Source organism: Strix aluco, chromosome 7, assembly GCF_031877795.1.
Source record: "Strix aluco isolate bStrAlu1 chromosome 7, bStrAlu1.hap1, whole genome shotgun sequence".
Taxonomy (NCBI): Eukaryota; Metazoa; Chordata; class Aves; order Strigiformes; family Strigidae; genus Strix; species Strix aluco.
The window spans coordinates 9014034-9156143 of record NC_133937.1 but is presented as its reverse complement, the minus strand read 5'-3'; the positions used below and the strand labels follow the sequence as shown (position 1 = coordinate 9156143).

At 38.1% G+C, this 142110-nt stretch overlaps 1 protein-coding gene across 5 annotated transcripts; it reads left to right on the top strand.

The window, feature by feature from the left end:
• Positions 1-25128: 25128 nt before the first annotated feature.
• BICC1 (BicC family RNA binding protein 1) lies at positions 25129-140213 on the top strand. 5 transcript variants are annotated; one of them, XM_074830408.1, is made up of 21 exons: positions 25129-25467; positions 63292-63338; positions 80906-80975; positions 110645-110724; positions 111894-112052; positions 112982-113035; positions 113998-114192; positions 115150-115401; positions 119002-119133; positions 120239-120425; positions 121912-122070; positions 122465-122661; positions 122953-123094; positions 124186-124342; positions 125700-125865; positions 127199-127238; positions 127913-128067; positions 130400-130556; positions 133140-133300; positions 135567-135666; positions 138659-140213. In XM_074830408.1, the coding sequence occupies exons 1-21, from the start codon at positions 25266-25268 to the stop codon at positions 138688-138690; spliced, it is 2844 nt and encodes a 947-aa protein (XP_074686509.1). In that variant the 5' UTR covers positions 25129-25265; the 3' UTR covers positions 138691-140213. The 5 variants fall into 5 exon arrangements, with proteins under 5 accessions (XP_074686509.1, XP_074686507.1, XP_074686511.1 ...); XM_074830406.1 differs by having other exon boundaries at positions 137234-140213; XM_074830410.1 differs by lacking the exon at positions 113998-114192 and having other exon boundaries at positions 137234-140213.
• Positions 140214-142110: the final 1897 nt, after the last annotated feature.

Here is a 142110-nt window from a genome sequence, read left to right as displayed (position 1 = left end):
TAAGCAGAGATATAAATGATTAATGCCATCATTGTATATTTCAGAAGTTTGCTTGCAATTCACGGTCATCAAGGTTCTGGTTTACGCTGAATAATTATTATCTCCAAGCATGCTTGGAGGCATTTGGTAAGGACTGAATCAGTCCTCTGTGCAGCCACAGAGGATCGTGCATTTCCTGCTGCAAAGGCTTCATAGCACTGTGAGCCCTGTACAGTGCATGCTATACATTAGCAAACTTATTAGTCCCAGAAGAAGGGTTCTGGCCTTCACGTGGAATCAGTTACAATGTCTGGGCTTTCGCTAGGCTTTACATTCCTGCAGGCACTATTCTGGATTGAGCAGTGCCGTGGCAGGAGCTATGTGCTCTGTGACCTCCTCCCCACACTCTGTGGGACTTTTGGCTAATTACAGGGGCTGGCAACTACATTGCCTTCTTTCCAAGGCAAGCCTTGTCTTCATTTTGCTCCTGCCAAAAATAGTCTAAGCTCAAAGAGCAACAGAGGTCATCTCCACTTGGAAATCTTAATGTTTTCTTCTGCTTTCCTCCTCAATTTCAGGCATTTATATTCTGGATGAACTTCACTTAGATACCCTACAAATGACTGTAATAACAACCATAATAGAGGAGGAACAGGAAGATCTGTTTTAACTACAGATACTATATACTCTTAGTACACTTCCCTCAGACTGTCAGAGCATTAACCCTTGCTTTTGTCCTCTGTACACAAATGCCACAAAAAATGTCACTTTGAAGAGGAAGATACACAGGCACCTTGCCTGACAATGGTGTCTCTACTGAAGAATATCTTTCACCACAGAACTGGCTTTAGACCTTGGTTTAGGGCTGTAGCCAAGAGGACTGAGGAAGGGATAGAAGGAGAGACTAGGACAGGGCAGAAAGAGCTGAGCAGTCAGAGGTGATACATAAGCAAAGGCTTGGAGTAGCACTGAATTAACTGACAGTTAATCGGAATCTGGAGGGAAGGAAGACTGCAGGCTTGGCAGTCAGCAGATATTTTAGGGGGACTTTGGGAAGAGCCAAGAGATTGTCCTCTTTGCAGCTTCACCAGCTCCTCTTCACTCCAACTCTCCCTGGCCATTGCCACATGCAGAGGACCGGCTGAGGCAGAGACCAGTGAGGAGCTCAGAAGATGACAGCTTATGGCTCCTGCAGCCCAGGCTGTGACACAAGCAGAGCAGAGACTACTGCTGCTGCTGGGAGGGCTGATGCTAGTCCCTTGCTCACAGGAGGAGCCGCCAGCCACACATGCCAGCCCCTCCATGAGCAAAGGCCCCTGCACGGGAGGGAGAGCTTGGCTACAGAGAGGAACATGTTATTCTGTCAAAACCCATTGCTTCTAATACAAGCAGAGCAGGCAGCCTACCCTCCAGGTAGCAGCCCACTTTCTTATGCGTGCAGCCAGCCATGGTCTGCAATACAGACCCCAGGAGCAGCAGGGAATATTCCTCTTCATTGATCTTTCCACTGTGATTCTGCCTGTGTGCACCAGAATGAAAACCTGTTTTCCATTCACTCATGCCCATACCCTGCTTACAGGTCAGCCTTTGGGTGCACTGGTTTTTAAATTGAGTGTCACTTTGCCGACTGCTGTCCTGGGAGTGAAGTTTCGTAAGTTTATCCACAACAAAACCAAAGATGCTGCACCACACCCTTGGTGCTCTTCCTACCCCTACCTACTGCTCACGTGCACAGCTCCCCATCTTCAACAGTCAGAAGCCCTTCTCTGTCAAAGTTGTTTGGCATCTTTCCATCTCCTCTCCCTCCCATTTGACTATTGCTTGCCTTTTCCCAAGCCACATTTACCTCCTTTCTTTTCTTTATGCTTTCTGCAGTCTTTCTTGCTGAATTTCTAGGGAAGCTCAATTTCTTCAGTCCAGCCTGTCCTAAACTGTCATCAGCTCTTTCCATTTGCTCCCCATCCCCACTGAATTGGAGTCGCACAGGAAGTGCAGACAGATATCTTCATGGAGATTTCAAGAGCAACGCTTTGCTTTTGTGGATCATTTAAAGTCCTCAACATTATTATCAATCAGGCCAAAGTATTATTCCTAGTGTTCAGTGGTGGGTCCCAGCTTCTGTGTGCTTCCAGCTATTGTACCTCAAGTCCTGTCACAGCTGAAATCAAAGCCTGAGGCCATGCATCTCTTCCCAGCATCTTTACAGACTTGCTCCCATTGCTAAGCCACACCTCCACGTGGGAAGTGAGGGTCAGGGGTACCAAAAACAGAGGGCAAGTAATAAGAGAAAACAGGTTTTATATCCATGTCCCCTTTCTCTGCAGGCTCAGCCTCACAAATCACCACTTGAATTCTGGAAATGAGGTGCAGGTATCTGAAACAGGGAAATAATGAAGCACAGGCTTCTAAGTTTGCCATTGTGTACACCTGTAAGCTGCAAACCAGTAGAGCAAGAGGCTCTTCAGCATCACTTTCCAGTATCTCATACAACTGCTATTGCTGGAAACTTTAAAACGTAACTTAAGACAGTAATAATTGCTCATTTAAGTTACACACTTTGAAAAATACTGCTACCTAAAACCAGTGTAGAGGTTCAAGGACTGATGACATTTATGGGTTAATATTTAACTGACATTGAGATTCATCTCTTTTGTCATTTCTTTTTCCTCCAGTATTTAACAGCCCATTTATTCATTCCCTGTTACTTTGAGTTTCTTAACAACTGTAACTACCTTTCAAAGTGAACCTGTTAGTCTTTTAGAAATTGTTCCCTATCTACCCACAAATACATTCAGGGAAGCATTCACAGCTTTGCGCAAAAATTTTTTTTTTTCCTTTATCTTTGTATCTTTGCATGGTTTTCCTGGCTAATGCATTCCCACTCAGAAGACTTGCTTCTAGCTTAAGCAACATGTTTAAAATAGTTTTGCTACTTTGGCCCCAGGTGCTGGACTGAAATCCTGCTCACTAATTGCTTTCAAAGACAGAGAGCTGATGTGTTTGTTTACATGTATACACATCAGACCCATTTTGGGCTTCATCGCTGTTGTTGGGTTTTGGTGGGTGGAGTTCATGAACCACGGACACTGCAGTTAAACATCCTGGCCACATGCAGCTTTGCACAAGGCTTAAAATCTAATTTTAAAAGTCAGATAACATTAGCACTGACAGCAAGTACAAACCATTGACCCCAAAATGCCAAAGGCTTTCACGTGCTGTAAAGGAACTGAAGCTCTCTGGCATTTAGGAAAAAAATGGATGACTTGGCAGCTGAACACTCAGCAAAATAACAAACCCAGGCAAAACGAAATAGTTTATTGTATCTTTGGGGATGAAGGGGAACAAAAGATGCACGGCTCTTCATCACTGTTACCTATTCTGCATATGCTGGATTGAGAAATCAGTGTAACAAAGCACAGATAGGTGAATGCATTTCTCCTGCAAAACAACAGGTATTTCCTGGGCAAATCTGTCAAAGAATATTAAGAAATAGCATTGTAAAAAGCAGCTAAATTTACTAGAAGAGACAAACAATAAGTATGTCACACTCCTGCATTGCATTTTTCTGCGAAGAAACATGATATAACTCATGGATGAGCCCAGAGGATACCGGGCTAACAACCGCTGCTGGCATGAGCTGCTGTCACTCCAGCAAGCAGTGCTGCCAGGAGGTGGTTGAGCATCCGAGGCAGCACATGAAATGCCACACTGCCGCCAGGCCTGCGAGCGCGAGAGGGCAGCGTCATACTGTGGGAGAAGCAGAAGGAGCTTACTTGATAAGATTTATCAGAAGAAAATATTTCAGCAAATTTAACAAGCCAAGCATCTTGCTGATAAGATTATTAAGGCAGAATAGATAGAAGAAAAATCCAAGGAGCTTACATTGCTTTCTTATAGTCTGTCAAGTGTTCCAATTTGGTGTGTTTTTTTTTAAATTAAAGTGCATAAAAAGTGACAGCCAAAGCACAAAAAAAGATAGGCACTTGCTGAAAGGACTGTAACACCAGCATTCCCACTGCCTCCAAGGTGTTCAAGACTGCCATCACTGACAGGGCCAAAGCTCCTATAAAAACCAAAAAATACAGTGGTGCCGAGGACAATCACAGATTTCACGAGGTTAAAGCAGGGACTGTTAGTTCAGACATGATCTGCCCAGCAAGTTGTGATTCCAGGCACCCCCTGACAACTATCTTCTCCCGTAGAGCCCTTGCCCTGAGGGAGGTTCTCTGGAACCTTACTTTCCTGTCTCACTGACAACACTTGGCAGCAATTTACCTCCCACCAGATCTGGATGTCCCACCAATACTCTGGGACATGGGCAACAGACCCTGTTTTGTCAGCGGTCACTGATCTCGTGGCCTCTGCAAGACACTGAGGATTTGCTTACAGGGACTAAGAGCCATCCCTGGGAACCTGCATACCCTGTCCTATACTGCCTTTGCTCTGAGGAAGGTTCTCTGCAACGCTGCTCCAATACCTCAACCTTATGAAATCATTTGAACAATGATAGCCTTCCCCTGGCTGACAGCAGAGTAGACCGAGGGGGTAAGCACCAGAATGCTGTTTCTTTTTGCAGGTATTAGTATCAATGACACAGGAGAGTCTGAGAAGGTGACCTGGGAGCTCAGTTTGAAAAGGGTTTTTCAGACTCCTATGGTAACTCGCTCTGAAAGCAGAACCCAGTAGGAAAGGAGATCTTCAGAGGCCAGGGTGGGAGCAGAAGAAAAGCATGAAGAATCTGAAGGTAATGAGGTAAAATTTGACTTTGTCAGAAGCTTCTAAGGAAAAGAAGGGCCCAGCCTGGATCTACATTTTGCATCCGGCTCCTATTTTTGTAAATTGGCTACTACTCAGCCTTTTTGCCTGGACACAGATTTCTCCAGAATGACATTCATTTTCAGCAGGGCTCTGCAGGGGCCCTGATAAAGGCTGCCAGTGCGATACATCAGCCCTGGCCCTTCCTTCAGCATTTTCCAGGCATCAGCACTGCAGTGGTAACTGTGATACCAATCACTTTTTCACTCTTTCCAGCAGAAGGAAGACTGTGCTTGATTGAGCTTCACTACTGATTCATTTCTGTCTCTGAGATTCAGTGCCAGCATATAAACCCACTAAGCCCCTAATATTCCTGTAGCTTGTGACTCACACAAATAGGAGAACTCAGCATGCAGTGTGTTGTCTGTACCAAGACCATGACTCTAAGGAAATACCCAATCTCTGAGTCTCCTTTAGAGGCCTCTGCAAATAACCACCCACAGCACTGTTAAGGTAATGTGCTGTAAGACCTGGATTTCACATCTAACAAATCAGCTGCATAAAAAAAAACCAAACAGGGACTTGAAGCAAATAGTCAAAGCTCTTCTGCTTTTGTCTAATCTCTAACTAGTCTAGCTCTTCTGCTTTTCACTTTCTTCTGGGAGGCATAGGTCAAAACCAGCCTGGCAACACTCAAAATGGTATTACACAGCACAGCTGAGGTGGTACCACCATTGAGAAAAACATCCAATTTAAAGATAGAAAGTACCAGTGTCGGCTCCCATACTTTCTGTGGAGGCATGAGGAGCCTGGCGATGGCTTTAAACAGGTTTAATGCATCTCCACTATAAGCTATGGGCACAACCTATCTCTTCCAAGGCCACAGACATAACAACTAGAATGTTTAAGGTCGGCTATTTGAGTGGATCTCACAGTTACAGGAGTGCAGAAAAGCAACTTTCCTCTATGTCCCAGGGGTGAGTTTCACAGGTATACCTCTAAGAAATGGCTGAGCAGCAGAGCTAGCAACCTGACTGGTTTCCCAGGCCTTACTAATGAGGTAAGGAGGATTCAAGGCTGTTGAGAGTGAGTGCCATCTGGTTGGAAAACTACTCAAGGTCAACACTTTTGCATGCAAATAACTGACGACATTATGATATACTAAGTACATTTATAAGATGTATAGGTGGGAATCTGTAAGGCCTCCTCCTGAACTCATCCTCATTTTCATAAAACCTATGCTCCAAACAACTTCATATAAATCTGCACAGTGGTATCTATAGATATCAAGTCATCCCTGAACAATGTGTGCTCTAGACACTACTAAGGAAGGGAGCTAAAGGTCTATCCACACACTCACCAAGACACACACGAGGCTCCTTAACAAATCCATGCTTTCAACTCCCATCAGACTTGTCTTGGAAGAAGTTAACCATGAGCAGGGACTGGAAAAACTTGACATAAAACCTAACTCAGAAGATGTTTCAGAAATGAAAAAAGTACAAAGGAGACTGAAAAGAGAGGATGGGTCAGAGTTGAGTTTCCTATAATTTCAGGAACTAATGAAGCTACCAACAACGTGCACAGCATTACTGGCTCTCACTGTGTTTCCAGGATGCTTGCAATATTGTGGTGTGGGACAAGCAGAACTATTGCTATTCACTGCAGTGGTGCCAAGGGTTCATCTCCTAATGCTTCACCCATTGAACCCCTATAATTAGGGAGTTAATAGCTTCCTTTACCTTTTCGCATTATTGATACATAGAAAGTCGTCGTATGCATGAGCTACTTGGCTTAAAAGTATCTCAATGTCATGACTTAGGGCCAGTTTCATGATCTTTAAACATTCGGAGTCAACAGTATCCATGGCTGTGGATCGTCAGCTGCAAATTCATGAAGGACCATGAAAGCAAGAACAGTCTGCTTACGATAATAATCGGGAGGCCTTGGGATTCTTACTGTATATGGTGGAAAGTTTTAAACTTGGAGGATTCTTTGGCCTTTTTTCATATAGAAGAATCCCAACCAAAGAGGGAACCAATATTAAGCACTACAGTCAGTGACCAGTGCCTTTGAGGACAACAGCCATCCACCACAGAGAAGGATTCCTTTCTTTATCCACAACTCAAAGAAGGAAACATAATTTTATTATTGGGTTGACGTAAAAAAATTCAAGTATTTGTATTCAGGCAGTTAGTTTCCTAAGTGGGCCAAAACCTCTGGTTTTGTGATGTGGCACAGTCCTCAAAGCCAGATTTCTGAAAGCATATAGTGCCAGTTTCTCAGCTCAGACTGAGAACCCACAAATTGGCTAGACCATCAGAAGTGCTTTGCACATTATCTCCTATTGGGACAAAATCTTTTAAAATCTGTCCGTAACTCAATGAAACCACAACAGTTACATCTGCAAACAATTTGGCCCATAATATTTTCCTCCCTAGTCACGCTTATGCAAAGAAAAAAATGCTATTTTTATAGCAACTACTTTATCTGTGTTATTCACGTGTACTGATGCTTGACTTCCTAGGATACCTCGGAGAAAAAAGCAAGATGGGGTATTTTTCTGTCCCAGCATAGGATTTAATTAGCTACAAAGAAAAAGTTACCCCTAACCCCAAAACACAACTATTCTATAGCTAAAAAGCAAATGGTTTTACTTTGAAATGAAACTTCTCTAGAAGTGATATCAGAACTCCTATTCATGCAAATAGTTTTTGTTTGCAAGGGTAGTTATTCCTGAAGAAAGGACTCAGAGAATTGAAAGGTGATTCAGAACATGTAAAAAACCTGTAAGTCTATACTTCAAAACAGAACATTAGACTGGAAATCCTCAGCTCATGTTGTGTTGGCCAGTCAGTTCTGACTAGAGTAACTGACAATTACATTATTTAATAGCCTTTTGAGTCTCAGAAATTGGCAGCAAACCTAATATTTCAGCTATTTGGATAAAACTGTTCCGTGTCTCTAGGGTATTGCTGTTTATTTGCCTCAACTCTACTAATTCCATCTTAACCAGGTATTCAGAAAATGTGTGATAGCAGAATTGATCAGTCAAAACATACTGAACATTCTTTTCCAGAGGATTGAGAAATAATTCAAGTAGTTCTTTTGCAACATCCTTTGGCTACACTGTCCCTCCCACAAACTTGTTAAAGAATTACATCTATTATTGTCCTACTACAATTTATTTCCCTACAGACTTTAGCAAAACATTCACATAAACTTTTACTTCATTTAGAGCAGGGAGTTACTTCCCCCCCCCCCCCCCCATAATAGAACAGTTCCCCACCCACTCCCCAAGAAAAGTATGTAAATTGTTACAGCAAGGCACAATGACACCCAATGGTAAAACTGCAAGCATGCTCATGTCCCACTGCTAAAGCATAAAGGTAAGCAAATGGAATAAAAAGAAATAATGGAAAGACTAAATCTTAAGTGTATGAGGAGGAAACAAGAAAGAATTACCTACAGCCTTCACACAGGAAGGAGCAGATCCATGTCTCTTAAGGGTTACTTTGGGCCTGTAAAGAGAATGGCTTCCAGGCTGTAATTCATCTACAAGAATCTGACCTCCTTCCAGAGTCTCACCAGACTTTGTAGTTTCTGGATCTGTTTTGGCTTGCGGCCTCTTTTGCCTTGTACCAACCCTCACCTGCTGCAGGGAGGTCCCTTTGCACACCCCTCCAGCACACTGTGCCCTGTGGAGTGTGTGCACTGAAGAGCTACCAACTGTGCGGATAGCACAAGTGCTCTGAAACACTCAGAGGCTATGAAGATGGGGCAAAATGAGTGGCATTATTGCCATGCATCCATACTACATTTCCCACAGAGAGGCATCTTCTTGTTTCCTGGAAATCATGCAGGACCAGCAAATTGCAAGTGACAAGAATACAGGGGAACAAAAAAAAAGTCTAGACACAAATCTAGGATCCCTATTTGGATTTTTTTATTCCCAATAGAATAAGGGTGAACAGCATATTGAGTTTTTCATTTGGCCTTTTACAAAATAATGGGTTATTTTCAGAATACAGCTTTGATTCAAGTTCTGGTTGGTTTGATTCAGGCCTGTATCCAAACCTTTAAAAAAACAGTTCAGTTAAAACAGTTAAAGGAAGTAGTATAGGGCTTACTGTACTTTTTCCTTTAACAGTGAAATGTTTTGACTGGAAGCAATTTGGGTCAGGAGCCATTTTTTTTTTATTTGATGTATATTCAGGCCACAGCACTGATCCTGACAGACCTACATGCAATAATAAATGTGGTGGGTACCATTGTTTATTCTCACTTTAAAGTAACTGAGTAATTTTACCATTAGGTGGCACCAGAGAATATTTTAAGATTAATATGAAGGACCACTGGAACTGTAATCTGGAAGAGTCTTAAAGCAGATGTAGCTACTAAATTAAAAAAACAGTCATCTTTGCTATGCATATGAGCACTTTAATTACTTGACTATAAGTGATAGCTTTACACATCTCATCAGAATGCAAGCTACAGCTAAACCCATTTCTTTGTTAGCAAGGTTTTTTTATTCTTAATCACACATGAGAATTATTTAGTGTGAAATTGCCATACAGTTTAACTGAGATGAACAGCTTTATAGTGTTTTATTTGTCTTACTGAAAAGAGAAATATCTCTCCACCCAGACAATTCCAAATGTAGGCTATTAAAAAATACCCTTTCAAGAGTCCCTGTGCATATTTGGTACAACTCCAGCTAGCCCTATGAATAATTTACCCGCTAATGAGCTCTTTTCTGTTTATGAAATAATACTCTTAAGAATAGTAAGGCAGGACGTAAGCAGTAGCCATATGTTTCTTCTCGAATTCCAGCTAGACAAATGACCTGAAAATTGCTGTTGCAAGAACTTCTAAAACATATGGCTAAGTACAGAGTATTTGTTAACTTCTTGTGTCAGATCCAAGAGTTTCCAATTATCAACAAAAGATGGCATACCAACCCAATTACTCCTGATATATTCCAGTCAAGACAGATTCCAAGTAACCATAGCTGTGTGGGTGTATGTGGTTTGAAATAACAGGAATCACTGAAAATTTAGTGTAAATAAAAAGAAGTAGACCTTCCACATATCACATCCAGACAAATGTGTCCCAGTGTGCTGAATGTGCTTTCAACAGGAAGCAGGAATTTTTAGGCATTCTACCAATGCTGATTTCAAGCCATCATAAACTATTAGAGGTACATTTACTTTCCAGCATTACAAAAAACTCCTGCAATAGCTTATTTCATTTGTCAGAGTGGAAAAAATAGATGTTTCTTACATAAGAAAACAAAAATGTACCAAATACTTTTCAATTACTTTTTTAAAATTATTAATTGCAGATTGCTTTTTAAGACAACATCCCTGTAGCACTGAATAAACACGAGGCTACAATTAACAGTCAGAACACTGGTACATTATGCACATTACTGACACATCTGACTAAGCAGCTGAGTCTGGCCCCATGTTCTTACTCACAGGAGTACTTAGACCCAGCAGATACAACGTGTTTTCATATCATGCTTTAACCAAAGAATCTCTAGGCATTCTACTTGACAGCAAGATGGAAAAATAATGATATATTCACAGTGAACCAGAATTCATAGAACCAAGTAAAAACATGAGGAACACATTTGTAAACTAAACAATATTTCATATTCGTACTGTAAAATTTGTTACATCATCTTAAGAGCTATATAAACTGTCAAGGACTATTCTCACTGTACTATGTCAGTGTGTTGATCCAGGTCAATGACAGCATATTCTTCACAGTATTTTTCTGGGTTAATTTTTGTTTTAATCACACTTTCATCTTGCAAGGAAGATAAAGGTCCATGGGTCACTTCATGCTGCATTTATATGTGAATTCAGCATACTGAAAGCCACTGCTTAGGTCCTTTATATTTAACTTCCAATTACTGCAACTGTTTTAAGGTTTAAACTGTGAGTGGTAGCAAAACATACTAAATGACAATTATCCATGGGCAAGCTAATTACTGAGATGCATGCCTTTTGATAAGACACAGCCCTGCAGTCACTTCTCAGATGTAGGTCCCTTTGGGTCAAGTTGTGCTATCCCTACCAAAGCAGAATTCACTTACTACACTACAGACCTCTGTTTTTGCTCTAGTGGGAATATGGCCTGACTAAAGGCTGCAGGAACATCCCCAACAGGTCACTCTCCGGGGAAAAAGCCTGAAAGAAATCATGCCACTGGTGAAGTGAGAGGAAAAAGCCCCACAAAACCTGAGAACCTCCCCAACTTCAAGATTTCCAGCCAGACAAATTGATCATGAGGGAGACTGGTCCATTTCAACCAAAGTAAACAAAATTCATGAAAAATAATCCCCAAATACTTAGAACAGACTAAACATTAAAATAACCGCATGTACAGAAGATGTATTTAAAAGTTTAGAAATGTAATCTTTTCCTAATGGCTCAGTTTTCACTTTCATGAAACTGAAAATCACTGATTTAACTAATCCCTCATTTATTGTATTGACTTCAAGAGTAGTAACTGAGCTATTAGTGTAAAAAAAAAGGCAGATTTTTAAAAACACAACTCTAACCTAATTAATGTGTGTCACGAGGAAGAAAAAAATAAAGAGGTGAAAAATCACATTTTGTACCTGCCTAGAGTCATCTTTAACTACAGTAGGAAGATTCAAAAAAACTAAAGATCATTCTGAAATTTGCTACCTCCGTGCTATCTGAGTGTAGATGACTGATGTATTTCTCCCAAACACAAGACAAACTAAACTGCTGTTCCTTATCAGAGCAAATAATATCTGGCACTGTTCATAGGAATTTCCAATATTAACCCACCTGTAAACCAAAGAAAACATTTTCTCATAGCTCAGGAATCACAGTGCCATGGCAGCTCATTTGTAACACACAGGAATGTTGCTTGTGAAACTTAATCTGGTATGAGCACATGGAGGTTTTTTCAATGATTAGCTATTGTTTTATCAGCTCCATGATGCAAAAAGACGAGTTTTCACCAGAATGTTAATGGTATCTAACTGACAATGTTTCCTCACCACCAGAATAAATATTAGTAGTGAATACGTTTTCCTAAGTGTCCTTACACACCTTTTTTTTCCTACTAAAATGTGGAAAAAATATTCAGAAGGCTGTGCCATGAATCAAAATACCTAATTCTAAGTCAGCAACAATCCACCTGCCAAAACACTAGTCCCCACCACACAATATGCTCCACTTGTCAAACGTGGACTCTCAGACTTGCGTATAGAAACAGCCAAATACATATTTTTATCTCTCCCTTCTCATGCTATTAATTTTGTTGGGGATTGTACTTTCTCCCTAAAGCGCATTGTTTCACATGCCCTAGCTTAAAGAATGTGACTCCATTCCAGCAACACACTTCAGCAGACACATGAATTCAATCACGTAAGTAAACCTATTGATTTTGGTGAACCTCTTCATACACAGAGCCAGACTTAAGCACCACAGTGAATGATGGCCTTTCTTTATAATCTTATATATTGTCTAGAATCATCCAGTTATCTTAATGTCAAGAAAAGTATGTGCAATCAATCAGCTTTAGCTATTTCTGAATAGTAGTGTCCATGTTTTTTATGATATTAGCTAAACGTTGCTATTATGGTACCACAGAGTGCCTACCCCAGGGATCTGAATCCTGCTCACTCTCCCTCCTGAGGGACAGGGTATTACAGGTGAGTCTCCTGACTGCTACACTCTCAAAGGGAATTTGAGAATTCTGTTCCTCTACATTAATGTTCAGAGTCACTGTTGTAACTGTATATTCACCAGTGGATTATTTGTTGTCCTGTATTTCTGGACTGTTTCTATATATAAATGATTATGCACCTTTCATCTGCTCTCACCTCAAGACCTATGTGGCCTTTGCCACTCCAGGACTATTCAGTTTGTTACACAAAATGAGTTCAGGAAGGGTACAGATTAGTTAAGTGAGCTTCATCTCGCACATAGCATCTGTGCAGAAGCCCTTGTATTGCATTATTACATCTCATAAATGAGACTCCCCATCTCCCTGCTTTCTTACATCACTTCCCAAAACTGTACTGCTCTTCACTAACTCCACCAGCAATTTTTTGCACATGATGGCCGTATGGAAGGGCACTAATCTTTGTTATTTGGGATCGCTGCTGCACCTCCTAATATTAATTTGGTTCAATGGTCTCAGCCAGTAGTTTTGTACTGGATATTAAAAGATTTTTTTATTTTAAATATCCTGACAGAGGCAGATAAGACACACTCAGCCCATTTTAGTATAAAATGCATAACATTCTTAGAGCAAAACTCCCACAACTATTTAAGTTAATAATTAAAAGGCCTTCCCCTAGGGTTAACTAAGTCAAGTTAGTGATTCATCTCATTTAGAAGTGCACATACTAGGACAAAAAAAGGAATAGAAGACTGTTTAATTATTTTGCATTTCATCCATGCATAACTCCATATTATAACTGCATACAGAAGTGCAATATGCATCCAGAGAAGTAAAATATTGCTACATATTTTGGTAGTTGTGACAGAGTGCAGCAAGCCACATACCTTGAAGTCATCCAAGCCTCTCAGAGCCCCTCAAATTGCTACAGAAGACATACCTGCATATCTGAAACTTCTCTGGTGACTGCACCAGTTCAAACACTATGGCATTCACTCAGAACACAGGCAGACTTGCACATGTAAAAATACATGTTCAAAGTTACTGGTACTTTATACCTCCTGTATGGTCCATAGTGACTTGTAGTCCTAGCCAGTCACTAGTCCAAACAATGCTTGAAAAGCAAAGTTGCTTTAATCCAAATATTGTTCACAGCTTTGCAGAAAGACTAAACCATAGGAGAATGCAGCAAGTGGAAAAAACATTTCCAGGGGGCACAAAAAGAAATTAGGTGCTTAATTCTTATTGTAAATTAATCTAAACTGACTGCTTAATGCCATCAGTCTTCTGAGAATTTTTTTTTTTAATGTACTCACCTACACCAACTAAATCCAGAAAGACAATAATCCCAGCAGTCTCCAGTTTAGTATTTTGGAAAGTAGATCCTTCTCTTCTGCTGCCAGAAAATTGCTCAGCAGAAAAACAATGTTAGTGCGGTCAACGTTAAAGATGACTATTTACTTGATATCAGCCAATTGTAACACGTAGCTCCAGGGTGACACTAGTTGCTGCCTCCATTAGGCAATAAACAGTGCTTTCATGCCAAACCTAACTCTGTCCCCATGCCCCCAATCTATAGGAATCAAAGCATTCTGCAGAACAAGAAAAAAATCAGCTCCAGTTATGACAGTAGAGGTGCTGTATTTGCCAAAGGCCGTTACCACTCCATGCAGGTGATATATCAGGGACCATCTTTAAGAAAAAAACATGCACCACAGTCCTCAGGAAAAAACAACATATAAAGAAATACAAGAGTGCAGCACCAAATCCAAAACCAGGAAAAAGTGGGAGACTGAAAAGATAATCAAAGATGATACTAGAACAAATTATTTTTAAGTGATTTTTGAACAGTTATGACAAAGAATGGCCAGATTTGTCAAGAATATGTCATGGCTTCAACTAGCGGATGTAGGGTATAATAGTAGTAAGATAAGCCTTTAACAAAGTTCCACATAACATCCTTATAAGTAAACTAGAAAACTGATCTGGACTGTTCCTGGAATAAGAACATACAATGGTTTGAAATGTAAATTCCAAAAAAACTCTCGGTATATTTCACAGAAGAAGAATAGAATCATAGACTGAAATAAGGTGGAAGGTCATCAAACCCAGTCCCATGGTCAAAGTAGGACAAGTTAGATCAGGTTGCTCACAGCCTTGTCCAGTCAAGTTCCGGTATCTCCAGTGATGGAAATCTCACACTGTCCCTGGGCAACCTGTTCCAATATCTGACGATCCTTAAGGTGATCATCTTCTAAACAAAACGTGTTTAGGATTTTGTGTGCTAACCTGTGTCCACTACCTCCGTCCAGTCATTGGCTGACTGCTCTTTTAAAAAAAGAAAGAAGAATGGCTATCAATTAGGCAACCCTGCTATCTACAGCCACAAAAACACTGGAGATTGTGCTGAGGGCAACACCAATTGTTCCAAAAAAATTACTGTTAAATTAATTATTCAAGTTTGGAAATAAATACTAAGTTATTGCTTAAAATATTTTTCAGATTAGCTCTAGGTTGACATACAATCTTAGTAATCATGGTGGAAAACCAAGTTTGGCTTTACTATTTGTAGCCCATTCGTGCAGTAAGATAGCAAGCACTCCTACATAATTAGTCTTGCTAATAACTGTTTAGAGGTATCACTTTGGTTTTTTTTAAAGAGCAGTACAAACATTTGCCCAGAAATCATCAAAATGCAGGATTTTTTTGAAAGTAACATTTTAAAAATTAGCGTATTAGCAAATTGAGAGTCAGGAATTTATTAGGCAAACTAAAGAACATGCTTCATGGTATTGCCAAAGAGTGTTTGTTACACTAAGATCTCTGGATCAAATCTTGCAAATCTCTGCAAATTCATTTACTCTAACATGTCTGTGTAAAAGTGTCCAAAAGCAAAATGTATTCCTTCACGTCCACTGAAGTTCCTGGCCATTTACAGTCACTAACCTGATAAAACACTATTACAGACTTGTTTTAGGAATGTAATTCAGTCATTTCAGTGCTTCCTGTCTCTGCCTCTGTGGGCTAGTAAACTTGACTTCAACAGTTTGGTTACATTAACCTAGCTTTTCTTGCCATTACTATGATGTTTTTCTTTCTTCTGAGTACTATGAGTCATTTCCTTAAATCTTTGCTGGTTTGGCTGCAGTCTTTAGGATAGTAGGAACTGCCAATGCTCCTCTTCCACTACTCATATTAATTCCACTGTGTTTTAGAACCATCTCTCTATGACATTGGTTTTATCTAATGTATTTTTTAAAAAATAATTAGATTTTCACCTAATGTAAATCATCGAAGCTCAACTGTCAGCATAGCTTCTTTGAAGCCATACAAGTTTACTGTTGTTGAGGGTCCGAGCCCTATGTTCTATTACCATTCTGAAAAAGCCATTGCAGATCACTAGCTGTTTTCCATGTGTTTAGAAACACAGCTGTCCCACTCAATTCTTTCATTCATCAGTTCAGACTGAAGGAATATAAAAGGAAAGAAATCTTTATGCCTAAGTATGTGAAGTCTTCTAGTGCAGTTTGAGGGCTCAGGTAATCTTCTAAGTATTCCTAAGCCTTGGGCAGAAGAAAGCACACCAAAAAAAAAGGAACAAGAATATCAATAAATAAAATCTTTGACCTCCTGAATGTGAATAATTTTTTTTTCCATCTATTTCCCTACTGGATCACACACAGAACTCAAGCCAATTCTTAATAAATCAATCCAGATGGATAATACAGGTTTCCTGGAAGATATAGCTCAAGATGATTGGTCCAGAAGAGACCAGGTAAAGGTGGTTTGCATCATCTTTGAACCACTCAGGCTCAAGACTGTTACCACTACTGAAATGGTTCTTATTGATAGCAGACTTTATAAGACTCCATAAAAGATACCAAATGGCATTCCACAGTAAGTGTCTGCTTTACTGAAGTGTTATACAGATAAGGAAGACAAAAAAAGGATGACTGCTGAAACTACCTCTGTATGAGGCCAATATACTGCCAAATAGGGTACTCTGGTCTCAAGTAACCTTCCCACTAGCATCAAAAGAATGGGGCACAGTTCTAGTATCACAGGAGCTAGTTGTAGTTGCAAAGCCAGACTGCTGCTGCTTCTCCTCCACTCCCCATTTAGATCATGGCTGCATTTGCCTCAGATGGAAACGCACTGGAAAAACTAAGGCTACTCTCTTCACAGTCATGGTCCATGTTTAATACGTGCATTAAAATAAACTACTTTTACCAAAAATTTAATCATTAAATTACTTCTTGCCCTTGGTAGACCCAACACCCCAAAAGGAAAAAAAAAAAGTCTTCCCCTCTCTCACTCCTAAATTAAGTATTAAAAAGATCAAATTACACAGCACATAATAAAGTATGAGATCTGAAAGAGACTAAAACAGGACTGTTCTCACACATCCTTACAATGTAATTTGTACAGCTTGGCTACTGCTTTACACATAGCTATATTTAACATTGAGAGGTATTACGCTGAAGAATTCAAGGTAATAGCTATAGAAATGGGAAATAGAAAGTTTTGAGGAACATTATCTCCTAAAAATTCTGCCTGCTCTGAATTACTACAGCAAAACTAAGCTTCTGTAGTGCAGAAAAAATCATGCAAGAGAAAGATTATTTCATCTATCAGCTTCCTTGTGCTCATGATGAGGCAGTCTCCCTGCCTCTTACTGAGTACTTGCATATCTTCTCATAAGCACAAGAAGTTTTTTGCTCTCACAGCCAGTTCTGTGTTAAAGTTCATGGACCTTTTGTCTCCCTTCCTTTACCAGAGATCATGTTTATTTTGTCTTTGAAAACAGAACAAAAAGTTCTTCAGGAATCATACAAAACCAAAGACATCAAAGCTACTAAAAGTATTAGAAAGGGAATGGAATTGAACAAAAACTACAAGAACATCTTTTCAAGGGTAGTTTTTTTTCCCCCCCGCAGTTCTATGATCCCATGAAGTATCAGATTTGCCCAAGTCAACAAATTATTTTAGATAAAATAAATTAAAGAAATTCTTCAATTTCCAAAAGCAAAGTAAAAATACCTAATTTTTTGTTTTGCTATGACTTTTCTCTCCCTACACTTTGTTCAGCTACTTATATCTGCATAAATTAGACATCAGTGTTACTTCAGCAATAAATCATTGCAAATTCTGAAACAGTAGTATTTAATACTAGAAGACTACACAGAGTAAGGGTATTAGAAAAACAGTTGCCTGAAGTTCAGATTGCAGCTCATGAGGTTTTTCTTTTTTCTGATACCATGTCCCTATCACCTTGTGCTACTGAAAAGCCTGATCTAAAACTTGTTACAGCTCCACTAGCATGACCTCTAACATTTCAGTCACAATTAGACAATTTAAATTTGCACTACTGACACTTACCCTCTTGGGAGTCAGACTCCTTTTCAGAAATCAAGGACAGCCAACTGATAAGGGGCATTCCTATAACAAGAGGGAAGTTCCTACCAGGGAGCAGCAAGGGCAAGGCTGCTCCCCAAGGCAGGACAAACTGGGGCAGAGAACAGTGCCTCACCAATCCAGATGCAATTCCACACTATCTCATCAGGTCAGAAAGAACAGGGTGCTTATACCAAGTGCCATCAACAGTCTCAGACATGGGTCAGTGATTAATCACCAAGACTCATCCAGGGAGTCCATACAGGAACAGCAAGAAACAGGACAGGAAACCCCCTACTTACAAGCACAGGCCCAGCATCCAACCAAGCCAGAAGCAGGACAAGAGATCAAGCTCTAACATAGCTCAAACCAGGATGGAGTACTTGGAGCCAAGCTTAAAAGGACCTCCTAGGCCCATGGGTGGAGAGTGTAGGTGGGGCCCCAGGTGAGGCTGGTCAGGGAGATTAAAGTCTATTAGTGTACTCAGAGCCCTGACAGCGCAAGGGTGTGGCTATGGAGAACTGACAGAGGAGTAGCTGTGTGGAATAAAAGCAATCATGTTTTAATTGTTAAATTTGTCTACGTGTTTTTTTACAGAATAGTAACTCACAAAGTGCAAGCAATTTTATAGTAATGAAATCAAGTATTAGACTTGTATGAGAAAACAAAAAAATCCTCAAATCCCATTTTTCTGTTTGATTTCTGTAGATAACCAGCAGCTGATCTCTATTAGCTTTTACTACTGAAGTGGAAATGCATGAATTACAGCAGCCATTTTACACAATATTAAAGCCTTGAGTGATCAAGGGTACCTGTGCAGTGTAAAGGAGAATTTTTCTTAGTTGAGGGACTATTATAATAATTTTGTAAGTCCTATCTGCTGATACAAATGGAAGAATAGATTTTAAAAATGCATCATTGTTAAATGCAACGTTTTAGCTATGCAGGATGCTAAGCGTGTACGCTACATGTTCAAATACTAGCAAAACAAAAATGACCAGAATATTGTTAATAAAGAAGGTCAATCCATTTGGAATCTGACTCCAGAAAACACTTTAACATATGTGTAATTTTATTTCTATTAATTTAGGAATATAGAGGAAAAATGTTTAAGTATGTATTTGACTTCAGGTGAAGAATTAACTCCCCTCGGTGGTAAAGTTATATCCGAAATTATTTTAGATACCCTCTCCTGCTTTAATAAAGAGATTTTTTCCTGCCTGTCACTTTAAACTTATTTGAGTGAAATAGAAAGAATGTGAAATACCTAAAAATCACCTGTGAAGATTACAGTGGCAAGAGGGGAGTTTCAGAACAGGAAAGATTTTTCTTAATCCAGGAGGACTTTTTTCCAGTGACTTCGAAAGAAGGGAGAGAGAGTGTCTCTTGCTTTTAAGGAAAGAACATGGCTATCAAATTCAGAATTTAGTATTTAGAGTCTAATTTACTGAAAAGATTACAAAACAACTTTGACTAATCTACAGATAAGTAATGCAGTTCCTTTGACAGCAATGCAGGATATTACCTCACATGACAAGGAGATTGCCAGTGCAGTATTCATGTTCTCAGTCTTTTTGGGTCTTTATATTGCCATCTCCAGCCACACTCTAATTCATGATATTATCTATCAAATACTCTCCTTACAAATTAGGCAATATCAATATATTTTTTCTAATTGGTAATATTTAAATCTCTCTTTATAGTTGTTTTCTAATCAGATTTAGAATGTGAATTTATTACTTTGCTTCTGAGAGCCAAAAGAGACAAATTGCACTCTTGCCAGAAATTGCCAGTGCAATTTCCAAGAGTGAAAATTCCTGGATTTCTGAGTCTCGTGCATTTGTTTCTAATTCTCCTAACATTTCAGCAAAGGCAAGGTTCACAAAGTCCATCTGTTGAAAAGTCTTCAGGAGATTAAGATGTTTAAAACTGCATGACTATAATAAATAACAGTGTATCTGTAAGGTTATACAGCACATTGAATGTTACCAAATGTTAACACCTTGTGCATGATCAGTCAAACTTTTAAGCCTAGATTCTATGGTTTTCTGTCAGGTTCACCAAGGCTGTATTTATTCCCCTGCTCATTCTCACAACCCTTAATGGCTTTCTTTAAAATTCTTTGGTGATGGGTGAGGTACCAGAAAAATGAAAAAGGTCAAATATAGTGACTGTCTTTAAAAAAGGCAGGAAAGGAACCAAGAAATTTTAGCCTCGCCAGTTTAACTTCAGCTCCCAGAAATATTCTGGGGAAAAAAAGTATCACAGAAATTGGAACAGGTAACTAGAACAGGTAACTTAATAAGAAGATCTATACATAGGTAGTATGGATCTGACAAGAATAAATCCTATCAGACTAATGTGCTACTATAATAAACCAGGAATGTCTGCAGATAGAGAAGTAGCAGCAGAGGCCACACTTCAAGACTTGAGCAGAGTTTAAACCCTATTTCCTGTAACATTCCCATAAAGTATAGCAACAGTCATCAACTGATGACATAAAAATGGGTGAATAAGCATCTCCACTCAGGACTGTTATGACTGTTTCACTGTCAGAATGGAAGTATGTATCAAATAGGACTGTGATATTCTATTCTGGGCCCATATCTGTTCTGTGTTTCATTGATGATCCAGATGAGGAAACTGAAAGTATGCTTCTTAGAAGAATAAAAAACCAAGACTGCAGAAATATAGCATCAGTGCAAATAGAAGTTAAAAGATCTGGAAAACAGTCTTTAAGAAAAACGGGATGAAATTCAATAGGTACAAGACCAGGAGACCATGCTGAGCAAGAAAATTCAACACCAAAACTATACAATGCAGAAAAATTAGTTGGGAGTTTTTTTCAGAAAAGGACCTAGGGATTATAGTACGCCAACACAAGCCACGGAGACAGATTAAGCGTGACACAGAAATGAACAAGCAGGAGTACAGATCGTGAGACACCTGAGAATATCATACAGTTCTGTTCAGCACTGACAAGGCCTCAGCTGGGATACTCCCTCCAGTTTTGTGCTTTGTATTTCAAGAAGGATGTAGACTACTGTGGAAAGAGTTTGTTGGAGAAAAACAAGGAACATGACCTCTGAGAATGAGCTGAAAGACTCTAGGAGTGAGTAGCTTAAAGAAGAGAACCCTTAAGGATCGATCAATGCTTGACAAAAGCATTCACAAGCATCAAAGTTTGATACAAAGAAGAAATAATCCATTCACCGCGTCCATGGTGGACAGGACAAGAAATAATAGCTTTAAGTTGCTGCAAGAAAAATTCAAGTTACTTATTAAAGGGAACAAGTACTTTTTGATGGTAAGTGAAGCACAGGAATTTCCTGGAGAGGTCATGGAGACCTCATCATTAGAAATTGTGAAGGAGTGGATAAACAAATATCTGTCAGGAATGAATTCAGCATAGTTAGGAGATGAACTAGATGACCTTTTTGAGATCTCTTTCAATCTTTTTTTATGTTGCCTTGATTCAGTATAGCTAAAAAGATGTTTCAGAATCTCTGCTCTTATGATTAGAAAAAGAATTTATCCTGGGAATTTCTACGGGTAGAAAAGTTTTTATAACAGCTGTGGACGACCTTTTATTTATTTGCTGGTGGGCCTTAAGTGCACAGTACTTTACTACACAATAGGCCACTTTATAATATTCTGAGAAATTGGAGTTAATGGGTCCTACTTGGGGAATATGGCACAACATCATGAAAGACAAACTATTGCAGGCTCTTACTCCTGCAAAATAGATGAATGCAATAAAGTCTTTCAAAACACCACCAGCATTAATTTTCACCAGTAATAAACCTCTCCCAAACAACTAAAACCAAATTTAGCACTCTCCCTAGAAAAGCATTTCTAGATACCACAGATCATTAAAGATTCTGTATGCCTCTTTCTCTTTCCCCATCTCCACTTTGCAGCTTTCCAAGCTGATCTTTTTGCCCACGGCTCCCGCCTCAGAAAAATACAGATAACAGCACTTTGCTTCATAATGGTGTTGTGAAGTAGATAAATTCGAGACCAAGAATAATAAATAAATGCAAGCTCTGAAATACAGACCGTGCTGTATTAATGATAAGTTACCTTGTGCCACTCTTCCATTTATAGATAACCTGTACATCTTGCGCTCGTGGAGTGCAGAGATAGCCAGCCATCAGCTTCATGCTTTGGAAGCAGCCCTAAGGCAGACCCGAAGCCATCTACTGGTGCTCTCCGCGTGGTGACTGTCGCTTCTCATCCACAGGCCCAAGGGCAGACCCACATTCTTCACAAGAGAGATCCTATACCGCCCTCAATTTGGGGAGCTAATGCAGTCTGAAAGAGATGCGACTTATTAGAGTAGATCAACCAATTCATGAATCTCCTTTAAATTCATAGGATCTATTTCACCCCAATGCGTATTATACAATAGACTTTGCATATAGACCAAGGGTGAGAATAAAACACTTTCCTATTCAGTTACACTTTTTCTGAGATTTGCAGATATTATGTGTGTGTGAGGTGAGGAAAAGAGACCAGGATGAAAAAAAGAGGGAGAGAATGTAGCAAAATAGACATCGTACGCCAAAATGAGAAAGATCCTGTTATTCTTTTCTTTGATCAAGCTACTGGCCACAGAAAAATGGCCAACATAAATTATATATGCCAAAATCAACCTCAGCTGATGTTCTTTCTAGCCATTTGATCTTTTATTTGCCAACTTCCACCCATTTTCCCCAATTGTATCCACATTTAACATTATTTTAGCCATTAAAAATGTGGTTTTCTACTTAGTTCAAGTTTTCTGTGTAACAGACATTTTATTATTCCACTGCAATATACTGGAGAAATAAAATGCCATTTCTGCAACAGAAGTGATTCTCTACTGAACAGATACTACCAATAATAACTCCTAATCACTAAAACTCTTTCTTGTTTTGACCATTGATATGGATTTAAACAGGAAATCGAAGAGTTTACTTCTTATTTTTAGTCCAAAACCACACCATGAAAGGGTTCTTTTCAATGACTAAAAACTAAACTGTGTACATCATTATTTTTAAGAGATCTTTGATTTATTATATTGTTTACACGGCTGCTGAAAAAAAAAATACTGCTGAGTTCAACCATAGCTAATTGATGAGAAAGAAGGTTTCTGTGGCTATATTGCAGGAACTGATAAAACTCAAGGAAAGGGACCTCCTACATTGAGAATCTCTGACTGTAAATCTCACTAGTTTATGAGTGGAAAATACCCAAATAATTGTTTTGCTCAGAGATGCTAAACACCTGAAGCTGCTGTGGACTGTAATTAGTACTGTCAACACTCATAACTTCTGAACATTTGTACTGTGTAATTCACTGGTCCTGGCATCTAGAAGACAGACAACTCCAGCTGGTGCTGATCTGGGGTGAGGCAGCAGACTTTGCTGAATTTCAGGTCGTTTTGATATGGACAATGTTTACTTTTCCATTTAAGGAAAAAAAAAAAAAAAAAAAAATGACTGTCAGGCTTTCCTCAGACTGCCCTGCACACCTAAAGTGTTATCACGCCACAAGGAGATTGTGCTGTTTTCGTGACCTATGTTCATATTTTGTTCTGTTGGTTTTGACTTTAGCTGTTTTATTTCCCATGGCCATGAGAAGTATCAGAGTATCTTCTGAAAAGTATGTTGCCTGCAAACCACTGGCTAGCATCCACAGAGGCTGTGAGACCAGCAAGAGAATTAAATATAACAACTGAATACTAGATGTTTCCACTAAGAGTGTCTCCCTCCGTACACATAATGTTCAGTAGAAATGAAACCAGGGATGTTGCAGAATTCACACTGTCATGGCACTAAGTGGGAAATACATAAAGACTCAGCAAGCCAAAACCCGAACCTCTACCCCTACCCCATCTACCTGGAGTATCAGCGCAGCTCCTGACAAATTTTAACAAGGTCCTTCAAGGTGATATTAACTATGAAGTGAGTTCACTGTCACCTAAGTGGGCTCTAATGTTTGTATTGTTTTCCAGCACGCGTACAGCAACCTGGTTTGGCCATCAGGAATATGCAGATGCTCCAGTGCTGGAGAAGACAAGAGACAGGCATCTGCAGTACTGCCCGGGAGGTGTGATGCTCTCAGGGTGCGATACCTGGTGGGATTTCAGACACGGCGCTGCCAGAGCATCTTGTAGCAGCTGCTTTTTTGCCAGAAAACAGCGATTAATTGAAACAGAAGGCTTTGTTGGAACGTGCGATGTGCAGCGTAGCTTTTTTGACAGAAAGGATTTTTCAGATTCAGGAGAAACAAGCTGGCTGGCGTCGGAGAGACCCGAAGAGAGAGCGGTGTGGACGCCTCACCCTCGCCTACCCGATTTGGGCAGCCAAACTTTGGGCAGCGACTGGCCTCCTGGGCAGCGTGTCCGGCTGCAGGAACAGAGCCATGTGTGAGCCATGCGCCCGCCATGCCGACGCTTCCCCCGCACCAGCGCGTGCTTTTGGGCTTCAACTGCTTGTAAAGCGGCATGACCTGTACGCTATGAAGCCCAGCGCTGCGATGCTGGGTGCGGATGAAGGCAGTCACGCCTGGAAGGTGAGGGATGCGCAACCCGGCTTCTTGCGGCGCAGCGCGAGGCACTTCGCCTTCCCGAAGCTTCGCGGGGAAGGCGGCCGAGCGGAGAGCCAGGGCCCTCGTCGCCATGAGGAGGTTCGTCAGCCACACGAAGCGAGCGGCGTTTCCAGGACACGCCGGCAAAACTTTGGCGTGTTCGATCCCGCTGCACACACAGGCACGTTTTCGGAGGGATCGGGTTTGGGCCGAGGTGTTATTTAGCGCCCGTTTCCCGGAGCCGCCACCCCGCCCGCTCCGCGTTTCACCCGGCACCGCACGGTCGCGGCCGACCCTCCCTCAGGCGGCGGAGGCGGGACGGCTGAGGGGGACGGCTGAGGGGGCCGCCGGCAGCCCGGCACCCCCCGCCCCGCCCGGGGCACCGCTCACCCTCCGGCGGGGCCTGCCCCGAGCGGGGGGCGCCCTCCGGGCCGGGCTGGGCGGCGGCGGCGCCCCTGCAGCCCCGCTGGCGGGACCCCGGCCCGCGCCGGCCCTGCGGCGGAGGCGGTGCCGCTGGGGGCGGCATCTCCCCTCCCCTCCCTCCCTCCTCCCTCCGCGCCGCGCCGCTGCCCCCTCCTCCCGGGCCGCGGCCGGGGATATCCCCGGCCCCTCCCCGGCGGGCCGGCGGCGGCCCAATGGAGGCGGAGATGCTGTGCGGGCTGCGGGCGGGCTGGGGGCGCCGCCGAGCCGCGGACGCCGCCGCCGGCCCGGGGACGCGCACACTCGGCGGGGAGCCGGAGGCAGAGGCGGGCGCAGGCGGCGGCGCCGGGGCCGGGACTCTGGCAGGCGGCGGCTGGGATGAGCCGGCGGGGCGGCTGTGGGGGCAGATAGCGTCCCGCGGGGAGGCGGCCGAGTGGGGCTCGGAGCGGCGGCGGGGTCCGCCCGGCAGCGCCATGGCGGCTCAGTGCGACCCGCTGAGCGGGTACCTGCAGCAGCCGCTCTCCGACCCGGGCTCCAACAGCGAGCGCAGCACCGACTCGCCCGTGCCCGGCTCCGAGGAGGACTCGGCCGGTCCGCCGCGGCCCCTGCACAGCCCCGAGTGGGGCGAGGAGCGATTCCGGGTGGACAGGAAGAAACTGGAGGCCATGCTCCAAGGTGAGGGCGGGGAGAGGGACGGCGGTCCCGGGGGGGGGGGGGGCCGTGAGGCGGCAGGGGAGGGGACCGCGCCGCGTCCCCGGCCCGGCTGGCCGTGCCCTGCCTTCCCCTGCCCCGCCGCTGGGCTGGGGACCCTCCTGCCAGCCCCTCCGGCGGGGTGGCCCCTGCCCCGCCGGGCGCCGGACGCGGCCCTGGGTCGGCGGGAGCCCCGCGGGCCGGTCCCGGGCCCCCGGGCGCTGTCGTGGCCTCCCGGGGCGAGGGGAGAAGGAGGCTCCTCGCTTCCCATGCCCGGAGCGGATCCGAGCGTCGCGGCCCGGGGGCGGGTGACGGGGGTACCCCCGGGCCGGTGGATGCCGCTTGGGGCCGGGCCGGCCGCGGCGTCGCGGGTCGTGCCGGTGCCCAGCCCCGCCGCGGCTCGTCCCGCACCGGCAGCCGGCGCGCTGCGCGGCTGCAGCCCCGAGGGTCGAGGTCTCTCAGCCGGCCCGCGTTCGGAGCGGCCCAGCCCCGCTCTGGCAGGGGCTCCGGCTCGCGGCTTTCGAGGAACGGTCGAGGCCGCCGCGTAGCGGGAAGGAGCCTCCGAAGCCGGGCCGGGCGTCCCGGCCGGAGGAGCGGGGACGGCACCGGGAGGGCTGACAGCGGCAGCCGCAGCTCAAGGACTCGCTCGGCCTTCGGCTCTGCTTCTCTTTTTTTTTTTTTTTTGATAGTGGTTTGTTTTTTTCCTTGAGACTACATATTTTGACCCAATATGTTTTGAATTATCTAACTTTCAGTGGAAGTTACGTAGGCAGCTTTTGACAAAATAGTGCGGGAGTAGCAATTGTCGGTTTTGTTGCAAAAGAACAGATAAATAGATTTAAACCAGTTGAGGATGCTGCTGAGTGGGGTAATTCCCCTGGGGTGTTCCCTGCTGTCTCATCTGAAGACCCCCTAAGAACGGAGGTGAGTTTCAGGTCTTACATTGCCAAATCTCAAGGTATGTTTGGATCGACAAAGAAAGGTGACGGTGGCTTCAAGAAGTGTATCCTTTCCTCTGGGGCTACCCTTTTGTAAACACATAGTATTACACTTAACATGGTAACTCAAGTATTCGTGTACATTTCTAAAACAAATAAACCCCTGACAAATATTTCACCGTTGTTCGTGTGACGTGTCACATGGAAGGCATTTCATTCACTGCCGGGAAGCCGTGGGTGCTCGCTGCCTGACCATCCATCCTGTCAGAGCAGAGCACCTGCCTCCTCCAGCGATGGCAGCTGCGGGAGCTAGCAGAGGAGCAGGAGCGGGCGAGTTGGGTTGGTCACCGAAGAGCTGCGGTTTGACTTGGTGACTACAATGATTGGAATGTTTTTTAATTGACATTCTCTCTCTTGGGGGTGAGTTAATCTTTAATCAGTTAATACTTTAGTGCTAGTAGAAAAATCTCATTATGTAATGCAGTAAAGAGAAAGGAATTCAGAGAAACAGAAGTCTCATAAGCAGCAACTATTTATAAAGATGTGCTCATCAGAAGTGACTTAAAACCAACAACACGTGGGTATTGAAAACAAAAAGCGTTCCTGTGTATGAAGTGGTAAGGAAAAGGGTCAAAAATTGCGAAGTGCTGGAAGAAGATGGAAGGTTGCCTTAATGTTTTCCTCTAGTATCGAACTAAATTTCCATTTTCTCATGCCACACGCAGTCTGAGGTAGTAAGCATGCAAGGGTAAACAAAGCTCTTAAGCAGAATCCAAATACTGTATAGGTTGTGTCGTCCAGTAGTAGTCGGTGTCAAAATGAGAGATATTTTTCTTTGCTCCTTTTAAAATTTTTTTCTTCTCCTCATAAGAGTGTAGTAAAAAGTGTATGATTGATAGAGTACAGTGAGTAAATGCAAACTGAATGCTGCCTGCTCTTTGATGAGAGGTTGCTGTATGTCCAGTCTAGAACACACATGCTTCAGATGATGGTTTGAGGAGCTTTTGCATCAGGTAGTTACCCTTTTTGTGAAGAAGAGTATGTGTTGGTCTCGGTAATAAGTGATTTTGTCTGGCTGGCTTATTGGTAATGAAGAACTGGTTATTAGGAAACATGAGGCATACGTAGTAGTTCTTTGTGTCAGAAAACTGTGAACTGTTTGTTAAACATTATTGCTTTCTTCCAGTTTCCTCTCCATACTTTAAAAGTTTTTTCTCATCTCTTGGCTCTCTACAAGATAGGTTTTACCAATCCTTTTCTTGTAGGAGAATACCTCAAGCATCGACTACCTCTGCCAGGGTGTTACAGAGGGTGTTGTGAAGTCAGATCTGTAACTGGTACCCAGGAATTCAGAGTCAATTATACTTCTGATTACAAGCCAAAGTTGATTTTTTTTTAAACATCATTTTTTTCCCCCTTTTTTTTTTGTGTGGCCATCTTTTGCCACGCAACTTTGTGTTTTGCCGCATAACTTTGGAGACTTTGACTCCCCCTAGTAGGAAAGGAACAATGGAAAGGAAGCAGTGTGCCATCTCCAGAAACTAACTTTTGTTAGACGATTCATAGGGTCGTGTTTCCTGTGGTTTCTAGTACTGGATCCTTCAGTGGAAGTTCTTAAAATATGCAGAAATTGCATTGTGGAAGGGAAACATATCTGTAGTCTAAGGTGTGATGACCAGATTTCTGATTCCCAAAAGTTATCAATTTTTTGTCTCTTTTTTTTTTTTTAATTCAGGCTGGTGTAAATACAGCTTCTTGTTCATACCAGATGCTTAAAGGCTCCTCTTTTGCTTTTAGCAGCTGCTAGAGAGCATGTTTACACTTGTGAAATTTACTTCTTAAATGATTAAAAGACTTATGATTTCTTCTAATGTTCACCATAGCTTTCTTATATTATGGGAAAGTGAGAATATGTCATCTTTAGTTCAGTTATCTTTAAAGCCAAGTTTGCAACACCATCTGTTGAAGAAACCTGTCAGGAAATGTTCTCATTCTTGCTCGGGGATCCCTTATTTTTTCCTAGTCAACATCTGTTGTTTATTGTACTAATGATGAAATGTAAAAAACAATTGGGGTAGAAAGAATATGAAGAAACTCAGTGTTCCACTTGATGCTTCTATTACATTCTGTGATTGTGTTACTGAATTTTTTTATGCATTTCTGCCATGTTTTTTTCATCCTTCCCGTGCTTGATATTTTGTGAATGGTTTCTTGGGGGACAATGCTGACTTCAGCGAGACTCCCCTGGGCATAGCACACTGTATAGCTCATGGGGTGGACTGGGGTACCTTACTGTCAGACACAGAGTCCATAACTGGAGTAGTGCTGTAGAGAGACACTGGGTAGCTCTTTTTCAAAAAAGAGTTGATGGGGCTAGTTTGCTACCCATCGTATCTGAACTGAGATAGATTTGAGGGTGCTTCTGGTACTGGTTTTTTTCCACTTTGAAGTAATTTAGTATTTTTGGTGGTTTGGAGTTTGGTGCTGAATAGCCTTAGGATAAATAAGTTAAATGAAAGGTAGAGGGAGCTTCTCTAAGAGCTTTGCTTTTTCTGTTTGGAATATGAGAAAATCCAAAAGCTGTGGTAAAAACCTTGAACATAAGGTTAATATTTTTTTCTTGTTGTGTCTAACTACTTTGTACGACTGTTTTATTGCTTACTTATAGATGTCTGGAATAACGTTCCATAAACAAATCTCAGACTTTACAGTGGGGTGTGAGCTATGTTATGCTTTGGGTCTTCATCAGAGTTTGTTGGTGAACAGATCTCTTTATTCTAAACTTGTTCTCCAGGACGCAAATTTGAGTAAAGTGGATGAGCTATTCTTTTCAGCAGTGACACAGGATATTTCATAGTAGCCCTGTTAGTTATAGCTGCTCTGTGCTAAATTCTGGTGAATACTCAGGTGACTTAATACTGTGGAATGATTTACTTAGTGCATGTTTGAGTGCCTGTTACCATAGCAGCTGAGTATTATTACAAAAATGCAAAACATTAAACTTAGAAGAGCTGTCCAGAAAGTATAGTCTAACAGCTAATGTCACAGCAATCAGTAGACTTAGAGAAGTGGGTCATGAACCTTAAAAAGAAAAAAAAAAACAAACCTCACAAACAAAACCCAGAATAAACAAAAGCAACTTTTTTTCTCTTGTTTGTTGTGTCCTATTCTTGAATACAAAAGCCAGTCTTGCATTTCAAATAATCCTTTTTCTATGTCATGTTCTTTAACAGACATTGGGGTTTTTGATGGGATGTATGTACTGCACATGCTTAAATACTTTGTGACTTTATAATGCACTGTCACACAACAGTACTTGGGTAAAAACAAAATCCATGCTATTTTTTAATAAGAGTCTAACTCTAGCAGTGTTGTATGTGCTGTATTATATATGGCTCTATAAAAAAAAATGGCGCGCCTGTTAGAATTATGTTTTTTCTTTGTTCTGTGTTGGTTTTTATGCATCATCTTTGAGTTTGAGGACTCTTTGGGATAATTTTAATTATGGATCTGAAACTTTATGGGTGGTGTGTTGGTTTTTTTTTAATGAGATAATTCAGCATTTATTTGACTATTGATAAATAAACACATGAAGAAAAGCACAGACCTACCTGCTTAGAAACTCTGAAGAGTACTTAGCACCACAAGCACCCTATTTGCTGTTGAGTTCACTTTCCAGAGCAGGCTGTGTTGATACCAAGTAGTAATCTTGGAAAATAGCAGTGCCCTGTGCTGATTTAGTACTGACTGTCATTAGTGCCTGGAGTAGGTCAGAATTTATAGGAATCATGTCAATCTTCATTTATGTAATGAAGACTTGATTTCTAAAAATAATAAAGGATTAATATTTTTCAGGCAGTAGGGTTAAAAGTACTGGAGTTCAAATTTATTGTGAACAGTCAGTCCAAACAGCTCATTTGCGTACCTTTGCGTACCCCTCCTTCCTGCCATCGCAGTGTTGGGTGACCATTCCCCCTTCCTGCTCCCTCAGTTTTTGTGCTTTTTGCCTGTCACAGGGAGTTGAAAAAATGCTCGACTAGTAATTTTTCACCAAAAGATAGAACCCCTGCTTTTCTTAGAGGGAAGTGACATGAATACTTAGATAACTTTTTTGCACGATTTAATCTAGGTGAAACTTCCTCACTGTAAATCTACTGAAAATCAATTGTGAATTCCTTTACCTAAAGGTCACCCTTGAGGTCATTGCCTGATCCGAAGACTGTACTTACGCAATGCCTAGTTCTGATGCTTGGATGATAACCAATTTATTTTGTTTGCTGATCTGTCAGGTGAAACTTGCTGTATTTAAACAAGGATATTTTCCCAACTTAATGCATAACTATGTGGGAAAGTGTACTTTTAATACTTTTCTGAGACTTCTCTACTAGTTTGTTTCAACTACAGAGAATGATAAATTGATAAGTGTGACAAGCAAAGTTGGGGGGGGGGGTGTGGAGAAAAGCACTTATATTTGAACATACTAAAGAAGATGGAGATGGTATAGGAAATCTGGACCTCTACTGAAACTTTGCTACAAACAATAGTTTTATTAGTGTCTAGACCCTGAAGACATGAATTAATGGATTTTGAGCAAGTTAGCTGCTTACCGGGTGATAACTTAAATAGAATGGTTTTGACTGCTATGGGGATTTGTGTGGGAATGGCAAGCTCCACGCTAAATTCATGTTGGGTTTTTATGTTTAAATGGCTAAGCAGGAATTACTGCTTCTCCTCTGGATATTTTTGTGTGTGATGGTGGCAGAAATCTGTATAGTAAAACTAAATTAGTGTATCTTGCTTGCAACCGAAGTTAAAAATACTGAGAGTGCTGTTGATTTATACTCCTGTTTAAAGTTCCCTGTGTCCCTGTTGGAGCTTTGAGATATGAAGTGCATCTGTTCTTTGACCAGATTCTTACTGAAATACCTTCTCAAACTCCATATTTCAGTAGGTCCTAAACACAGTTTCTTTTCCTAGAGGAAAAAAATGTTTTTTCTACTAAATTGTGAGATTTCTGTTGGTGGTTTTTATTTTCTTCTTTGTTCCTTGCAATGTATCAGCATAACCTGGACAAGGACATAGTTGTGGGGAAACTGGAACCTTTCTAATAGCATTTACATTTGGTGTTTTACTTGCATGTAGCAGAAAAAAAATTCAAGTTCTTTGTCAGCTTTTCAAATCCCTAAATGCTCAATAGTCTCTTTCTACAAAATAAATATGTTTGTGTGACTTGTATTTTAAAAATGTTCTTGCATTCCATTGTTAACAATTGTAATAATACCACTTTCTCAAGTTTCAGTGTTTTTTAAGTAGTACAACGGACTATCATGGTTTGGCATGAACTGCTAAGTTAAGTGTTGCTGGCTTGCACATTCCTGTTGGTTATATTGTAATCTTTACCTCCATTGGAAAATATGTCCTATTTTGAGTACTTATTTCAGGCTTTTGGCTTTATGCCTGTCAAACAATGAAACATGCTAGCTTTCTTTAATTTCAGACCTCTGTGTTAAAGAACTAATAGCTTTAATTTACTTTTTTTACAGTAGTATCCCTTACTGTGAAGACTCAGTAGTGACTTTCATGAACTTTGAGCAGATAGCTTATTAATTATGTGTATGTTTTGTAGCTGATGGAATGAGTACTTCATTTAAGGTTTTTTTACTTTAAGATGCTACCTGTTAATCAGTGGTAGTTTTTAAAGTAAATTTAACTTAAGCAAGTAAAAACATTCCTTGAACATATCTGCAACTTTTGTTCAGTACCTGTTTTTGTTTGACTAGGCTTTCTTGTTTCTGGTTCAGATCTGTATGACTGTCTCACATGGAACTCTTCATGTTTCAGTGACTTATAGCTGATTTATGTAGAGATGTCTACAGTGATATCCTCTTTACTGGAATAGGAATACATAGTTTTCAGAAAAACTGTGTCCTGTTAAAGGTTCATTGATGTTGTGAGGGAATGCTCATGAATAATAGCAACCTTCTGCCAGGTCACTGTATGTATGGAGCTATTGGTGTAACTGTAATCCTCATATAAAACACAGAGCTGTATCCTTTCTACTGTTATCTCTCTAGCTAATAGAGCCTGAGGAATCTGGGTATTCAACAAGTTCTCTCATATTTATAGGTGAAAGTGTAGTTTTTTGGATACTGGGGGGAAAAGCTCTGTCTATGCAAGAAAAGATAGGTGTGAAGGATAGGGGGTTTAAAACAAAGACAGAACAGAGATAACACTAGGTGTCGGAGTGGGTAAATCACTTGTCTATTAGCATAATTATGTTTAATTTTTCTGCTACAAACCAGATTTCATGGAGAGATTGGCCATGTAGTGGCATTTGTCTGTCCTAGTCGTTATTCTGGCTGTGTACCTCTAGCGTAATGGAAACCAGAGCACATCAATCGGGAAGGCATGCAATGGGTGTGTGCCTGCAGGACAGTTACAGGAGAAGCTGTCGTACCTTTCCTGGGAAATCCACGCAAGTGGGTACCTACATCCCTGAAGTGCCGGATGCTGATGCAGGCAGCGTGGGTATCAGACAGGTGGAACTGGAGGTCTGCATGCTGTTGTGGGGCTATGATCTCACTGAGGTTGCAGAGGTGTGGTGGGATAGCTCATGGGACTGGAGTCCTTCCATGAGTGCCTATAGGCTCTTTAGGATGGACAGGCTGGAATGCTGAGGAGGGGTTGTTGCACTTCTATGTGGGAGCAGTGGGGTTGCATGGAGCTCTGCCTTGGGTCAGAGGATGAGCCAATTGAGAGAGCGTGGTTCAGGATTATTGCGTAGACCAGTCTGGGGAGTGTTATGGGTGTCTGCTACAGACCATCTGATTAGGAAGAAGCAACAGATGAGGCCTCCTTCAAACAACTGGAAGAAACCTCATGTTTGCAAGCCTCAATCCCTAAGGACGACTTTACTCTCTGCTAGAGGAACAGCGCAGCAAGGCACAAGCAATCTAGGAGGCTTCTGGAGTGCATTTGTGACAACTTCCAAACATAGGTGATTAAGGAGGTGACAACAGGAGGTGTGCTCTGCTGGACTTCGTAATTGCAAGCAAGGAAAAACCAGTCAGGGATGTGAAGATGAAGGGCATTTGGGGAGACCTCAACAGGCTGGAGAAATGGGCCAACAGAAATGTCATGAAGCTTAACAAAAGGAAATGTGAGGTTCTGCACCAGGGGCAGGAATTACCCCATATACCATGATGGGTTTGGGCCAACAGGCTGGAGAGCAGCATCCAGAGAAGGACCCAGAGAGTGCTGATCATGAGCAGGCCTGCAGTGTGGCCTTGTGACAAAGAAGCCCAACAGTGTTCTGGCCTTCATGAGAAAGAGTGTTGCCAGCAGGTTGAGGCTGGTGGTCCTTGCTTGCTTTTCAGCCCTGGTGAGACACATCAGGAGTGCTGTGTCCAGACCTGGGTTCCCCAGTACGAGAGAGACATGGGCATACTGGAACAAGTCCAGCAGAGGGCCACAAAACTGTTGAGGGACTGGAGCATCTGACACAGGAGGAGAGGCTGAGTCAGCTGGGGCTGTCACGCTTTAATCTTGAGAAGCACAGGGAGGATCATACTAATTTTAGTGTATGTGTGTCAGGGGGTATAAGCAGGTGGAGCTGAACTCTTCTCATTGGTGCCTAATGACAGGACAAGAGGCAAAATTTCATTTTATGACTTTTCTCCTTTTTCTGAAAAGGAAACAATCCATAGAATCTGGAGACTTGCCAGTTTTGCAGTGTTCAGTGCTGAAGTGAGATCACTAATGTCTCTTGGGAGAGTGAAGGAATCAAAGGAGTCTTAACTACAGAGCTTAATGTTAATTTTACTTTTTTAATTGTTAAAATACTACATCTAATATTGGACTGCAATATTAGAGCATAATATTTATTGATGTTATGTATTGAATAAGACTATGAATACACATTTTTAGATGAATGCTTGATCAGACACCAGTATTAAAAATGGTACTTTGTAGCCTGAATGGAACTCCAGGCTTGATAAAATTGTGACTGCATATAGGGGGTCGATTTGCCTTTCCTAGGGCAGTGAGAAACATCTGCTGGGAAAAACTGGTCTGTACACCCCAACTTTAAAAGTCCTAGGATTTGGAGTTATTTTTTTAACTTCGGATTTCTCATGCTTGATTATTGATGCTTTTTACTGTCATGTCAGTGAAACTTAAAATACTGATGGAGCGGTCAAAAGTTTAAGTTGCCTTTGCATTTTTAAGCTGTGGTTCTCTTGAACAGGTAAAAAATCAGTAATACTTTTAAAATTTTTATTCAGACACTTACCACTTTATGGTGGCTCCTAAATACAGGCTAATCATCTTGCAAGCCATTGTTTACATTTTTATAGTGTTGCCAAATTTGTGATGCAGTTTCGTGGCCAGTTGCTGACTACTGGCCTCTGCCTGGGAACTGTTGTTTCATGATGAACAGTGATAATCAAAATATTGGGGAAACTGACCTCTTCCTCCATATATCTACTTTTTATTTTTATTTTAACCCTTGTGTCATCTCTTGTGCCAGGGGTGTATCCTGTCATATTTTCTTAAATACTTATATATTGACCAAAAAAAGGTAGTATTTTGGATAGTCTGCTTTAGATGTTGAGGTAGGTGGGGCTTTAAATAAGCAACTCTGAAAGCAAGTGACAATACCCAGCACATTTCCTATTTCACTTGCCTGCACCAACCGGAATGATGCAGCACCAGGTTTGTCACATGAGATGGCGTGTGGTGACCGCACGTCCCCTGGGTCTGCTGTGTGCAAGGGCTGGGTCCGGCTAACGTGGGCTCAGCTGCAGCCTGGGCCTGGGGAGGGTGCTGGCACCCGAGTCCCCACAGCCCCTGGGAAGATGGCAGCTGGGACGGGCAGTTCTCAGTAGGCACCTTCTTTTAGCCTGCTCTTGTCCACACAAGGGGTGTGTGGGTGCTGTGCTTGGCTGCAGATTGCAGTCTTGCCAGGGGTGCTCTGGCCCACGGGAGTTTGACCGGAGGGTCCCTAGTGGGAAGAGGACCTGCAGCCTGACCGAACAAATTAGGACACAAGTCTCCTGTGGTAATGCATTGAGCACTGCTGCTCTGCTGCCTTCAAACAACTTCTGAAATCATCATCACACAGGGATATAATTATCTCTGGTTAGCTTGTGTGTGCTTCTTAAATGCTTGAGCTTAAACTGAGGCATCAGGGCTCGCTTTCATTGTCTGGATAAACCAACTGGAGGTTCAGTGGCCAAGCACTGGGAGCTGACCGTGGGTCGGAGTAGCCTTGCTGGTACATGTGGTGTAGCTCATGGACTCCATGGAGTGCTTTACAAAGTGTCCTGCTGAGCTTTACGTTCTTACTGATGGCATGTTAGCACGTTGTGAAAACAGGCCTTCCTAACGCAGCTTAGATTGGAGCACAGTCGTGTTATCTCTATCATTTGGATTGTGTTGTATAAACCACAGAAAAATTTGTTGCTCAATGTACCCTTCCAGGAAGTCTTTTCCTTGCACATGTGAGTGAGAACAAACAGGAGATAACTTATTCTTTAGGCTTCTTTTCTTTCAAGGGTGGAGGATTTTAAAAAATGTTTATAAATGTATCACTTTTGACAAGGAAGACAGACAATAATAGACATTGATTTAAAAGACATGAGATTTCCAGTCATTCTGACTACCTCCCAAATGGCAAGCTGCCAGCAGTATGTCTTTTGAATTTGGCTTCTTGAGATCAACAGTTTTATAAATGCTGTGGAATAAAGCTGCTATTTTTAATGCTTAGGGTTTTTTTTTAAAGTTGCTCAGGTTGATGTCCCCTAGAACTTTAAAGCTCAGATTTTAATTGAAGCATACTATGGTCACTTGACAGGACACACACAATCTGCAATCAGCTGAAGATTTTTTGAAGATGTTTTTAGCCCCTGATAAGAGATAACATGTGTATGTAGTTAAATGTTTAACTATTATGCCATCTCTAGAGAGGTACAAATGGAACCTGATAGAAATGTTACTGGACTAGAAGCGATATCCTCCACTGATCTGCCTTGAGACCTCAATTAAATTGCTTTTCTTTCCCCATTCTGAGTTGATGTTTTTTCCCAGAGGTAAGAAGCTGGTCAGTGCAGTGCCAACTGCGATGTGTCCTCAAATTCCCTGTTCCTATGCAATTCCAGTACTTGCCTGGTGTGTAAGGGTTGCTATAAACTTTGTGGAAAATACTCCTTATGTAGAAAATTTGATAAATGTGTATGGAGAGGCAGTCTCTCAAATATTAAGAAAATACTGACTCCCCGTTCGTCTTTTTGCCTGTTGGGAGCATGTGTAGATATAAGCGAAGCATGAACTGTCCATTTTCCATTTGCTAAACTTCTGTGCAGGCCAGGCCTGGGAGGCTTTGCAGAGTCTTGGTTCCATTTTCCTCTGAAATCATGTGATATGAATCAGGTCTGTAAGAAATGTTTTCGAGGAAAAATAAGCAGTACTCTTAGTGCTTATACACTTATTGTGAGGCTTGCAATATGGAGATACTGAAGAATTGTTTTTTGTAATACTGTGGCTTTTATAGGCACTTTTTCCCCCCGTCCCATAGAAAGGATTGTCTGATTATTTTTTTTTGTGGGCCTGCCCAACATTTCATTTAAGAAACTATGGGATAGTCATTTTTTAGGTATTTCAGTCCTCCTATAAAGCTTTTTAACTTGCAAAGGTGACTTCTATTTGTAAGAGTTACAATGCCACAGTGTTTTTGCTCTAGATGCTAGAATATTAGAGCTTTTGAAAGCAAGAATTATAAATAAAAATGAATGCCAAGGAAATAAAAAAATGAGACCTCATTCCAGATCATTCAAATGAAATAAGTATATAATTTGAATATGGATATAAAAAAAGATTGGGCTGTGTTATTTCTCACTTGGTACAAAGCATCTGTAAAATCTAGGTTAGTTGCCTGTACTAGCAATGAGATGACTAGCAGGAAAAAAACCAAAATGCCACTCTGCTGCTTGTGGAACAGGGCAGACCATGGGCTTTGATTAGACTTCATTCTTGGGAAAGGAATTATGCTATATTTCCTTGTGAGGAAAACTTGCAACATTTTTATCAGCTAAACAGTTTATAATATAACACATATGAAAATTGGCATTAACCCGAGTAAATCTGGCCTGAAAGAAGCCATGTTAATAGATAATTGAAGGTAGAAATTGGTAATAATGATTTATCCTATTTTTTTAAAAAGTGCCATTTCACTCCTTTTGAACATATGATATACATAGGTGATTTTTTCTTAATGTATTATGTGCATACAAAACCCGTCTTTTATGATCTGCTATTAATATCTTGCTATATAAAGTTTTAAAATTTTTGATTGTATTGATATTCTAAAGTTTCATGGTGAGGTTACCAGGTGTTCCAAAGTTTTAAATATATTTTCACCACTTCCCTTTTTGTTTATATTTTTTAATTCTAGTTACAGGTGGTGACACTTTTTTCCATTTTAAGCAAAGTCTGGCTTTAGAGATCTGTATTGCCACTCTGGATTAGTGGTTTAAACTAACCTTTAAATTTGCCTTTTTCCCTATTGCAAATAACTTTGTGTGAATGGAGGGCTTTGATTATATCTATTTTTATTGGCTCTGTTCTGTTCAGACTATGCCTGCAATAAATCTATGGCAGTTGAACATACGAGATCAGTAATTTAAGACTAAGCATCCTGAGAACTGTAAAGAATGAAATCTGTAATTCCAAAATAAATATTAGGTCAATTAAGTGATGCAGTGAAGCATTTTCATGTTAAAGAAAGCTTTAGCAGATTGATGTCTTCTGAAGCTGTTCCCCATGACCTTTATGGTAAGATAATTGAATTGCTTGAGGGAATATGAACTGGGATTCAGTGAACTATTTGCAGTATAATTAAACCAGAAGCTATGTAGTAAGGTAGCTCCTGTGCACAACATTACACTGCACTACAAAAGACATAAGTGAAAGGTTAATCACTTGATGAAAAAAAATCTGTGTTTAAAATCATATCTCTGTGTGTGTAATACATATATTTAAATAACAAATATGTATCTGTGTGTAATTCAGATGAAGGATACATATGCATGTAGTTCCTACTGTGATATGGAAATACTTCATTTCATCATCATCTACTTCAAAGAATGGTCTCACTTTTTCTGATTGTGTAAGTGCATCCATGGGTGAGAAGTGCTATAGCATGGTGAAATATTAAATTACATTAAATGGCCTTTGTTTATATGCAGTTAGAGCAGTTAAAATAGCATTGATTTAAAGAGTCTGGATATAGAATATATTTTTTAAACATCATTTTATATAGTGGAAAAGAATCTTGGTACATTTTTTATTATTTTAGTAAAACAAACATAAGTGCTGTTTTTCCTTAGTAAATTTACTTCTGGAGTGTGTGTAAAATAGTGGATAAGAGACAATCTGTTTCTAATCTATTCCATGTGCAGAAACAGTGAATAAAGTTGATCAAATCTTTAGTCCTTTATAAGCAATTCCTTTTTGAAGTATGAACATATTCTGCAGAATTTTCTTTTCTCCCTCTGAGTGGAAGACATTGCTGTCATTAGAGTCCAGATTACATGGATTCTTAATATGTGTGAATTTTTTTTAATGCACTAAACAATTGAGCATGTAAGGATGTTTTCTGGGTTGCTTAGCAGCAGTCAGGTTTTTTACTTTAAGTGACCTTCAGTGACATCTTTAGATTGTTCAGAGATTTGGCAGAAATAGTTATTCCAGTGTTTGAAATGTGAGGAATCATTTGTGAAAAAAAAAAAAATAAGGTTGGCTTACTGTAAAGTTTTGTAAATATTTAAACATAAACAAAACTTTACATTCTGTGTTCTTGTAAATGTTTTGGAGAAGTGAGTGCTAGAAGAGTATTCTGTTGAATGTTAAATATAGTTTTAGGTGACTTATCACCTGAAAGATGCAAACTTTGATTGCAGATCGATGTATCTGAAGTAAGCTTTAAATGAGTATATATCTAGTTGGAAATATATTTTCTGTATTTATAAAACTGAGTACCATTAGTGGTGTTTTAAGTTGAGAATATAATTCAAATCAACTAAAATGTAAAATATTAAATATGCTTTTTTCCTTATGGGATATCAAATGCATATTTACAAGAATATTTTAATTGGGTGGGTCTCCTGTATCACTGCAGAGCTTGTGTTGGCACTGCCTTCCGCTCTGTCTTAATAGCCAGCAGAGAGTTTGAGACTGGTTTTAATACGTGTTAAAGGGTTATATGCTGTCAGCCTTGTGCTGCGGCTCCCTGCTGACTTAGGATGCTTTTGGTGTCTCTCTTCCCTGCTACTTTCTCTGTACAGTGCACAAGTTAAAGGAAGGTTCATCTTCCAAGCGGCGTAGTGGCTTGGGTCTAGTGGGAGCATGTTGCTGGACCGAATAAGGCGTGGGAGAAGTGAGTGGCTGAGTTGAAGGAAAGATTTACATAGCTGCCCATGCAGGTTAGTCAAACCAGAGTTTTAGTAACAGGGTGTAAAGGCCAAGTTTTTCAGACAAATAGGAAATACTTTTTAAGCGGGAAATCCTGGGACCCGAGAGGTGAATGGAGACATGACTAAGAGGATTATAGAAGTCCAGTAGCTTTGGATGCTCACAGGAAGCATCCCTGTACATCGCATGGTGGCCAGGCATGCTGTTCCGAGAGGAGCTGCTCTCCGTGCTTCTGTTCAGCTTCTCTTCCGCTCTCTTTCTGTTCGTACTGTTTTATGAGAGGAGAGGAGGAGAACCACTCACCAGCTCTGTTCTGCCTCCTTCCAGCAGTGTGATGAATTGAGATCAATTGGAGCACATTTGGCATTTTTGCAGCTGGTACACAGACTCGGGACGGCTCCTTCGTGTGAGCGAGAGCAGGCTAAGGGCAGGCACGGGGAGCTGGGAACCCGCAGGGGCTGGGTGAATGTCCAACTTTCTTCTCTCCTCCTAACCTGCCCTTTCAGAGGGAGTAGAGCTTTGGTGAACATTTAAATTTTAGTGTAGGCTTTGGTGTAGATACTTTCCTACTTACCTACTGAGGTTTGCCTCCTTTCCACGTGATATGTTGAGCAGGGAGATGTCAGAAGAGAACTACTCCAGTTGATCAGATCTGCTTTACTGGAATGGAGGCAGTGGTAAGACAGTTGGGACTAGTGCATTTTCTAACTACAACAGTGAAGCAAATTCAGGTGCCTCGGTGCATACTGACTTCCCTATTAGAGATTTAAACTGGAGGACCATGATGTAGAGCTGCTGGTTGTGTGTCAGTCATCATTGGTTTGCATCATTCTACTCTAAAGAGAAAAGCAACAACCATAAAATGATTTTTTTTTTCATCTAGACAATGCTAGAGACTTTAAGATTATTAAGATATTTAGAGAATATACATATTTTTAAGGTAGCTCAATTTTACCTGGTAGTATAATGGTAAACTTAGAGCTTCTTACTCTGAAACACTTTAAAGTCCTTAGTATTTAGCATTATGTTGTAATTTATCCTTTCTTCCATCATATTAATAATCAAAGGAAGAAGAATGTATTCTTAACAATGTCTAATTTTATATTCTTCAAAGGAGTTTAGCATTAGCAAAAGTTAAAACATTATACTCTTCTAATTATAGAAGAATCTTTCATTCTGGTCTCTTGTAATTCCCAAGTGATGTAGTCTCCTCAAACGTTCTGCTCTTGGGCTGTATCTCTTTAGTTCAGGTTCAGAAATGCAGAGGCAATTTATCTTTTTGAGTAGTTCCTAAATTAAACTTTATTGAATTTAAAAGAATAGTATTCCAGTGTTTTTTGAGGACAGGAGAAGAGATGAAGAGGCTTTTTAGGAGGAAGACACCTTTTTAAGCAAGTTATTGTGTAACTTTTATTTAATGTGCTTTAATGACTCTAGTACTTTCTTCTATACATGGCCATTACTCCCCCAGATGGACTGCAGGTCCAGACTAGTATTTTACCAGCTTATTTTGCTTGAATACACATTATTTTGTGACTTTCTGGGACGAACTATTTAATTACTGCAAAGTAGAGGTTGACAGCTGCCTGAGCATCCACACTGAAAGCGTTAGGGATTGGTGCTTGAGCTAGCTTCTTGATGCTATTTCTCTAGCAATGTAAGAATAGTTTTCTTTTCTGGAGAAACCTCTCTCATCTGTAATCAGGCGGGCTCATGCAGGCATGGTTAGAGCTGATAAACATTTCACTGTAACAGCTTAGGCAACAGAAACCAATTTGTTTTTTTCTAAAACAAAATGTTTTTTCTGACACCTTAAATTTGGTGATTATTTTTCAGCAAGTTACAAAAAAGATTTGTATCAATTTCTGCAAATTTGTTTTGCCAGAGTTGTGGGTTCATAGTAGCCAAGCTGTCTCATGATTTCAGGGTAGCAACTTACAGAGCTGAAAAATATTTTATGGTTAAAGCCAATTGAGCTGTAACAGGAAACCCGAATTCAACCAAAAGCAAAATAAAAGAAAAAAATGCAAACAGGAAATGTTGCTTTTTTTGGCAGTCTTAATAATGGCATATGAACTCTAGAAATGGAGTAGACTGTCCAAACTTTCACCTCTGTTAATCCTAGTGGGTTTTTTATTATGCACGATTGAGAACTTGCAGAGATTTTCAGAATCTCGTGAGATTTTTTTGACTTTTATTCTAGCCATTGCAATGTTATTTCCTCTATGTCAATACAGCTTTAGGAGCTTTGCTCTGTCTATGGAAAAACAATAATTTATAAACTTACGTGCTTGTCCTTGCAGAACAATCTACTAGTCTCCATACAACTTAATGAGTCCTAATTATATGTGCTGCCTCACTGTTTTTAGTAATGTACCATAAAAGCTAACAGTAACCAAATTCTGGTTTAAGAAACATCTGAAATAGTTGAAGTAGCACTGGTAAAAACAGCATGAAAGAGGTGGCTTAAAAGCATAAATTAAGTGATAAAGTCATTGTTTGCACAGTGGAAAACACAGTACTGCCATGGTTATCTCAAGAACAGGCGCTAGAACTAGTTATTTTTCTCAGATAATGGAACTGTATGAAGTGTGAATATGGGAACAGCATTTGATGCGTTGTATTTGTGCTGTTGCATGCAGTTGATGGTTACAGTTTTGTAATATCTTGAGCTCAAGAATACGTAGTACTGATGGTAAGTACTGTCTTTAGGATGTGTCCAAATAAATGAAGTGTGTGTATTGCTTATAATTTTTTTGTTAGAATACCTGGATATCAGTATTAGGAGATGGTATTCTGAATTTTGGGTTTGCATTTCTGTGAGTATGTGGACTTCAGGGGTTTTTTTCCAACTATAAAAATAGACTTGATATAAAATCGCTCGGTGTGTCTGTTAACTGAGAAATTGGGAAAATTCCTGTGGATTAATTGCAACTCTAGGAATACCCAGTTAAATAAAGTCAATAGTCGAAGGCTTTATTTGATACTTATCATGTGTGGGTAGGGCTGTGTTTGCCATTTTTCTGGAGTAGGCATAATGTAGTTTTATGCTTCTTATTCTAAGTGGACACTTCCGCTTTAGGGAGGATTTTTCTGAACTAAAAATGCTTATTTTTCTGTGGTGTCCATTGCATCTGCAGTGTGACAGCAGAGCTGAGCACGTGCTCCACTGCTAGAGTTCTCTCTGTGGCGACTTGTCCTTACCTTTTTCCGTGCCTTTGTGATTTAAGATTAGGGAATGGAGAGTTCTTTTAAGATTTCAAGAGCTAGTTTCTATGCAAATACCTCATGTCTGGAAGTGGAAGTTTCCAGTATGATACATTTGCAAGAAAGCTCTACTAGTATAACTTACAGTATTATTAACCTTCTTCCTCTTCAGGTGCTGTGCAGCCTTAAGGTACTGTTTACTCTGCCTAAAGACTCATGAAACATGAACTTTTCAAACATTCAGCAGAGGAACTAGAGCAGCAAGTCCTCAATTTTCTCTTTCTGCTTAGTTTTAAAGCTAATCCATTTTAACTGCACGAAGAATGTACTTTTTCTGTTTGCTGGTTTGCACTGCACGAAGCTATAGTTCACATTGTGAAACATCTTGAAGTCTATATTATTATAATGAAAGAGGAATGTTAGGAATCTTTTGTGGACAATTTATTTTTTGCCGCAGAGCTTTCTGTATCCTTGCTTTGGATGGTGAAGAGCAAAGACTGTAATAGCTTTTTTAGTTTTTCTGTTCCTTAGCAGTAGGCATTTTGTGATGCAAGGGCTCCGTGATCTATTCTCTCCTTCCTGTCCTAGGAAAAAATAAAAAATAAAAGTTGTAGGGTTGGCAATTTTAGGTAAGATACCTATCCTTAAATTTCCTGTTTTCTGCTGGTAGCACACACCTGCTTTTTGTTCTTGTTCTTCTTTCTCCTGTATGACTTCGTGGCCTTATTCAGCATTACTCTAGGTTTTGCATAGTTCTTGCAAACCTGTGAGAATACTGACCTGGCTTTCTCCATCCTGAGTTGCCGTGTGTGATTAAAACAACAAATAGAGGCAAAGGGCTCAATGTACTGAGAAGAACACAGAATTGAAGAGGGTGGTCAGTGGAGTTTTTTTTCTTAAATTATGAGAGGAAGCATTAGAGGGTAAAGTTAACTTGCAGAACCTCTGACCCAACATGTGAAAAAGTCTTCTTTTGTGAGGGCTTGATAAAGCCTAGAGGAAGTAACGGAGGACTTCAAAAATTTCAGATTTTTCTGTGATTGTAATACTTGCCTGTATACATTGCAATTTGGTGTTGAAATCACGTGGCTTAAAATAGTCATCACAAAGAAAGTAAGACTGAGTTATAGTGTGTCTACCTATTAGGTAAACTGTGTACTTTTTAATGGGGTTTCTACATTCCTGCTATTCATTGTTTACCAATTTCTTGTATTGCTTCCTTAGTACAGACTTAGGAGAATGAAAACCTGCATCAATTTTTTTCAGTATTTATTAACTGGATCTGATTAGGAACTAGAGCAAGGCATTGTTGCATTTTAACTTTTTTAAAAATCAATTACTTACTGGTGTTTAGGGGAGATAGTAGTCAGATACGAGCACATGAGGAGTATTGACCAATCTGTACTCCAGGGAGATGGTTGTGGTGGTTGTTTTTCGCTGAAATACAAAGCTGAGATCCCGTTGGCTGTCAAATGGCAAAGGTGCTGCTGTATTTTCACTCTCCAGCAAAACAGAGTACTTGAGGTTTGGCTTATCATTAATTCTCTTGAACATAAAATGCTGATATCCTTCCTTTTTGGCTGGAGGCACTACTGATGGCTACTGCAAACAAGCATATAGGTTTTTTTTATTGATGGGTAACTTGTCTCCTTCACAGAAGCCTGACCCCAGTGCATGCTTATGTCTGGGAATGCTGACTTTAAGTTACTTTACCCTGCTGTCAGGTGGACTGTATTTCTTTAGGAAGGTTTGCAGTTCAAAGACCTTTGCCAGTTTGAAGCAAAACTGTTGTTGAATTAGAAATTACACATTCATACGGTGTTGTTTTCCCACATATCAACTACAGAGATGATTATTGTAAAATAAAAATAATGTATCTGTATAATTGAATAAAAATAATTTGTATCTGTTTGTTTTACACAGCATAAATCAAGCAGTTAGGTATTTCTTGGGAACAAATGTGGCTCCATAAATAAAGGAGCCCTTTTTCTCATATTACGTATCTTTATCATTCCCAGCTAGAATTACTCTTAAGAAGAATCTCTTTCAGTGTTCCCTGTTTATGGCTGTTTGCTGTGCTTCTTTTAAAAAGCTTTTTGGGTAGTATGTTTCCTTTTGCCAGGCTTACTTAATATTTAAGTTGATGTTTTAGGCTAGTTATTTCTTGGCCTATTTCAAAATAACTTTATCAATACTTACCTGTTAAATAAAAGCATGCTTTCCTGTGGTTAACAGTCTAACATTATCTGCTGACATAGCAATCTAATCTTTACATGTTCTTAGATAACACTTTGTTAATATTTTTTTTTTGTCCAACAGCTGGCTGTGGTTTTGGTCCTCTGAGTGACTTGCTCATTGATTATAACATATATCTTAAAAAAAAAAAAAAAAATATAAGGCTTTTAGACTGTGTCAGCTCAGCTTCAACAGTTAATAATGACAGCTCCAAAGAACACAAATTGGCAGGTAACAGGGCAAATAACAAGGTTTTAAGGTAGACTTAATTTTTCCTCATTGGTTCACTGACATTCCTTCTTAAATTAGTGAGATTTCCATGTCACTTAAAAGTGAGTGTTTTGGAAAAAGCTTTATGCAGGCATGAAGCACATGGACAATATTTATAAAAATTGGGATATTTTGCAAGTACAACATGCTGAGAGATGTTACACAATGTTTAGTCCATAGCACTTTATACTGATAGGTGGTAACATCATTCTATGTTTAGTGATAAAGAATTACAATTTTTCTATTTGTCATCCGATTACTTAAAATCTCTTCTAATTTGAAAGAGCTATAAGCCTTATCAGTTATTATGCAGTGTATTATAGGCTGTCTTTGAGTATTTTTTTAGAGGAGTAGGGTGGTATGCTGCCTGAATGAAGAGGCACTTACCACCCTACTTGAGACTCTGTAAGCTTTTTGCTTTAGTACTGAATATGCATAAAAAAGCAAATTTAAATATAAACTTTAAGGGCGTTGTTTATGCTGGTAAATGTCATGTTGGGACATGCTAAATGCTTGCTATGATGCTTGCCATCATTTCATTATTAATTGTGAGATGTGCCTTGTGCTGATCAGCGGACACTTAGAAATGGCATTTGGAAATACTAAGTCATGTTTGAGGTCATTTATAAATGTGCATTATCATGTATTAAAACTTTCTGCTACAGGTGAGGTTTTGATTAACTTTCTTATTTCTCCTGTATACGAGTTACTTTATTACAGTATAAATACTGAAAAAGGAGTTGATATTTAACATAACACAGAAGAAAAAAACATATTCACATGAACTTTTATTGAAAGGATCTGAGTTGAATAATACTGAGCAGAAATAGTAGAAAATTATTCCAGAAAACAACATTACATTAAATCAGCTGCGCTAACATCTTGCTACTTAATACTGGTTTTGTTTGCAAAAACAAAGTATTTCTTGAGCTAAAGCTCCCACACAGGAACAGGAGGCAGAAGTAGGCCAAATATTAGTTCCTTACTCTTTATCGTTTATTTTTCTAGATTTTGGCAGAAATCGTACATTCTTTGCTTTAATTTTTCACTTCCCCACACTTGACATTTTATATCCTTTAAGTTTACAAGTTTCTTTCGAGTTTATTTTGCGTGAACTTAAAGGGTTTTGGTATGGTATCAGCTCTTCTAAGCAGAACTTTCTTGAGCCTTAAAAGTGGAAAAGAGGAACTTTAATTTCAGAAATACTCAAGGTTATTAGATGAGTTGCATAACTTAGAATTACAGTTGTCTAACCACAAAACAATGCTTTCTTGTTTACTTGTGGTCATTAATTTAGCTTAAACATTTCCTGCGCTGTATCACAAGGTTGTGTAAATGGAGTTTTGTAGAATTTCTCTGGCTTTTATATTTCTTGTAAACAACAGTTTTAGAAATAGCTTTGTGTCCATAAAAATACAAATTGGCTAACAGGGGGCTAGATACTAGTCTTTGAGATTTTACACTGTAGGCAATGATTTGCTTGCATGTAAAAAAGAGGAGTCTACTGATTTGAGTAACGTATTCTGGGCATGTTTGTGTAGGCAACATGACTTCAGAACAACTTGCCACTTCCTGACTGTTTTTTAAATGCCTTGCTCAGCTCAATAAAGTTTGAATAAGAGGTTCACCAGTCCACAAGGCTGGCTTTCAATCTCATTAAATATGCTCATAAGTGATGCTTATTTAGAGTCAGTCTGATACCCATGGCAGTTTTGCAGTATTTGCTTTGACTGCTCAAAACTATTGAAGGTTTCAGTCCTCCGTAGGATTGCTTCCTGAATACTGAAAAGCACAAATGAAGATTTTTCACATCTTGCAAGTATAGCAATTCAAATGTGTTGCCAGGACTTTGCAGTGTCTTGGGAACATTTCAGCTACTCTATGGCAGGACTTTGCCTCTAGGGGGTGGAAATCACAAGGAATCTTAAGGTTAATAAATCTGGCTTTCTAAAGACCCATCTGTTAAGAGAATTGGGGTGGGGAAAGCTTTGTATTTCTATACAGCTCCCACGTAGCCAGAATACATAATTTGGAAACCAAGAAAAATTGACTTCAGCATGTTTGTGTATATGAAAACATGGCCCAAAAATACATGTGGGGTTTGATGGTTGAGCTGTAAAGTTGGTGATAATCTTTATTCCTATAGCTTGTTCATATATTTTTATTTGTTCAAGTACTGCAAAATTTGCATTCTTGACTAATTTTTGTCATCTTGAGATCAGCCTAAATTTTGGAGGAGTCCCCATGTGAAGGTGGCTAACAGCCTAGATCAGTGCTCTAAGGTGAATGGGACAGTTAAAACTTCTCATCAGTTTTCCACCATCCATATGTAGTCTGTGATGTGTGCTTCCAGCATGTCTGTATTTAACTTCAAAAAGTGCTTTGGGGTCTTTCTGAGGGACAAGTCTCAAGAGCATTGAGCTATTTGAATATATATCATTGTACATTCTGCCAAGTAAGATTTTATTTTTTTTAACCTTTGGGTGACTAACTTATGGTCTCTTTCCTTTGACTCTCTGCAGTACACAGCATGAGCTCAACTTCACAATACTTGAACTATCATGCATTCTTGGGAGGTACATGGTTCCAAGGCAATCTGGAGAAGCTTGTGGATTTATAGCACCTAGGACTTTAAAACATTAAACTAGGCAGTTCTCAATGAAACAGTAATGAATAAGTTACTTTGCTGCTTGATTGTGTAGCTTGGAATTCTGCTTTTATATACCACCCTTACAGTTAGTTTGGCAACAATACTTATGTTTTCTGAAATAGTATTTAGTAAACTGAATGCAGTATGCAACTGGTTGGCTTTTTCCCCCAGTGAAGATTTACCCTCCTGTCCTTCAGCTCTTCATTCACTGTAGAGAAAATAGTATGTTGTAGCTTTTCCATAGTTACTGATGAAAAATTAACTAGAAATAGTTGGTGAAGGAATCTAATTGTTGCTCACCTGAAGTTCACATGGATTTGCAAATGTTTTATAGAAGATTATTTACTTTGAAAAATATGTTGGTAATAAAAAGATACTCTACCAGTTTAAGTGCAGAATTTGTTGTGGAGCTGCATCTTTTTCTCCAGAAGAAGGTTTTCTCCGGTGCCAATTTAGAGCAATTTTTTCTGAATATATGCATCTGCTATGTCTCAGTCCAATGCTGTTTATATCTGTAGTTTTGTCTCAGTGAAGAAGCAGGTAGTATTTCCCAAATGGAGGAATTTAACTTAGGAGATAAAAGTAATATAGTTTTAATTGATTTTTGTCTAACTCTAAAATCTAAATGCTTTTGCTTGTCCTAAGTTAGCTGTCCTTTTTTCTGCTGAACAGTCCACAACACTGAAGTAAAAGCTAATAAATTATGCTTAACAGCTAATACAGTCCACACCTAACATTGCATGATTTGAGCTGTTATGGATGCCAGGGTCCCAGCTAAATTTTACCACTGCAATGTAAACCAATGCAGGGTTTTATCTTACTGTAAACTATCTAGAAAGCCTCATTCTACAACATGACATTTTTTTTTCACTCTGCAAGTGTATGTTTGTATGTTTTTTATTTATATGCATATGCTTAAACGGAATTATTTAATGCTTTGGCAGCTGTATATAGCAGTTATGTTTTTTAATATGGGAACTGTTCATAAGAAAGAAAAAAATCATGTAGATGTTAAAAATGTGGACATAAAGACAGCTGTGAAAATAAAACATTTTCACCTTTATCAGAAGGGTCTAGACTTCTGTTGTGCTTTGATCTTCTTACCTAAACGATTGCTTCACTTCCTTAGTTTCTTAGAAGAAAGATTTTGGTGTTGTGAGTAAACTTTAGTTTGGCAAAGTAACTTACACTGCTGTGTTTTTGTGCTGATACATAATTTGGATTCCTTGCCCAGCTAATGTATGGGAAAATGGGTAACATATTAGTGCATACTTTGTTGTGGTGATAAACATAGCTCTAAACTTGATGTATGGGTAAGTTTCTCATTTCCTCTACCTCCACCCTTTGGGGAGATCATCCCACTCCCTCTTCTTAACACAACTACTTTGCAACTTCCACATTGATGTTATTTGCTCTATATCTTGCAATGCTCAGAACTAATTGTATTTATTGAGTGAAACAGATGAACTTGTTTTATTCAAATGTTATCTAGATTGTGGTGATAAGTCAAACTGAGATGATTTTTTTCTGTCTTTAAAGCTGTGAACAGTATGAATTGAGACATACAATGCATTGCTGTAAGTTGGGCTACATGTTAAAATGTGATTTTTACCTTCTGTGTTTAAGTATGAGATTTTGTATTTTCTCCAGTTTTTAATTAACTAAATACTTCAATGCCTTGGCCTAGTGCTTATGCATGTACCTATTTAAACCTGTTAATATCTTACACTTTCCTTATTGGCTTCTCAAACTTTTTGTCCTTTGCTACTTTGTAGCCCAGTTATGCTTTTCATGAAGTATCTGAGTGGGTTTACATTTTTCTGCATGTAAACTTAGACTTCTGTGTTTTCATTCAGGAGGAGAAGACAGAAAAAGGATCTGATTTACCAAATACTCAAAGCAGCAGCTGATATCAAGTGGTCACTGCTTCAGTAGTAGTGTCAGTAGTGTATCACATCATAAATTTAATCTAGAAGAGTGACTCACAATCTTACCCTGAACTGGAAATCAGTTATTCTAAATTTAACAGCCCTCTTCTAGAATTCCTCTACAGTCACATTCCTTACATCCTAGAATTAGAATATACTAAAAAAAAGACTGAATTGGATTTGATTAATACTTGAAATATCAATAAAGCCAGTTTATGCTTCTGTATGAAGTGGAATTTTATAAGCTTGTAATCTGTATATATTTGCTAATTATTAGAATTTATTTACATTATGCCAATTACATGTAGTACAATAGGTACTGCACGTTTGACCTGAGTACTAGATACTTTTTAAGGAGACTGGAGATGTGAAGCAAAAAGAATAAAGGATCTGTGAATGGTATCTGGGAAAGAATTTACATCTGAGGTGATCCCTCTGTTTTCAAACTGATTAACAGAAAATGGAAGAAGGCAGACATTCAGAATGCTCAGGTTAAGGGAAAAATTGATGCCAGGCAGCCTGGATATTTGAATTTGTGACTGTGGTCTTTTTCATATGAGGTGTTTACCAGCTGTGTAGATCTGCAGAAGCAGGAGCTCAGATGCCTAGAAAAGGATTCATAACATGTGTCCTTCAATAACTCTGAGGCTGTTGGGTTTTTTTATTCCGATAGAGACAGAAATGAAAAGAAAGTGTTTTTTGGACAGAATAAGGGAACTGTTTGTGTTTTGTTCTCCAAATATTCCAATTGCATCCAGGAAGCTGGAGAGTGTGGGGTTGGTTGGTTTTAGAAAAGGAAGAAACCTCTTAAATCAAAATCATGTTTTTTGTCTCTGTCCATATGTATTTGCAGAATCTCGTTCAGCATAATGGTTCCAGATACGCACAGTGTCTCATTACTGTTTGAAAAGGCTTTTTTCCCCTTGTAGCTCAGTATGTAACCTGCATTGCAACAGACTTAAACTGGTTTCCTGTATAAAGCTTTGTCTTTGACTTAATCTTGGCTTCTCTCCTGTAACTCCACATCTGTGAATGACTCATAACAAGCAGGGCCATCAGAAAAATACTGTGTACATTTTTATCCAAATCTGTAGAGTTTTTGTTTCTAATTTTTTACAGTCTTGCTACATTCTTCCCTCCCATGTAATGAATCATACAGTATCTGTACTCATACCTGACAAGAAAAGTGGTTGTGCATTGAGAGAAAATTGAATGCTAAGCAAATAGAAAGAATATCCCCAGCCATCAATCTGCTGAGAGCAGAGCTTTTGTATTTGGCAGTTATCCTCTGTCAGCCCCTGGGGCACTTCTGATATTATGATTTGCTTTTCCCCTGTAAACAGCAAGTTCTGTTAAATGAATACTCTGGCTTGGGGGCAGAGTTGGATCTGTCGGGCACTGGCAGCAAGAGAGGTTCTGACTCCTGAGGTGCTTGAGGGCTTTTTTCGAGCTTTCACAGCACCCAGTGACTCGAGAAGCCAGCCCCACTGCAGAGCTTACTAGGAAAATGCCAAGCTTTACATCTTTTACTTGTCTTACTCACATGAATGTTTTGATTCACTTTCAGATGTGTGGCAGCAGAGGGGTTGTTCAGTCAGCTGTCCTGTCCCTTCTGGAGTGTTTATGGTGGCTAGGCTGCTGGGAAGAAGAAAAATGCTAGAGCGTAAAGGATGGGTCCTTGTCTTCCATCTTTTCCTCTCACTAAATATTTTCCTAAGTGAACAACAGCCCCCCAAATCAGTGTGGATTAAACGCATGACAGCTCATACATTAATAACAACAAGGGAGTCAACTGAGGTAGGCAAGATGAAAGCATGGCTGGAATGGCTTAACCCTGCCACATTGGTTTGATCTCTTCCCTTGTGTCATGGAGTAAGCACATAGTAATGGAAAAGTTGGTTGCTGGTATAAATAACATTTCATTGCTGTTACAAGAAGTATTTTATAACAGCAGTGGGTCATATGGGATACTGGTGAGATTTTCCTACAGCTACGAGAGCAGACCTTCCCCAGTTCTCCTCCAGAACTACCTCTCTTTGGAACATGGGTCAAGGGAATTGATATTATCTAGACTGTATTTAAGGTGGGAGAGCACTCTTGCTAGCATCATAGCTGGCCGCTGACTGCTTCTGTCAGTTTTGTGCCTACAAAGGGTTTGGAACAAATTAATACAATGTGAAAATTATTTCTGGCCAGACTATCATTTTGACCACAGGTTCCTAAATTTCCTGAAAAATTGAAATGCAGAAAGGCCCATTTGAAGGAAAGGAGACAATTAACTAACTGCTTGAATAAAATAGCAAAAGTTAAACCACCTCATCTTTCCTCTTCACATCTCAGTAGAGGTGACACTTTTTGGAATGTGACTCCACCTTGCATCTTTCTGGAGGGCAGCTTGACCAAGGAGTGTAGGAAGACTGAGGTCACAGATGCTTTATTCTTACATATTTAGGTAGCAAAAATGTTTTATGAACATTAGAATGAATTGTTCTTTTCTCTTTTTAGTACCGTATCCAATCTATTCTCAAAAATGTTTTTCTCAAAACTGGGGGGAAATACTTGGGTGAGCTACAGTGCATGAATGTGTCTAATACAATGTTCTAATCAGGTTTCATTCATGCTAATAACCATGGATCTTAATAAAGCTCTCTTGTAATTGACAGTGTTTGATAGTTTCGCTTTTAAAAAGTGATTATCAGTAGCACAGATGCAAACTCTTTCTGTTTTAAGAGAAACTAGAAATAGGTTGTTGAACTCAGCTACTACAATATTTAGATGCTGAAGAGCTGACTTCATCCATTGATTAAAATGGAAGGAAAACCTTGCTTATAATTAAAAAAATCTGGTGATAGTAATCTGAGAATCTCTTGGTGAAGAATTATCAAAAGTTAGGTCTCTCTTCTTGAAAAGAAACCTCTTCACAAAGCAAAGAAAACCTCCGTTTGCCCACATCAAGTATGTTCTCTAACTTCGTATAGTATATCTGGAAGTTTAACAGTGTTACTTAAGTCCTGGTGATAAAACAAGAAATAATTAAAATTATAAGTTTTTATATTTAAGTTATGCATGCTTACAGTAATGTACCAACTGTTCCTCTTGTTTCAGAAAAGTATCCGGTATCTTTTATGACCAGCAGCCCTCTAGCTGGGATGCCCTGTCTTTAATTCTTTCTTCTTTTGAATTCTCACCTTTCCTACAGCATGGCAGCTAGCTACACTTTCTGCATGGATATTCTCCTATAATTTTAACCTTTTACAATACAATTAAAGTGGTTACAAACTTGAAATGGAATCTTTGCATTAGCTTGAGACTCCTCATGCTTTAAGGAAAACGTAAAGTGAGGTTGTGTGTGGTTTTTGTTTTGGTTTCTTTTAGACTTCGGCTGAATTTTTATTAGCTAAGGAATTTCCAACAAGCCCTCTGCTGCTCCCAGCAGATTGATTTAATCTGTCAGCCATTGAAATCAAGAATTTGGAAGGGTTTTTGAAGAAAAGTGTAGGGTATGTAGTGACTTCCAAAGAACCTCTTTGTTCTTTGGTTCATCAAGTTATGGTTGAGCAACTGAGTATTCTAAAGGAAGAGAGGCTTTGTTTTCAACCTAGTTTTTGACAGTGAGAAATAAAAAGGTGAGAACAGACTCTAGAAATGCTAGCAGCAAACTAAAGAAGTTGGTAGAAGTTTGGATGAAGGAAGAGGAATTTGAAAACTTCATCTATAGAAACATCAGCTGGCACATCTACTGTAGGAAGAAGCAGCGGTCCTTGAATGCATCTGAAGGATGATGTAGGAGACTTCCAGGAGTATTTTACCCAGTATGCTAAAGCACAGAGTATAAGAATTGGCTTGTGTAGTGTGGGGACTGCCAGTAATAACTTTTGCTTTTTGGCCTCTTCCTGATCTATGATTGCAGTTCTACCATAGCAATCCTAATCACGCTGCAAAGAGGAAAGTTTTGATACTGGGATTTCTGTATGCAAGGAAAGAGAAGCAAAGTAGCAGAGATGACAGGGTGTTTGGGGCTTTAATAGTGAACAAGTGTCGATCTGAGGCAGTAATAGAGTAGTTTTAATCAGGTAATGCAGTGCTGACAGCTAGTCAGTTTTCCTGGCTTCGTTTTTAAGGGTAGCTGGCAGAAAGCAAAGCGTTCAATTCATTATCTTCATTAAAATCCTAAATCTTGTGCCATGCACTCGATTGTGCTCCACATCACATAAGGAAGCGTTCTGTGGTTGTGCAGATGAACTAGACCCATGTGCGTCTTTCAAAGGACAGATTTCTAACAAGGAAAGAGGGGTTCCCAGAGCAACCCCAACTTCACAGCCTGCTTTCAAGCTGTGACTTGGCTATAAAAATAAATAAATAGACAGACTTTCTCTACGCAGAGACTTGGCAGACAGCTTTTTCCCTAGAGATAAATTTGGTTTGCAAAATTAGAAAAATCTGTTGTTACATAACAACTGTAAATTTTATTTATATATTAGATTATTGGTTCTAGATAGACTTTTATAGTTATGCGATTCAAAAATATTGATGTGGGGGGGAAGTCTGACAAGGCAAGTAGCCTTCAGTGTAACTCTATTTTTTTCCTTTTATTTTTTCTTGCCCTGATGCTATTAGTCACCAAATCTATGGAGTCCTTACAGAAACTAAAAGCAAATCTCTAGGAGTATTTGTTCAAAATCAATATCTTTTTAGTCTTTAGAGTGTATATGTTTTTTTTCTTTGTGTTCTTTCTTGGCAATATATACAGAGGTAGTGAAAGTAAGCATAGTTTATTTTTAAGCTTTCTGTTTTTCTCTGCATTGTCTCTTTATTCATCACAAATGATAGATGGATGAAACTATGAATTTTGGTGATAGGATGGTTTTAGTTATTAGCCAACAATCTTAATATAGTATGCAGGGAGAAAGAAGGTTATTGAAAAGTAAATATTCTAATAAGTGAATATAGTCTTCATGATTCTGTCTCTGAGAGTAAGTGTGGGCTTAAGGGGAGAATGAAGAATACGGACATCTTACCTGTCTGTGTTTACATCTGCATTCAGATGATATGGCCCTTGATCCAAGAAACCTCCTCCAGCTAGGAAGTAGTCAGAAAAGAGGCCATAGATGCTGGACTTCTGGGGGCTCATACACACTATACTTCAACAGTGGGGTAAAAGTATCCTATACTTGGTCTGCCTTTTTCCCAGAATTAGTTATGTCTGTCAGAAGTTAAAGCACATCTGGTCTCTTTATGGATACCTTAGTAGCTTGTGTATCAAGTTCCTTCTAACAGAAGGAGATACAGTGGAACCCACCCAAAAATGTCCAGGTATTTAACAGTCTATTTATTGTCATTTACTGAGCATGCTGAAATTATTCCAGTTCTTCTTTGGCTGCTTTACCAGAGCAAGAATGCTCCCATATAAACATTTTAAGTTTACATCATGGGTGTCTTTTTGTCTGCATTGTTTTTAATTTTTTTCCTAACTAATTTAATTTTCTTCCCTTTTATTTCCCTAATAAAAGGTGACACTCTTCTTTCACCTTCAGCCCAAGAGTTCTTTTGTCACAGATTATGCAGACATTGGGTAATTTCTGTAATATTCCAAATATCATGTAGGTCATGACTTGACAAATTTGTCAGCATGCTGTATGGACAGGTATACTTTTGCTAGTTTTCGTGGTTGTTGAGTGTGCCAGTAACTACTTGAGTATTTTGGGGTTTGTCTCCCTTCATCCACCCCCCCCCCTTTCTGACACCTCCAGTTGAATTTGTATCTTTACTCAGACCTGTCTATGCTGAGCATCCTCAAGACATAAACTTTGCTTTATATATGAATTTAAGAAAGTTTAAATGCATGATTTTCATTCATTAACTCTGGAAAACTTGGTCATATTTCTGAAGCCACTTGAGACCCTAAAATACTGGGACTGATATGTGTTACAGGTTACCTCATGAAATTTGTTATAATAAATCATAAAATGAGAAGAATAATGTTATTGAAAAGCCAATTGAAAAATAATATTCAAGATTGTTTGTTATGCAGACTTCTTGTTTGTTTAGGCCTTGTTACTTTTCTTGCCAGACCCATTCATTATAGCTGAGTTGTCTCTCCATCTAACTTCTTAATTTCTAAGCTGAAAACTGGGAGTGAGACTAGCTTTCTAATTACAAGAAAAGTGGAAAGTTGTTTTGTTTGGATTTCAACAAATTCAGTTTAAGGTCAGATTTTTTTTTTTCTCTTTAACAATGTGTGCTCTATCTTTTTGTTCCTAAAGGCATATTTTCAGCAATTTGGCTTAACTCCATGGCCATTGGGGTGGAATTCTTTATCTTGGCTTGATATAAGCAAGCTTTCACAGTATGTATGTGTTAGTGTCTGACTTTGTGCACAGGAAAATATAATCTTTTTGTCAGGTGGTTTCTGGTTCAATGAAAAAAGGTTTTGGTTGGGGTTTTTTTTGTGTATGATAACCAGCTTGGTAACTTCTGAGAAATACAGGCTTTCAATATGAATAATTGTCCATCTAATTGAAACAATAGTAAACAACAACCTGGCTATGTAGCTAGCATGTTTCTATGGCAGTTTCAGGAAAAAATCAAATCTAATTAACATGAGGACAGTCTCAACATAAGTATTATGACTTCTTTCTCATTCAGTGGACAGGAAGGATAATTGATTACTTAGCTTCAGGTATATTATTCTACAGTTTCTTGAAATCCCGTTAAGTTGATTTGTCTTGCTAAAACTAAAATAATACCTAGTTATCTCTCCTGTTAGAGTGTTTTGATGCAAAGAAATTATTCTGTTTCATCATAATTGAAACCTGAAGAGCAGAACATGCTTTTACATTCTCTTAAAATGCAGTCTTTCAATGCAGATGGAGTAAGAAGTTTTGATACTAATCAATGTAAAGGCAAATTCACAAACATATATTACATTGTTTCAATAACAATTTCAAGAGTTTAGAAAATGAGACACAAAGCTGATGTGAGATCAACACAAAGTTACAATAATTCATTTAAACAAGACTTGTCTTAATCAGTGTATCTTGGGTTCAGTTCCTGTAAAATATGGCCTGTATTGTAACAGATTTTTTGCATAATTAAAATAACAGTTGAAGTAAAAGTTCAAATTCATTTTTCCATGTGAACTTAGAAGAAATTACAATTGGGCTTTTTTATGATTTGGTGATTAAGTAGACAAGTGGTGTACTTCATGGGTACCATAATAGTTAACACCTGTTTCAACTGTTTTATATTTGTATTGGATGGAACCTCAGCAATCCAATATATCTTGAAAAGCAAAAACCTAATATAAAATATTTCACGGTATGGAAGAAATTATAATAAACAGAGTACGGCTTAAAATATAAAATGCTTATTATGCACATTTACATAGCCTTTCGTCTGTATTTCTGAAACCAATGTTACTATTTTGTGTAAAAATAATCCTAGTTTTTGTGAAGGTCAGTTAAGTGATTATTCAATACCATAAAATAAATACTGTTTCTAAGAAAACAATATTTCCTGAGTAGCAGAGGTCAGCAGAAATGAATCAATTTGTCAGTCAGAAAGTCAGTATGTTGTATTAATTACCATTTGGTTTGTGGCTTCTCTCAGATCTGCTTTGGGGACAGGGACCATTGGCAGAAGGGTGGAGTGGTCTCCGAAGGCGGGTAACCAGGCATGGCTTTCCAGAGCACATCTGGAAATCTTATCAAAGCACTGATGCTTTCCTATTTCTCATTAGAGACACTGTTAAGCTGTTGTCATTGCACACGTTTAGTTGAGTTCAAGGAGCACTTTCATGGACTTGGTAGCACTTTGCTGTAAAATAGCACTGTTAGAAAGTTAGCTGCTCTTCTCCCACTCGGGTCATATTTGTGGTGCCTGGTCCTGCTGGCAGAGGAGCCTGTGGTTCTGGAGAAGACTTACAAAGTGATAGTTTTGTTTGCTACTGCTTCTTGAAGCTGTGGTTCCCTGAACACCTTCAACTGGCATATGTCAGAGCTGTCAGCTGAGTGAGGCCCAAAAATCTCCTTCCTTTTGCCCTTCCCAGCTAAGTAAGACTGAGGGGCTATTCCAGTAAATGCTGCTTTTTCTACCAAGTATAAAACTAGACCTGGTCCCTGCCATGGCTTCACAGAAAGCCATGCCATCAAACAGAGGAGAGAAGCACAAGGTGGAAGTGAGCAGCACAGGCTCTTTCCTTTGGTGGCTGAAAGTGTTCTTACAATACAAAAGTCTCTGTCTTCCACAAGTAACTACTTGGACTTGTCTTTTAAAAACATTCTCACAGCAACTGAGGGTAGTGGGGCTCTAGTGACCTGCATCTATAGGAAGAAAGCTCTAAAAGTGTTTTTTAATCATTATTTGAAGTGGAATTTAGCAAGCCATTCGATAACTGCACATGTTGCATAGTATTTTCTAGATCAGGATTAGTGATGGTAACTTAAGTGCTAGGCGTTAGCATCACTTCGTAATACTGGTATGGTATTTTGAAGTTGTCAATTTCATTTATGAAGTCATTAAATGCAAAACTTTGTCAATTAAATGTGAAAGCTTATTTCAAATTTAGTGATGAGATTTACATTGTGCCTTCCATGCAGCACCACTACAGCACTGCCGGCCCCCTCAGCTTCCCACAAAAGGGTGTTTGAGAACTTGGAAATTTACTACTTTTTGAAGAAAGCTTGGTTTCATATTAAAATTTTAATATTAGTAAGATTACTAAAATAATCTGCCAGGCTACATCTGTCAGATGTAAATATTGGGAGCTTCTCGATATGATATTTCAAAGATGAGATTTATTTTGAAAGTCAGGGTTAATACCCTCAAGATTTGTTTAGAAAGAAGTTGAGCTTATGACGCAGTGACCCAGCAGACTTTTCCCAAACACAAATTAACACTTCCTTTTATCTCAGTTTATCTGATTTGAGGTGAATCTCAATGACTTAATAAACTGCAGCTTGTTGTAGTGAACACTGTAAAAGGTTTCCACTTTTAATGACTTGTGCATAAATTTCATAACTCTGGAATGCTTCTCTTGCTCATTTCCCTGCAAAACATGCTGGTTTTGTTGTTTGAACAAAATCTGTTTAGCCTTTCAATTATGAAAGAAATGGATAAATTTCCCCTTGTGTTTGGCTGTTTTCAGAAGTGCTAGAACTGTCTGTGCCTGCTTCGGAGAGGAAGAAAAGCTTCAAGATAATTTCATGTGAATAGTATGTTTCGCACATGTTGGAAACTTTTTTAAATATAGGTACTTGGTTTGGAGGTAAACATAAGTTAAAATGTGTGTAGTTGTGGATAGCATCCCAAAATTCATAAACTACTGATGAAATTTCATTTTTCTTAACTGTAATTTCTCCTCATAGAAATAAGAAAGCAGCTTTTTTTTTTTTTAGGAAGCAGCTAAAATAAGAGTAAACCCATAAAATTGGTACAAAAAGTTATATCAAGAGGAGGGAGGGCAAAAGGAGAAAATAGCTAGAGAATAGCTAACCTAAAAGGAAACAATATACTGCTTCACGTAGTTTATCTTCAAATTTGTAGGCATTTTTTCTTTGAAAGATATCATCCTATGTGTAATGCAGTACTTCAAGCTGCAATTCTGAGCATCTTTTTTTCATTATTTTATTCAGTACATAATGGAGATGGTAATGAATAGATCACCTTAATATGGAAAAACTATTTTATATGAAAAACGAGAAACCTCATCATGGATTAAATAGTGCTGTATCATGGAGGTGAAGTGACAAAATATTCACATATTGCAATATGTTGTTAATCATGTGAAGAACTGCTTTAAGGTACAGAGACTGTAAACTTCAGTGACTTTTCAAAAAAAACCCACCATACAGTCTTCCCTGCCTTTTTGTAGATATCCTGAGACCTGACAAATGAATTAACATAAAGCATATCTTATGTGCTGAAAAGCTATAATTAAAGACCATATCTCTATAGTATGGTGCAACAACTAAAACCGCTGATTATTAACTAAAGATGTTTCTAAAGTGCCATTTGCTCCAACTTCTCTATTCCCTATACTGTTTTGGTTTTTTCTGTGAACCCAGTTTAGGATATTCTCATTCCCTCTTCTTTACTTTGTCTGTAGTTGTTGGAGTGCTTCTGTTGTGCCATACAGTTGTTGGTGGGGCCAAGCTGTAAATCAGGTCACCAGAATGATTCAGATTAAAAATAAACCTACAATAAAAAGCTTGGAATTTGCTTTGTCAGCATTCTGTTTAAATGCCCTGCAGAGCATCACTGCTATTATCTAAGCCATCTCTTGTTTGTATGTAGCTTAAAAATCGTGTATTTCCAGCTGGAACAAAATCTGTCTATTCTCAAAACTGCAACTTCAGCCTCACATCTGTCATGTTCTCATCTCCAATTATCTCCTGTACCCTCTGATTAAAAGCATGTTGGTCCCATGTTTCACTTGAAATAGTGTGGTGGTACTCCTCATTTCCCAAAAGTGTTTCATAGCTATTCCTGAGTTAACGGAAAACTTGTAAAACAACATACATCTATGAAGTGGCTGCTGTCAAAAGAAAGTTGTGTTTTTCTGCTAGTAGCTGTAGCTTGTAAATCTGAAAAACTGAAATCTTCCCCAATTGTTTTTTCTCGTTCTAAAAAACCTCATTCTGGTGAAATGTGGACCAGTTTACTCTTTTCTTCCAGGCACTTGCGGGTTTTGAGGCTGAGGAGGGCTTTGTTTTCTTCACAGAATCACAGAATGATCTAGGTTGGAAGGGACCTTGAAGATCATCTAGTCCAACTGTTAACCTAACACTGGCAGTTCCCAACTACACTATATCCCTAAGCACTATGTCGACCTGACTCTTAAACACCTCCAGGGATGGGGACTCCACCACCTCCCTGGGCAGCCCATTCCAACGCCTAACAACCCATTCTGGAAAGAAATGCTTCCTAATATCCAGTCTAAACCTTCCCTGGCGCAACTTGAGGCCATTCCCTCTTGTCCTATCGCTTATTACTTGATTAAAGAGGCTCATGCCCAGCTTTCTGTGATTTCAGGTAGTCTTCTCAGACTTGTGGAATTGCGGAGTCTGGAATTGCTCTGCAGCAAGACGGCTGCTTGACAGGCTTCATTCACTGCCTCTGCCCTGACTATACTTGAGTTAAATAACATGAACTTCTGAACTGTATTAGTTAAAACTCCTGGTGTACACTTTTGCCATGGTATTTAAGTGTTACTGATATTTTGAGAAGCCTATTTCAAATATAGTGACACTGCTTCCTCTGGGATAGAAAAAGTCATCTCATGCCTTGAGCCTGTATCTGCTCGGTTGCATTTCTTCTTAGGTTGTGTTAGCTGAGTTAATGTTAACTTAAGAGTTTGGAACTGCTTGTGGAATTGAAAGAGTGGGGAGAACTACGTACCTGAAACAGAGTTTTGAAGTCAGGGTGATGGGGTAACCTAGAGGTTTGTTTTGCATGTAAGAAATACAGAAAAATGATTATGATAATGAGCTTCCTCAGTAATCCAGTACCATTCAGGAAACTTTTTGCACTTGGAGTTTGATTTGGAGGCATCCCTTTCTTCAAGGAAAAGGAAATTATCCTCTTCTTAATCAGTTTGAGTTACTGTGTTTTGAATTGGTTGCTAGGTCTCAGGTTGCAACAAAGATAAGCTACTATATAAGCTATATGCGAAGAGTTGTATCATTTTAAGTGAATCATTTACATTAACTAAATTTACAATTATGAATTTAAATACATGTGGGAGATAATCCATGCCTTAATTCAGGTCTTGCTCTTGAAATCACTGAATTATGATTGCTTCTTGTAAGCTTTCAAGCTGTGTTCAACAACAATGTTTTGTTCTGCAGTTGTGGTGTTATCGGCACTGTTTTTGAAAAGTACTATGAAGGCATTATACTCCGTTTACACCCTACATGTATTAAGTTATTATTCACTCTTCCTTTTGTTAGTGTTTCCTATTATGTAAATACAAATGTCCTAGTGTGACCAGTACAGCCCTAGAGTACAGGGAGTGATTCATGCGCTGGCATGTATACCTCTGGCGATGCCAGTTTTCCCTGTTCATCCTCTCTAAAGCTGAGGACCTGGGACCCTCCATGCTTGGCCCCTTGCACTGCAAGAGGTGTGTGTTGGGTGTGAGGAGGAGGGTAGCGTTCTCTGTTGTCCCTTCTCCAAATAGGATTGGTGTCAAGAGTGGTTTCTGATGGTGTTTCTCTTCACAAAGTCAAAGTTTTCACCTTTCAGCCTTTGATTTCCTCACCTAAGAGCATGAAGATCTCTTAGTTTTTCCCTGATTAACAAGTGCTTCTTTGTCCCCAGTTGTCAAGCCCTACCAGTAGCCACGTTCAGTACCACTCTTAGCTTTGAGTCAACTTTCCTGAATGTCATTCTCAAGTATTCAAATGTGCTTATGCCTCTGGTTTGTACAATGCCACCATTTCTAGTGGAAGTATCTGGGCTCGCCTTTTTTTCAGATATAAATGAATGTAGTAGCTCATAAACATTGGCTGGTGGAAAGTACATGTTGCAAAATTTCATGGGATAACAAGCAGTTGAGAAAGAAAGGAATATTCAGCAGCACTAATAAGTATTTAGATTCTTGTGGTGCTTTCAGTTTTGATAAACCAAATAACAGTAGCTCTATATTTCACTTCAATATAAAAATAGCAGAATAGAGGAAAAATATTTTAAACGTGATTCTAGCTTACTGTAATGCTTATTGTTTTGGTTCTAGTTTTTAATCTGATATAGCAAATCTTGTGCCCTCCTAGCTTTCTTTTGATCCTCCTGTTGGTAGAATTACGTGGCAAAGTATGCAGTGTGAATAAATCACTCGACTTACACAACCATATTTACTTTGTAACTAGAATATGTATCAGTATATTATAGCTCTAGTATGCAAATACAGACATCTGCTTGGACTCCATCCTTAGCAAGTGACTTGCAAATGGTTGTTCCAGGTATTAGTCAGCTGTTGACAAATGTTTATTGCTCGAGAAAAGGCTACCCAGAGTTAGAACTTCACAGTAGCATGTACTCATTGATAATCTATATATGTAAGCCTGTAAATTTTCTCCTATGTATTTGGTAACCAGATCCTGCTTTTGTTTTACAGCTGCTGCAGAGGGCAAAGGGAAAAGTGGGGAAGACTTTTTTCAGAAGGTAAGAAAGGTACTTTAATTCTATAACATCAGTTGACTAGAGGAAAAATAATGCCCATTGCTCACTCAGGAGATCAACTAATTGAACTTAATGAGCAGTTTCCACTGTATTGATCAAACTTTTAAAAATATTTTGTCACTTAATGTGTCTACTAACCTCAGCTGTGCATGGAATGTGATGAGGAATGGGGGTTTTTGGTGTATGCTACTGTCATTCATGCACAACTTAATTATTATTTAACTTAAAATATCAAAATATGCATTGTGAAAGCTTATTTTGCTTAATAGCAGGGGGTTTATCTAGATGATGATGTGAGGTGGTCTTAAGGTTTTTATGTCTATGGATACATGCTACATCCTGTTATTGAAAAACTGGCATGAAACTTATTGTGATATCCCTGAAAGCATAAATATTTGGTTGAGAAATGCAAAGGCCTTTTAAGAAATGCACAATCCACAGAATGATTCAATAAAGTTTGTGGTTAGACAGAGGCACGGAAGGACTGGAAAAAAATAGTCTTGCAGCAACTAAACTACAAAGAGAAACATGGTCAAGAGTAATGACTTTGAAATTACTTTTGCAAAGCAACATTTATTTTTTTCAAGAATAGTATGTAAAATATTATTTACGAGCTATGTTAATGAAGATCTGCATACAGTATGCTAATAAAAATGATGAGCTGTTTTGTCTTTCTGTACTATTTCATGTTGTATACTGAAATGTCTTGAAACTCCTTTTTGACTGGTGGTCAAGCAGTTTGCTGTAATATTCATGTTTTCTTCGTATTTATAAGTGTTACTTCAAAAAGTCTCTCTTAGATGTGAAAGAATACTTTATCCTGCATGAGGTTGTCAGATGCTTTGATGAAGGCTGGATGGGAGGAGTATATATAGTGCTGAAAATGTTTGCTTTGGAAAGTATTTTATAGGAGTCTTCAGATTATGTTGCTCTTGACTGATAATGAGAGTTACTTTTCTGAACATAGTGCTTTGCTTAACTGTCAATATTGGTGTGCTCAGAGAGGAATGTGTCTAATTCTTTTTTAAGATTTTATCAAAATGCATGGGGTTTTTTTACTTGCTGAAAAAAAGCTAAGCCATAGTAGCATATACTTCATTCTACGCATCATCCATTTTACAACTGTTTTTTACACTTGTATAAATCTGCTCATAATTCTTGAAGTTGTGGACAAAATATTTCCTCTGTGTGGGATTGAGTGACTTATATATTTGATGTGTATTTGGATACTTGATTATTTACTGTAGATATAATGGCCCTTAGAATTATGTAGTTATTAGTGTAACAGCAAAAAATACAGTTTAATAGGAAAGCGAAATGTGCTAGAACTGTGTGTGAATAAGAGTACACTACTTATCCATATTGATAATAGATGTAGTGACTATTTTGGCATTATGTTGTCATATGTGCTTAATTATTATATAGGCACAGGGTGGATGCTGCAATAGGTTAAAGCTGCTTCATTTTGACTGGCATTCTTGCAATCTCATCAACTCTATAGTTTAGATTACTGAAGTTTCTAAGTACATACACAATACTACAGCTAATAAAAACAGATGGAAACTATCTTTGCGACTCTTCCTTTGTTCAAAAAAATCTTTGGACAGTTGCTCATAGCTTACTCACCGTCTCTGTCTGTGCAATTTCCTTTAATCAGGGTTAAGCTTTTTCCTTTCTCATGTGAAATGAATAGGGCAGAGTTTCTGGAGGTAAAATGAAGACTTTTCATGTGTTCCATGTTGTGTAGTGAGGAAGAAAGTGATTTGTAGCATTAGAAACACATGGCAAACTAAGGTGGCAAGATACTTTCAGAAACTTAATATGAATTTGAAGCTATAGTAAATGCATTTTTTGAAATAGTTTTGAAAATGACACTTCAGGGAGTTATTGGCAGGCTTTTGAGTGGAATGGGGAGGGAAAGTGCTTTGTTTAAGAGACACATCAAGAATGGAGGGTGTAATTGGCATAAATAATGCCATGTATAGTATTTTCTGACAAAATCTACTCTCAACGTGTTGAAATTTTTGTTGGGTGGAAGGGGTGTGTGAGGTGGAAGAAGTTTTCATATGAATGCTGAAATGACAGAAGTAATGAGGGAGAGATTCAAGAAGGTGATTCTGTATGTCAAAACATGCAGACCAAGGGGGAGGAGAGAGGAGGCTGGTAGTGGAGGGAGTGAGACAGTGCTGACGTCTTGCAGCTGGCCCTGTAAGTGGCTGCTGGGTCTTGCTTGGTGGCTGATCAATGGGGAACAGTGCTCAGTTCTTTGTTAGCTTGCCCTCAGGAGAAGCAGAAGTTGCTTATGCTTTCAGAGCTGAGCTCAAAGTCAGGGACTCAGCCTGGATTGTTAAGCTACACGTGTATGCTGTAATGAATCTGTCATGCCTCTAGAGAAAGTTAATACAAGTTTTTGTTGCTAAGTAGTCTTTTACTGGTCTTCAGACATGTGAGCAAGTGGTATTACTTGGATTTTCATAATTAAGCAGACTCTCAGTGGATGTGAACTGCTCCTATCAACTTTTAACTTTTCAGAGTTTAATAATAACAATTTAAATGTCAAAATGCATTATTTCACTGAGCAATTTAGGAGAAACAAGCACATGTTCTGCAGTTGATGGTGGAGTTACAGAATAAGCCCCAGTTCTTGACTGCAAGGGGCAAATTAAGCTAATGCTTCTGCCCTGTCATGGTGGGGAAGATCAAGTGATGAAGTGCCCCTTCCTCTACTCCTGAATTAAAGTGAAAAGTAGATAAATGTTTTTTGGTAGTGTCACTTTGAAAATTCTGAAGATTTTAGCGTACTTGCTTCTAATATTTCTAAGTTTTAGTACTGCTTCAAAGGGGGAAAACCTAACATAGTCTAATGTGGATTTTTCAAAACCACTGAGAGCTGCTAATAATTTAGCAATAAATAAATAATGTGATAGTTTTCTTTCTAGAGCCCTCTGATCTGCAGTTCAGTGACAGGTGATCTTAGATAAACACCTATTGGTTTGCTGTTATGTTACATACTATTTATGTAAAAGATCTTTGTGGACCTTGCTTTATATATTATTGTCCTAATCTATTCTGTGAGAGTAACACATAACATGAAGTTATTACTTGTTCTTGATCCAAAGCCTATTTTCAGTTGATGATGGAATTTTTCCATTGAGTTCTATAACATCTGGTTCACGCCTCATAGGCAAGCAAGGCCCTTCCCAGACAAAGCCAGGACGTTGTTCCAGGGAACGTATAATTTATGTAGCACTATAGATATGCATGGCACTCTTATATAAAATGTAAGAAGGTGGTGGATCTCTGCCCTGAAGAGTTCATAATCCAAAACAGATGAGGGTCAGCCACGTGAAAGGAGGGGAGTTTAATGGATAATTTCTGTTTTGCTTTTAATTCTTGTGTCATCAAGTCTTTTTTTTTTCTTAAACATTTGGAAATCTTAGTACTGATGATAACCTCTCATTCTGAAATTTCTCAGGGCAAGAATATATATCTAGCCTTATCATGGGACTGTCAACAGGACAGTGGGCGATAGGCGAAGGTTGTGGGTTTAGTAGAAGTTGGGTGGAGTTCTTGGTGTGATGTGGGACTGCATGTGCAGAAGGTAGTGACTGGAAATCATGCACATGTGCTCTGCCCAAGTGCTTGACTCTAGGTCAGGTGTAAGCTGCTTATTTCAGCATAATTCAGTGTGTATGTGCTAGTCATGGGCTTTTGGAGTATTTCTGAAGGGGCATCTCAGCTCTTCCTTTCAAGAGTTGGTTTGCAGAATTTGGTTTTGTGGAAAGCACAATATACTACCAGCCAGCTGTAACTTGTGGGTTTTATTGTTTCTGAATGTTGACCTTATTGAAGTTTTGTGGTGGTTTTTTGTTTGTTTGGGGTTTTTTTAATCAAAGAGAAATGGTGTTTGTAGGAATATATTCATTTTCACAGTTGCAGATATTTAGGGTTTTCTAGGATATCACTGGATTCAGGCAAAATGTGTGTTTAAATGTTTGTGCTTCTCTTGACTGCAGACTGTTATTCCCTGATGCAGATGTAATCATGCTTGGAAGTGTGAAGATGCAAATGGGCAAATGTTGCATGTGTGTACCAAAATCTCTTCTGTTAATTATTAGGAGTTTAGGAGTGTAAAGGAAGACTAAGGTTTCCTTTTTTAATCTTCCTTCCTGTCCTTACATACAGCATGTTTCATCTGTAAGTTCTTTTTGTATTAAATGAGTAGCACCTGAAAAGTTACTGAGGTCATTTTGGAAAGCTGTATTTGGTGAAACCATCCTTTAAAAGGAGTTGTTCTTCCAGTATAGATATTGAAAACAGTAGCAGCAAAAGATTAAAAAAAAAAAAAAAACAAACCAAAACAAAACCCAAACCAAAAAACCCCACAATTATTTGAAGATGTGAAAAATAGGTATATCTAACTGCATCTTTAATCACCTTTCTGTTAAATTCTCTTCTGTATGCAGTCGTTGTTAATGAATATACATTACTTTTTATTTGTTTAAGGCTCTGGCAGCAAAGGCTGTAAGGAAGCTGCCTCAATCTCTGTTTGTTTATCTAAAATGGTAGAAGACCTTGTTTTGCAACATCCTGTGTTTTCACTGGAACTTTGAAAAATGCTTGTTAGGTTAATCTGGGGCAAACCTTGTAATTTATGCAAAATTCCTATGTGTGAATATATTGATACAATGATTATGTATACATGAATGCTTTTGTAAGTATAGCTAGTATATGCTGATACAAATTTAACTAAAAGAGTTACGTTTTTCTGTATGCAATGGGTCAGACAAACTTGGTTGGTCTTCCTTTTTAATCTCTGAACATGAAATGTGTAGGTAGAGCTTCAAATGTGAATGGCTTAAGGCATTTTCAGGCATTAAAAAATATTAATAATTGACCTGAGAATAAGATGTCTCAGGCTGATTATTATCCATGTTCAGCAGTAACTTCTGAAGGGCCTTCCATGTGTCTTCATCCATGACTCTTCTGAACTGTCTACTTAAGTTTCCTAAGGCTATGTTACCATTTCTGATGGCAACTGCTCAGCTATTGTTTTCATCCAGTGCTATTTATCTTGCTAGTGAGATACAGTGAGTTCATGGTTATACATTATCATGGCTTTTGTCTATTTCAACCACCAGTGCACTTTTGAACTGTAGAAGCTGGTTCCACACCTTCCACTTTTTCTGGGTAGAAATCAGGGTCTGCATTAGCATTAAAATAACCTCTTGATGTAGAGTTTGGCTCATAGCATGTGACAAGGATATATTAAGGCCATATGTTTCCAGAATTGGCTTGAAACACCCGACTGTGCTAGGCTGTGATGGGAGCACTGGCATGCGATTCTAACTTACATGGAACTTCCTCTCATTTAGCTTCCTGGGAAGAGGAAGCAACTGCTCAGAGAGGGTGGTATGGATTAGAGAGTTGAAAGAATGTCAGTGGCAGTCAACCCTTTCAGGAAATCTTGAGATTGAGAGGATTGTCTCCCTTTTGGCAAAACCACACCCAGTGGAAAGAAAGAGACTGTTTAGCTTGGATCGGTTTCTCTAAAAAGGTAAATCAAGAATGCTTACTTAACTTTTTGCTTAGTTCAGACAGAGCTCAGTGGTGAGAAGGCTTCATTCTTGTGGAAAACTGCATCTGTCATGTCTCTAGTACAGCCATCACTCTGTTAATGGAATAATTACAAGGGGGGTTGTTTTTTATTTCATGTTTAGCTGCTTCTGTGTTGCTTCTGATACAGTGGGGACAATCTTGAGAGTCTACCTGTAATGTGAAAGTGCTCTCTGATGGGCCTAATCCTTGAAGTGCCCAGTGCACCTAGATGTCTTAAAACAGCAACTGTCTTTGCCAAGTTGCTTGTAAATAATTTCCTTGACCAGAAATAGTGGGGATTTTGATCCTGTAGTATTATGCTGTATGACTGTCTACATCACTGCTTGGAGCTTGGTCTGAGTTCCAAGTGAATCAGAGTTTTAGTTGATGATGAAGTTCCATTTTATGCCACCTTATTGCTGTACTTTAACGTTTTGTGCAAGATCTCTTGTATTATAAAGCAACAGAGGAGCAGTTTGTTACCACAGTCTCGACTGAGATGCTTAATCCTTTTCACACTGAAAGTGAAATTCTTTCTTAAAATAGAGGAGGGATTTAGGTCCCCAGAAATGCTTGTACTCTTTCCTTTTCTGAAAAATAGGAAAGGTGGGGTGAGTATGAGAATGATACAAATGAATAATACACACTGGGTTCCTGATTTGTAGGGAGGAGATTTGCTGCTTCTGCTTTTGAAGAGGAGAATTAGCAGCATATTGGTGTTTCTAATGATGTGCTGTGGGGGCTTCATTGTTAAGTAATATCTTTTTCTTAGATAAATATCCCCTTTTTTCTATTACTTGTGTAGAATACATTCATACTATACACATAGATACATTTATATCTTTTTGCATGCTTAGATAATCCCTTTACATTTTTTACTATACTTTCAGTCATTTATTTAAAATAAAAGTATTACCAGTGACCTTTGATTAATATTTCCACTGAGGGTGAAGAAAACATTCAAGTCAAGTAAAGGAAGGACTTTAATGTTTCTCTATAGGTGAGGGCATTTGATAGTTTTCTTCACACTTAACTTTATTTGCTGTATTTGTAAATCAAGTACAAAGTTATGTAAATGTTATTGTTGCAGAAGGTTCACTTAGTGCAGTTTCTGGACACAGCAACAATACTGCAATACTTGCTTGCTTAAACAAGGCCCTTGTTTTAAGAATGATCTTTCCCAGTTCATTTCAGGTAAAGTGAAGGTTAAAAAAAAAGATGCAGTGTGTATGCATGCATGCATGTGTTCTCTTCCTTCCTAAGATAAAAATGCTTTAATGGAAAAGGAAACAACATAAATTCCAAAGCCATATCCACACAGGTAGCTTTCCCCAATTTTCTCGTTACTGATTCAGAGCTTTTATTTGCAGCCTGAAAGTTTGAGCTGTAAAGCAGATGTTTACTCTGCTGCCTTTATTGCCTGTACATATAATCTGTTAATTTGGTTTTTTAAGTATTATCAGCTGATACCCATTGATCAAAACTATGAATAAATGAATACATGGCGAATGATGTTAATCTTATCTTTTAATTTTAGCTTCAGTACCTCTTCATCCTGCACATGCTTGCCTTAATTCTTGATAAAGTCATTAGCAATAGCTGGCGAAGATAGCAAATTTATTTAGAGTTAATCTGGGCTTGTATATAGTCCTTGACAACAAACAGCCTGCTTGCTTCTTTGTGGAAGTCTCAAAGTCTGTACATGCAGACCACAAAAATATTGGTCATGAGGAGTTGGAGGAAAGCTTGTCAGTATTTTACTTAGTTTGACATAAAGCTGTGTAGAAATATACGAATGGGAAACAGGCATGTCTTCCTTCTCTTGCCTTTTTATACCCAAATCTAAATTAGTTGGAAAAATCAAAAATGCTTTTAATTTTTTTCATAAAGTTGTTATGGCATTTAATTAACTAAAAATAAAAATCAGTGTAACAAAGATAGACAAATTAGTATGTGAAGATCAAATTCCTGCAGTATTGAAACAAATTACTTGCAGTGGAAGCACAAAAAAACCATGTATGGTAGTACTGAACCTTACCCATACAGGTTATTCCATATGATAGGCTCTAAAATTTAGCTATTACCCTTTTCAAAGACAGGTAGAGTTAGGGGAGAAGGACTAACCAAGTAGTCATATACAGATAATTTTCAAAAATATGTATTTGGGGTTTCTGACAGTTGGAATATACAATCAGACGATAGGGCACCCCTACCTTACAAGAGACACATGCACTCATGTCCTTACACTTGGGAAGGCACTTCTTTCATAATGCTTCTTCCTGTACAGAAATTTACACAATTGGGGCGTGATCCTTGTCCTCCCTGTGCATTGTTTTGTTGTGTCACATGTAGACTAGTAACATTGACAATCTAAATTAAGAACCAACTTATTAAAGGGTTTTCTGTGTTTTGTAGCTTGAATTCTCGCTGTGCCACCAGTCTACATAGGAGATATTTATTCTGCCATGCAGGAGCACAAACTGCAAACTCTACTTGGTGTTTGGGCCTGGACTGTGTGGGTGCCTCGGGGCCATCTGCTCCTGCTCAGAAATAGCCCCTTGCCTTATCTGCAGAAAAGTAGCATTAATGCTATGGAGTCAGGCACACTGTACTGCTTTCTTTTTAGAGTAGTAGTTGTCATGTAAACAGTGAATTCTACTTTTGAATTTCATATATAGACCACCTTTGGGGGGGGGGAACACGACAAATCTTGGGATAGGAATCCATTGCTATACCCAAAATGTGGGCCAGACTTGCAAAAAAGCTACACATTTGCACCAAGCTTTGGGCTAAACTTTGTCATCTTCTCTTTAACTTCTTACACACCTCATATTTTCTCACCAAACCCAGTAGTCCTTGATGCTCTACCATTGGTGTTTTCTGGCTCTGGCATCTCAAGCACTTACTTCGGCCTCACTGGTTTTAGAGGCTGAATTCACACTGTCTGTTCCCAGGTAGTTTTATACAATTCCTTTTTGTGTCTTGTTCTTCCTTCCCATCCTTATTGTTCCCATGCTTTCTCCTCCCCCACAACTCAAAAAAAACCAAAAAAACCAAAAACAAAAACCAAAAGCCACCATTAAATATAATACTCCTGGTTGCAGCTACACCCATTGCTCTGTTCTTGCTGCCAGAAGTCATGTTCAGGGATTAGTCATCCTCTCAGATACTGCTGCTTCACCACTTCTGCATTGGAAGAAGAAATAAGTATCAGCCCATGTAGAATTTTACTTGTCTACTGTGACATTTCAGCTCAGGTCTTCTCCTGCTTATATAGAAAATATTTTTTTTTAAAAAAAACTTCATGTGAATGATACTCCATGCTTCCAATAAACAAGTTTACTCTTCTAGTTTATATTGCTCTAAATGCATACATACTGAGGGAGCCACAGTACTCTAACACAACTTCTCTGAAAGCAAAATGTGCAGAATGAACATTTTATGTCTGTAAAACAAAATACTCAGAGACTGATGGAACTTGTTTGTGTTTGTTTTTACTAGGCATCCTGAGGTCTGATTTTAAAAATCTCACTTGCCACCATTTGGTTAATACCAGATTAGATTGTATGTGTAACGGTTTCATTTTCTAAAAGGAAATGCTCATTTGGATGTTAAAAGCTTTTTTAATTAGTGAAATCTGCAATACTGAATTTTGGCTTTTTTTGTGAGAGTTAGTAAATGGAATTAACTAATCCCTTCACCCTGGTACTCTTGCCTTGTTAATTACAAGCAGATTTTGCATCCAAAATGTGACTGTTTATGTTGAACTTATTTTGTCTGTGTCTCTTTTCTAAAAAAGAAAAATGTGTGTGTTTGTCAAAATTGAAATAGAACTGCTGATGAACTGCAACTCCAAACTTCTAAATATTCTGTGCACAGCCCCAGCTTGCATTATGGTTCTTAAAGCTGTGCTCAAAGTGCAAGCTCATTCTTTTCATATTCAGTTTGATGTAGAAATACTTGTTGAGTTGTCTGTTCACTTTTTGTGGCTACTTTGAGTTGGAGCACTTGATTTATGGAAACTGGACATTTTAGCAGAAAGTGTTAGTATCAAATACAGCTTCTGTGCATTTGTAAACAATGGCAGGTAAGGACCTGTATCTGTCTTAAAATTAGTATTTGTGTCTACTAAGAAGCCATTTTACAGGTGTCGCTGAGATTAAGACAATACTACATGTCAGGTTTATATAAATCAATTTCACTGCTTATTTAAGATTGTTCTAGGTATAAAGGAAAATTAATAGGCACAAAATCAGGATGATTTATCTTGTGGCAAGATAAATGTGATCAGACCACTCTGTGTCTCATGGTATTTTCAGTTAACTGCTGAATTTTGTATCCTGAAGAATATTTTAGGTAGTACTTAGTGGGGGGAAGAAAAAAAAATAAAACACAACTTAAAAATCTGTGTCAGGTGGTGGATGACATCACATAAAGTTCCATGATGTTTTGGTCTCCTTTTTGTAAGAAACCTTGCTTTGGAGTGGTTTTGATGCTTAAAAATCTGATTTGTTAGAGCCTTTGTTTTTAAAGCTCACTTTATCATTCAGAACCATACTTAAAAAGCTTTTGCAGTTACTTCATCTTAAGGTTATTTGAACAGTATTGTGATTTAATCTCACTGCTTAAGTATTTTCCATTTTACCCTTTAAATGGTGTGCTCCCTGTGAATAATTAAGCAATTAAAATGTGCCTGTAGAAGAGCAAAAAGATAAGCAGTAGGGTTCAGGAATCAGTTGTGCTGGGAGAAGTTGGCATGGGTGTTGATCGCAGAAATCTTCCTACCTGCAGAATTTAGTAAAATATCATGTATAATGCTTGGCTTGCTTTCTGCACCCACAACAGCAACTGTTTGACTATTTTTTGATCTGCAAAAAGCGTTACTTTTTATGACAGTAAAACTATCTTCCCAGTAATACTCCATGTTTATGGAAAAATGTACTTGTCAAGTTTTGAAAGGCCATTAGTGGTACTACTTTTTATTGTTGATATTCCTATATTTCATTTTGTTTCTCTGCTGTCTTGCGCAGTAACTCTCATCTTTGTCTTCTGTAAAATTGATGGAACAAATTTTCTTGAGGATTGAGGAAGAATGGTTCTCAGAAAACAGTCCCATTAAAAATGGGATGGATACAGTGATGTAACAAAACAATCAGTCACCGTCCCTTCAGCAGCTGTGTATGAAATATTTCTTGGGTGCAAGTCATCCTCCATAAATGTAGCGAGCTATGGTGATCCATAAAGGATTGCTGTGTGTTCTTTAACCAGATGGAGATTCAGCTTCAAAACAAGATTACCAAACGTCTACTTACAGAATTTCTATTATCATGACCTTTATGTCAATAATACTTTTTCTAATTCTCTCTGTCTTTTCCCGACTCTCACACATGGGATTTCTTCCTCTACAGCAATTTTTAACAGTACACAGTTACACTGGGAAGCGCTTGTTCCTTAGTAATACATGTTGGGGGTTGTTTCTGGCTTCGAGGGCTTTATAGTTCCTATCTTATGTCAGTGAAGACAGGGATATTTATTGAAGCTATGTCAAAATGGAGACTAGGAGCCATCTTGAACTTGCAGATGCAATTGGCTCTGAAATTCCAGATGGTCATGTTGCCAGTAATAATTCCCTGGAGGTGCCCTTCCACTGGCTGCTCCAAGGTGTGCTTATGAAATATAAATGAATAGTGTCTGTCCTGCATTTCCAGTCCCTTCCCAATATCTGCTTGATGGAGAACTTGACCCTTGCAAAGTTGGGGTTTGGGGGGGGGGGGCGGGGGGGAAGGGCTACTGATGCAGCTCAGCCATCTGTATTTTTGTCTCAGACTTCAATGTGGTTTTGTTATTATTCTAATTCACAGTAGTTTTCCCATCTTTCACCATTTGCTTTTTCCCTTGACTTATTACATTAGCATTGCATCAAACCTTTTTCAGTTTTAAACGTCATACTGCTTGGAGAAATCACATCTTATTTGGTCATACTTTTTTAGCTTGCTGGAAGGTGATTTTATACTAATAAATGCTCTCTGAGATGTGTAAACATATGGTTGAGAGTGACATGAAGAGTGACCCTAAAGATAATTCAGTAGTTTGGGCCCTGTCTTGAATGCATGTTTTGTGGTAAGCTTGTGGGGTGTTTTTGTCTGCACAGAGGCAGTTTCTGAGTAAAAGCAGAGATCTGGAAGGATATCACTATTTTTTCCTATAGTGTCCTTTTTTTGTCACTTAACCTGCTGAAGACCTGCCCCCTGTACCCCAGAGGGATGGGTCACTTTTAGAAGGATTTATTAAGTTAAAAGAATCAGTGTTCAGTTCCCTCTCCTGCTTCCTATCCACTCCTGTGTTTTGTGCTGCCTCAGAGACAATAATGTTTTTATTTTTATGGATATGATCACCTGTAGTTATTCAGCTTAATTTTCTTTTGTATAATTTACCCAACCAGTCTCCTAAGATTCTTCGTGCAGGATGTTCAGCTTTCAGTGTTTGTCACCAGGCTCATGGACAGGATTTACAGTCTGCCTACAAGAAGTGTAGCATAGTCTCTGAAATATTCCAAGTAGCAGAGATGTTAGGTACTCTCTGAGGATTTGCATTGTTTGATAGTTGAAAATAAGGTACTGCTGCAGTACTACAAATATTTAAGTGTCTAGTGCCATTGATGTTGTTGATCTGAACCTAGGTGTTTCTCTTTGTTTTTAACCTGAGTAGAGGAAAACCTAGGAAAACACAAGACAAAAACTCAGCTGTTCAAAACATGAATGGACAGATAAATAAAAACCACCAGTGGGCTTACAATTTAATTGCTTTCTATGGTTTTTTAATAGCACAAAAATTCAGGGTATCTACAATACCTAGGATTGTGAACATATAAGAAAAAGATGTTCTTGCCTATAGATTAAGATAAACATGTACCTGTTCTAAAAATATAATTTAAATGTATTTCCAAGATTTTTAATGTCTATGCTTATTCATTGTCTAAGTACATGTTAAAATGGTGTATGTGTCTTCTGTTGTATTAAGCAAGGCTAAACTGAGAGGGTTTTTTCCATTGATGAATTAACAAACTGACTTCTTTTGACAGTTATGCTTGCAGTTTTGACAGTTAGTTTTGTCATTTCAATTGGAATGAGCTCATTGTTGAGCTAAAGTAGAGAAAAACAATTGCAGAAACCCACTCCCTGGTAGATGCAGGTTCCTCTCTTACCCATTTTTTCTTTTACTGTTAATAAGAACTGAGGCAGAAATGGCCAAGATGTGCAAATCCCAAAGCTGTGAAGATCAGAAATTAGGTAATTTAACAACACTAACTCTAAAGAATACTACTTTCATTTATCATGCTTGTTTTAAATGAAGAAAGGTCTGTTTGATATATTGTTCTTTTTCATCCACTGTGTGTAAAATACTTCCTTTGAATTATGAAATGCTCGTGGGCTTTTGGGGAGTTTTGGTTGTTGGTTTTTTGCATTCAGGGCATTCCATTTTCCATCCAAAATCAGCTAAACAAAAATTACAACATAAGAAAAAATAATTTCTTACAGCCTTAATGTAAAAACTCCCTGAAGTGCTTAAACTATAAATCTTTCAAGCTGGAATACAAGGAAGCCAAACCCTTTTCTTCCAGCTGTCTTACAGCTAGACTTTTTTTTTCTTGAAGGCCCAATGGTTTGCAACTAGAGCTGTTTTTTTCAGGGTCAGGGCACGGTCTTATTTGTTTTCTTGGTATCTTCCAGTATCTTGTCATCTTTTGTATGTTCTCCACTAAGAATAGCTTACATACTTTTGGCTACATAAATGCTGCAGTTTCTCTTGGGGAAAGGGGAGGAAAGGAAGATGTAGACAGATAATTTCTTAGGGTTTCCCCCATTTTGAGAAGAAGCATGAGATGATTTAATATGGGATTAAATCTTGCTGCCAAGTATGCCTGTTCCCTTTGGTCAGTTGATCCCTCAAGGTGAGGAAAGAACTGAGTAGTATAAACTCTACCACATACTTTATATGAAAAGAAGGGAAGCCTAAGCAGAGGTGCTATTCCACAGAGATCATACACGCTGATTCAGTCAACCCTAGGCTGAATTTCCCCTAAATGTTTTGTAACTGAAGTATTTATACAATTAAAATACATGTATTGTATCTATATTACTTGTGAAGTGAGTTCTGTTTTGTTTTGTTCATTTGAGAGCAGTACTGCTGTGTTCAGGGTATGTGGCATAACGCTGAGTTTTCACTAATAAAACTATTCCATTGCAGCATGCAGTTGAGGTTTTTATGGAATTATTCCAAATTTGTTTCAGGAAAATAAAATGCTGACAATTAAAACTGCCTGGGTTAGAATGGTAAAACAGAACTAAAAGTTGATGCACCAGTCATCTGCACTATGCAGAGTTTTACTGCCACAGTTTTCAACATCTCACCTTAAATTTTAACAACTACAGTAAAAACTCAATTTCTTGTTTTTCTAGAGCTTTGTGACACTACAGCTGTTACAATAAATGATGCATAAATAATAAAATAAATACGATAAATAGTTAAGCAAACAGTATAGTTTAAACTCTTCTTAAGGGTTCCTATGAAAGCCTTGATTTCTCAAAAAAACAGAAGTTACTTTCTGTTCAAGTCTTTATAGGCAGTTAACATTCTCAGATTGTTTTACATGCAAGATAAATTATTTTCACTGGTGAAAAATTAAGTGCTGCAGCAAAAAGCATGTTACTTTTTTCCTGTGTAATACATGGTTTTCAAAACTGTGGAAAGGATTATTATTGCAATCAGCTTGGAATTTATCAAAGTTTACTGCTTGGAGTTCAAAGCCAGCACATACTCTGAGCATTTTTATACTTCAATAAATGCACTTCATTTAAATGCATCCAGACTTTTTTTTGCCTAACTGCCTAAGACAGGAGATAAACTTGTCTTTGTAGTGATCAAACTGAGTCGTCTTTTTTGGTCTAATGTGGTAATTTTTAGCATTGCATTCTCCAAAGAGCTTAAGGATATTAGGTGGCCGCATCTCAGTGGCTGGCAGTCAGGCTTCTTTTCCTTTGAAGATCTCGTTCGCAGCTTTCTCGTGTATCCCCAGAATGTGTGCATCTCTAAAGTTGTGACCTTTCATTTTGTTTTGGTTTAGCATGAGAAATGGGGAGGATTTAATTTCTTCAAGACAGAAGTCTCCAAACTTTATTGGGAGGGTAAAGGACTGATGGGATGTAACACTTGTCTTGAATGACATTCATTCACTCATCTTATGTTTCCTCTCTTGTGGTTCCTTTTATGCTGGATCTTCTTTAATGCAGTCCTGCACCGTTCTTTGTTTTAGCATCTCTCTCCCCCTTTTATCTAATGCCTTTCTATTTTCTGTGTATCTCATTGCGTGTTGCACAATTAAGAATAATCCTGGCCCAAAGCCCTTTATCAGACACAATGAATTCTTTGAAATAACTTTTTTCACATCTGGATTGGAAATTTGTGAAAGTATGTGTATGTTGCTGATAGAATTTCACCCTTGTGGAAATGTCTTATTTCAGCTGTAACTTATTATCCAATAGTTGCTGAAACCAAAAATATAGTATAATGAAGTCTGGCTGACACTTTCAGTTTTTCCACATGGTGTACTAATCTGGAAGTTGTGATGTTCTAGGGATTTGCATTTAGAAGATAAGAATTAAGAACTGTTAGAGAAGTCTGCCTTAGTTCTGAGTTACACTGTTATGGAAAACTTACTGGTACTGTAGCTGTTTTCTTAATGCATTCATTTTCTTCTTGGAAGTGTCTTTGATTATTTTGGAAATTTAATTTTTTTGTTATTGCTTATGCTTGTTTCAGATGACTAAAACTATTATAATGTACTGCTTTGCTTAATTCCCTCCTCCCCTCCATTTTGGTGAGCTGACTTTTTTTGGATAGTGTCTGCTTTTTGTGTATTGTAATTCTCATTTGTATCAGCAATCAAAAGAACACAATTATTTTTTTTTAGTCCTTCTGAGGAAATTGAACAAATATTCTTTATACAGGAGGAACCCAACCCTGAGAATTGCCCCCTGAAAATCTCTCTCCTTTTCTTTTCCTACCTCTTTCCTACTTACTGCAATCAAATATTCTTTCAGTTCTGATTTAAGAGGTTTTTTTAGTTTACAGCCTAAGTTTACAGTGAGCACTTGTTTACTTGTAACCATTCCATGTGTTAAATAATCTCCTTAATACTTATTATTCCCTCTACATATTTTTATATAGACTCACTATCTAAAATAGTATGACCCAGCAGACCAAGGGAAGTGGCTATTCCTGTTCACTCAGGCTGCCCATGGAGTACTTTGTCCAGTTATGTCGCCCTCAGCCAAAGAAAGGGCCTGACCAGTGGGAGTTACTCCAGTGAATGATCAACAGGTTGATCAAGGGCCTGGAGCAGTGGATGTGCGCAGAGAAGCTGAGAGCAGGTTTTGTTCAGCATGAAGGAGGTGAGGTGAAAGAGGGTCCTAATAGCTTTCAGCTACCCTATGGGTGGTTAGATGGTAGGTTGAGTCAGGCTTCGCATAAAAATTGACAAGTAACAACATCCAAAGGTTGAGCAAAGAAAAACTCATCCAGGTATGAGAAAAAAATTTTTTAGTAAAGATGGCCACAGACTGGAATAAGTGTGCAGAGAGGCTGTGGAATCTCATTCCTTCGAGGTAATGAGAGCTTGATGGGCAAGGCCTGAGCAACCTGACCTAACTTTGCACTTGGCCCTGCTGTGAGCCTGAGGTTGGACTTAAATGACTTCCAGAGGTTCCTTTCTTCCAAACTTGTTCCATGATTCTAAGACCCCTTCTAATTGACATTAGTTGAGCAAACTGATCACTCTTGTTTCTGTACAAAATCTTGTCCATGCATGAACAGAAATGGACAATTTGTTCCAGGTGAAAATTCATGAGGTCCTTCTAAAATCAACATCTCTATTAAAAAATGCCTTGTCTGGTGCAGTCTAGCATGATATTTAATAGATAGACTTTCTTGGCATCCTACAACCATCTTGTTATGGACTAACGTTGGCAGATCTTTCTCATTTCTTCAGGTATTTGTGATGATGACATTCTCTATTATTACTGGTGATGATCAGATACTCTCATCTCTCAAGTGTGATGAGAGGTATGACCTCATCATACTTATTGATGAGATCTCAATACAAAAGAGAAATTCTTTAGTCTCAGTAGATATGCCCAGCATTTCTTAGAACTGAATTTCAATTCATATATATGAAGTCTTTGATGCCCTTCAGTTCCTTCTCTTATATTACTACTAAATGTGTTAGTGACACACTGTAGCTCTGTGCCAGTATTAGATTTCAGTATAATATGCCTATGGCTAGTGGACTTACTCTCTAAAACAAAGGTGGCAACAGAATGAGAGTATATGTTGACCCAAATGACTATGTGGATTTCAAAGTCCAAGTGCATGTGTGTGCGTAGGATTTTTTTCCCCTGTTGACTAGTTGGAGATTTACAAATAGGTTGTACACTGTGTTGTAATAAATGATGTCAAATCTCTACTCTGAACTGCTAAACCAAGAAGGAAAATGTTTGAAGTCTCGATAGGCTGGCAATGAAAAGCTACTTTCAGGTAAAGGTGAGTCAACAATAAACAACCTGTGAAGGCAAACCCCACTGTATCTTGACTTATGGAGACTCAAAAGGACTTGATTTAGATTTGGTAGTCTTTACTTAGAAGCCATCTTATGATAACTAAAGAAATCTTTTTAATGAATTGTGAAGCTTTGAAATTCCCTCTGAGATGGACCTAGAGCATACTGTAGCTAGTAGTGGTCATTTGAACTTCATGGAAACTGTGTGCATCTTGGTTTGTTCTTTGGATTTCTTTTGAATGATCAGAACACAGCTCCACCTATGACCAGGCAAAAATTCTTCTCAAGAAAACCAGAAAAGTACTTAATGGCTTGTGCTATTTATTTCTTTTAACAGATTATGGAAGAAACAAATACACAGATTGCTTGGCCATCAAAGTTGAAGATTGGAGCAAAATCAAAAAAAGGTATTCTGTTGTGTTCTTTTTATGGAGTGAGATTTGTTCTTATAGTAAAAACCACAGAATAAACAATTCTGTCTTTAGAGTCACTATATCAGTACAGGACACCTGAAATATTTTCATTTAATTCTACTGTTTTTATAAGGATTCTTGTTGAAGTTATCTCAGCTTTATATAGGCATTTGACATACAAACCCATTTTAAGTAGCTTGAACTTCTGCAAGTACTTTATTATCAGTACTATGTTACTTACTGTCTTTTAGCATGTGCATTTCTTCTGTATAATTCTGCATCTAAGCTGAACAATTTATTTTACAGCAGCCAAAGTCAGTTAGTCTTTCTTGTAATGTTGTAGATTAGTGAGTGTTCTGTGGGTTTTTTTTGCTTGTTTCTATAGAGTACAAAAATGTGTGTTGATCAAGCCCAGTTAGAACAATATATACTCATTATGTCCGTGACAGACAGTCTGCATGCTTTCTTGGTTTCTTTAAGAAACCTAAGTAGAGCTGTTTCTTAGGAATGGCCAATATTATGTGGTTTAAATTCTGCTGCTTTTGGAAGTACAGCCTATTAATGTGAACCAAGTATACAATCTGGAACATCTCTTTTTGAAATAAGCCTTCTAGTTATGTTCTTAAAGAATCATAGCTGTGACTGTATGAAAGTAATATTTACTTCCTGTTCTGCAGGAGAAATTAAATTGGGAGTGATTTTTAACATTACACGTATTTCTGTTCATGCTGATATATATTAAAACCCAAGAAAGCAGAGTTCAAGTAATGTCTCTGTATGTTATATTTAGAATGTGTAGGTGGAGATGTGGGAGCAACCTCTGTAAATGAAGATTCTCATGCAAAGAAAAATAACCTCTTTAGAAAGGTGCAGGATTAATAACATTTTTATGGTGTAAAGTAAGAGAGTCAGTCTTTAAGGTGCTTTCCCACATGGTATTGAAATACAAATTTATTTATTCCCCCCCTCCCCCTTGCATGGAAAAAGAATCTTATTTGACAGGGGAAAAGTGGGGAAGGGATTCAGACTGGAAGAAATGCAGGTGTCATGTATGTGTATATTCATATGTGGAACTAATGCAATTGATAGCAATGTGGGAGTGACAAGGTCTCTGTGCGAACGTGTGCTCTACCTGTAGTGTTCTACGTGCTTCCTGCCCGAGGTGCTATGAATTGATACACAGGTGAAGCTGCTCAGGAAGCTGAGGCAGAAGAGTTTGTTTTTCTTTTGAGGGAAGAAAAGAAGAATTAAAGCAATACCTGCACTTGTTTTCTTTCAAATTTAAATAAGCCTAGTTCTGAAGGTGAGAAGTGAGGATGAAAGGCCATGAAAACAGGGGTGAGAGAGGTGGCTGGCTGGGATACTGGATTGGTACTTAGAGATGCAGCTTTATATGTAGATTAATTTAACCTTTTTATTAGTCATCTCAAAGAGAAGATAATATTAGATTTGTGAAGATCTATTGGTATATGGAATGAATTTGAATACCAGGGGAAATAAACCAGCTAAAAGTGATGAGCTGATAATAAAGCTAAAAATTGAGGGGAGGGAGCAAATAATAACAGCTGAACAGACTGAGTGCATCTGTAGCAGGGTTATCGTGGAAAGTCTTTATGCCAAGAGAAACTAGATAGTGATGGGCTGCAAACTAGGCATTTTAGCAATATGCTGTAGTATTAAAAAAACCTGTTTCGAATGCCTGTGGACTGCAGGGTGGCTCTAGAGTTAAGACTCTTACTCTCTGGCTTCCTTTGCTCTGGCAAGTTGTGTATACATATACACCTAAGACAGTAAATTACAATATGTGTACAAAGAAGCCCTTAACCTAGAGGTTCCTATTTCTTGTGAAATAAAGTGTCTGTTTACGCTTGGCATCAATTGTTTGCAATTCTGTAACTTTCCATTTGCAGCTACAACAGCTGTTTATATAGGGAAAATATTCTAAGTGTTTAACATAGTCTAGCTTCACTTAATGACATTTTGTGATTGAGAGGAGAGTCTGCAACAAAGAACTGGACAGCTCTTTGGGGACTTGAACTCAGAACATGTTATCTTTCCCTGTCCCCTTGGCTGGTAACTGAGTGCCTGATAAGCAGTCATTCAGTGAGGGAGAAACAGTTAGTGATGGACAGTCTTGTACCCAAGCCATACACTGTACCCTATCATAATCCAGTGGTACCAGATTTTTTTATATAACTTTCCAGTATAATTTGCCTGCAGTTTCAGTAGCTTCACAGTCTGTGGATGCGTGTTGTGGCCATCAGTCAGTCACATCTTTCCTCCCGAAATGTGAGGGGAAAAACAATTAGGAAGACATCTCTAGCTGTGCTGTTGATTGTCATGTTCAGTCTGTCATGAAACATTTAGGGCTTAATGTAGTGTTCTTCTCACTGCTGTTGTCAGTTTCTAATGTGAGATCATTGATACTAAATCATTAAGGACAGAGTACGTATTTTCTCTCTAATTACAACACATTGAAATTTGCAGACAAGGTACACATAATAAGGTTCAGCAAGGATCTGAAAAATTAAGTTCTGTACAAGACCCAGAATCTTTTTATGATCTTCTGGAAAAAAATTAATTGTGATGAAGCTGAAGGACTAAGAGTAGACGACCTGGAAATTGCTAACTTCTTTCTTTTCCTTTAATTCTAACTTCTTCCTTTAAATTAATGATTGCAAGATACTATATATTGAGGATCATAATGGTAATTCATTAACTCAAACTTGATAAATATTTTCTGGAATTTTTTTGAATTGTAAAAGACTAATGTCTGGATTTATCATATGCAGAAATTTAAAATTTTGCTAATTAAAATTTATTGTTTAATATGAAATTGCTAAAATAGCTGTTTGCAAAGGCTAGAATTAAAAAAACAAATTATCAACTCTCAACAGTTTCATAAAGAGCAAAACAGGAATTTCCTGGCTTTAATGAACACCAGATGCTGCAGCCTTGCTCTAGCTATGAGGGGTGATGAGGGTTAAAGTATTTTGAAATACGTGTTTAGAAAATACGCAAACAGATATATATCTTCCAGTAGCATCTTTAAGGAAGCCATTTGTTCAGGTTGACAAAGAGATTCTGTAACATTAAGGCTGCGGAGAGGGAAGTGAAACAATTTAAAGCACTTCTGTAATGATTGATCCATGTCCAGCAGTAATGAAACAATCAGCACTGGCATGGTCTGCTTTGCTTTTCATGGGTGCTCAAGAGTTCAGGGCATACCAATATCTCATATTCTGGAGGCTTCAGATCTTCTATAGTCCAATGAATTAAAGACCAAACTGAGAGACAGTAACTTTTCTATCTTATTCCCCTTTTGCTCTCAACATACTTCTTCACTCTGCTATGGTTACTGTTCCTTAGGAATGCTATTAATTGTCTTATTCAGCAGTATAAAAGTTGAGTAGATTGCCAAATCCTAAATGGCCAAATGCTGTAGTTGCACAAACACTGGCTGTTTTAACCCTACTGTATCCTCAGTGATATCTGTATCCTCAGGTGAATGTCGTGTTATTCAGTAGCAGTGCTCGTTGATGTTGAAGGCGCTCTTTAGGAACTTTAAGAACTGGGTATATGCGAGTTCAGATTTCACTCATATTCCTTACTCTTTTTCTTTCCTTATTTTAATTCTTTTCCCCCTCTATACAGGTTCATGCCTTTGTATTTCAACAGCCATAAAGAAGTTATAGGGATAAGTGTGTGCTCAGAATGCAGACAGCCTTGAAATAGTGTTGGGCAACAACCAGCATAAGAATCACTTCAGCTTCTGGAAACTTAGTGGCTCTAGGCAAGAATTCATTCAGAGAGTTGGAGCAGGGAAAATTTTCAGAGGTTAAAAAAGGTGGTAAGGGGACACGTGAAGTAAACTGGGCTTACAGAGCAGGGTTAACTCTGGGGTCTCTTTCACCGTTCACTTTTTTAAAAGGGCTGCTTTTACTGAACTTCTGTTGTTCTTCTTCTTCTTCCTGTTCTTTCCATATTTTCATTCCTCTTCTGTTTTCTCCAGATTAAAATCTTCAGTTCTTCTTTATCTGCATCATCTGTTGAAGTTACCCACTCATTTCTTTTTTTCTTGAGCTGCTGTTACTTCATTTCACCTGTTCTTTAATTTACTGGTTTTGGTTTTAGGTTTGTTGGGTTATTGTTTGCTTTTTGTTTATGTGTTTCTGGTTTTCCCCTCTTATTACTGATGCATTTTAAGTTGGTTAAGAAAAAAAGAATCTGGTCCCTATTCTGTTTGTGTATTTTTTTGTCACCTGATTTTTCTTTTTACTTATTCTTTCATCTTCTGTTTCAAAAATCAAACTTCAGTAACTTTTAAAAAATTTAAACTAGTTTCTATTATCAAATGTTTACTACATGCTATTTTTTATTAGCATAACTCAAAGGTAAGTCAAGTACATAGCATGTCAAGTTAATATCCGAGGAGAATAGAAAGCGGGGAGGAAGCATAGTGGCACTGGAGACATTAGAAGGAAGGCAGCAGTAACTGGTAGTGGGCACTGCTGACATTCATTGCCTGACAATTTGGTTTCATGCTTTTTCCTTAAACTTTGCCTTTTGTGAACTATCTTGCAAGCAGAGTCCAGGATTTCCTTCATTGCATCTTAAGCTGCTGAGACACTATGCAAAATAAAGTTAGCAACTGTAATAGTATAGTTTAGGCAAGTAAACTGTACTGAGAGACTTCAACCAAATTATTAAAATATTGCTCACATTTATTTGAATGTTTTTTTAGACACGAGGGAATTGCTTTGCACATTCCAGGAGGCATTATGATAAAAGCTTGAGACTTACTTTTTTGTTAAAACAAACGTTATTACGTGGTCAACTTAAGGCCAAACTGTCATGCAAGTTACTGTCTTAGATATTAAGAATAAGCTAAAAGGTAATCTGCATTTGTTGCTTCAGACCTTTGAGTCACCTTCCAATTGTTTCCCAATATTGTAATAAAAGCTCATGTTTGCATTTTGAGAAGAAGAGGGGAGGGAGAGAAGAGAGAAGATGTGGCATCAGGCTGTGCAGCTTTATGAATATGTGCAAATACCATGCTAGCTTATTTATTCTTTACACATAGGTTTTCTGATAAATCTCTGTGATTTTATGCTTTTCAGAAATTTTCTTTTTCTCTTTAGAAATACTTAATTTTCTCAATTTAAGTCAACAAAACCTTTAAGAGTACTTTTGATGCTAAATCTATTCTAGTAAAATACCATACATGGAGAATTGGTTAACATAAGAGCAGTTCAGCATTGTCTGCACATGGGACACTGAAAACTGGCAAGTACACTTCATAATTTACACACATGTTCCGTGGAGAGATTACATCATTTCTTAAACGCATCCCTGACTGTTATGCAATATTGTTTTCAATATTGGAACTGAGCTGAATGCTACATTTGCACAAAGGAGAGACTGCCTCTCCCAAGTAGAAATTTCAGTGAAACACATGGCAATAAAACTATGGATAACACCTCAAACTGTTTGTTCCCATGTATTAATGGATGTAAGACATTGTCAATGATCATATTCAAACCCAGTATTTTATGTGAAATGTCAGTGGAAATGGAAGAGTTAATAACTCTCTGTAGCATCATTCTGTAGGAGTTATGTGAGCTTTTAAACAGCATCATAACATCTTCTAGTGTGTCTGGAGGTGTCTGGATTCCCACCCCCTCACCCCCAAAAAAAACACAAAAAAACCTACCAACCCAAAACACCCCTAAGCAAAGCAATGAACCTAATGAGACAGCAGTTGAGAAACTTGGGTATGATGCAAAGTGTCTGTGTGGCTTAAAGTGATCTTGGATCCTCACTTCAGGAGAGTCTACCTCATTGCATTGATGCTATTTTGTAATAAATGCTAAATTTAGAGAAATGAAAAGACTTCTCTGCTTTAAATTATTGCTGGGATTGCTGGAATTCTAAAAGGATTTCAGTATATTCTACTAAAAATGAAGTTGCATAGTTAATCTTTTCCTAAATACCAGGTGGCTTGATGTACTTCAGAGGCTGGCATGTTTGAAAAGTGCAGTTATATAACCTGAAATTTTCCCCAAGAAATTGGCCAAGTCTGGGTTTTAAACTTGTTTGAGTAAAGTAACTAAAAATTACCTAATAGTTCAGACTATTTACTGCTTTGTCTTGTATAACTCCTTAAGTGGAAAACTCTGTTTCCAGCAGTTTGGCATCTACAAGACTGAAGACCCTGCAGTTTAAATATATAATGCTATGTAGGGGGTGTGTGTGAATATACATATAGAACAATGACTGTTAGGATTGCTTTATTTTTAACATCTTCAGTGTTTTCCTTAAATGACTTCATTATTCTGGGCTGAAGAGAGATTAGTTTATTTTCCTTTTTCACAATGCATACTTATTATGTTTACTTTTAATTTGTTAAAAAGTAATTCGGAACTAGTTGTATTGTTGAAAAACTGCAGTTGTTGGCAACACAGCATCTATTAATTACCCCTGTTAGTCTCAGATCTTTACCTTATCATTTTGATTGTGGGTGTGGAAGTAGCATTTCTTGTTTGTTTGGCTTGTTTGAATTAAAAAAAAATCTTCCCGAAGAAACTCAAAAAGCAACCAAACCTCACAGCCTCCCCGCAATCCAAAACTTGATACAAGGCTATGAAAATCTGTTGGTTTTAAACAGCGAGAGCTCTTTTGTAATACGTTGTGTCCCTGTGCATTGCTTTCAATAATGGTTACATCCTGTATTGTAAGACCATTTCTAAAAGTGTTCCTGGAAGTGAGTGATATGGAGGAATTGCTTAGTTTTTAAAAAATTCACCTATGTATATAAAAATGGCATTTCAAAAAATGACCAGATAAAAATACGTAACCTATTTTGGTACTCGGTTAAACTCGAGTCGATCGTGTCAGGCTAGCCTGGTTGTGTATGAACCTCTTTGCTGTTTGTACAATGTAATGAGGGAGTATAATATCAGCTTTTTCATACTTGAATTACCGAATTTTTCATGGAGAAGATGAGTATCGTCTGAAAAGTTAAAGGTATATGTGAAGGTGTGCATATATTTATATATGTAACAGAGGAAAAATAAGCAAGTCTCTGTGAACATGGACACTGAGGTTAACAATATTCTTAGACTTCATTATATGGATTTAGACAGTTTATGGCCACAACCTGAGTATAGAAATGTTTCAAATCAATTGGTCTTTATTATATACACTCTACTTGGCAACTTGAGAATTAAATCCTAGGGCAGGAGGAAGGGGAAATTACATCTCCATATAAACTTGAGCTACCATATCAGTGCATGTTTTTTTTCTCAAAAGAAATTAAAGGTTGTATCTTTCAGAGATGGTTTAAGCTGCATGGAAACACTTTCTTACAAATGCTATATTTCTTAATCAGACTTAATTTGATCTTAATTCTTTGCATAGAAAAGTGAATCCTGTTACTTTTCTAAAGAATATGCCCATGTAAATTGTGTGTTAAAAATCTTCATGTGCATAAATTCTAAAAGTCCTCCTATAATTTACTTCTAAAATGACAATCTCTTAATTTTAAGCACATATAACCTCTGAAACTGCATAAAAATGATGTGGTGAATAATGAAAAATGGAGCTTAATGTGTTGGAATTGCTTGTATGCTTGATAGTATGTATCTGTGTAGATTTATCAGTCTTTAAGAATAAGAAAAATACTTCTCATTATAAATTGCTGTAAAAGGAGTTTATAGTTTGTGTTTCTGTAAATGCAAAAATGCACTGAGTTTTATGCTGAGCCAGCCCCACCTGAGAAAGTCACATGGTATCACAGGACTACCAAATACTTCAGACTTGTTAATGAAACAAGTACTGTAACAGTAATTTTTTCATAGTTTTGGTCGACTCTTATTCTTGACCTACTTTCATCTGTGTGCTGTTTCTAGTTAGAATAATCGTAGCTTCTGCTGTTCCCAGAAAAAAAAAAAAAAAAAAAAAACCAAAACAAATAGAGTGGAAGAGAGTGAACGTGGGATGTCATCAGCTAATTTTTCTACCTTAAATTCAGTGCTCTGAGTAGCCACTTAATTGGCTTAGAGCCTTAAGCTTCAATCAAAAACAGAGGGGGGTGGGGGTGTGGAGTGGAATTAATCAGGCCCTTGGAGACCTGCAGTGGTATATGGAGCTTTTTGACAAACTTTAGCTTCTAATCCACTGAGATGCTTTTGAAAATTGTGCCAACTGTCCTGCAAGGCTGTACCTTAATTCTTGATAGGAACCAAAAGCATATGGAGTGATGTCCACTTCTGAACAATCATAGCCTGTTCTATCATCTTTAACTAGGGATGTAAATTGATGCAGAAAAGAGAGCACCTAGGCCTCTGAAGTGCTTAGATGCTTAAAAACAAAGGTAACCTTTGTATTGATTCATGATCAAGTTTTGATTTCTGTTGTCTCCAGCATGGCTATCAGTGCATATAAATGGAAATACAGGTTCAAATTGCCCAATGTCATCCTGCATCTTGCAAAGAAAATAGCATACTGTATACCAGCTGGAACTCTGCCAGCAGCTCTATCACTGCTGCTGATCCGAGGATTAGGTTAGGCTCTTACAGTGCTGTTGGGTGACTTCCCTTGTTCGTGTGCATCACCACCTTTACTGGCCAAGGGAAACAATCCCCTGTCAATAACCAATCTGTTAAGGTGGGTGGGGGTGGTGTTTTGGTGACTCTGTGCTGCTGTAGGTAGCTGTTTCCTCAGGAGAGGAGCTCTTCACCTGGTTACATGTAAATCAACAAAAAAGTGCTATTAGATGAGCTTTTGAAGTTACTCCACATGTCTTTCTCATCTGTAAGTGGAAATGGGATCCTAGTGGGTCAGTTTGAGACAACTTCATATAATAGCAGTAGGCACAATAGTTTTTGATCACCATACCCCTAGGACAACCTTATTCTGTATGTTGTGAATAACGATAAAGGTGCACTCAGTTGTGCGTTTTCCAGTACTCTTAAAGGGAAGACTAGTAATTACTTTTGCTAGAAATAAAATCAGGGTAGACAACTGTTTTCACAGCTGCTAAATAGCACAGTTGTGGTCATATCTCTCTTGCCTTACTGCATGCTTAAGGTCTGTCCCTCTGCCTCCATAGCTACCTGCTAGGCAGCTCAGCTCTCCAGCCTGGCATGCCCTGGTGTCAAACCCACTGATGGAGGGGGCATTCAGGGCTGCTGGTTTATTGAGGCCTGTGGGTTTTTGTCAGCAGAATTTTTCTTAAAGCTCTTTAGTTTTGGTTCCCAAGGTATAAAGTTGTAGGTCTGACTTTATACCAATTCAGTAAAGGTTTTCTTAAAAATCTTGGCATTTAAATGCCTTTTCCTTGTTGGTGCCCATGACAACAGAACGGTTGGTTTGGGTATTCTGTGTCAGCGCTCTATGCATGGAGCAGAATTCTTTTGCAGCTTTTATTTGACCTCACTAAAAACAAGAAAAAAGATTCATCCTGTTATGCAATTGTCGAGCTGATAATGGTGTATATTAAGGAGAGTTTTTTAAAATTATACTTGTATCTTAGAAGCACATGAATTTCACAACAGTGAGATTCTACATATTGAAGGTAGCTCTGTCAGGAGATAAAGGGTGCTCTAATGTTTACTGAAAATGCTGATGTGACTTGAAGGAGGAAAAAAGACCAGTTTTTGTATCTGCAATTGCTTCATAAAATAAAATTTCAGCCAGATCTGGTACATGATCTGGGAAGCTGCAGATTTTTTCTGTTCCTTATAATGGCATTAAACTTATTTTTGTGCTTGACCTTTTTACAGCAAAACTAAAGCTATTTTGCATTTCTCCATACGTAAAAATGCATTGTCTTGATCAATGGGGCATCTTATGTAGCTTTTTATAAATCATGCAACTTAGGTGAAATAAAACTGAAGAGTTACATAATCTGAAATGCAGAGTACCTTCATTTTGGAAGTTCTTTATAAAATGGAGAAATACTTGCTCAATTATTTTATGCTGGATTGTAACTTGTCCTCTGACTTGCTCAATATTGATTTATCTGATGTGATCTTGCTCTGATGCAAATCAAATAGGTATTTTCCAAAGAAATAAGATTACAAAAATGCATTAATAGCCTGCATTGTCAGTGACAATCATCAGAATACAGAAAATGCTGGCCAGATAATTCCTACCAATCAGTTAAGTATTTTAGTCTGTCAGGCTTTAGAATGCAGCTTTTGGGGAGGCTGCAGTCATCTGCTTGTAATGCTCTGTTATCTGCTTGTTAACTATTACTACTCTAATACCTTTTTCCTCTTGAGAAGGAATTACTCATACTCTTTAGTATCTTTCATAAGAGAAGATAAACTCTTGGTATCAAATGTCAGTTGAAGCCCATAGTACACTTTAGTTGTTTTCTTTTTCAGCATGTACTTTATCTTGTGTTTGGTTGGAGAAGCGTTGAGAAAGGGGAAGTGTCACATTTCATCTTGTTTTAAGTATAACTCACTCCTGCTTTCATATGTTTAAATTGTAATGGTTTCAAAGGATGTTGAGAAGTTCTTGTATGCCAGTCTAATGCATTATAGTATACAAAAGTTTGACATTAATATGAAAAACTTGTTGCAAGCCTAGTTGAGGATGCTAATTTAAACATCAGTTATGCATTAAGCATTGGTCAGTGAGTAGTAATGATGTGTTAGATCAATAAACATGATTCAATTTTTTGCTTTGATTTGGAACAAAAATGACTGGAGGAGGCCAGAACCCCAAAACAGCTTTCAAAGGCATGAAGAAACTAGCATGCATAGCAGAAATCTACTTAAGGATCTTGTCATAGTTAAAAAAAAAAAAAAAATTAAAAAAACCTATGCCCACCAGTATTACACCAGGCTTTCCTGCTGACAGTAGCATGTGCAGGTAGGGCTGGCTACTACATTCCCCTCTTCAAACCTATGCAACTCCTATAAGGTGTCTAGAATTACAATATAAGTGAGTATCATCCTGTCTCTGAAATATTTCTATTATAAATGAAATTCTGATTATTTTATTTTTTTAATTGCTTTGGTTCCAAACATTCTTAATGCTGTACATTCTAAATATAGACTGAGTCTATGCCAAAGACCAAGTTCAAGCATACAGAACCATCATTGATAGAAAGTCTCTTTACTGACTTCCTCTGGAAACTATCATTTGAATCATATGATTTTTCTGGAGCAGCAGTAGGAAGGAATATCTGAAAAATAACTATAATATCATTTTCAGAATGTTAAGCTTTTCATCTGCAGAAACTTAACTTTATATAAACTGTGCTAGTCATTTTATTCATTCCTTGATTATTTGGCAAGACTAACATTTCCTGTAGAGCAAGTCAGATCTAAAGAGAACAAAATCCACAGCATAAATAGTGTTCTTGTGATTTTATTTTTTTCCAGATTTTTAACAGTTACAGAATAATTGTTATTTTATGGTAAACATTTGTCAAGAACTCTGGTAGCCTGTAGTTTTGGCTGTGTGGCAGCAATTGAAGCTGCTGAATTGGTATAGTTTTAACTAGTGAGACTGATACCATCTGGCAATGTTACCAACCAAGGCTAGTCACTGAGGACTGTTGGCAACATATACTCCCTGTATTAACTCTTGTGAAAAGGAAAGGCAAATGATCTCTTGTTAATGGGAGGAAGGCTGTGGGAAAGGAAGAAACTGGGAATGAGGTGAAATGGGGGAAGCAAGAGACACAGTGAGGAAATGAGAGACTGATGAAGAGACTGAAGACAGTTGGAAAAGAGTTAGATGCGATTCAGCAAAAAAATGACAGGAAATGTGGGATTAGAGCAGGAGTGTTAAAGCAATGAGGCTTTTGAAAGAGTGGAATAATAAAGTGATGAAGACGGTATAAAGATAATGGGAAAACAGAACGGAGGTGGAGAGATGAAGATGTGCAGGTAGGACTGGGTGAAAACGTGTATACCAACAAGTGGAGAGGGGGGTTTACAGCCCAATGGTCATAGGTGTCTGGCGTGGACTTGCAATACATATCCTAGTCTTGGAAATGAGATCAGGTGCAATTCTGAGGGTCCTACTTGATGGATATCCTGGGGAAAAGCTGGTAAACACCACTGTATTGATGCAGACTTTCGTTATTGTCCTAGACCAGTGATTAAATATCTAACATGTCACTATTTTCATCTCTTCTCTCTTTGTGCTACTTCCATGAAGATGCAATTTAGATGACTGCAATTTCAATTTGTTAAACATATAACAGATGTCTCATCTTGCATCAAAACATATGTATGATTTAAAATACTGGGAATGCAAAACATTAATTTCTAGTCCATGGGAGTTGAGGATATTGGCACTTTCTACTAAAAAACACAAAACAGAATTAAAATGTGTGCAAGTAAAAAAGACGGCAATAAAAAGGATTAAATTTGAGTGCAACTGTCATCCAGCTGATTAGATTTGTGTCCAGTGCAATGTCAAATGATGTAAACGGCTTGGTTTCGCAATGCTGGAGGAGAATAATAGCCAAGAAAGCAAGCTGAAAAAATACTGGGCTTCAAGAAAATGCAAGCTGGTTTGTGGAACTTGCTTAAATATTGCAATGCCAAACAGTTCCCACCAAGATTTTTAGCAATGTTTGTAGTTTTACTAAGCTATACCTGTGCAAAATACATTCTTGTGTATATCTCTCATCTCCCGTTTCTATTGTAATGTAGTGCAGTGAGAAGTTAAGTTCATGTTAGCTTTTCTGCCTGTGGGTACTGTCATGTGGAGAATGACAGGCATGAGTTGATTTGTTTATAGATATACATTTGGTCACTTCAGAGAAATCCTAAACCTTCAGAATGAGCATACACTTTCTGGGAAGGGAAAAATCACTGAACATGACTATTTTGGTGTAATATTTGTTGTTTTCTGCTTAGAGGAAATTTGAAACCTAAGGAGGTCCAGGGATTTACCATCCTTAAAATGACTGAAATGTAGCATCTTTCCTTCTGTTAGATATTATGATGTACTGTCCCATACTGGGCAGTTCTTTCATTGATCATTAATTGATGGAATAGCATGTATTTATAAAATATGCAGCTGGCATCAAGTTGACAGAACACAATTTACACCCAAAACAAATGGGAGAAACAATGCAAAATTAATAACAAATCAATAGTGATAACTCAACACAGGCTGATTGGAGAAGAAAGATCAGGTGCATAGTATTGAAGAAAGGGGTTTAAATGTCATTGTGTATTACAGATTTATGCCATATCCCAGAATAAAGCAAACTGGGACATATATTGGGGCTTATGGTTTGTAAATAGAAAAAATATTTTTGTGCAACTTAGTACTGCTGAGGTTTCACCTGTGAAATCATACCAGTTACCAGTGCTGATCTTCAGAGTTTGGGCAATTTGGGGAAATCCAGGGGAAAGCAAAGGAGATGTTTGAAAACGAGAATTGGGAAGAGTTTGAAAAAAAGTAATGTTATCTATAATTTTTAAAAAAAGGCTATGTGGGAATAGGAAAAAGGTGATTGTTACCACTGTCTACTTAGGACAGGATTAAAAACAAACATTTCTGTCAGATTTCTCTTGGATCTTGGGGGGGGAGAATAGCTAATTATTGTAGTAAGTTGCATATGCTTTGAGGTCCCTAGTAGTGGAGATTTTTCAGGACAGATTAAGTAACTATCAGCAGTGCTCTAATATAAGAGATCCTGCTGCAAAAGTGACTTAAATGACCACCTGTAATAGCTCACTCCACTTTCAAGACTTTTTAAAAAGAACTGATCGTGATTTAGGTGCTGAAGGACGCTGAAAGAAGGAATCCATGTAGGAGAGCCACAACAGTGCACATCAGTGCACTAGGGAAGGGAACAGGCTTCTGGATTCTGTAAGTAAAGATAGGGTTCATTCCAGAGTGAAGGGGTTAGAAGAAAAATAAACCAAAAAAAAATTTCTATAGAGAAGGCCGTTTGTAGCATGAATTTTTGGTAAAATGCAGGACAAAGAGATAATAAATTCTATGAGTTTATGACAAAATGGATTATGCTTTTGATTGGCTGACTCATTATATTAAAAATAGTGGTGTAAATAGCATATCAGCCCAAAGGAAGAAATGGTCAAGAAGAGACTCTTGGCAATTAACCTCTTCCTTGCCCCAATATACAATGACAGACAGGGATATTTTTTGCATATTTCTTGCTTGTTCCTCTTTTGTCATTTTCATAAATAAAACTTGAACCACAGTCATCACTGACTTCAGCAGCAGCTGAAAATGAATGTGTGGTAACTTATATTTGAGTGCCTAAATTTAGACTCCGAAACTGGTGTCTGCAAGCAGTGTCCTTAGCTGTTCTGTTCTTGTCTGCTGTCAGAGAAAAGTTGTGAGCACAGAGCTGGTGTGAGAGTCGGTGCTGGTGGGGGCATTCCTCATGGGTGAGACTTTGTAGAATATTTGGGGGTGTTTTAAAGTTCCTGCCACAGCCTCAACAATGTGTAGTTGTCTTACTTCACAACCAGTGTTCTGCTATTAGCTGTGCCTAGGTATTTAAATCCAAGTAGTGAATCTTGTGCTGTCCCAGACAGTTTTGCTAGTGGATGTCAGGGGACCCAGATTTGCTGTGTCTTTTGAACCAAGACTGTTATGTGCAGCAGCTCAGCTATGCCTCCCCTGGCCTTTCATTGCCTTATTAGGTGGAGAAAAGCTGGTCAGGTACAGAGCAAATATTTGGAGTAGATCAGTGAGTGGTTATAAAGAAGCATATGACAGCTCTGAATGTCCATGCTTCACCACCCGCTGAAGTAGAGGAAAAAGAAGCTGTAGAAAAGCCACTCTCAGACTTGTGCTGAGTTGTAAGGGCAGGCGCTGAAATTGCCGTGAGAGGATGGAGAGTTTGCTACCATGACTCTCCTAGAGAAGGTGGAAGTCCAGAGGGTTGGGTGAGTCAGTGGGGACTTCTGGGAGACAGAGGGTTTGTATTTGGGCCACTGAAGAGTTTTAGTCTGAAAATGTTGCAAATCTCTACTTCTACTATTAAAATAGACTTTTTTCCCCTTGCTTGCTGACCAGCTGCCACTGGCTTAATCACCCTAGTAATACAGCTTTTGCTTTTTTTTTTCCTGGCATTGTCAGGCTAAAGTTTATCCAGACAGTGAGGTATGTAAGACCATAATGCTAATTAAAATATTGACATAATCCTATGCCCAGTATTGACATTCAGGAGTTAAACTGATATTGGTAGCGTATGGGGAGAGCTAGGTCATGTTTTCTAGTTTCTCTCAAGCAGTGCCTTTGTTTTGTAAGTCTTGAGTTTGCAGGTAATTTTTGACATGACTCATATGCCTGGTAGTAGCAGTAAACAAAAACAAGTATTTGCAGAAATTTGTCAAGAGTAAAAGCAGTTGAAGGCAACCTTTTGAATATGGCATACATATATTATTGATTCAATTACCAATTTTTACTTTTTTTTACTATACTTGTGAGCTAGAGTTTGACTTTGACTTTTCTACACTTAATGGAAAATTTGTCTTCTCCTGCAAGTATTTAGACAGCTAAACTGTAGGGACAATTTTCAGCTGTCTTATATTGTTTGTCCACAGCTGTTGCTCTCTGTTTTCCTGGTTTAAATAGATAGGACATGACAGACTTGTAGAAGATGCTGGAAAGGGGCTGTAATTTTTTTTTTTGCTATAGAGAAACAATTAGTGGAAAACTAACACTGGTAATTTTTTTTACTTTAAGCTGTGAATATAGAACTTGAAACAAAGTATCTCAGCATCTCAGACGAAACACCACTGCCACCATTTTTCTAAGTGGACATATTTTCTACCTGAACGCCTAAACTCCTATACCTCACTATTTTCTAGTCTAGTTCTTCTGTAATTTGCCAAGATTGACAATATTTGCATACTTCTCAGTCTGAAATGCATGCATGCACACAAAATACACAGTCTCTCATGAGCGGCTGCTCTCCTCAGGCTGAGATATAAAGCTGGAAAAACTCTGCTGTTTTATGTGTTTATGATGTTTGGCTTGTGAATATATGGAGGAATGGAATCTTTGTAGTTCACTAGTTCTCCAACTATTCACCTTTAGGTATTCACTCACTGCTAAGCTTCCTAATTAACCTACAGACTACCTGATGTGGTGTTTTTACTGTTGCTTATCTTAACACAACTTTGTTAATGCTAAATATTTTCTGTAATGCGTTGCTAAGGCAATCAATACGTAATTGACTTAAATATTTAAAGCAAGTCTCTTGCTGACATTGTGTTTATTGTTTGGAATGCCAGATTAATTACAGCATGTATTGCAGTCGCTGTATTATGAGCTACATCTGCTTTTCGTTAACTTTCTCTGTAAATGAGAAACTGTCAGTGCATACTGTTTCTCATATTCTGAAGAAAAATTCCCCAAACCATCTAATTGTGTACTTTAAAAATTAAAGAACTGTTGCATTTAGATCACAAGTTCGTTTATTTCCTTTGTTTCTGGAGAAGCTGACCCAAGCATAGATGACTCCTCCCTGTTTTGCAATAAATAAATGAACAGAAGAGACTGTCCCAGACCATTCGAAACTTGGCCACAGGAGTTCATGTTGATTCTTTTCAATGTGAGCAGTTAGACACGCACAAATCCACAGCATCCCTTGTGCCAGCAGCTGGCAGCAAATACCTCATTTACTGGAGTTATTTATATGAGCCTCCAGATTGCTACCATTTCAGAAACCAGCCAGATCAATTAATTCTCCCCGCTTTGCGTGCAGGTGACAACTGAGCTTTTTAAGAAAGTCATGTGTACTTGAGGCTGTTACCTTGTTTGCAGTTAGCTTGTCAATTCTTCTGTGCTGGAGGTGTGTGTGCTTGTGCCTACAGCAATGAATGCTGGTTGTATGCAAAAATGTAAAATCATGAATTTGTATTGGCTCACAGAAAGTTACAGAACACTTATGGTCACATTTATGAATGATTTAAGGAAACAAATTTTAGGTAGCAAAGGAGCCAGCAGGTGGGCACGGTACTTTAAATAAATTTACGGAAGGGTGTTTTGAACTGTGTTCATTCTTGTAAGAAGAATAGGAACAAAGTTTTGGGCTTTTCTGTTTTTGATCAGAGCTTGCTGTACTTTCTGTAACAAACAGCAATTTGCTTATATCAGGCAGATAAGGAAGAGCCAAAACATGAACACAGTTGTGCTATGAAGGGAATTATCAAAGGGCTCAACATCCAGTGAGAGTGCTTGGCCAGTAACTGTAGTAAAAACTGAAATTTCAAGCCGTGGAATGTAGTAATATTAACTCTTATCACTGTAATTAAAATACTTGGGAGTACAAATTTGTCACAATCTTTCAACAAAAACTGGAGTTAACTGACATATTGGTTTTGGATTTTTTTAGGAGCTTCTAGCCATTAGCAGATACCTTGCAATGTGCTCCATACTGTGCTTACATGTAAACTAGAGACTGACATAGTGTTCCACTCTGTGATTCCCAACCTTTTATTTAAACTCAATTTTGGGGCACACAAAAAGCAATTTATGAGAATGACTGCTGAAATTCACATCACACGGATGTTCAACAGGTAATTAACCTTCCAGAGGTGAGTTTTACTATTGAGAGACAGATGGACAGAAGAGATGCAGAGAAAACTCATCTGAGAACATCTCAAGGATGATTTCCTGATTTAAAAGGCAACACTTCACATCTTTCAGGTGTTTTTTTTAAGCGTATCACAAAGAAATTACCCTTGCAGAGGAAGTGTGGGCAGTGTGTTGATTACTTGCTATGAACTCATTCCTAAAAAGAAAAGCAGAGGCTTTTAAGCATGTCACTGGTCCTCAGGAGATGAAGGTTCACTCCCCAGATCAGCTGCAAGCTGCCTGTCATTCTGGGGAAAGTAATTTAATATCTGTGAATAAGAATAACCTTTTAATGTAAAATATACAACTGTTACAGTGCCATATGAATATTATCACACTAAAAGCCAAGAAATGGTAGGTGGTTATATTATTAAAATGTGTTGGTCAGTATTCACATCAGGAAATCGCTTATATTAAAAGCATCTTGAAGTTTTCAGTAGTCATAAATAATTTCCACAAGATGACTTGATTGGGTGCATCACAAATGGATTTAGAAGGACAATGGAAACACTACTTCCCCTATCTGCCTATGTGCTTTTTTTCTTCCTGGAGATTACAGCCTGCACAGCAGTGATGCATGGAAAAAGCTATTACATTACCATGCTGGCTGTAGGAAAAAAATAAAATGTACATTGTGCTTTAAAAAAAAAAAAATCTTGTTCAATGAATGGCAGAAACTAGTTGATAACAATCACAGCAATTTCTGAGTCAAATTTCATACACTTAATATTATCATAACTTTAAAATGTGAATTGATATCTAACATTTCAAATTTCAAACTCAGGCTGTAGAAATGTATGTGATAATGATCTAACTTTATCAGAAAGAAAATGACTGCTGCCTTATAGCTTCAAAAAGAGTTAAGGAGGTTTTTCTTCTTCAGTGTCTATCATTATAAGCAATGTTATTCATATCTGGTACATAAAAAGACAAAATAGGCAGTGAGTATGATCAGCTCGTGCTTGAGTTCTCTTTCATAAGAGACTACTAAACCATTAAATCAGTATTAGATTGTGGACCGTTAGACTAGAGTTTTGCTGGATTGACAGTGCTTCAGGAAAGCCCCTGTATTGTGCTGCTGTGAGTCCTTGTTATGCCTGTCTCTGCATGCTCTGTGGGCCAACACCGCACAGGTAGCTGATGCAGATATGTCATGCACTAGGATTTATGAGCAATAAGTCAATGACTCTTCTAAATACACAGCACTTATTTTTATATAAGTAAGAAAAAGTAAGCATTGTCAATAATGTGTGTTCAAGATGAGTAACAAAAGGTCTGTTAGAGCTCTAAGCTCAGTCTTTAACAATAGTTGACTATAATGCAAATAGTAAAACCATCTCATGGGGCTTTTTGTGCTTACTGTTTACAGTATTTGCTCAAGTCTTACTTGACAATGCAGTGGCCAGAAACATCTCTCTACCATCTGCCAGTTGGTCTTATAACTATTCATATTCCCCAATTGCATCTATTCCTGCTGTTGGGCTTCCAGCCTCAGGAGACACCAGTCTGTGTTTTGCCTTGGCTCACAAACCTCATGTTGCAGCTACTTATTGCTCTACCTCTAATATTAGCTCATCAGGACCTGCCTGTGATCTCCTGCTCTTGCAGAGGCTGTTTGATGATGGGGATCTCCTCGCTGGGGTACTCTGCTCCTCTGTGGGGTGTTGCATCTTTTCACTATTGCCCTGGTTTTGACTGGGTTAGAGTTAATTTTTCTTTTTAGCAGTTAGAATAGTGCTGTGTTTTGGATTCAGTATGGAACTTGGTATGAGAAGAATGCTGATAATACACTGATGTGTTCAGTTGTTGCTAAGACATCAAGGACTTTCTAAGTTCCCATGTTCTGCCAATGTGCAGGTGTACAAGAAACTGGGAGAAAGCACGGCCAGAGTACCAGACCCAGATTAACCAATGAAATATTCCATATCATGTAACATCATGCTCAGTATATAAAGGAGGGGCGGCCAGGAAGGGGGGTGTTCTCTTGCTTCCGATTTTGCAGTTTCAGGATCTTGGTTTTCAGGATCTCTAGCCAGGAACAGGCTGGGTATCAGTTGGCAGGTGGTAAGCAATTGCATTTTGCATTACCTGTTTATACTTTCTATTATTGCTACTGTTTTACTTTGTTTCAATTATTAAGATGTTCCTACAAGTCTCCCTTTACCCCTCCAATCCTCTCTCCCATCCCCTGAGTAGAGGAGGGTGAGTGAGTGAGCAGCTGGGTAGTGTTTGGCTGCTGGCCAGGTTTAAACCACCACAGTCCTTTTTGGTGCCCAACCTGGGCAGAGGAATACAAGAAGGTAAGGATAATAACGGGAGAGCTAACGGGCAAAACACAGACTGAACCCTGTTAGCAGAATGATCTTTGGAATTTCTGTTGTAACTGTGATGGTGGGACGAGGGGTGGATTTTGTGTCTTGTGTTTCAGTATTGTGATAATGTTGTTTTGGTGTGGGGAAGTTTTGGATTTTTGTTTCTGTGTTGATGCGAGTGAAGTCTGTGAATACTCATGTGTAATGAATGTGGATTGTAATGACAATTCTTAAATACATGATTCACAGAGGCAAGGGGTGGAATGTGCTGGGGGGTGTGTGTGTGGTGGGGTTTCTGGTAGGGGGAGGGGCTACAGCAGCAGCCCCCTGTGAGAAGCTTCTCAAAGCTCTGCCAGTTCCAAGTCAGACCCAGGTCTGGCCAAGACCAAGCCAATTAGCGACGGTGGCTGCACCTCTGTGATAAGGTATTTAAGAAGGGGAACCTGGGTGGTGTTGTGGGAGTTGTGAGGAGGAATTGCAAGGTGGACACCACTACAAACACCAAGGTCAGTGGAAGGAAGGAAGAGGAAGGGCGGGAGGTGTGCTGGTGCACCCCCCCCTCAGCCATTGGTGAGAGGGCAGGGCCGCCCCCCACCACCACCCATGGGGGTCACTAGTGAAGCAGATGCCCAGCTGCTGTGGAGGACCCCACACCAGAGCAGGTGACTGCGCCTGAAGAAGACCGGGACTCTGTGGGAAGAAGTCCCCGCTGTTGTAGTTTGGTGCTGGGAGGATTGCAACATGCAGGAGGGACCCGCACTGGAGCAGCTCAGGAAACACTGCAGCCTGGGGAAAGGGCTCACGCTGGAGAAAGTTCATGGAGGGCTGTCTCCTGTGAGAGGCACTCCACACTGGAACAGGGGAAGAGTGTGAGGAGTCCTTTCCCCCCCCGCCCCACACCCCCACCCCACACCCTCCTCCCCCCTACCCTGGCACTAAGGAGGGAAAAGTGGCAGAACTTACTGCACCCCCCATTCCCTGCCCCCTGCACCGCTGGAGGGGAGGAGGTAGAGAAATTGGAAGCAGAGCTGAGCCCGGGAGGAGGGAGGGGAGAGGAAGGTGTTTAAGATGTGGTAGTGCTTCTTACTATGCCACTCTCTGTTAAGTGTTATGGTTAATGTCTGAATTAAATTGATGTTCTTTTCTTTTTCTTCCCCTAACGAGTCTGTCTTTTGCCAGTGGCTGTAACGGGTGTGTCATTCCTTCCTGTCCTTATCTCGATTCCCAAGTCTTTTGCTTTATTACTCCTTTGCAGTGCTGAGTGGGGAGTGACTGGCTGTGTAGTGCTCAGTTGCCCTCTGAGCTCAAACCAGGGCACCTGTGTTCATTGCACTTCAGATCTTTACTTGACAGCTGAGTAAGTGCTTGATGATGTGCATTTATACCCCCTATGTTTGGGTTGGGGTGAGAAGCTTAGAGGTACTCTTTGAAAGACAGATACGCTCACAGTGCATGGTCTGACTATGCCTTGCTGTAACTTGGAATAAGAATAATTTTCATGTACTTCATGTAGTTTTTCCTACTTGGTTAGCTCAAGAATACTCTACAGATGTTTCTTTATTAGACTTTTCATTCTTCTCTTTATTTAAAACAAATGAAAAAAACCCAAACAAAACAAAAAAAACTGTTCATCATGTTCATCAGGAACACAGTTGAAATAATAACCTCTAAAAATACAATAATCCAGGAAAGCGAAACTTTTTTGGGGAGAATCCATTTCACTCTGTGGAAGTGTGATACTAAAGCAGAGAAAGTAATATGAGTATTTGTAATCATAACCAAAAATACTATGTTTAGCTGTCTTGGGCTTTAGTCACCAGGTGTCTCATGTCCTATCAAGAACCATGTTCTTGCACCTTTCTGATATTTCATTGCATACCAGTTCTCAAGAGGACAGTTCTGTTTGTCCTGTTCACTCAGGTGTATCTAGTGCACTAGTGTTTTGCTGGACCCTAGCTGCATCCTTCTGTTCCAGCCACAGAATTAATACTTTCCAATGGCTGTATAAAAATCAGCTCACGCAGTGGAATGCAGTCAGTTAGAGCAACAAGACGTTAAAAGGCGCAGCAGTAATTAGGAAGCATGAAGACACAAACTGAGTGTTGTTGGATTTGAATGTGGGAGAATTTGCAATGAAGGTTGAGCCTGAGGCGTGCATTTAGGCTCACGAGTCAGATGTTATGATGCTTTTTATTTACAAAACACAGCCACAATGACTTTTTTGCAAATGTGTGTGTAAGAAACTAAAATTATCTCGAGGCTTACGCATCAGAATTGTAACCTTGAATACGAGCCTGTGTGCAGTGAAGATATAATGGTGTTATTTTTGATAGGAATGTTGTAGGTTGTTTTTTAAATTCTCTATTATGTTGATCTCATAATACTATCGCTTTTTTCTTCCCTTTATTTCTTTTTTCTTTTTCCCAGGCATTGTGGTTCTGTGTTTGTGCTTTGAGATACAATGGCAACAGACATTTAAGTAATGAACTGTGAATTCATTGGTTCCATGCTGAAAAAATAAGACATAACAGGCTTTGTGTCCTGCTGAGAGATTGCCTTGCTTTGGGTGGCTGCTTAGGCTAAAGACTGAAGAACAACTGCCCAAGAAGTAGCAGAATTGCAGCATGGCGTGTGCCTTTTAGTGTCTGAATGCATTTATAAAATGTCCCTAATGACTTTTTTTAGAAAAAGTAAAATAAGGAATTCAAGCTAATATGGTGGTAAGAAACGGAAATTGTGTAACTGACGTGGCGTCTCTGGGTGATTACAATTAATTCATTCTCATTTCTTCTTTTCAGGTTCTCTTCTTCTCCACCTTGGCCTTCCCCTTCTCCCTTCAAATCCGGTCACTTTTCTGTTTAAATTGCCATATGTTCTGTTACCTCTTCCTTGTCTTACCTCTTTGCTTATGCTTTAAGAGAAGTCTTTTCAACTTCATTTCCTCTGTCACTGGGTCCGAAATCCAGTCATCAATAGTTTACTTCTCCAAAAGTAATAAGTTGTACAGGTAATCTATTTTTTTTAACACTTATCTGATGTTTCTGGCTAATTTCACTTAATTCTGAGCGTTCTGAACATTAATTTTCAGTATTGTGCTGGGATGTTTCAAGGCTGCTAAGAGACCCAGATGCGGGATTCAGCTATGATTTGATGTAGAGGTGCACCTCATTTTATTTCTTTTTGTTTGTGAGGCTACATCAAACAGATATTTCACTTGAGCCATTTTATTTAATGTAGCTGTTACAGGTTTTGAAGTTTTCTTTTGAACTACACTATGAAATCTTTGAGAAACAAGATTCTTTGCTCTAACAGACATTGCACAGCATTTCTTCTGTGAGGGGCGTGTGTGTGTGTGTGTGTGCAAGGTCAGTGTTTTACCAAGTCTCTGCTTCATGAATATCTATGTATAAGTGTGTCTGTATATGTATATGTGTATATACATACTTTTTTAGAAATCATGGAGATAAGTAAGGAGGGCATAGTACACTTCACCATCACACAGTTGTTACAATGCTTAAAAAGCGATGATCTCGGGTGACTACATAACAGCAACCAAATGTAAAAAGAGCAAAACTGCTTTTTGTGGACCTGTGGCAGAAGCAGTGCAACAAGTATTTACTTTTTCTCAGCTTCCTACTCAGAATATGAGTAGAACAGAAATTCTTCTAAAGATGGCTTGGAGTTAGATGCCACAGTAATGGGGAAAGTTAAGAGTCAAAAAGTTCTGAGAAAACAAGGAGTCTTTCAAATGCGTGTGCACATATAGGCAGTGGTTCTGGCTCTTCCCAAGAACGTTTCGTAATCAGCTGTTTGTCCACAACAGACAGATCCCCTAGAATGCCCAGAGCCTCAGGATATGTCTACTCTGAAGACACTATTAATTGTTTGCAGCCCATGTTGAGTTTTATGATGCTTTGGGTAGGCTTTTGATCATGCCCAAGTTAGCTAGTTGAAATCTCGTTCAGAGATGATGATGCTGCAGTCTAATTTAAACTGAAAAAAAAAAAACCCCAAACTCAAAACAAGAACGCCCATGTTGTTGAGTGCTATGTCTGAGGATACAGGGGGAGTCTGCATTAGGAAGTAGCCCATTGTCTTCTGCCTTAATTACATGAGTAGCTTTTTTCTTCTGTGGTTTAGATACTGGAAGGTGAAGTAAGTGCACTGAGGTGCACTGGAGAGGGTGGGAATTCTTGTAAATTCATAAGCCAACAGCAAGAAGTGCCCAAGTGACAAATTTCCTTTCTTATTCAGTTGAGTTACTTTGCATATGCCCTTAATCAGGAGCATTTGCTGCATGCTTTTAGCCTTAATGTTTTTTCTCCATGGGAATAGATTGAGCCTTTTTCAAGTCTATCTTGGCTATCATCAATTCATCTAGTTTGGTCAGTGAATACCCACTCTAACAAATGTACACACAGTATTTCCTAATTTATTTAAAAGCATTAAATAAACTCTTTCAATTCAGTTATCTGTTTTTCCATATTAATAGGAAGTCCTACTTCACCTTTCTGATTAATTCACTTGTTTTATAGAGCTATGTTTCATTTTGTTGTAGGGTGAATAATGTACTCATTATTTCAGTTGAGAACATACCAACTTACATGTGTTCATTTGGCTTTCTCTTTTTATTTTAACTTCTCGTATAGCTTAGTGTGTGTTTGCTAGTAATTTTGGGGCAAATATTTTCTTAACTTGTCCTTAAAAATGCTAGGTCTCTTTGGTCTTTGTTTTTCTTTGAATGGCTCAAGTTCAATAATACTCATGGGCTATTCAGATCCTAATCAGCTATTTATTAAGACTGACTGTCATCTGCCCTGGTGTTGCCCAGTTGTCTAGCTATTTTTAGAATAGTGGTATTTCTGTAACTTAAGTAAAGTCGGTTCATCCTGTAAACAAGCGAGATGCATAGCTGTGGTCTGAAGAGCTTGCCCAGACATTAAATGTAATGTCTGAATTGCAGGAGAAGCCTACACAGTTAAATGTTTTAATTATTTGAAATAACTCTTGCCAGGCAAAAGTTAGTGTAGATGCATTTCACTGGCACAAACGTATTTTTGCTCAGAGGAATTTTATTTTGTTTACTGAAATGTTGCACACAATAGTAGCAAAAAAGCTGGAGGCTTGCTGGTATAGCTGTGGACAAAGACCGAGGAGGTGGAAACTCTGCCAAAGTGTGGAGTGAGGAATTTGAGGATAGGAGCAATAAAAGACCACTTGAAGGCAGAAGTCTGGCAAAATGAAGACTGTTGAGAAAAATTTCCAGCATTTTCTCTTGTGTAGCTTTAGCTTTCTATTTTATGTAAGTATTCCTCCATTCTTGGGGGGGGGGGGGGGAAATCTGTTAATATTAAATTTCTCTTTTCCATTCTTAAGGAAAAAGGTACTGCCCATCAAAATCGATTAAAAGATAGATTACTATACAATGACATTTTCTAGATTTTTGCAAGACACTAATCATATTTCTTATGAGTCAAACACTTTTCCAGTTTCTAATACTGCACTTGTATTGAAAGTATTAGACCTTTACATGCTTTTAGCACACAGACTTCTTCTGAAGCCTTTGTTCCGTGTTTACAAATAGTTTGTAAAGCTTTGGTGTCTCATTTCTTCATTCATGGTAGGCATCTGTTTTTTGCTCTAACTCTGGTTTTATTCAAAGTATACTTTTATATTCAAAAGCTAAAAAAAAAAAAAAGGGAAATGGATTTTTTTTTTTTCCACGTAACAGCAGGTTCCAAAACCAGTGTTCCTCACGGATGAAGTATGGCATCATGTCTTGGTGATCTGATCCAGTTGTCACCTGGACAAAAATGACATTGTTATGGCCCCAGTCACAGCAAGAGCCATTTGTGAGAATCGGTTGGTCTTATTCAGTGGGTGGTCTTGTTCCACTTAAGGCTGTGTGCAGGTGCTGTGGTCAGTTGGGTCAGTCTAGATACTGACTGGAGGGTGATGCTATGCTTATCTGTACTGACAGTACTGTTCATACATTACACCTGCTTATGCCTTTATGCCTGATAATCCTCTTCACACTTCTAAGAGTGCTGTTTATCTTGTTTTGGACGTCGTTGAGAATGCATTGCTACAGTCGCACCCTGTAGGTATTTCAAATATTACATGTAGAGCTGTACCCAACAAACATTTTTGTCTTAGTACTAAGGCAAGGTAGAATTTTTTTTTTAAATTAAAAAATGTAATTGTTAATCAATGGAATAAATAATTTCACCTGGAAATAGGTGGTAGGGAAAAGTTTTATGTTCAGCCCTGTCTAATGTAAATACAACAGCAAACAGACATCACTTGTCATATGCAAGTGCTGAACACCCTAAGTTTGTGGTGCCAAGAAGTAAAGTTGTCTGGAACCATTTTTAATGTATTTGGCTCCTTATTGGTGACAACAGCTTCAGAAAATGTTTAGAAATCTTAAGTCAAATGGTTTAATTATTCCCTTGTATTAATGCACCAAGACCTTACATGGTCATTTTGTTCCTGCTCAGATAGAAACCTGAAAACAATTTCAGATGCTATCCAGTTTTGGACTTTTCCACAAGATAGTCTGGATTAACTAGAAAGCTGAAATTGAAGGTAAATGCTGATTCCATCAGTGACAGGTTTTCTCTGTTTAGCAGAGAGTCTAATCTGCACTGGGTTTGCAAGAAGTTTGGGAGAAACTTGCCTTTTTATTATCTCCTGGTAAATCTGCCTGTGATACAGGGTTTTAAAACAAAGTCCCCTACTTTGAAAATAAATAATTTAGCTAGGAAAAAAAACAGGCAGCTTTTCTAGCTCATTTTTCATAAGGGTTGGCCAAACTAAAATATTTGGGGTTGGGCTCAGAAAAAGAGTTGGTATAATGATAGGAGATTTGATTAGCATATATGGATCTTCACTGGAAATCACTACTGAACGCTAAAACTTCTTTAATATCAGGGGCAGCGGGGAAAGGTAGAACAAGAACCAATGAGCCTGAAGTGCCAGAAATCAGTTGCAAATCTGGGAGGCTGGAACTGATGAACCATTAGAGCAGACAATTTTACACTTTTCCACGTTTTCCAGAGGAGCTGCAATGCAAACAAGCTAATTGATTCCACAGAGAGGTATATTTAAGAAATCTAAAGGTCTTAATGTTACATTAAGAAATGTAATATACAGAAAATCAGATTATATGATCTAATTGCCCTCTGAAATTTAATCAATTTCTGAAATGATCTGTTCTTTTGTTGATTCAGTATTATTTGGGTACCTGTTTTCCTGCAGATCATACATAATTTCAGTGTACTTTCAATTCCTACAAAGCCAGTTCAAAGAATTCAAAATCTGTTAGGTGCAAGTAACTCTTCTTATGCAAAATTTTGATGTGGATGTCATATCTGAATTGTCTTTCCTTGAAGGAAAGAGTGAGCAAGTTTCAAAGGAAGAATTCTGTTAACTTTTAAAAACAAGTTGCTTCATATCCATTACCAACCACTGTCATTGAGAAGTCAAGTAAGGAGAGGGTACTTAAGACCAATTTTGAAAGATTTCATAGCATATTTTCGAATTGTCACTGGCATCAGTGGTTTCTTTGCTTGTGGATTCTTCTTTGCTTTTGTTTTTAAAGTGAGTAATTGAGCTTTTTTTCCTCTAAAAAGAACAAAGAAAGGTTAAATGTAGAAATATGGGACTTATTTATTTTCTGAAGCTGTTGGTATCAACAAAAAGGAGGAGTCCAACCGAGATGAGAAATGGAAAAAAATAGGTATTCTAAAATGTATTTTCACCCGTGGCTAAACAAATAGTATTATGGAGTGGTAGTAATCTTCTTTGATACTAACAGGATGCCAGGATTGATTTCAGATACTTTGCATACTTGTAGCCAAATGTGTATTAAAACATAATGTTTACCAATATGTGAAAATCAACCCCAAAGTGGTGGTCTGGTTTTGTGTGTTTCCTGGTTGCCTCTAAAGAGCGCTTGGAGCATACATGGTGTGCTAGAATCTGCTTCTGGGAATTTCTGCCTGTGACATCCACTTCAAATATCATTCACAGCTTAAACACATTAGAACCACATGGCTTACTGTCAACTTAAAAAAGAAAAGAAAAATTGCCCTTAAGACTATTTGGGTGTTGTTGGGTTTTTTTGTTTTGTGTTGGTTTTTTTTTTTTGCTTTGCTCCATTGTAAAAAGGCTGAAGCAGCAGATTTTTGGAGCTTCTGTAGATTCTATGTGCATACCATGTTTTTGCGACTACAGTTTTTCCATTTTTAAAAATGAAATATATCTCTTTCTCAGAACTCAATGCTGCATTTTTCTTGACTTTCATGAAACTTGGCAGGGAATCTGGTGTTCCTTCAGCATTTCTGTATCCCCAGCTGAATATGCTCAGAACTTCCCAGTGGTAAAGACTAAAGGTTTTTTATTGTTGGAGTATCCAGGCATGGCTTAAACAGTTTCAATGTTCAATTGAATACAATAGGTTTACAATCTACAGTTGTGTTATTTGGGATTTCTTTAGTAGTGAAGTGATTTCAATCACTGAGACGATGGAAAAGGCAGATATATTGTGTTACGGCTATGTTTTCTCCTGCCGTTGAGAATGTATTTCCTTTTATATACCCTAAAATGTAAGTATCTGTCCAGCATAATGAATTAGATTAATCCATTACCCAGAAGAGGGATTAGAACTATTATTTTTTTTAAGAACAGTTCATCCCATCACAGGAGAAAAAAGCACCATTACACTGAAAAAGGGCAGAGGACTCAAGAACTGGGGAAAGAGAAGTAGGCATCACCTGAAGAAATCATATCCTTGTTTCTAATACTTAGACACTTGGGTGGTAGTTGGGAATTTTTTTGTTTGTTTTAATTAAATCTACATTTAATGTTTTGACAGTAATTTTGCATTGAGGCACTTTATGCTTCTGGACACCAGATGGTGCTGCTAAACTGTCTAATCTGTAATTTTCACACTTTTCTAAGTAATTGATACTTGATTTAGTTCCAAAGTCAGTTCTGTACTTTCCAACCAAGTGTATATTCCAGGATGCAGAACTGTACCTGATAGCTCAGCACCTTCTGCTGTTTAAAGACAATAGTCTGAAAATTACCATGTAAACTGAAGTGTGTTGTAGAATCAATATTTTAGATCTCACTGGGCAAAACTGCCATCAGCTGGTGTTCCTCCTGGGCATATAGCTTAGTAGCAAATCTCAATTTATGTACTTGACACTTCAGAGGTTTGATTTATTAAAGTACCATTTAAATTTGATTTGGTAACTTCAGTCAGAAAATTTCTGGTGGAAGCACCTTTATTGACACATTAAAACTGCAAAGGACAGTTCTACAAACTAATTAAATATAATGAAGTGATGATGAGGGTGGGTTTGAATTTTTTATTGGACACTGTGTTAAGCTTTCATAAGGCTGTCAGAAAGCTTTTACTTGTCCTCTGTTAATATTTGAGAAGACATGATGGCTTAACTATAATTGCATTGCAGACAATGTTTATATTATTGTGATGTAAACTTGGCATTTGATTTCTATTTATTTTAATTGGTTAACATGTTTAATAAACTCATCTGGTAATCCTAATCATGGGACTGAAGGGATGGAACAATACATTTGGGTTTTAGCTGAATCCCAAAGGTTGGTGGTACAGTTTATTGCCGAACTATAAATAATAGATTCAAATTTATTTAAGCAGTGAGGAATTTTTTCACAGATATTTTATTGTATTTTTCTTACAAGGTTTTATTTCTTTTATAGATCCCCATATTAAAGTCTCTGGAAAAAAGGAAAACGTTAAAGAAGCAAAAGAGAAAATCATGTCTGTCTTGGACACAAAAGTAAGAATGAACGCATTTAGAATGACACCTTAACCCCTAATTTTGTTGTGACATTGATCTTCTTATATGGGCTCATTTAAACAGAAAGTATTTATGGATGCTCCAAAGCAAAGGCTCCAATATATTCTTTCTGTTGATATTTGGTGTACAGACACATATTTAAGCATGCCACGAGAAAATACTTGCTTAAAGCACTTTTTCCAGATCTGAACTATGTAGAAATAATAGTTCCAGCCATATGGCTAAAAGCATACATAGTTTGTTCACTGGATTGGGTTTTTGCTTCAAAATCTGGAATACAGCTTCACTGCAAACAGTAGATTATACAGCCACTTCAGCAAACCTAAAATTTTGTTTCTGCTTGAAATTCAATTTTAGGAGCATTTATGCAGTTCTATTTTTAGTTGTCACTGCATTCTAATACTCTGAAACATTAGGGCCACAATTTCTAAAACATTTAGATTTTGTCCAGGGGTTTCATATGTTCATCACATTTTCTTTTCATCCAATAGCAAGTCTTTTGGGGCAGTGTATATGGCTTCTGCGAAGTAGTATGCCATCTTTTTGATTCTCTAAACAGATTGTCAAAAGAAACATTCCAGTGACAAGTGCCAGTTTTTTAACAACTATTAGCAACATTATTATGGACTGTTAACAATATAGATTTTAAGAACAGCCGTAGGCAGTGTTTGATTATTTTAAAAAATGATGTACCAGAAAAATCTGGTATGTTTGTTAAAGGAGAAAAAAAAAAAAACTATTTTAGGTCCCATGGCTTTGATTTGCCAAAGTGTTCATCACATGATTTTTTTGGATCAGGCAGGGGTGTGTGACTGCAATTGAAAGAACACAGTTGAAATAAATTAGAATGAATTGGAAAAGGACATTTAAGTCAGAGTTGATAAAAACTAAGAGTGCGTTTTAAAAGTCTTAAACATTTTTGAAGATGTATCTTTGGGATGTTTCTTTCCGTGTTAATTCCTCACTGGAAAGAAAATGTGAATGGTTTAGCACCTGTCTGATCCGTACTGAAAACATCTTACTTGTGTAGAAGTAAAGCCACAGCAAAAATAATTTGGAAATACACTTCTGAATGTCACTCTTGAAGTTACATTACTGTAAAATACTGAAGTTCTGCTATGAACAAATCATGGATGCTTGATTTCCAGAGCAATCGGGTAACCTTGAAGATGGATGTTTCACATACAGAACATTCTCATGTGATAGGTAAAGGTGGCAATAATATTAAAAAGGTGATGGAGGAAACAGGATGTCATATCCATTTTCCAGACTCAAATAGGAATAATCAAGCAGAGAAAAGCAACCAAGTAAGTATTGTTTAATATTTAATTCATTTACACTGTAATTCTTGAGAGTATAAAACATTTCTAAACTTCTTTTGTCAATTTGGGTTTTTTGGGAACGGTGAGTTCATGTTCAGGGAAATAAATTTTTGGTATTTATACTCTGTGGAAAGCATGGGACTTCCTCAGTGAGCAGATCTTTAAAAACAGATGGAAACTGTTTGTGATGGCTCATGAATCATTTTAATTTTTTAAAACTAAAGTATTTTGAGCATACAGAAGTCAAAAACTTAGTGTGAATGGTAGAGAAGCAGTATGAAAAGCACTGCTTTTGTAAATTTTTTTTCCTGTTCAACACCTGACTTATTTAGCATATTGATTAATTTCTTGGTGCTTTCAGCTTATGGTGTAACTTAGTTGAAAACTAAACCTGGTGGATAGCTAGCAAAAATGAATGTCTCATTATAAGAATTCTACTTTATTAAAATAAGTAATTGAACCTGAATTGTACATCTTTTGTAATGCTAATATTAGTGAAATATTTACTTTTTTCCATCACTGTATTTAGAATTCCCCCTTGTGCGTGCTAGTGGCTGCTGAGAAAAATACAGTAATTTCAAATAAGAAAACCTACTGTTAAATATTAGCATTGAGCATGTGCATACAGTAGTAATTCCATTGTTTGATCCAAACAACTGCTTGTTTGTATCAATTTTTTTCTAGTTGCTTAAGCCTATGTAATCTAAGATGCTATAATATTCATAGACTTTTTAAGTGGTTTTAGTTTTCAACTATTGTTTAGAGAACACTTAGGATGTCACTGGGTGTGAAATGAACGTTGATTTTTTTTAATTTTTTTTTTTCTGTGAAGAGAACACATTTATCTGAAGAACTTTTTCCAGTGCCTCATTTGAAAATGTGATGCTATGTTTTCTACATCCTTGTTCTTCCAGGTGTCTATTGCAGGACAGCCAGCTGGAGTGGAGTCCGCAAGAGTTAGAATTCGGGTAATAGTCTGTTTCAGTATGGTGTTCCCTTGAAAACACATGAAAGGGAAAAAAAAATATATATATAGTTTTGAGAACTCTAGGGTTGTCTGGCTCTGTCTTATGACAGCAGAAGTATAGGAACAAATGTGAGTATCCATATGAGTAAAATGTAAAGGGTATTATAAAAACAGTGATTTGCATTCTGGCCAAATTTTTAACTAGCCCAAGGTGGACCTTGAACACAAAGTCTATAGTATAAGCAAGATGTAAACTATCCCATAATGTGTTTAAAATTACATCTTAACTTACCCTCCACAGATGGCCTGCAGAAGCTCAGGCATTCTGACTTAGGAAAGGCAATTTCTGCCTTTTTAATTTTAACCATTTTCATCTACAATTTGTGTAAATAATTTCATGAAATTCAGTTCCATTCTCCACTCATAGCACTTTTCTATCATTACCTTCTAGTTTTGACTTGTATGTGTATTCTGGCATGCATAATTATAAATCAAATTATGAAAAATTTTCACAATTGTTGTAGGTCAGGTATGTCACACAACCTTGGTCTTTACAGTCATGAGAGAAGTTGATGTTTATGTAGCTTTGTAGCAGAGCTCCAATTAATCCATGTCATAAAAGAGACTTCGCTAGGAAGTTTTACAAATATTGACTTATTTGGAGGTCCTCATGGTTAAGTATGGGAAACTACCTGGCTTTATTGTTGTTACATAGTTGCAAAAACTCCTACTGGGGGGGAGGGGGGAACAACAAAAACCACACAACAAACCCAGCCAAAAAAACTCACGCAAACTAAAAAGCCTATGCAAAACCCAAAACTATTTTTATCAACAAACCCTGGGCAGAGAATTTATCATGTCAGTTTAGTCATCACGGACCAATACATTATGATTCAGCAATAAATTGTTGTAGTTTTAGTGAGTGAGATTTCAGTTTTCAATATTTGCTCTTCAATGTTGTAGGAGCTGCTTCCATTGGTACTTATGTTTGAATTGCCTATTGCTGGAATTCTCCAACCAATCCCAGATCCTAATTCTCCCACAATTCAGCATATATGTCAGACGTATAATATTTCAGTTTCCTTTAAACAACGCTCTCGAATGTATGGTGCTACAGTCATTGTCAGAGGGTCACAAAATAACACTAGTGCTGTGAAGGTAAGGTGTCTTCTGAAGTAGGTCTCTGCATGTCATAAATATATTCCTAATTTAGATACTTAAGAGCTATATTAATGCAGTATCCTGCCTCATCGGTACATTTTGTTATTGTATAATCACTTGTGAAGCCTGAGGGGGGGTTTTTTTTGAACTTAACTGGTATAGGTGAGGTGTAAAAATGTGTAGAAGATAGTTTTAAGCTTAAGACTTAGCATTGTTTGTGCTAAGCTTTTAATCTTTTTTCATCTCTTGCACACCTGTTTGGGTTTCCAGTAATTCCGGAATATGTCCTAACCTTACCCATCTTTTAATTAAAAAAAACCCCACAAGACAACATACCTACCACCCCCCGACACCCCCTGCACCCAAAAACAAACAAACAAACCAACAAACCAACCGCAAAACACACACCCCCTCCCCCTGAATTCCTCGTGCTTTGGTCTTCTCAGTGTGCTCTCAAATATATAACCTTGAAAGTTGCACTAGCAGTCAATAAAACTGGTCTTCCAAAACCAGGATTGGGAGATGTGAATTTGACAGTCAAGTAAAGGAACTGCCATGAGCCAATTTATTTTAATAAAATAAAGTTTCCTTCTTAACAACTGGCAGCGTGATGGATTGTTATGGTCTCGGATGGATGTATCTCAAGCCAGTAAGAACATCTTAGGCCAAAATTGAAAGACAAATTTTGCAAGTACCCATAGAAATCTCTATTGCCTTTCTTATTGCTATATGTGGACACAGAAGGCGTGTTGGGACCAAACCATTTGACATCATCGTACTCCCTTTTACCATGGCAGAGTTTAGTCCATCTGTTACCTTTAACAAATCAATCAGGTTTTTAAACAAAACAGAATTTTCTTAATCTTGAATGTGGAATGCATGCAAGTAAAGAAACAGTCTGAAATGTCATTCTGTGAGCACTGTTTCACTGTTTTCTTGCATTTTCCCCTGCAGGAAGGAACAGCCATGCTTTTAGAACACCTAGCTGGGAGCCTGGCCTCTGCAATCCCTGTGAGCACACAGCTAGACATTGCAGCGCAGCATCATCTCTTTATGATGGGTCGAAATGGCAGTAACATCAAACATATCATGCAGAGGACTGGTGCTCAGATCCACTTCCCTGACCCTAGTAACCCACAGAAGAAATCCACTGTCTACCTCCAGGGCACAATTGAGTCTGTCTGTCTTGCCAGGCAATATCTCATGGTAAATTTTTTCAGTGAAAATTGCTTGAAAAAAATGCCAGATCATAGAAAATATACTCCTTCTGCATGTATTTATGGGTTAAATGTAAGTTAGGCTTAGAGAGGAGGGATTACTACTCACATTGCGGAAAGATGGTTCAGTTGAGTGCTGGTTTTGTCAGTGTTTTGTGAGTGTGTGTAGTTGTCTAAAATACTTGTGGCCTCTGGTATCATGATTTGAAAGATGACCTAGGTAATATAAATGCAGCATAAGCAATTTAAATCTATGAGAAAAATATGCTTCTGAGTAGAAGGCAGATTGTTGGAGGGTTTTGTTGTTGGGTGGTGGGTTTTGTTTTGCTGACCTGCCTTTTCCATGTTTGTTAAGTAAGTAGGTTTCTTTTGTGAGGAAGTGGCAGGAATTTCTTAGTTCCTATGTGGGTGAGTTTTCAAGGAAACTGGGGAGTCATACGAAATAATGACTCATTCTGCAGTCTTACGTTCTTTCTAGTACCATACCCTCAGTACTATAAGGCCTTTTATTAAAATACTTCTGGTGATAAATATTATTATTACTTGTATAGATTTTTGTTATATTCATCCTTAATCTTCACAAGAGCCTTTAGGCATTGTTGTAGTACTGATGTTTGTACATGTTTTTTATATATATGGAAACTTATGAATAGCACATGGGAGGATTGGACTCAATTCCAATTCAAAGTTGGTATCGCGATAAACCATGATACCATTAAATACCAGAAGTCCTCAATCTCTCTTACATTGCACTGTGCCTTGCTGTATAGTGGAAAATAAAAACATGGTGCCTTTCTGTTTATACAGTTATATTAATGATGATTGTATTCTAGGTGGTTATTGTCTGTAAATACTAAGAGATAGCCTTATTCTGTGTATTTCCTTGATGAGGTTTAAGTTGTACTTTTCCGGAGGTTCATGAAATAGAAGGAAATGTAAACAAGCTGTCATATAAACATCAAAGTACACCTTTGCTCTAGAAACTTAGAACTATGTAAGGGCCATTTTTTTTGAAATATTGACATTTGATTTAATTCCAAACACATCAGTACAACTTAATATCCCACATCACATCCACTATATCACCCTTTAAGAACTGTACTGACCAGGAGACTTGGTCTCTTTCAACTCACAGGCATTACATGTCCCAAAACTGTTGTTTCCAGTTCTGTAGATAAAACAAGTATTAAAGCAAATTTTGCAAAGAAAGAATGTATCTTTGTTAACAACAAATTTGAAAAGCTGAGGGAAGAAGTAACTAACTAGATAAAAACTTGCCTCCGAGTCCTAAATTAGTAAAACCAGTATTTTTCAGCTTCAGATAAATCATGCAAATGTGCCAGCCATGCCGATACCTATGTTAAATAGACAGCCGCAGTCATTCTCAGCTGCTTCTGAAGTAAATTTCACTTGATTCGCGTTCTTCTCAGGCACTGTTCAGTGGGATGAGGTTTCTGTGTTGTGGAGGGATTTCCTGCAAGGTGTGACTGCACGCTGGCCTTTGTGCCATGGTCACTGTTGTTATTGCCTCTTGCCAGCTCCTCTGATTCAGTCAGAATAACAGCTGATGCTGTTTCACAGCTAGGCAGTACAAGTGTCTTACGGAATTGGAGAGGGGATTTAAAAATAGTGATTTGATCTCTGCAGAGCTCCTAGAAATAACTATCTAGAAGCATCTGAACATCAGTACCCAGGAAAGAAATACTGTAACATTTCTCTGAACTACTAAATTGTGATCTGTAATTCTCATAAGAGACTAAATTTGAGTCAGAGTTTACAATATCAACAGAAAATGCAACACAGTGCCTAGATACCTTACAGTAGGACTCACGTAATGTCTTAGAGCTATTTTTAAAAGTTGCTTAGCAGTATGTCTAAATGGAAACTTTAATAACAACTAGTAACTAATTTCATTGAGAAGCCTATGAATTCTATGGTGTATAAACTCTGAATATTTCTTATCTCTGACAAGCATCACAAGACTCAGCTCTTCTAATATTGCTTGCAGGAATATATTGCATATTGCTTGCAAGAAAATATTCAGCATGGTAGTTACAACAATACTCATGATGAGGGCAAATTGTAAAAGGAAGAAGGAATATGTAGTGTTTTTATAATTAAATACTTATCTGAGCAAGATGGGTTTGGAGTCTTTAAAATGTTCTTGTTCTATATCTTCCCCTCAGCCCAAACCCTTTGGTTACAGCTGTATTGTGACTGTCACTAAAAAATACTGAGACTTACTTACTAAAACTATGTGCTGGTTTTTCACTTGTACTATATTTAATTACCTAAGTCATTGACAACTTAGTTTTGTTTACTCAGTTCCTGTCAAAGATCATTATTTGGTCCTGTTTCTCTCATCATGTAGGTGCTCTAAGCATACAAAACCAAAACAGTAGCATAAAAAAGAGCCTTTTAATATGCTTATAAAACCTGACATTTCAACTTAAGTTTCTCGTTTTCCTGTTTTTCTTGTTAACATTTAGTTGCATTTTCATTCAGCAAGCTTTTGGTGAGACCTTCTGATATTAATTTCTGTAACTTTTTTTGAAAAATATTCTGAAAATCAAAGTATGAAATACACTTCTGTTATCATAAAATCCTTGGTTATTGATTTCTGTGTTTTTAAAAATATTCATAATTATTCTTTTCAGATAAGTTCACTCTGTGGAGTTAAGCTGTGTTTGTCAGTCTTCCTGAAGTCAAAATAGTTAAGATGCCTTTAATTTTCCTTAAAATTGCTTTAATTTAGGTTTGGGAAGTACTGTGTAGCTATAGGTGGTACTGTTGAGAAGTTCTATTTAAATATAAAATGATATTGAACTAGTGATCTGAAGAATAAATACACAAATTTGCTGCTTTTCATTCTGAAGCAAAAGCAGGAAATGGATTAACTAAGACCACTTTCTTAAATGTATCTTACTGTGGCTTTTTTCTTGATGCTAAATTCACAAAAAGTAAGATTTGTTTTTCACTAACTTTGTGCCCTCTATTTTTGTTATTTTATGAGATGTATCAATCTAATTTCCAGATATTCTGTGACCATTGTTTGTCCTGGTTTCTTGGTTTTGGGCTTTTTTTAGGGGTGCTTTTTTTTTTTTACTTAGTTTTAGTATTTCATGTGTATTTCATTCATATCACTGGAAAATACTTATCTAGCTGATCTAGGACAGGGGAAGAGAAAGGTAGAGGTTAAGACTTAGGCAGTGGTGACTTACAGAGGAATTTTTGTTCTGATTTAATAGGTAATAGTGGTTTCTGAATTTGTATCCTCTGGACACCTCTAAGTCTGTATAAATAGCTAATGTGGGGTGCATATGTCAAATGGAATGTCAAATATTCAACAAATCATTTCACCTTTATACCACCGAACTGTTTGCTCAGAATCCCAGGATAGAAAGATACACCTGTATTCTTGCATACAAGGAAATGGCTTTACTTAAAACTTCATCCTTGCTTTTTTTCTGAACTTATTGTATCATGATGTACGTGTGTTAAATTCTCTGTATTTCAGTTTATTGCTACTATTTTCATGGCAAAACCGTAGGTTATATGTATTATGAATTTTTGCATCCTGTCTTTTCAGGGTTGCCTTCCTCTTGTGCTCATGTTTGACATGAAGGAAGAAATTGAAGTAGAACCACAGTTTATAACACAGCTAATGGAGCAGTTAGATGTCTTCATAAGCATTAAGCCAAAGCCAAAGCAACCAAGCAAGGTTGGTGAAAAGCTGATATATTCTTTTTAGGCTTTCATGACAACTTTTCAGAACTGATGAGTTGACATGTCTGCTCTTCCTCCCTAACTTAATGGATCATAAACTTGTAAAAGACATACATATTTTCTGCTTGAAATATTAATTTAAATGTTACAACAGCTGTCTTTTATGGTAATTTGACTTTCATAAAATATTTGACAGAGGTTAGCTTTTGTATGGAATATACCAATAAAAGAAATTATGATGAGACAAATTGTATCTGACTAGAACTACTCTTTGTTTTTAAATAAATTCATCGTAAATTGCAGCTCCCCCACATAACTGCAGTGGTCTTTAGCAATCAGAATTAAACAAAACCCAAATAATATGACTGTTCTACACAAGATGTTGAATAGAACAACAAGAAACAGAATTACAAAATACTTCTAATGGGAGGTGTTCATTGTAAAATATTCAGGCGAGTATGGATAGGCGACTCTGTTATCTGCACTGTTGTATATAATGTGATGTGATAACAGACAAAAATTTCAAAATATTAAACGAGCATTCCATTGTGTCAATAAGTAAGCTTCTCTGTGTAGAGAGATATGAAATCAATACAAAGAAACATCATGTAGAGAATGTACAAGAAACAAATAATGTTTTTTCTAATTTAATTTTCCAGGCATTTGTTACTTTATTCTCAGACAGCTAAGAATTTAATAGCTGAATAATATCAACAACTTTTTTTTCCACTTCAAGATATAGACCTCAGATAAAAGAGAAGATAAGATTTTAATTATTGATTCACTTCTCTAGATCTTGGGACACTTAAGATTTGGTATACCAAATAGCACCAAGGTACAATAATAGCTATTTTTTCTTTGACAGAAAGGTCTTTCATCGTTCTCATTGTCAAGTGCATATGAAATCCCTAAACTTACCATCAAGGCCACCAAATTTGAATAATTGCTAATGGATATTATTTCATGCTGTCTCATACTGTTATGTTACTGATAGCCGTGATTAAGTAGTATTAAGAAGAGTTATGTGTTACAGATCCATGTTATGTAGTTGTGTTACCCATTGGTTTTCCTTTGTTGTTTTTTGTTTTCTTTCCCTACAGTCTGTGATTGTAAAAAGTGTTGAACGAAATGCCTTAAATATGTATGAGGCACGGAAATGTCTCTTGGGACTTGAAAGTAGTGGAGTCACCATAGCATCAAATCCCTCTACTGTCTCATGCCCTGTTGGTCTGTCTTGTCCTGGTTTGGATATCTTGTCCTCAGCAGGACTAGGACTCACTGGGCTTGGTATGCATTATATTCTATATATATATCTTCGTATTTTTTTTATAGATATATATTTGTTTGAAACTTAATTCACTTGTACTAGAAAAAAAGTACATGTGTGTACTTTTGTACACAGATGTGTGTTTTGCATAAAGAATCATGTTAAAGTGTTAGAGAATCCCAAAAGCATCTGGCCTTTCAAGGGCTTGTAAAACTTGAAGGCTTTCGTAATCAGATGTGTGACTCATCTCTAGAAAATCCTCTGGAAGCTCAAAAACCACCCAGCTGAAAGTGAAAGGGAGGGAAATACAGGTGAAGTAGGACACTGCTTTTACAACTTGCAGAAGAATCTTTTCCAAATGACCTTTTTTCTTTCTTTGGCAATATTGTGATGTCTCAGGCTGTCCTGAATTTGGGTAGGTACTTAAGCCTGTCAACAGTACTGTGAAAGTTAACACAGCTAACAGCACACATTTCAGGTCTGGCTGTATCTCATTGTAATTGAGGGATGCATGTGCTGCTACTTTAGACCTTACTTGTCAGTATGAAATTTAGGACAGAAATGTGTAAGCTTTCTATGTTAATGTAATTTTATAGAAGTAGTGCATAGTCCAGACTGGATTTACCATTTCATTTTCAAGCTCTGCGAATGCCCTATTATCAGAAATATATAGAAAACCAAGCAGTCCCAGAAGAATTAATGACAAATCTTGACACAGATTCTTCAAACTCAGAGTTCTCATGTAACCACCATGCTCCCTTGCAACCTGCCATCCAGGAGTGCTGCCTAGTTCCATGGCACATGCTTTATTGGGGGTCACACGGGGCAAGTGTTTATGCCATTGGACTGTGGGTTTTAATACTGCTTTTGTTACCATTCTTGTCATGCTTGCATTTTGGGGTTGGTTTTTTACCTCTTTATAGTGCTGCACTGCCTTGTGAATGCTCTTGCATGAAGAGCTGATTTGAGAGAATGTTTTGGGAATAAGGAATGCATTTGGGGAATGATTTGCAGTCAGCATTGAAGATACAAAAAGGAATTAAATAGTTCTTAGCGTGGAGGTGTAGTGGTTCATGCATATGAGCTTCTGAGAAAAAGGTTATTGTCTGAAATGAAAGTAAGGTTGTGTAGTGCAGCTGTTTTCTTGTCTCTAGGTGATGCTTCTCTGAAACAAACTGACCGAAGCAATAGAGGGGATACAAAGGGATGGTGAGGCTGAGAGGCAACCGGTGCAGACTCTTTGTTATGATCATAGTTAGAGTCCAGTAGAAGGACATAAAAGATGCTCCAATTCTTCTTGGAGATATGATTCCCAGTTTAAGAACAGGCATTCTCAGCGTGTTCTGTGCACAAAATTGACAGCAGGTTTAGTGTTAAAATTTGTTTGTAAAATACATGTCGGTGAAATTTAGTTTGTTTGCTTGTTTTTTAAGTGATACTTTTGTGAAAACCTTTTTTTGTAAGTCTTAACTAAATTATGCTGTTCACTTGCATAATTTTTTGCAGGCCTTTTAGGTCCAACAGCCCTGTCAGTCAACACCTCAACTGCTCCAAACTCTCTGTTGAATGCCCTTAATAGCTCTGTGAGTCCCCTGCAGAGCCCAAGTTCAGGCACACCTAGTCCCACATTATGGGCAACATCTCTTGCTAACACAAATGCCACAGGTTGGTAGAAGTTAAATGTGAATTAAATGAACTGTGCAACATTAAGTCATTAGAATGACAATTGAAGAGTTTGGAATCATTAATTCTTTAGAACCTTAATAATTCTTAAATTTATCTTAACACAGATGAATAAATATCCACATTTCGAGTTATAAGTTAATATAAACTTCTGACATGCTGTCACATGCAGTGTTTTCATCTATTTTATATAGAAAACTGTGTTAACCTCCAAAGTAAAGGTTAGATAAAGCATTACGGTTTTAGCATGCAGTTCTAATGGCAAATTTAGTGATGTATCAAAGCTACATAAAGATAGAGATTTATATAAAGCACCATAATGCCTGAGACCGCTAAATGAGGAACTTAATCGGAACATGACTAAATTTTGTTACAGGTTTTTCTGCTATTCCCCACCTAATGATACCATCTACCGCCCAAGCAACTCTAACTAGTATTCTGTTGTCTGGAGTACCTAATTATAGTCAAAACACTCCATCTCCACCACCAGGCTTGACTCCTGTTGAAGTCCACGTTAATGGCATGCAATCAGAGAGTAAAAAAGGCTCACCTTCTTTAAATGGTCATGTAAAGGTAAGTGATATTATCTCATGGTGAACTGGATCTGTTTGTAATAGACCTCTGAAGAAAAGCTGAAAGAAAACTAGATATATTAGTAAATACTTAAAGCTCCAAAGTTTAGAAACAGAACAGTAATGTTTTCAAAACATGACTTAAAGATTGAAAAATGGAACATTAAAACATATTGTTCTCCTATATCAGGAATGAATTTCTTGTTCTCCTGCACAGATAGAAGAGGGAAATTCTTTCAATATTTCCTTAAGCATAACAATCACTTTAGTGATTTTTTGACAATCATTTCAGACCTCAAATATCAAGTATGCTGCACTGTCTGCCACAGCACTAGGAGAAAATGTGTTGAGCACAAACCACAGTGATCCGGTAAGACAAACAAGTACTCATAGTGCCTCAGAACAAGTAGCTGCCAAGTCAAATAGTGCAGAAGGTAAGATTTTGACATTTTATTCTTTTGTCTGGTAGCATTTGTGCAGTCTATATACAGTTCATGAAACAAAAATGTAAATATATTGCCTGTGCATTGGTTTTGCAGCCATTTGAAGGAAAATATTTCTGGATCTCCCAGAGTTGTTGTCAAAGTAAATAATAGAAGTTGTAGTATCTGAACTGTACTGCTGATAGAAGCACCTTAAGTGAACGTAAACACACTTGTAACATTCCCTAAGAGCGGAGGGAGATAACATCTTAGTATGTTTACAGCAACTTAACTTCATTGCTTAAGACTATCTCTGTTGGTTTAAATGATGTTGTATTTTTGCTTTTTAATGAAAGGAAAGAATTAATGCCTTTGAGAAGGTTATTGCAGAAAATTATGTGTCGATCAAATCGAGATGACACTGATGAACAGAATTTATTTGCATGTCTTAAAACAGCATTTCAGTTATGCTGCCTTTTAGAAGCTAAAGGAACTAATGAACTGTTCCCATCATTCTTGTAAGGAGGGAAAGCCAGTTCCACTTCAAACTTGAGCAAATAAGTGTAAAGGCCTTGTTTCCCTTGCAAATACTGGTCAACAGAGAGATGCTTTTTTATGAAGGGTTGTGGTCATTTGAACTGATTTGACTAAAAGGTACATTGCCCAATTAAGATAATAAATATTTGTAAAAACACATTCTAAAGATATTTGAATATTAAGTGGGGAGTTTTTTATTCCAGCAAAAGTTATCTGAGCACCTGACAAGGTTTATTAAAACTGGATATAAAACCGAATTTATTGGAAATAGTCACTTCTGATTGTCAGTCCTCAGATTTAATATTAAGTAAAATTACTTAAAATAAATCTCCTAAAAAAGAAAATACTTAGTGTGTCTACTATATATGTGAATACCAACACCTTTTTTTGTACATTTGAACTTATATTTCTGACTTCTTAACCTTGACCAAGTTGTTATCCCTGAAGACTACAGTAATTCTGTAAGGAGGAAGAGCAGGCTTTATTGTATAGTTGTTATTTCTTCAGTAAGCTCACTGGAACATAAGAGGGTTTTTGTTTAACTGTTCTCTTTATTGGCCTTGTAGGTTGCAATGATGCTTTTGTAGAAGTGGGCATGCCAAGAAGTCCGTCCCATTCGGCAAATACGAGTGATCTGAAGCAGATGATGAGCTCTTCCAAACAGGCCTGTGCCAAGAGACAAACGGTTGAATTACTTCAAGGCACCAAAAACTCTCACTTACAGTAAGTTAAATGTACAAATACAGATTAATGGAACTTTTGCCATGCAAAAATAGTTACTGCGTTTTTGTAAGTAGAAGGGGAGGTTTAGTTATAAGATACTCAAAGTACTGATTTAAATGAGGCTTGATTTTTAATCACATTGGGCATTAATATACCCCTTAGTTTGTCTGATTATTGCAAAGTTTCAATGCTTTTTGTACATCCTAAGCATTTTTCTTTTGTTTGAAAAAAATAAATGCCTTTCCTCTCCCACAAGAGTGGGGATTTTTTCAGAGGAACTCTACCTATTTCTAAAGTATACATTCTTGCACTTTGCTTTTTTTATTGATTGTTTTGAGAACAATTACTAACTGACAGCTTTTTTCTTTTTGTGTGTACCTGAGGCTGTTTTCTTCTTAGAAAAACTATATTCAGGGCATAACAGCATGTTCTCAAACACTTGTCTCAATGATTTTTTTTGTTTGTTTGGGTTTTTTAATGAGCCAGCAGTGGGAAAGGCTCTTTTGAGTCATAATATGTCTTGGCAACACAGGTTTTGTGCTTAATGCAATGTTTTGTCCGATCTACTTTAAGTAGTGTTTTCACTATTCCTTTTGGGAACATTCATCACTCTTTTGAGATGCATGTTTTCTCTACCTCATTTACACTGTTAAAAGCTATGATATGTATTTCATTAATTTTGCCCTCATAGTTTAGAAATCCAAGGATTCCTGCTAACCTCAGTTGTTTGTATATCAGTCAGTTGTTTGTATATCTTGTTCTTTTTGTTGCTGAGTTTCCTCAGGGCATTTTTCTGGGGTAGTCTACAGCACCTAGCACACGATCACTTTGCTTTGAAGTAGGAGTTTATACTTTTCTAGAGTAGGCATAAAATGTGGCTGATTTTTAGAAAGAAAAGATCATAGAGAGGTGTTTTAGCATGTAGGACTGCAATTATTGAAGCTTTAAAAATATGTTAACTTTCTTAGTCCCTATTATGCATCTCTCTTTATCCTACTACTATGAATCTATTACAGCTGTTGAACTGCTGACCTGAGCAAGGCTAAACAATATGAAGTCACATTGTGTAGGGATTGCATGTGATAATTCCAGATACCAGACAGTTCAAACCTGTATCTATAAACTATGCCTCATACTTGGTGATATAGGAAGCAGCAATACATGCTTTGTTTCACTGACAGAGAAACGGGTAAAGGAAAGCTGAGACTTGCTAAAAACACCGAGATGTTTGTGTACTGGCATTTCTAGAATTTTGCTGCCAAACTTCTCAGGGTGAAGCTCAGTTATCAAAATAGCATTGAATATTCAATGCTTGTGAAAAAGAAGACTGGAGCTTATGCTGACTTTGCTCCCGCAGCACTGCAGAGAGGCTGCTCTCAGATGCAGAGTTAAGTGCTTCTGAAAGTCCCATGGCTGATAAAAAGGCTCCTGGAAGTGAACGTGCAGCAGAGCGAGCAGCAGCTGCCCAGCAGAACTCTGAAAGAGCACGTCTAGCTCCACAGCCATCATATGTAAATATGCAGGTACGTTTCCCTGAATAAACCCAAATCTAGTGCAAAACTCGATAGTTGCAAAGTGAAATTACCATGGAATGCAAAAGTGACTGTTGACTAGTAGACTGACTTGCCATTACTGTTTCAGTAAATGCATTTCCCAGCAAAGCTGTTAATTCTTTCAACTGAAGACAAAAAAGCCCTTGTGCTTCTGTTGAATAAGAAAAATGTAAGTACAGAATAGATTGGATGGCTATATTGGTCTACACAGGCATCATTTGTGTATAAAAAAATCTTAGATTGTTGCTTTGAGAGAATTATATCTACAAAAGATGCTTTGCAAGTTCTTATAAGAAGTGTCAACACAATTTTTTTTTCTATAGATTCAGGTTCATATACAGGGGGATTTAGTGGAGTAACTACTCTGGTTTTGCTTTATAAATATGGATTTGTACATATACTCCTTTTTTTTTTGATTTATACTGTTTCTACTTGGTTAACTACAGCCTACTACTATACTCTAAACTACTTCCATGTTACTGCAGATCTCCCCAAAGAGAGCAAGCCCTTTGTCAATCAGTAGTATCAGAGTAGTTTTCAGTATAGATCTATCAGTACGTGGGCATAACTAGACTGCATGGAGTAGTGGAGTAAGATTAATGTTAGTGCTTTGCAGCCCTTTTCCTTAGTTATTCCTCTAGTTATTTCAAGTAGTGAATTTAATGCTTCAGGCTAAATACTGCATTTTTGTAGTTTTTAGACTTGCTAATCTGTAACTCAAAGAAGTGTAACTTAATTAACCAGGGGTATTTAAACTTCAAGTCTTCTGTTGTCATAGGTAGTGTGAATACAAGGGGCTTTTTGATTCTCTCAAAACTTAAGTTCTTTTCCTTTCAGAAGAAGAGTGCATGGAGAAGAACTACATTTGAAAGATTATTTAAAATAATGGTGGTGCCTAGATTTGCTGTCGAAGATAATATATTTATCCTTTTTGTGCTGTTGAGGAATGTTTTTAAATGCTAAGAAGACATGATTAAGGATGAGAAACTATGCTTGAAAAAATGTCTTATTAAAAAAAAAAAATCAAACATTCTGCCTAAACAGTTTGTAAATACTGCTGTAGCCTCACTCATACGGATATCAGATAGTTATTTAAAATCTTTGTTATCTATGTTTGAGTGAACTCTTTAAGTAACTAAGGCTCTAACTGGACTACTGTCAAATTATTGTGCAGTACTTCAGGTGTCTCCTAGATGTATTCACTGGCCACTTTCAAAACATTTGTTTTTACCAAGAGCTGAGTACTAGAATGGCATTTAGTTAGAATGGTAATTAAGCTATCTTCTGCATGTTTAATTTTTAGGCATTTGACTATGAACAGAAGAAGCTACTAGCAACCAAAGGTATGTGGATACACAGTGACTTCTGAAAAGTTTGTTAGTACATGGCTGAAAGAATTTTCTGAAGTTTCAGTTTTGTAATTTGATTTTTTAATAAAATCTAGGGCTGATAGTGAAATATTTTTACATTAGTTTTCATGTTCCAAAAACTTCTTCATACCAATGTAGTATAAAATGCAGTATAAACAACTTGCAGATGGGATGCTCTCTGCGTGAGTACATCCATATGCAAATCATCCATGTTGTTTTCAGAGACCTCATAGCTGTAATATTTGATTTTATTTGGATGCGAATTAAACTTTAAGATGTTTGTCATATTGGAAAAGTTGCTCCTTATTTCAGGGATAAATGAAGTTACAAAATTGGTAAGGGACTTAGCTGTATCTTTGACCCTGTTTAAATAAACCAAATACCCCCATACCAAAAGAAAACCAGAACCTCTTCTTTTTGAAAGATACTATTCTTTTGGCTTCTTTCCAGGCCTGTGGGGTTTAATTATCTTCTGACAGAGTAAATTGCTTTAAGGAAGGGTAGAATTCAAGCTGTGTAGCAAGTGGAGGTGTTTAGAATTTACCGTTTGGTGGGTTGAAGTCTGTTAGCATACATGACTTCAGGCTTATCATCTCAGTACCTTTAACAAGGTTGAGATTTACTAATTTGTCTCTATTTTTTTTCAGCTATGTTAAAGAAGCCAGTTGTAACAGAAGTGAGAACTCCAACAAACACATGGAGTGGTTTGGGATTCTCTAAATCTATGCCTGCAGAAACTATCAAGGAACTACGAAGAGCAAATCATGTATCGTACAAGCCATCTATGACAACTACATACGAGGTATAAAAACACTGTATTGTAATGGAAGTTTATTTCTAGTGAATCATACAGTTGTTTCTCTTGAGAAATGTCTATAACTTTTGTAAAAAGTCTTCCAGATAAGATTTTTAGTTTTCCTTTTAGTGTTCTAAATATTTTTTTATGGTGAAAAATAAATATTAAGGCATATGGAATACATTCAGCCCAACACACAAAATTATATCTGCTTTATAAATCTTACTCTAGCTTTATAGAAGTCTGCTCCTGAAAATATATTTGTTTAAAGAACCTTAAAACAACTTATGGGACCAAATGTCTCAATAGTTGTAGACAAGTGGTAGAAATTTTGTAACCTAATTAAAACAATGTGTATATAACAGATTTAATGTGTACATAATGTGAATCACTGCATTGTGGAGCAGCATGTTAGAACAAGAAATGGCTGCAGCTCATCTTATCTTCTGTTGGCAAAGCTGTAGAACTTCAGTTCTAAACTGTTCACTGGGCCCAGAAATTTCCCAGGAGGAAGGCAGCCACAGGGTCCAGTAAGTCTCTTGAGAGTCCCAACGTGGGAATCTTGCAGGGAATTTATGTTTTGTTATTCTCAAAGGCGTACTGAAGTTGCTTTTTAGTGTGTTTCCTTGCTGTAATCTTTCCCAACCTCCATGGAGACACCTTTTTCATTATTTCTGTCCTAGTTATATAAAATGTAAATGGTTTTCTTCAGGACTGGGACTTCATACAGCTATTCTCTAGGATGTACCTATCTTTTAATGAAAAAGAAATATTCAGACGTGGTAAAAATGTGTCTTGGTGTTCCCTGCTTGACGTGAACTTTGTGTTGTTCAACTACATGTGGTAGGTTTGGATACACATAATGATCTTGCAGTAGTAACTAGGAGTGAAACAGATACAACCAAAATCTATGAATTTTTTTTAGTGTATTCTTCTATACTGATTGAGCTGAGGTGGGGTTTTCCCCTAGACCATGATGCCCTGCTAGAAGTGTCTAAGCAGGGATGTCATTTTAACCAAGAATCATATTCACTCGGAGTCTGCCCATGTGCAAACCACAGGCTTAGCTCTCTCCAGTGAAATGATAGCGTGTTAGGACTCTGGTTTCCAGTGTTTGGCATAAGCTATTTCGGAAACATCTGGGGAAGCTAAAAATCTTGGATTCCCTGTATCCTCCTTTTTAGCAGTCATCAACATCATTTGCATTAGAGGCAGTACTGCCACACTTCTTCCATACACATGCACATTTGAGAGTCATGTGCTGAAGTCTTTGAACAAATGTAGTGTTGGTATTATAGTCTAATGTCTGGGAAGTTAATTTGTAAAATAAGCTCACCAAACTTTCATCTTCACTATGATATTTTACTGTGCATTCAGTTTTCTAGAAACATTGGATGACATCCTTTTTACTTCACAACTTTTAGTCATCACTATGATCTTATATACTGTAGAGGCCATGTCTCTTGTTGCTCTTCTGTAAAACTTGAGGTCAAATCCTGCCTGTCTTCATTTGTTGAGTCATACTAACCATAGCTCACACCTTGCTGCTTTTGCCAATGACAAGGAGCTTTTGCCTTTTTTTCTTCAGTGGTGTCAATTTTCCGGAAAAGTAGAAAAGATTGCTGCCTCCTAAGTTATGCCGTTCAATTGGAATTTGATGCAAGTGTATAGAAACTGTTCATTTGGTTCCACAATTTTTAGTTCACGTATGTGTGTGGTATCAATTGTGTATATCTTTTTTTTTTGGGTGCATCCGCACCCAATTCCATAGTTAACAGCTGCTGTCAGGTAATGCTGATGCCTTATTTTGGAACATTCTTATCCACAGTGATGAGAGTTGATAATTAGTACTTTATAGGAATATGAAAATCTATTTAAAAAATAAAAATAAAAATCTGCAAATTCACAAACCGTTGCGGAGTTGTTGTTGTGTTGTGTAAAATATTGTTGTCCAAGTATTGTGTACCTGATCCACTTAAATTCAGATAGATGCTCTGTTACGTTCTCTTCCTTGTGAAGGGATGCAATTGATAGACTGCTTTGTCTGGAATTTGTGTGGGAATTTGATACCATTGAATGTTTTGAAAACAAACTTGGAAATACTGAGGAATGAAGCATGGTCTTTAAATAACTTCTGCTTAAAATCTGTGAACTGCATATGTTTTAAGCACACCTGCTGTTTTTGTGTCCAGCTTGCAATTATGTGACTATTGATCAACTGCCAAAAGAATGTTTGGAAGCATTGAAAGCTGTGTTTTTAACTGAGCTGCTTTAAAGAAAACATCTGAGTCACAATGAAAATTCTGTTTTCTGACCAAATTTTTTTTGTGATTTGCAGGGTTCATCGATGTCTCTCTCACGGTCCAACAGTCGGGAGCACCTGGGAGGTGGCAGTGAATCTGATAACTGGAGAGACCGTAATGGGCTTGGACCCACAGCTCATAATGAATTTGTCTCCTCAATTGGCAGTCCCAAACGGAAACAAAATAAATCAGGTTAATAATTTCTTAAGATCTAATTTTTTTTAAAAAATCATTTTGATATCAATGAATATTTATTTCAATATGTTTCCTGACATCACTAGGGTTTTAAATTACTGACACCAGTGAAGTAAACTTTTTTACAAATTGAAAAGTGAAAGCATATGCAAGATGGTTTAACATGATAAACAAATAATGGTCCAAAAGGAAAACCGTTAAGGAAATTTTTTAAATGCAAGACATTCTTGCTGAAAGCTCTTTGCTGTCTTGGAAGGAGTTTTTCAAGGTGTACTGAAAACAGACCTATATAAAAGTTTCTTTCTAGATTACTACTGTTCTGCTCTGTTATCGATGCAACAACAGTCCAGTGTTTATTGAGCTATTTCCTTACTGGTGGAGAAGTCATAATCTGTGCTGATATTGAATTTTAAAGCGTGATTCTCTTTATGGTGATAAAAGAAGACTGTCCATATGTTTGGCGTGGCTTAGCACATGATTTTAAACAATGGTTTCTGTGGATACAGGCTGTAAATTTTGTACTTAATTTTTAAATAATGTTTGAAACTTGCAAATTAAAATTTTGCTTCAGTTGAACTCTTTGAAACTTAATTCCATTTTTTTAGTAACTTAATATATGACTTTCTGAAAGAGCGAAAAATGTAGGTAGAGAATACTGGTCCATACTAACTAACTGCATTATGGGGAAATAACTATGGCTGGTTTTACTTTTTTTTTTATTGCATCTTTCTTATAAAGGTGAATAGAACCTAAATCCCAGATTAACTGCAAAGTACACAGATAGTAAAAGTTGGACATCCTAAGAAAGGATAGCTTCTATTAGAGAAGATATTCATGGTTGGTATACTTGTAATTATTCATTATTTTTAATAGCATGTTAGTTCAGTTGTGAGTGGCTGCATACCATATTCTAAGTACTCACAGAACAAAAGAGACTAAAAGTTTTCTCTTTGAAATCAAACCATTGATGTTTCCAAGTTAATTGGACAAAAATGGAAGCTCTAGGTTAATCAGCCTAAATAAGGATTAAAAATGTATTTACATATGCATTAGAAGAAAAGTAGAAACGTGAATACATTGGCAGTGGGGAAGGCTGTTCTGTAGCAGCTGTAGCTTTCCCAGAGAATGAAATGTGTGGAGGAGGGACAAAAGAAATAGCTATCAGTTGGCTGGACAAATGTATTTACCTTAATATGTAGGTGCCAGAGTACTAAAATATAAGTCTTCATTGACACAGTTGCATAGTAGTGTTGAATTTCTTCTTTGTTTTTAAGATAATGCTTCCAGACGGCACCAGTAAGAAGTATTTCTTAATACTCGGTTTTCAATAATGACCTCACATCATCTGCCCTGAGTGTGGGATCATGAGTTTCTGTTTGGGTATTTTTAGTGTTCTTACTCTAATAGTGAAGAAACTGAGGCACCACCTTTTACAGTCTAAAAAAATCAACGTAGTTATTGCTTCATTTGTCAGACTTAATGTTTACATTTTCAACATTGAACAGTTTACTGTGTTTTAAAACTCTTTTTCTAAAATGGAGCTGAGGTTGATAGAAATTCTTCACTCTGGAAACCCAATCCCAAATGCTTCCAACTAGTTTGTGCCCAGAAAATAAGAAATGTGTGATAGCCAGTTGTGAAAAATGGTGGTTTTCACATCCTATTGGCATTCTATAGTGGAGGCCATAACAGGAGTCTCTGGGGCAATCTTAATTTTACTCACGTGGGAAAGTATCCTTTACCTCCTGTAAGCCTCTTATGCACTCACTGTTATTCTGTAATGAGGGAGGGAGCACTCACAGTGACCCCATTTACACAAATGCCTGATGCACACCCTGGGAGCTATCCTTTTCTTACGCAGCATGAGGAAAAATAATTATGGACTATGTGATTGCATACTATCAGTATGCACACACAGAGGACAGGGATTGTGCTGCTAAATGGGTTTTCTTGGGTCTTTTAAGAACCTCACCCTGGAAACCTTTTTTTAAAGATACACCTTTTAGGAATGTAATTTAAAATTGTAATGGGAGACTATTTCCAGTTTTAGTCTTTAAAAAGACTACTGCATTTCTTTTTTGTCTCTATTGTACTAAAATAATAGCCAAATCGTGTGGCTGTTACGTAGTTCCTTTACCAGGGATTGCTCCAGTATGGTTTTCTCCCCATCCAGACCAAAAAGGTCTGGTTGCATTTGTGTGCAATGGTGCTTTCCAAAATACTCACTGGAGAAAAGAGGAGCAGAGGGCTTAAGAGGTGGAAAAGCAACAGGGTCTTGCAGCTCTTTCCCCTGTATGAGTTCCAGACTTGTATCCATGTGACAGTTCACATAATGTGATTTTATTGCTTAAAAGGTTTACCCAAGTATCTTTCTACAGAAAACAAACACCGGAACTTAATTAACAAGAAATTTGCTTTATGCTGTTCATTCTCTCAGACCACTGAGAGTCTTTTTTTTTGCTGAATAATAAAGATTTAAATATTTTGTTAATTTAATGATCTAATTGAATACATTGTTGATATGACAGAAAATTGTGCGCTTTTGTGATGTGATTAAAAAGTGTGCTTCTTCCCTTTCAGCTGAACACTATCTCAGTAGCAGTAATTACATGGACTGCATTTCCTCACTGACAGGAAGCAATGGCTGTAACCTGAACAGTTTATTTAAAGGATCTGATCTGCCTGAGCTGTTCAGCAAACTTGGTTTGGGCAAATACACAGACGTATTCCAACAGCAAGAGGTTAGTGTTCCTTTGAAAGACACCTTTGTGTTTGTAGCATGCTTTCCAGCAGTAGTTGTTCTGTGTGTTGACCAAAGCCATGAAGAACTCTCACTTTGTGACAGGATTTTCATGAGCTGTTCTTTCAAAGCTGTATCTCATGTCTTTCAATTTCCAAATAGGCAGCCTGGACATGAGTTTGCCTGCACCTTTGGTTTATACTTAACAAATAATTAAACTAGGTTTTGGGTGTGTCTTTTTCATTCAAGGAAGTTTAAACCTTGGCTCCTACTTGTAAACTAAGATGTTAACTAGAATTGAATAGCTTTTGGTCAGCTTCATATATAGGTTATGGAAATCCAGTCTGCATTCAGTACTAACGTCTTGTCTTGACCAATCCCGGGGTCACATATATTTATCCCTTGCCCTGTGTGCCAGTTGACTTCCTTTGATCCACTCCCAACAGGGAGACATGGTCAATCATCTGTGTGAGCTTTTCATCTCCACACCAGCTAATCTCAGTTCAGTCCAAGTGTAGTATTTCGTATCCATAGAATATTATACAGGTAGAGTGAACTTGGTTATCTGCAGATGGTTTATCTGGTGACAGATTCAACTGTGTCACAAAAAGTACAGTGAGTCCAGCTGCAAGACTTACTGGCTTAGAGTCCTGGGCTTGTCCTGAAAGCACCATAGCTGTATGTGAGAAGTTGTATGTGTCACGCATTGGAATTGGGTGTACTGGGGAGCAAAGCAGATGTCCGTGTGGTCAGTGTCTCATGTGGTACAGGGGAAGGACCACAGTTGGATTTGGCATCTTCTTGTGTTCCGGACCCATCTGTCTGCTTTTCATCTCTATCAGCAGTGAGGTCTGCACCAGTTGCTGGTCTTGGATTTGTACCTGCATGTTTTCTCCTAATAGACCACGCAGAGTGGTTTTTTGTACAGATTGCCATGTCATTAAGAATGGTGCATGTGTTCATGAAGAACAAATTCCAGGAGGACCTTCCGTTCATATTGCATGAGTTGCTCTGGCGTGTCAATATTTAGCTTCAGATTTGCTTCCACGAGAGGAGAACTGGACCCATCAGGGGCACCTTCAAGTGTGTACTACACTATTCCAAGGGCAGACATGAGGCAAACTTGTACCTTCTCGTGTACGCTAAGTCACTCATGTATATGCGCTCACAGAATCGTCCTGAGTCCACTGAAGTGTATTGCTGCTGTCTCAGCCTGGGGGCAGTTGGATCTGGTGTGTTTCCTGCCAGCATTTCGTGTCTCTCTCTAATCATGCTGCTGAAGTACTGTGGGGGAATTTTATTCCTGTGCAGTACTGCACAAAAGCCCTTAGGAACTGGCTGCATCTGAGCTAATGAACTCTTTTGGGATTGCAAAGCACTGGCAGATGTGGGACAGATGCCAGCATGGGTTAGCCTGCAGCCAGTCCTAAAGTACCAGGTCAGTCCTCAGTTTGAACTAATAAATCCAGCTGTGCCTCAGTTAATTCTGTGTACAGTTCCTCAGGTTTATTTCTTCTGTACTCCCCTGCATGTTTCATAATACCCGTATTATCCAGTCATTAATCCTTTCCTATTATTTTAGCCACTCCTCTAAAAAGGTGACACAGCTGTGTTGGTTTCCAGCACTAAAGATGGCTTTTGTTTGACAGGTGGGGTTTTGTTTTGGTTTTTCTTACCTCAGAAGTTGCCTATTAAGTGTGAGATGAACCATGTGCTTTGGCCAGAGTGAAAACTAAACAATTTTCCACTACATTTCTGTGAATTGTACTGGCAGCAAAAAACCCACAAACATACATCGTTGCACACACTTGGAGTTCTATGAAATACTCGTCAGTGCTTTAACTCAAATGTGTCACCAGCAGTTGAGCCATCATTCTCTGCTAACTAACTATAGTCTGAAACACCTCCTATATCTATAGACTTACATACCTGGCAGTTCCCAACTACATTGTAGCGATTGTGGTAAATACTCAAAATCTCAAGGGACATGAATAAGTAAGATTAATTGATCTTCTGTGCTATTCTACAACTGCTCACTTTTTAGTTTCTTTTCATCTGTCAGAAGTGCAGAGTAGCCAATTGAACAACTGTGTGAAGAAGCCATGGAAAGCAATGTTTGCTGTTGACATCCAAAGAATAGGTTGGCAGCGTAACCGTAAAATGCAGTAGGAAAGAAAATTCTGAAACTATTCTGAACCACATTTATGGCTTAATACTTTTGGGAGGAGATGTGTTTTGCATAATTTTTCTATTTCTTTTTACTCTAGATTGATCTGCAGACATTCCTTACTCTTACTGATCAAGATTTGAAAGAGTTAGGAATTACCACTTTTGGTGCAAGAAGAAAAATGCTGCTTGCAATCTCAGGTAAATAACACAGATTACCATTTGTTGATTTTAAGTATTGTTTGTATTATTCTCACTTGAGTTGTGTGCTTATAGTTGACAAAGTATCTTGAAAGACTGAAAAGTAGGAATCTAGTCCACAGAGGTCATATTGGCTTGCCTCTCTTCAGAAGGTGCTTAAAACCAGGGCTTATATAGAGTTTTTCACATTACTGAATAAGGTTTCAGTTGCATAGTCCTGTGTCCCCTTGTAAAGTTGGAGCTTGGTAGAAAGTTTGTTTCGCAGCAGATGGTGAACTTTGGTTTATACCCTAAAACTGTGGGTCCTAGAAGCTCTGGGATTACAGGTCCTGCAGAGTCTGAAGGGCACTACATACTGGCACACTGGTCAGAACTGGCATTTTCAAGCTTTTGGTTCCCTGTCCTCCACTTTATTGATCATTAGAGTAATCATCCTATTGGGGAAAACTGCCTGGTTTGGGGGGGACTTTGGGTTTTGTTTGGTTTTTTTGTTTGTGGGTTTTCTTTTGCCAAGGCCAGTTGTTTCTGCAACATGTAAAGGTTTGAAAAGAAACATGTAACTCTTACTTGGAATTTTTCCAACCCACTTGAATTAAAAGGTTGTCTTGTACCCTACATGCAGAAAGATGAAGGACAATCTAATTTTTTGCAATGTGTTGTAGTATATAACGCTTAACAGATTTTTTTCTAATTGTAATAAATAGCATGAGATTTCATATTACATATGAGTGCTCTGTTGTCACTGTCTAGGCAATGAATCTGTATCAGAGGAAGAGTTTTCTTCAGATCCTCATTGTAACACTAGATCATTTTTCTCCCAATTCTGTTTCTTGTACTGATGCTATTAGTGAATGTTTTTTTATTAATTTAAAATGGCGGCATAGGATAAAAATGTGATTTACTTAGTTCAATAGGGGTCGTGAAAATCTATGTAGTCTTTCAGTGACTTGTATCTACATGGAGCTTGTTTACAAGAATAGAAAAGTGGGGAAAGGAAAAACATGTTGGATGAGCAATTGCTAATACAAACTTAGGGTGCATGTTTGAATGGGAAGCGAGCACCTGTTTTTTCAAAAGCCCTTATTAAAGTATTGTTTCAGTGTTGTGTTTAAAATAAAGAATTGTGCATTGAGAAATGATCAAGATGCTAATAAGCTTTTCTGTCATCTCAGTTTATGTTGCATGGTTGTGCTGCAGCCATATATTCTGTGTGCTTGTACCTTCAGGAAGATTGCAGCCTTTGAGTATCGTAAAGTGTTTCAGCTATGTCAATTTGATCTAAATCACTATTGCAAAATATTATCTGCTCTGCACTGTATCAGTGCCAAATAAAACTGCACCGAATAGTTGCCTGCATCCCAAGCAGCCTCTGAGACTTAACCTGGCACTCTTACTATCCTGTTGAACTGTTAAATTGAACAGGTACCTCACAGACTTTTTCAGTTCATACTGTTCTGTCTAAAATATTTTGTTTGCTTAAATAGAAGGTTTGCTTTTGGTTTAGATCAAAATATTCAAATTAGTTTCTGATGAGACATTTTTGTGTGTGTGTGTGTGACCTTTATAGAACTGAATAAAAACCGAAGAAAGCTCTTTGACCCATCAAACATACGTGCCTCATTCCTGGAAGGTGGAGCTAGTGGAAGACTGCCGCGTCAGTATCATTCGGACATTGCTAGTGTCAGTGGCCGCTGGTAGCAGTCAGTTGTGGCTCAAAATGTCAGCTGTGTAAAGATGGACATGGCAATCCTGTGGACAGCCTTCACTGCACACCACCCTCTGCACTTTGGGAGTTTGGGTGTCAAGGACCAAAGCGTTTTGTCTGCACAACACTGTGCCAAAAAAACAGAGAAAACACATTTTGTCTGTTGTCTTTCAAAACACCAAATGTGGGTTGTGTTTTACTTGTGTAGATTGGACAGAATTTGCAATAATAATAATATAGGGTTCTTTGTTTAGTATTTTATTACCTATAACTATAATGTATGCACTGAATTTTTACTTTGTTGAATGAAGGAAGAATGAAGAGCTGGGATGCCAGAGAGCATAGATTTTTGGTTTTATCAAGATGGATTTTTCTGGTACTGCTTAAAATAATTATTGAGGTCTTTCTGCACTTTACATGTTCTGATTTCTTGTCCTGTGGAAATTTATTTCTCTCTTTCATTTCCATATCAGTTTTTATATTGGCACTAATCAAATTTTTTTCAGGTGTTCCTGCATTAAGTCACATCTCACTATAATGGTACTAGAAACTGGTTCTTTTGCGGATCTTTTTCTATCTCCCCAGTAGTTATCTGAAGAGATTGTTCCAAAATCAAGCCACTTGGTAGTGGACCAGTCCTATTACGCTCTTACGAAGCAGTCTAATGCTGCTTTTAACAATACTCACTCACTGTAACAGATGCAATGAAAGACCAAAATGGACCTTGCAATATTAACCCTTTGCAGTCATCATATTTAACTGCTGCCTGTTATGCTAAAACTGTTTTTAATGGTTGTCTCAAAGCAAAGGGCTATTTTTAGTACCCTGCCACTAAAGGACACTTATTTATATCAGACTTTTATTTTTAGATCCTGTACACCTGCAATACGTAACGGATTAAACTGATCTACTGCAGATTTATGGTAGAGAATGAAAGGCATTCATCAAACTAGAGCTCTGGGCTGTCAGTTTGATTAAGCAGACAACTAATCTAATTTGACAAGACAGCACTGTTGCCATTTAATAAATGACGCATATTACTTACATGACTATGCATGCAGCAATTAAGTGACCTACATAAAATAGGTGTAATAGCATCTGTTTCGTTCAATCTAGATTTGTAATTGTCAGCTGCAGAAGTGATTAAAACTCTGGAGATGAACTATTTCTGAAACAAGTTATGTTCAACAGAAAGAGTCCATATTGTAAGTGGCTAGAGCTAACTATTGCATTCGTATACTGTGAAAGTCCAATTAATTTGGCAATATCGTTTCTCTGTCTTTACAGATGTCTTGCTTTGGGTTTATGAAGGGTTCTGATATAATGAAGGAATTCATAAAGTGCCTCTTTCTGCAATGCAATATGAAGTTTCCAAGCATTAATTTGTTGAAAAACATTCCCATAAGTAATATTGTGAATTACCTCTACTGTAATGTATTATTTATGTTCAGTGTACAAGCCTTTTGAGATGGACATAAACCACTGTCAAGTGCTCTTAACAGAAGGCATTAGAATAACATTTACAGTAGTTGGTTTTTATGCAAAAATGGGTGAGAAATAGTTTTGACACTTTCCATGGATAATTCTTTATTTTAAGGTGAAAATACAAAGTGATGTATAGAGAAATTTGCACACACAAAGGGAATTTAAAGAAACTGTTACTTGAGGGCATAGATGATCAAGCAATAATATAAAGTCTTGTTGCGGTTAGCAAAAAACAACTGCTCAGTACTCGTTTCAGCCATATCTACTTAATGGTGTATAGCTGGGTGACTTCCTCCATAGATCCAGTAGCAGTTAGCTTCCTCTGGTTTTAAAATTGTACTACAGTCCTGAGTGGATAAAACTGCACCTTGTGTGCACGCAGCTGGTCACGTCAAAGTTACTGTGCTCAAATGCCAAAAGTCAATAGCCACATATCAGAGATATTTGTGTGTATGTGTTACACGAGCAAGAGAAACTTCATGGAAACCCTCGTGGAAGCCACAACTTCTAATTCTAAAAGTATTTACACTTGTGCTTACTTCTAAGCATGTAGATAGTTCCATTCACATGAACTACTTATGTGCTTACAGATGAGCTGTCATTTAAGTGTTTGCATTTGCAAGACCAGTGTTTGCAAATTAACTTGTATTCAGTCATGTTAATTTTATAAAATATTTTAAATGAAATATTCAGCAACACTTTGTACAGAATTTTCTGCAACCCCTTCTTGCTTTTTTTGCCTAAACTTAAAAGCATCAAAAAACCTTTACACTCTTAGATTTTTAGTCTTTTGTAAGTACATACTATGTATCTAGACAGTACTATACTCAGAAACTGATTTTATTACAGTATTAAGTTGATGTGGTCTCTTGCTGAGCAGTGCTTATATCATCTACACCAAAGTGAAGAATTTCCCATTAACAACATTATTTTTCAATAGGGCTTCACACAAAAAAGAACACACTGGAAGAAAAAAATTTCTCACTTATTTTGATTCCACAAAGGGAATATGACAGTACAGTGTACCGTATTGTTAGTGTTATATTATGCACAAATATTTGACTTGCTACATAAAAATGTTAGTTTTAAATCTGTGCCTTAATAGTGACCAGTTATCTGTAAATATAGAGCAGATACAGATTGTATTTTTGTGGGTTGTGTCCTTTTAGTGATTTTTTTTTTTTTAAATAAAAGATGAAATTAAACATTAAAAGTGGGAATTTCCAAAACTAATCAGTATTGCATAAAATAAATTTATATAACTCCCTTGTATTGGTTAATGAAGTATTTTTTATATAGACCCGGTTCCAGGGATGCTTGCTTGTTAATAAAATATAAAAAGCAGTATTTGACATAATTGCAACATGTTTATTTCACATGCTAATGCTCTGTCTGGTTTACTGTTCTTTTTATATCACATACAGTATGCTTGTTGGGCTTCTAAATGAGAATGCTTTTCTGAGATACCTCTTCTTAAAAATTAATATGAAAGGGGTTAAATTATCTCAGGTTCAGTTCATAGCAGGTTTAAATGGTTTGGCTTACATGAGTTTCATTCTTTCTCTGGTCTTCCATTTTAATGACTGTACATGTTTTGGTCTGGTTAGCAGGACATTGTATGTGTTCTTCCATGATGGTCATTATACTATCACTTCCAGTGTAGAAGTGGAAAAAAAACCAATAGGGATTCTTTATTTGTTATGCTGGCCACGCGACGAGTCAGAGTCTAGCAAGAGGCATAGCTTTCACACTGAGGTAATAGGTACCTAATGTTACATCAGTCTTGTCTGTCTGCTTGACATGTAGTGGTACAAGTTTAATATTACTTACCTCACTCAGTGCATTCAGGCATTTCATTATTCCATTCTAATGTGTTTTCTTTGGTAACTATTTTATACATGCAGGTCTCCACTTAAATTACAGTATTCCTGGCTCACTGACCTCTTAAAAATCTGTGAGTTATTTTTCTGAATACTTGCTGAGAATTGCAGATGTGGGAACAAGTCTGGGAAGGGAACAGATCAACCAGCCCTTCTGTTGAGGACAACTGAAGGGTGTGGTGCTGAGGAGCAACTGACAAGGAATTGGCATAAACTAAGTGGAAATTGCACAGACAGGTGGACTTGCAAATTGCACAGCGTTTCTAATGCCTGAGCAACAGTGAACTACAGAGTTCTGAAACAAGATGCTTTCCTTTGTTGGACCATTTATTTGGGAATATTGCTCCCAATGGACAACCATGTGGCTTCAGTCAGTGGAGTGGTAAAGGTGGTGTGGGAAGAGGAGGAACCATGATGGAGCATCAGAGCTGGATGGCTGCTCTCCTTGCTGTGTGAGCAGTGTTCCCAGCAGCTGGCACGGCACAGCACGAACAGGATTGCTACCTGAACAAAGAGGCTTCACCGTCCAGGTGCTCATCACCCATCTCTGCTACCAGTCAGAAGAGCAAAACTGATGGTTTCCAGTCTGAAGGGAAGATGTCTACTAAGAAATGTTGCCAATACACAAGAGAAAACAGATGGATTCTCCAAGATGTGTAAAGGTTAAAAGTGAGACATCTGTCCTTAGTTTGACCCCACTCGGATCAAACGCTTGGTGGAGGAGACTTATTTTTCCAAAACTCTGGGAAACGTGGTTACAAAAGGTATATGAGAACTGTTGCAGGCTAGTCAGGAAAGGTGTGGTAGGCAAGGAAATTTGTGCTTGTACTGTGAAGTAAGCTAAGAAGTATTTGATTCCAGACAAGTCTGCACACTGCTGGAGCTACCTTTTATCCTTGAAGAAGGATAAAAGGCCTGCTTTGTGTCACGGATATCTGAGCAAAAGAAAAGCTTGGCTTTTATTTGGAGTTTCTGCAAACTTCTTGAGGATTTGAGAAGATGGAAAAACAAATTGACTTCTAGAAAATTTTGCAATATGCATGGCTGGTGTCTATGATATTTCTGACAGCTTGTCTGAAAGTGGAGAACTCTTAAGGACATGCAGGCAGCTAGAGAAAGGGTTTACAGAATGCTTGAAATGGTTAAAAGATAAATGAGCTCTTATTTTGAATTAAGGGTAGTCATGAGTGAGGAATATGTTGTAACCTGAAAAGCACACTATAAACTTGTGCTTTTGGTATAAAATTCCGTTCTGTTTCTCTTGGCTTAAGATACTATCTGGGGCGTTTCTGTATCTGAAAACTAAATCCAGAAATTACAAGAGGCTTTTTGCAGATGATGATTTCCCATTGTAGTAGGGAAAATTGGGCTTTG

Coding starts and splice junctions, on each gene's coding strand:
- BICC1 (XM_074830406.1), top strand. CDS start 25,266: ATGGCGGCTCAGTGCGACCCGCTGAGCGGGTACCTGCAGCAGCCGCTC. Junction 63,339..80,905: donor GGGAAGACTTTTTTCAGAAG/GTAAGAAAGGTA, acceptor TTCTTTTAACAG/ATTATGGAAGAAACAAATAC. Junction 80,976..110,644: donor TGGAGCAAAATCAAAAAAAG/GTATTCTGTTGT, acceptor TTTCTTTTATAG/ATCCCCATATTAAAGTCTCT.